This window comes from Dermacentor andersoni, chromosome 11, assembly GCF_023375885.2.
Source record: "Dermacentor andersoni chromosome 11, qqDerAnde1_hic_scaffold, whole genome shotgun sequence".
Taxonomy (NCBI): domain Eukaryota; kingdom Metazoa; phylum Arthropoda; class Arachnida; order Ixodida; family Ixodidae; genus Dermacentor; species Dermacentor andersoni.
Genome location: NC_092824.1, coordinates 29,547,904 through 29,692,082, shown reverse-complemented (window position 1 = coordinate 29,692,082; position 144,179 = coordinate 29,547,904). Strand labels below are relative to the sequence as shown.

General features: G+C 46.0%; 1 protein-coding gene across 3 annotated transcripts; it reads left to right on the top strand.

Moving 5' to 3' along the window:
- Nucleotides 1–50,228: 50,228 nt before the first annotated feature.
- On the top strand, nt 50,229–120,922 carry LOC126517934 (uncharacterized). Of its 3 annotated transcripts, XM_072285276.1 has the most exons (10): nt 50,233–50,429; nt 52,821–52,891; nt 60,853–60,979; nt 63,998–64,074; nt 68,126–68,252; nt 71,053–71,126; nt 72,715–72,856; nt 73,981–74,054; nt 81,214–81,340; nt 84,966–85,589. In XM_072285276.1, the coding sequence occupies exons 1-10, from the start codon at nt 50,308–50,310 to the stop codon at nt 85,282–85,284; spliced, it is 1,260 nt and encodes a 419-aa protein (XP_072141377.1). In that variant the 5' UTR covers nt 50,233–50,307; the 3' UTR covers nt 85,285–85,589. The 3 variants fall into 3 exon arrangements, with proteins under 3 accessions (XP_072141380.1, XP_072141378.1, XP_072141377.1); XM_072285279.1 differs by lacking the exons at nt 81,214–81,340; nt 84,966–85,589 and adding an exon at nt 119,472–120,922 and having other exon boundaries at nt 50,229–50,429; XM_072285277.1 differs by lacking the exon at nt 81,214–81,340 and having other exon boundaries at nt 50,231–50,429; nt 84,966–85,259.
- The last annotated feature ends 23,257 nt before the right edge of the window (nt 120,923–144,179 follow it).

The window sequence follows — 144,179 nt, the reverse complement described above, 5'->3', positions numbered from 1 at the left end:
AGAAGAGCTAAAGCATCCATTGCACCAATCGTTCTTAGCCAGTAGATGCCCCAAACTGCCCTGCGAACAACATCGATCTGAAACATCTGAACTCGTCCTGTCCTGCCACAGCCAGCCTCAGAGGCTAGCACACCGCACCTCTAAGGGAAGTGTTGTACGCGGAGTGACTCGCACCGCAAGGAGACCCCACCAGAAGAATTAAGGCTTTGCTGTCCTTCGCAAAGGAGGTAGGCGTCCTTCCTTTCACGTGATCATTTGCCCGCGTGTTGGGCCACAGGTTATCCTTTCTGAAAAGGTTTCAATCACTTCTCAGAATTTTATGAATGACCATCCCATCTCTTCGAATAATCACCGGACATTTTTAAACGTTTTCCGCAAGTACGTACTACCTATATATGATTGTTTTTAATAATATTTCGAATCTTTTAAAGCCTTACAAAACAGTCGTAGGAAATGCCGCCACCTTTGCTGTTGCGGCTTTTAACACAGCTTATTCTCTAATGCGTTTAGCGGTAAAATCTATTACTATGTCCTATGTTATTGTTCTCTCAATTACGTAGCGGTTAAAGAAATATATTTTGCAGGTATAAACAAGAAGTGTGGCACTTTTCAGTGGCAAAAGGGAGCATAACGGAATAAAGAAATGCGCAGAGGATGTTTTTGATACGCACCATCTGAGCACCGTTTGCATATACCTAGAAACTGTTGGGACATTAAGAGACAGTTTTGTAAAAATCGCAATCCAGCTTCGGAGGTATTAAAACATAGCAAGAGTGGTCTCTTCATTGAAATATTGGCTCCATTGGCAATACGACTGTCACTTCCTCAACGGCTCTTTTACCTGCCCTCATATACAGAACTTTATCAACGGTGCGGACTTTCGCTTACAAAAGCGAATCTATCCATAAAAAAATAGGACGTAAGATATATGCGGTGTGGGTGTCTCTTAACACTGAACTCGGCCTGATTTGTAGTTTGTTTCTTTTGTTCCTGGAGAGCAAAAACTCTCCAGCGCAAGGCACATTGTTTTTTCCAACACTTCGTGAATAAAAGAAAAGCTTGCACAAACACGTGAATGTATGTATATCCACTGAAACTTGCATAAACTAATGCGTATTTCAGTTATTTAATGACATATTTAACACAAAGTATACTAACGGAAATTATGAGGTCTATTCTCTGACAAGCGGGGAGCGGGGGGACTGAAACACGGTTGCTCAAATATACAAAGATCAATATACTGTTTCTGCCGTAAATGAGCAAAGTGAGGACGTAACATTGGTGTTCTCTGACGCCTTTAAGTGTGGACCATCGCCTGTCCATATTCCACACGGTTCAAGCAGAAAGAAGTAAAATTTTCCGAAACAATGCCATGGAGATATTATCTGTTCTTGCCGAATCGTACTATTAGTTTTTTTCTGAGTGACTAGAGAAATCTCAAACATGAGTTAAATTATTCCTATATATTCGCACGTTGTCTCGTCCCTCATTTGAAAATAATTGTAGGGTCAGCGTCAACGACGGCGCCCTTAGTAGTAATTGGGAGATGGGCACCCCTTCTGTTGTATTCGTCCTCAAAATCTGTGAGAAAGTACAAAGGTGTTCCACTTTCTCATGCGTTACTTGTCACAGGCTTCTTGTCGTGTGGTTAAGGGCCACTCAGGGTAATTTCTAGGGAAGTTTGGTGCGAGGCGACACGTAAGTAGCGCCAGGGGATGGTTCGAATTCACTGTCATGCGACATAATTTTTTTGATGTGGAACGTATTTGGGATGTAAAAGATAACATCTTATTCAGCTTTTACAACTCATATATATATATATATATATAATATATCGACTATAGGAGGCGCCAATATCTTTTTATGCACATTTGATAGGAAGGAAACGACATGTCAGGCTGATTGACTTATTCGCTGATTTGATCTGGTAGATTTTTTTGTTTGTTGAATGATTTTATTTGCTTGCATTATTTACTTTGTCGTATGGAAGGCTCGGGATAAACCATTTCCCGAGACCTGAAGAAGGCCTTCGCAGTATTATTCATTACGTGAGTCACGAACTAAACAAACAACTAACAAAATTTTTTTCGGAAAGATTGTATAAAGGTACGAAAGTGACTTAGCAGGTCAAATTAGCGCTTGTTGGGCGTAATTAGCTCGCAAGCTTTGTCGTTCTACGTCATGACTAAATATTTTTGTCAGTAAGAATTCACTGATTGATCGATTTCTTGATTGATTCATTGGTTTATTGATTGACTGACTTACTGAATGGGTCTAACAGCCGGAAGGGACAACATGGCTATGATAGGTGCCTTAGTGACAAGAGCTCCCGGCTAACTCCGACAACCCTTGGCAATTCAACATTGCACTGAAAACTCAGTGCACGAGCACATTTCTCTATTTCCCTTCCAAAGATGCCCACCGCAGCGGCTAATCTGAACCACGACCTTGAGATCTGCAACAAGGCTCTGACCAAGGGTCACCATGGCGGGTGACGCGGTGGTCATACGATACACTCGGTGTACTGAATCGTAGACTTCACTTCGAAGTACACCTCATACACCCCTACCGCCACGTTTCCATCTCTGCAGAGTGTCAGGCTAGTGATAACACTTATATCACGCCATTCTCAATTTAATAGGAGAAATTTATTTTCCGACAACGAGCAGAAGCTAAAGTGTCACTTCACCGACTCGGCGCTAGGGACGTCCGAGATGTCGCCGCCGCTGTTCGGCAACTTGCAGCTGCGCGAGTCCACGGTGCACATCATCCTAAACCGCCTGAAGTAGGGCCTCAAAAGAGCGCAGCTCTGAGCTCGGCGCCAACGCGAACACCTACCTTAGGTGGGGATACAGAGTCTTCCCTCTCCTTTTTTTAAGCTACGCTGATTTTTTCTCAATATCAATGCAGCGCACTCTGCGTTTCTTTCATCACATTTCCTAGGTGAGGCGGACATACTTGCCACTAATAATGTGACCGAAGGCTAATTAACGAAAATTCTCGAAGTCGTCATTAGAGGTTTGGGACCAGTTAATTTAATTATGGGGTTTTACGTGCCAAAACCACTTTCTGATTATGAGGCTCGCCGTAGTGGAGGACTCCGGAAATTTCGACCACCTGGGGTTCTTTAACGTGCACCTAAATCGAAGTACACGGGTGTTTTTGCATTTCGTCCCCATCTAAACGCGGCCGCCGTGGCGACCTTGTGCTCAGCAGCCTAACACCATAGCCACTGAGCAACCGCGGCGGGTCTGGGACCAGTTGTTTCTGTGACAAATTTAAGAGGGAAAAACAGTTAAATGCAAACACATTTTTTTAAAACTAGAAAATCGGACCTCTTTCGATATATCTATCATAGAATTGCAGTTCTGAGTCATCGAAAGGCCCTCTTAGCATCAAAGGCCCTCTAAGCATCACACCAGACGGAAACCCCAATTCACGAGATTACGAAGCGTGGGACGAATTTTGAAACTGAACGTCGTGGCGCGTCGTGACAGATACTGATACGGCAAGTTTTCTCGAGAAAACGCGCCAGGCTATCATTGAAAGTTCGTCACACTACTCGTCACGAGGTGCTCCCCTGTGGCGTAACGGAGGAGAGCGGTCTGTTTCAATACTTGCGTGCCCTACAGTAGTGCTTTTCATAACCTTCAGCGTGTTTTCATTGAGAGACACTGGAGCAAGCCAATTACGAAATGACAAATATGCTAATGAACCTGAATTGAAATACCATTTCATTAGGTTTTTAAGTACAAATGTACTCTGTACGACCGCAACTGAAGGTGAAGAAGTTGTTATAATTTTCCTTGACGGGCAAATGTGTTCGGCCGATTATACATTGTTAAGCCAACGCGAGCGTGACTATAGTGTGTGGCGATTCCTGAGTTCAGCTCTTTATGTGTTTTCACGATTTATTGGCTGGCGCGGACAATATGTCTCGCGCGGCGCCTTACAAACGGAAGGAATCGTTGCGAAACAAGTAACACTCAAGGAAAAGGAAAGCGGCGAGCCGAGTCCGCGATCATCGAAAATACGGTATGCGGGTCAAGTGCTTGGGCATTTCTACACGACTCGTCGAAGGTTCTAGAGTAATAGCTGGTACCCGTCTGACAACAGCCAGCAGCTAGAACTATCGATAAGATTCGAGAACCTTCTTGTAAATGCAAATATGCAAACGAATATTATTTTGCGTTTTGAGAAGGTTGGTAATACAACATCCTGCCGTTCTTGGAAAGCTTCCTCACCTCAGGCTCTGAGGGTGGGAAGCGGCGATATTCGCGTTCTTTTCATGACGGTTGTAGTGATGTGGCATTTAAAACGATCCCAGTTGTCCGTGACAGTTAACTCGGTAATAAGTGCAAGCGTCTTTCTAATTATACCGAATAAATATTGCTACTGTAGATATATAAGTCTGCGTTTATCTCTTCGGTTCCATATTCTATAATTACGTTTCGTGTAAGAAGAAATCCATATTCGATAGCGTACTTCTAATATTTAGATAGCATATTATGGCAGCGTGAATTTTTTGTTACCGTCAGATTCGAAATTTACAACTACAGCACGATTCCAAAGGACACAATTGACGTACCTTTCCTAGCATTAGAATGTCCTTAGTCTACTATTAACCCTTAGATTCAGTGTAATGCGCTTGGCCGCATGCTGTTAAGACGGCGATTACAATTGCCAGAACATTGTACAGGTATAAATACTACATTTTCGCCTTTGATCTAATTGAAAGCCAACATTAACTACTGATTGGTTCAAAAGCCGTGAGAAACGAAAGCGATTTGTTCAGTCATGCGTGGCCGAGCTCAGCCGTTTCGATACTTATATCGACTGCGTAAAAAAAGCCGTAAGAAAGCGATAGCAACATGTTAGGATATTACACGAAGCAAGGTTTGCAACTTTAATTGCACTATGTGTTGCAGTAAACATATGCTCGGAAAGTACACGCGTATGACGCGAAGTGCGCAGACACACATGAACAGAAACAACTCGATAAACGCGAGCCACATCGGCTAGAAGTAGAGGGTCTTGTCGCCGTTTAAGCCTTTCGTCAGCCTCGTGTTCCTGTACAGCGGCATGCTCAGGCAGGCATGAAGTCCTTTTTGCGCTCTTGAAACACAATGTTTTTGCTGCAGCCTTGTCCTCATGTTTCCGCAGCATCACGTCGTGGGTCTTCCGGAGTTGAGCTCCACCAAGCATCGTACATGCAGCAGCATGTCGTTCCTGCGTGAGAACGACATGCAGGGAGTTGTTGGCACATATGCGGGCACTCCGTGCTACAGACCGACCAGCGTTTCACAGGAGCTTCTCGGCTGGCGTTTGGACTATTAACACGTCGGGGTATGTTTGCGCGATGTGAGAAACACGGTGGTTCCTTGCAGAAACATCTCGCCGACTGGTGCTGCTACACCCTAAGAAAACTTTACACCCTTTTTGGTGTATATTTGCCACACAATCACAATCGTCATCTGTCTTGCCCGCATTTCCTTTCTCGAAAACGCTCCGCTAGTTACTTTCCTGTCGAGAATGCTCTGTCACGCTGATAACGCGCATGCCGTTCGTGACTCGGAAGTACCGGGCTCGAAGCGTTAAACAAAGAAATGCTGGCAATGCAGACGACGATTATTGTTGTGTGCCAAAAATACACCCCCAGACTGCAACTGCTTTTACAGTGTATTGTTACTGCACTCTAACAAACGTTTACACCCTTTGAGTCGTATCTTGCCAGACAACAATAAATATCATCTGTCTTGTCCGCATTTCCATTCTTCAACGCTGCGAGCTCTGTACTTTCCAGTGGCGAACGGCATGAGCGTTTTCAGCATGACATAGCATTGCTGCCAGGAAAGTAGCTGGCGTGGCGTTTTCAAGAAAGGAAACGCAAGCAAGGGAGATGACGATGATGGTTGTGTGAGAGATAAACACCCCAAAGGGTGTAAACGTTTTTTTACAGTGTACATATAGGAAAACGATGGCACAAGCTCTGGGCGTCTCCACGGCTGTGCTGCACTTCGCTCCAGCAAGCAGCGCCGTCCTGCCTGAGGTCGTGGAGCACAGCTACTTCTGTTTACCAGTCTATGCGATTGGATCGTGTACCACTTGGCGTTAAAACTCGGACTCAAAAGGAAAGCGTACACCTAATGTGAGTAATGGTCTTAGGAAATTCAGCTTCTCAAGGGTAGTGCTAAACCACACCTCAAACTTGGCGAAAAAGCACAGTCCGCGGATATGATGCACCGCTGTGCATATTTCGGCCAAACGTTGCGGTCGCGCTAGAGGCGTGGAGCTCGGAAGTGAAGTGCGAAGTTACATATTTCTCAAACGCTCTCTTTTCAACAGAAGCCTGCTCCTCATTCATTTTCGTACGCTTTATTTCTTGACATAGAAGATTCTCATACTCGGTTGCTATTGGCCAATAGCTGACCTCAGTCAAGAAGGGCGTTTGGATCAGTGCGCTTCTTCCTGCTGTTAGACTGCATATTTATTGACGCAGTTTATGTTACGCACTTACGAAGGAGCCGACTATCGTCTGCTCACGCACGGCCGTGGCCGCTCCCGTAGGAATTAAACGTTGGCCCCCCGCTTACCTGAGTCGTAGCCATCGGATCGTGCTAATTTTGATTAGTTTTGAACACACCACTAGCCTCGAACTACGCGAAACTTAAGGCGCGACCACGCGCACGCTTGCCAGCGCGCGCTCGCTCTTGGCCTCTCTTAAATGTGACTACTAACCGCGGGTCAAGCTGGTGCAGGATAAAGCCAGTCCGCCCTACCTACCATGGCCTGCACACTCAGGCCTTGTCGTGCGCAAAGCAAATGCTGCGCTTACGCAATAGAATTGCATGTAGCTATTGTCTCCTGCGTTGAGGAGATACCGCGACTACCGCGACGGGTCCGCCGGCTAAGCGCACTGAGGCTCGCTGAGGAGAACTGCGTCTCGCAGACGGTAGGCGCCAAAACGAGTAGTGGTGTCAACGCGGACATCCAAAATCAAATTGAACTGTGCGCCACGGTGGCGTTCAGTGTGCGGAGCGCTGTGGGCAGGCCCCGATACGTCGTAGCCTTCGCAATGCGTCGTCGAGTGAGCGGAAGCGCCGTGCAGGGATGTTTGAGAGCTAATAACTCCCGTTATGCTGAACGCGTTGAAGCACGTTTCGCGGCAGAGTATTAATGGAATGCCCTATTCGAACACGACCTTTCTAACGCAAAAAAAATCTGTAATTTATGTGTACTCATCGATGATGGCGAAAGATAGCATGCAGTGTTCATAAAATTGATATTGCAGTAAAATGCGCCTAGCACCTCAACGCGCTGTCTTACACGTGCGAAACACTTACCGATATTCTATTACACCCATTGCGGCATGCGCCCGTCGTGTAATAGCTAGAACGTGTGTGCCTAGGGGTCTTCTGTTCGAATACAACAGCGATCGGACAGTGTCCATTGCTTATTACATAGCTATCCATATGTACATAAATATATATATATATATATATATATATATATATATATATATATATATATATATATATATATATATATATATATATATATATACAGGGTTTCGCGACTATCATGCACAAACACTTGAAGATATGCAAATGCCCCGCAGAAGGAGAGCATGCGGCAATGTTTTTTTGCCGCTGCTTGGAGATACTCAGACTATTTTTTGCATTCCGCCTAACTATATAAATGTTCCCAATTCATTAATCAACCTTTCAAATATTTTAACCAGATGAAAGGAGTCAATGAGAAAATTGTAGAGCAACATGAAACACTCCAGGATAAAGTATTGTGTTGCTCAATACTTAGTACAATAGTAGCCTGCGAACACGCAAAATTTGCCGCGCGACTCGCCCCTCGAGGATCTGTGTGTGCATCCGCGGGCTCCTCTCATGCGCGCAAGAAGACTTATGTGTAGCGCCTGATGAGCAACACAAAGCTGCATAGCAAGTGTTTCGTGTAGCTTTACACTTTTCTCATTCACACTTTTCATCAAATTATAGAAAAGAGAAATTGATTAAGTAAGATTATAATGTGATTAGGCGGAATGCAAAACATAATCCGAGCATCTCCTAGCGACGGTAAATAATACTACCTTGATTTTGATCAGCCACGCCGCATTTGCGTATCTTTAAATCTTGGTGCATGATGATTGGGACACGCTGTATATTAAGAACATCATGGTGGCTATAGTGGTCCCAGTAGCACATATGAGTTCCGATGTTTAGGCGGTACACTCTCCAGCATAATACCAAGAGGCAAAAAACATACATTGTACAGAAAAGTAGTGGTAATTCGTTGAGAAAGACTTCGTCGTTAAAGAAATGTCATTCTGATGTAACGGTACAGCACCCGCTTCAAAGCCGTGGTACTCTCCTTTTGAAAACAATTATATTCCTGCGCCTTTATTATTTTCGTTTCTGAGGCGCCGAAAGTGATGAAACCAGGAGCCTTATTTTTAGAAATAAGCATTATACTACAAGGATACTTGCATATCAAGCTCTTGCCTCCCTATAGCTCCCATATCCACCATGGTGTTTGGATTCGAAGTTAAGCAGGATGGATACGTTGGAATTGCGGGTGTTCCGTCACAATCCCTGTCATCTTGCGGTGTGATGTCGATGATATTCATCACGCTATATATGACTATTTTAACGTTGAGCAGTCATAGATAGTACAATAAAATATATTATCTCAAGGATATATATCTTAAACTGTAGTTTTTGTAACTTTGTATAGCTGACTCTTCGAAATGAGAATGACAAATGGATGAATAGACAATACTACGCAGGGTCGCATAGTTAATGAATGGCTTTACCAGCACAATGAAAGATAAGCTAGAAAATTGATTATATTAGTAACCGCGCTGGAATTATTCTCTAATATGGAACCATTTTCTGCTATTTCGTGGCCGGAAGCATTGAACAAATAGATGAGCACCGGCAAGGTGGCCAGTATACCTGGCGGGCCAATGATTGACTTCAGAAATTTCTGCGTACAAATTGCCTCTAGTTGCTAGTCACAGTGGCGGTTACGAGACATAAATCAAGTGGCAGTGTGGGCAACCCCGGACACTGAAATGCGGCGCTGAAGCCGGGAAGGGCGTGCATCATTACGGAGGTCGTGTTCCACGCATCGGTGGAAGCCACGCGGCCGCACATGTAGCTCGAGTAAAAGAGGGCGTAGAATATCTGCGCGGGCCGCACTGTCCACGTACTCCAGTGCATGACGACGCCGTCCCACCAATCGAGTTCGGCCACCCGCTGCACAACGCGCAAAGAAAGCCACGGGTAACGGATCATCCGACCTTGTGAATGCTCTGACTGGCGGGATTGACGATGGTAGTGCAACCAGTTCTTTACCAGTAGGTTACCTCGGTCATTTTCGCTCCAGAAGAAGTAGTACAGCCACTCGAACAATTGGTTGGCTATGGCCACGCCCATGGTCAACGCGTCAAGTAGCCTCCGCTCCTTCTCGTCCTGGCACTGGCTGTTGAGCAACGAGTAGAAAGTGGGCAGAAACACGACGTTGCTTCCGTAGAATATAACTGGGTCCGTGTAAGCGTCCCGGCGGATGGCACTGAGTCCGGAGAACCCGCGTACGTTGTCCACTAGTTGGGCCTTCCACTGCAGTCGCCTCATCAGGAACGCATTGCTCCAGTAGTCCCTCGTGAGACGGGGCTGCTTCGCTGGATACGCGCGTGTTAAGTCAGCCGGCAACACAAGCTAGAAGCTGGAGATGATGCCCTTGAAGTCGAGTGTACTCAGGTTTCGTGAATATACATTCACGAAGATATCCTCCATCTCTGTGGACCCGGCACCGATGACGATCTTGTAGAGGCCCGCTATGACGGCGTCGTGCTGCGGCTGTCGAAGCTTGTCCATTGCAACACTGGCCCACAGGAATCGGTAGTGGAGAATGTTCCTCTGGCACATGGGAGCGTACTCTGCTGCACTCTTCTTCGCCTCCATGTTAATCTCCTCGTTAAAGGACCTATAGACGCTCAAAAGCGCCCGGTCGGACAATGCGGCGAAGCGTTGTTGCGGGAGTGCGTAGAGCTGGAGGAGCTCGTCTATCTTCGCTGGGTGCTTTATAATGACGCGTAGGTCCTCACTAGCACCCTAGATTTTTCCAGCCCATGAAACGAAAATTTCGAGCAGGAAGGCGTTCCATTGGTCAAAACTTACATTGGGGCTGAGTGCATCCAAAACTGACAAGTTTCCCTTCAGGGAGCCCTCGCTGTCGCCATTTACCACGTTCCTCGCGAGGTAGTCAAACTTACGCAAGCTTTCGGCAGTGAAGTTCGCTTCTATTTTTGTCTGCACAACCCTGACGAAGCGTTGTACAATTGGTCTAAAACGTCTTGCGAATAAGAACTCAGTTGTTGACAGTGGTTTGGCAGGCGTGAGGCCCACATGTGCATAACCATCTTTTTCATCCACTCCGGCATACACGTAAAGAGGCATGTTGAGTCGGAGCTGAATACAAAGCATACCGATCAGCCTTATGACGTCACTCTCAGTATTTAGTTTGTATTCTGAGTGAAACACTTTAAACATATTCTGAGTGACTTCCTCGAAGTTCAGTTTGCCAGCAGCAGCTTTATCTATGCAACTCGAGTAGTACGCACTGAGAAGCTGACTCCTTTCATCCTTAAGGTGACCCTGAAAATAAAGCGTTGGCGGTAATTTTTAAGTTGCACTTAGTCTTCAGTAGAACAAGGATCTCAACTAATGCATGAGCATAATTCTGTGAGGGGTTTAGATTTGGCATGGAGGTCAATTTGGCACTGCAGTGGATGTGTAAATTATGTATATATGTATGAGTTGAAGCTGCGAATATATATTAAGTAAAATGGAGTTACAAGAATGTTTTGGAATATTTTGTATTTTGTTTCCTATCTTTCTCCGGAATCAACCGAGTCGTGTCATTACTGCGCAGCTGTGAAAACACGTAGCGTTAGAGCCTACACTTGCTCGAAGATAAAAAGATCACGAAGCGTAGATGGTCACTTCTGCCTCTGGTGTGCATCCTACAAGAAAAATGAATAAACATATACACATACGTAAACAACATATATACATATACACAAAACATATACATATACACAAAAACATATACATATACACAAAACACAAATATTTTTCTCAGCCTACAAAATATGCTCGAGTTGCACCACCGTAGACGAATAAGCTGCGCATGCGAGCATCATTTGGCAAAGTGGTGATTCATTAGTAAGAAACTAATTGTATACATCGATTCTACCGTGGTTGCGATATTTACGGCACATGTTTATGCTGCAAAGTTCAAAGAAATCGTCATGAAATCTAAGTGCTGTGTTGCTTCATTTGAACACGGCCAGACAAAGCAAGAAAGGTCGCAATTTCAACCGAAACGCGAATCATTGATAGCGATAGGAAAGTATTCAACAGATATGCGAAATAAGGTCGGCGGGTTTTATCGGCTGCATATATCGCAGTAAGTACTTGCTTAGTTATTCATCAAACACGCGTGGTGTTACGCGCGCACAAATAGAAACCTCGCTCGATGAGCGTAACCATAGCTGCCACGACGCTGGCGCGAGGAAGAGCGCAAATTAAGGGGAGCGAACGCTGCTGCTGCCTGCTGCTTGAGGACATCTCCAAAACATCAAACAACGTGACATTCAGCAGGAGGTGCGCTGGAAGATAGAACACGTGCAGTCACCAGCACGAGAACCCGTATCACGCAGTTACATGATTCTTGTGCCCATGCGTGAAGTGTGAGAGAGAAATGTGCACCCGCCGTGGTTGCTCAGTGGCTATGGTGTTAGGCTGCTGAGCACGAGGTCGCGGGATCGTATCCCGGCCACGGCGGCCGCATTTCGATGGGGGCGAAATGCGAAAACACCCGTGTGCTTAGATTTAGGTGCACGTTAAAGAACCCCAGGTAGTCGAAATTTCCGGAGTCCCCCACTACGGCGTGCCTCATAATCAGAAAGTGGTTTTGGTACGTAAAACCCCATATTTAATTCAAAGAGAAATGTGCGGACTATTGCTTCTCCAAATGAACCTTAGCCTAGGTATCATACGCAGTAGGATACGCTTTGTCCAGTTTGTCCCTATGTTTGAAATGGTGCCGAGCACAGCATGCGCGGCAATAGAATGATGATAATCATAGCATCATAGAAAGCATCTTCAGATGTCGACGATTGCAATGCGCGGAGCGCTGCAATGGAAAGTGGTTCTGCGCACTAGGCGACATGGGATAGTGAAATTCTCCGCACGAGTCTCGTGCCGCATTGCAATAGTATTGCCCTCGGTTAAGCTAACGTGTTGAACAGGCTTTCTTTTTTAGAGCGCAGCTATTCCGCGCTCGTTGCTGCGCCGACAGTTGGCGTTGTCCCCCATAACCAAGTGAACGAACAAAATGAACGATGAAAGCGAATGTGGAGCGCAGTGGGAGATGAAAGAACATGGAGCGAGGATGAAAGTGGAGGAGGAGCCTACAGTGAAGGCATAGGACGGAAAGCGCAGCACGAAAGTACGCCGAAAGAGTGAGAAGGAATGCAGAGTACCGCACGAGACTAAAAGATGGCGCCATAGTAGTTGTAATCTGATTGTATGTGCGACGCGAGTTGCGTAGAACTTTCTGGACGCCACGCACGCATCAGCGATTACACTGAAAATTTAAACGAACCATGTCTAAAAGCCGACACATTTGACCTACAGATCAGATTTTCTATGATCGCTGACTCTTATCGTCGCTATCATTGTGCTTGATTTTTAGTTGTTTCGCAATGATTCGCTCCGCTTGCACCGTGCCGCACGCGACAGGCTGTCCGGGCCAGCCGATATATGGCTAAATGAAAACACATATAGAACTGCGCTCAAATTTCGCATTAGGGAATGCGGTAATTGTCACTGAATTTTGTTCTTATACAAACTACAAAATTCTAATTTTGCCTCTGTTTGCATCTTTTTAGGTCGATGGCGGCGTAATTAAAATTTCAAAACTGTAGGTGACGACCACCCTGACATTGGCAGTCCATGGGGCTCTGTCTACATAGTAAAGAAACTGAGATGCACCCCGAAGAGCCAAATCTTAGGTTATGTCAGCTCCAGCTTCAGTATGATTGGCGCCGTTGCGACAAATATCTGCTGCTTCGCCATTTAGAAAAACAGATGGATAAAAGCGCGTGCTCCTCCGCTGTACCTAGGTCAGGGCAGATCTTAAAAGCAAAAGTTGCTACATTTCTCTCTCGCAACTCTTACAGACTCATGCAGCGCGCAAGAGTAGGGCAAACGCGACAAATAAGCACTCGTTCCAGCAGCCATCCCAGCTCGCCCAAACTTTGCAGCGTCCCCAGATGACATTCAAGATAGGGAACGGGCAGACATGTGCAGTACCGGCTGAAGCAGCGGAACTGACGAGCGCTCTTCTGCAGCCCGTGGCACTTGCTTGCGCATAGTACTGCACAATCACCTCCACACCCTCCCGTCGCTTGGCTCGTGCTTTGTCACGCGATCTACAACGCTGGGCTGGCATCAAGCCACCGTGCTTCTCAGCACACTCTCGCTAGCTTTCTCTCACACCCGCAGAATACGACGCGTGGGGTGCATTCGGATCTTGGTACCCTTGCACTACAACCGAAACCTCCCGGCGACGCTGACGCCGACGGCTATAAACAAGTTAACCTTGAGTTCTCATACTACTTCCAAATTATTTGTACATTAGTATGAATACGGACGTAGAAACGCGAAGCGTAGCGCGTGCTTTAACACCTGTGTGATGAAGAGCGGTGCCATGTGTGAAGCTGCGCCATGCCACGCAATTAGTCTCACGCTCCATCCTTTCTTCTTAAGCAACTATTCGTGTTGGCAGTTATTAGACGTAAGTTTTGTAATTGTGAACTTAAGTGATGCAAGTAGCTTATTAATCAATAAAGGACTTTGTTTTGTTCTTTTGTCAATATAACGTTGGGATAGGCATTCGTTTAGGAATGTCACTGAAGCAAACGTTTCAACAAGAGGAGTTGTCTTGGTCAACACGCATTTACTTAGTAGGGTTTTTGGGTACGTGTAGCTGTCTCTCCCCCACCCTTAATGAGGAAAAAGGAAGATAATAGGCCGGTGCGCCTGGTAAGCGTAAGTCAATTTGTTCAAAAAAAGGCCAGAGAGGAGAAAAGAAATACAAGGGGAAAGAGGGAGGGCCTAATTGTTATAGTACGGCAATATTGCATAAATGAAAATATAAACTGAAACGGGGTTACATAATAGATTTCCAAGACACGGCTTCCAGAAGATAAGTTGTACGAAAATAATCAACTTACGTAATAAATTGGGAATGGGAATTCGCCAGCTGTGGTCTGATAAAGCGCAAGAACGTAAATAATTAGGAGGTCCTAGTTATATGCATGCCGTTGGTGCAACAAATCGGTTCAAGAGCTCATTTTGAAACATTTTAGCCAGTTGATGGCAGGGTATTAAACTTGTGAACAAGCTATGATTTTCTGTATTTAGTGTTCCCTGGGCGAACGAAAGTGTGACTGTAGGTAGGAAGTTCATCGAAATTGTGACCTGCCAAGTTAAAATGCCATGCGATTGCTTTTGGGAGTTTATCAGACGTGTCGATTCTAGGTACGTTAAAACTAACTTTCATTGTCCATCCTATTTCAACAATGTATTGTATGTGGCAGAATGAATATCCTTACATATAAATGACGCTAGAACGCGTGCATGTAAAACTGGATGTCCCTAATTCCATCTAACTCTCTAAGCTTAGCTAAAGCTATCTAATCTTAACCCAGGCTAACATCCTTCGAGAGTACCTGCAAGATCGGACTGATGATGTCCTTAGAGAACTTCTGGCGGACGGCACTGCGGGCGTCGGGGTAGCCGCTCTTGTTGCAGACACACTCGTGGAAGTCGGTGCACGGGTTGCTGTCGGTGTCGATGTAGTTGGCCACCTCCCTCAAGGCGCCCGTGATGCAATTCATGGACTTCTGCGCTGGCCCAGGTGTCGGCTGCTCTTTCGACGCAGCGCTGTAGCAAGTAACCATGCACCAATTCCTGCAACGACGAACAGCGCGCAGATTGAGTCCGCCACAAACAGCGGGAAGCAGTGATGGTGCTTAACTCCGCAAGTTTTGGGAGCAGAGACCGACATTTTTGCTGTTGTTGTTGTTGTTGTTGTAGCCTGTGGCACGTGTGGCTCCTACCCACGATGGGGGATTGGCCAAGAAATGGGTGGATTATTCCAAAATTATATAGAGCATAAATTTCCTTATATCTATGGGAATAGCATTGAATGGGGTTGAATTACCGACTAAAATAAAATCAGGAAGGTGCTGTTGAATGAGTAATAATTAATTTAAAAGTAATAAAAAGATGTATAATTTAGCAGGGCATTCGTTTAGATTCTGTAAGGAATGTTTGGACAGCGAAGCATGCATCCCTGTGGCTGAATCCCAAAGTGGACGCCCCGAACGAAAGAATTGCAGGTTCTGTCAAGTCCAGGCCAATTCTTCGAAAAGGTATCTCCAACAATCTTTTCCTTAACGCAGCAAAGCGGCGACAAGATAGAAGAAAGTGCTGTATCGTGTCCTCCTCTTCACAAAAACAACAGAAGGGAGAGGGAACCAAACCCGACCTGTGTAAATAGAAATTTAGGGAGGGAATGCGGCAGCGTAATTTGGTGAGGCAGACCTCAAGCATCTTTGTGTAACAAGATTCGCTATGCCAGGGAAATGCCAGGTGTTTATACTCTGGAGAAGCTGTCAAATGTGGGTTTGATAAGGCTAATCTAATTGATCTCATCCGAAATCTTGCCGCCGTGATCTGTGCTGTCACTGGTAGAATAGGAAGAACAGGGCCGGATAGTGATGCATGTGCCAGTGAATCGGCAGTTTCATTAAAAAACAAACCTTTATGACCAGGCACCCAAATCAAATGAATACATTGCACATGGGCAGGAACTAGTAAGTGGAAGAGTTTTAGCATGGGTGACTCATTAGTAGCGGTAAGGCAAGAGCATACAGAAAGGGAGTCCGTAAGAATAGCAGCCGTTGTAATCGTTTGGTCTAATTTACGTCAAGCTAGGATTACTGCTAAAAACTCGGCCAGAAAAATAGGCACAAAATCAGGCAATCTTAAAGAAAAAGACCAGTCAAGCGCAGGACAAAATATTCCAATGCCAGCTTTTTACACACACTGTGAGGCATCACTGCTAACAACTCGGCCAGAAAAATAGGCACAAAATCAGGCAATCTCAAAGAAAAAGACCAGTCGAGCGCAGGACAAAATATTCCAATGCCAGCTTTTTCCAAACACTGTGAGGCATCTGTTGCAATGATAATGTTTGTTTCTAGGGTGCTTAGGTGGTCTTGCAACATGGCGTTTAAGATGCCGTAAGGGAGTAGTTTCGCGTGGTTCGGGAAAATGTCGTCGAACCTGATCTCTGGGTAACTTGAATGCGTATTATTAGGAATCACATCACGAATTTGCACGTTTAGTGGTTCAAGTAATGTTTGCACAAATATAATCTGTGGTCTATGAAACCTGGGCCAATGAACAGGAAAAAATGATTCAGGATCGGAGATGAAAATAATTTGAGGACGGTTTAATGGTGATTCATATAGCCTTAAGAAGGTCTGAACGGTCAGAAGGTGAAATCGGCATAATTTGGGTGGGATTCTTGTTTCCATGTATAATACGGCATTTGCAACGTATTTTGGAAGGCCTAAGCACAGACGTAGTGCCTCTCGTTCTAACAAAACTAGCGGCCGAAGCTTGTATGATGGAACACCTGAGAATAAAACACATCCAAACACATCCACATCCAAACACATCCAAATTCTAACACCGGACGAACGTACATTTTATATACCATCAAGAGGGATTTTCTACGCATACCTGTTCTTCGATTGCTTAACTTGCGCAATATGCCCATTGTACGAGCTCCTTTTGTCGCAATATATTCAATATGTGGCCGCCAGTTAAGATTTCCGTTGTAAATAACTCCAAGGTACTTTAGTGACTCTACTTGTGGGATATCTTCGAGATGGTAGTTGAGCGATATGTATACTGGGTCTTTAACTGGAAAAACAAGTATAGCACACTTATTAGCATTCAGGTTTAAGTGCAAGCTATCCAGCCAGTGTTCCAGTTCCCTTAGATACGACTGCAAAATTTCGTAAGGAGAGTATATGTCACTAGCCATACCAAAAAAGGCAATGTCATCAGCATAAACGTAGGTACTGACTCCTGGGTGAACGGGGATTCTGCTCAGTAAAATATTAAATAATACTGGTGAGAGTACTGATCCCTGAGGCACACCTCTTGTTTGCTTATGTTTTCTAGAAGAATAGCCGCTTCGAAAACAATAGAATTCCCTGTCTTTTAAAAATTCATGCACCCATGCTACAATATAGCCTGGAAAACAATGGCTCTGTAACCGATTTGTTAAAATTGTGTGTTCAATGCTGTCATAGGCTTTACATATATCTAAGGTAACTAAAGCCGCGTATTGCTTTTTCTGTCTGGCGATGTGAATTCGACTTTCAAGGTCTGCATGCGCGTGCCATATTGAATAGCCAGATCGAAATCCAATTTGGCAAGGACTCAACAATTGATTTTCGTCAATAAACTCTATTATGTGCCCGAGAAGCACTCTTTCAATAAGTTTCACTATGTTTGATGTCAACGCAATTGGTCTGATGTTGTCGATAGTGTACCCTGCCCCTTGCTTTTTAAGTAACGGAATAATTTTGGCGATCTTCCATTCTTGTGGAATCCATGCATTGCTAGCAGAGAAGTTCAGAAGCTCACGTGGAGCTTCTTGAAAGAAAATCTTCAACATTGCATTTGTTCTTCCGTCCGGGCCAGGCGCTGTAGTTGGCAACCGTAACATAACTTGTGCTAATTCCGAATAGGATATCTCTTTGTAGTTTGATAATGCAGGAGTAAAAACAGAAGCTTGAAAGCGTGTTGCGAACCGGCTCTCCAATCCTTTAGCCAATAGCTCTAAGGACTCCTGCATTTCCTTTGAGGTATAGACGATTGAGTCTACATTAACGCTCATTGGGAGGCTGTTTCTAAACCGAAGGTAGTTAAATAAAGCACGTTTGTTTTTGGATTTAGATAGATAATCGAAATGGTTTTTATCGTACTCATCTTTTGCGCGTTTAATAGCACGTTTGAAGGTTGCCGAAATAAATTGATAATTTTTCCAATTTTGTGGGCTCTGATTATATAGAAGTTTTTTCCAAGCAGCTTTCCTTCTTCGATAAACTCGTGTGCACTCACTGTTCCACCAAGGACTAGATGGGGAACGCTTAGCGGTCTGAATTACAAATTCAGACTTTTGTCGGGACATCTGTAACGCTGAACAAATATTAAAGCCAGTTTCTTCGCTATTACTATTAGTTAATGATGCAATGGTGGAGCGCAAGCAGTCTTTAAATTTTTTGCAATTCACAAATATTCTGTCGTGTCGATCAACTGATGTTAAAGGGCATGCAATTTCAAAGTATACCGGAAGATGATCACTGTTTGTACCGAAATCAATCGTAGTCCAAGATGTCACGGCGACGCTTGTGCTAGAAAACGTCAAATCTAACACTGAGCGAGATTGCCCACGGATAAAAGTAGGTCGTCTGACATTAGGGCATGAAAGATTTTTATCTATGGTCCAGTCCCATAGACGTGTCCCACATGCATCTGTTTTGTAACCCCATGACACGTGATGCGAGTTGAAGCCACCAGTAAGGACGACTTCATTTTTGCAGCTGGCAAGCGCACTGTCCAATTGGTATGTACTGTGTACGCCCGTAGGGAAATAAGCATCTATAATAGAAAATGAACGGTAGCCTGGGATGCTAAGGTGCACTGCCAAAATTTCACATTCTGGAGACATTAACCTGAAAGCTATTTTCGCCTTATGACAGAATTTAGACGATACCAAAATCATTAAACCACCTCCTAGTGAAAGGCGATCTAATCGAAAAGATCGAAAATCTTTAAAATGAAAATTTTTCTCAGGAGTAAGCCAGGTTTCTTGTAAGATTATGACGTCAGGATTAAGTTCAGTTGTTAAGTAATTTAAGTCTGTTGAAGCATAGAACAAGGAACGACAGTTCCACTGTAGCACTTTTAAAAAAGCTATGGTGATGATCTAATTGATATTCAGCGACTATCGTCGCGATGAACTTTCTTGGATGCCAGAATGAGAACTAGGATTACCCTTTTTGTTTTTGGTATAAGGACAAGAAGTAATTACTGGAGACCCAGTTCGCTTTTGCGGCCTGATATCATGACCCGTTTCCATGTCGACCTGCGAGTCTGACTGACGCGAAGAACAAGGATCGGATCCTACAAATGTTGGGTCCGATGTGGTAGTCGGCGCTAGAACTGAACTGCTACCTGTTCTGCAGCACAAACAATCGATTTGGTGATTGGTACGGCAGCTGTTTGCAACAGCTGTGTCATCTGCGCATTAAACACTTGTGAAATACATTCGGTAACATTTGTGACAATATGTTGCATAGCCTTTGTCATTGCTTTTTCTGCTGCTGATTCAATAAGTTTAGACAAGTTGTCTTCATGGAAAGTAGATTGCCTCGCAGTGACGCCAGCGTATCCAAAGGCTCTTTCCTTGACGACTGCAATAGCTTCTCGCCGCGAACATCGTCGCCTGTCAATTACCTCTAGTAACTGTATTTCGTTAGCTCTAGCCGAGCAGCTTCCATAGTCAGCCGCATGGTTTCCTCCACATAGGCAGCACGTCTCGGTTTCAGCTGTGCATTCATTGGGGGAATGATCGGCACCACAGGCGCGACAGCGTCCATTTGATTTGCAGCCTCCTGCACTATGGCCAAAACGCCAACAGCTTCGACACTGAAGTGGAGGCGAAGCGAGAGGTTCCACTCAAAAAATAAGTGGCCACACTTTTAGTTCAGATGGGCAGGACATGCCAGCAAACGTAGCAATAACCGATTCTGTGGCAACTTTTTCCCCGTTTACGAGTCGGTTACATCGGTATACAGCTATCACGCCAGCATCAGACAGTTTCTCCAGAGTCTTAGTTGGGCTCAATCGAGAGTCTACGCCCCGGACAATGCCTTTAGTGCATGCTAGGTGAGGAGGAATGAACGCACTCACCAGGACAGATGCGAAAGTCACACTTTAAGAGGTCTGCAACGCAGGTCGAATCTGATGACCTACAAAATATCCCACCTCTTCCAAATTGTCGGACATCGCTTACCATCTGGAAATGCTGCGTCATGGCTTGGAGCTCGGCCTGAACAGCTTGTGGGTTGTTCAGCCGGATGAATCCACCGTTCGAGGGCACCAGCGCGACAGGGATGCTGCTAACACCGCTGCGGAAGAAAGATTGCAAAGGCAAATCATCAGGAGAAAGGGAGGCTGACCAAGGGCTGGGCCCTTGCCCAGGAGAGTTTTTAGACATCAGTGCTGATTCAATCACGAAATAAGTCCTACAAAAATTAGATAACTGAGATAACTGAGATAACTAGGTCAAATCCACCCAAAACTCAGCCAAACCACCAAGCAAGATCCAGCTTGGGCACACCGGGGCGGAGAACCGAACGAGTCCACGGGGCTTGTCACAGGCACCGAAACACGCAGCCGTTCGAACGCCAGGCACGCAGCGCTACGGTTGCCATAACACTTACTTCTTCATCGTCACTAATGCTCATGTCGTCTGGAGTATGGCGCCTCCTGCTTGAGGTGCACCCACTACATTGCCTCGAGAATATTCGCGAAGAAGGAGACAACACGTTATCAAATAATAAAAAAAGATGAATCGGCGTACTCACAGAAGTATTTGGGGAGGGGGGGGGGGGGGGTCCCTTTACTGTCGTAATAAAAGTAGCGCATATTGTTATTGATTTTTGATCACAGTATTTTCCTCCAACCTCTCAATATGGTTTAACGTTACTTGATAAGGTCGGCTCTCTCACAAATAGTGACGGCGCTGTGATCGAGATGTGCCCTGTTGACATGACTGGCAATAAACGTGTCGTCTGCTTGCCTGCAGTTGCCAGCATGCAACTCGCGTTAACCGCCAGAGCCTCTTCAGAACTCCACCAGCTCTCCGAATTTGACTAGCGGGCCTTATTGTGAGAGGAATGTGTCACCTTGTCACGCGCACAGTAACTTTCTAACTCAAGTATTAACGTCTGAGCTGATCTAGGGCAGGAGGAGCTCTCGACTTGCGGACTGTGGCTATTACAAAGTTTTGCGCGATTCCAGTGCTGCTTAGGTACGGTGTTTATATTGAATAAGTCCTTGTGAACGCACAAATTTATAAATTTTCTATTGAATTTCTTATGTTACCATTAAAATTGCTTGGTCGCATGCTCCACTTTTGCGATTAAACACTAAATAAATTGTGCGTTTAACACGAACCCAATTAGTAAATGTAAGAGCATTACAAGTGCCGCAACCAGTTTAGTGGTGACATAACAGCACCATCATAAAAGTTTCGCCATCTGTTGTTTTGAAACGCCCGGTCCCGCGCGGTATCGTATTTTTGTTGTGTATTAATTAACTGTAAACATTATGTTTGCGAAAACAAGCCTTAAGGAACCTTGAGAAATATAGCATGAGTGAGCCATACTAAGGAAGAAAAATATGGAAGGTACGCAAGATTGTGTTCCCATGAAACGGGAGTGTATTCGCCTTCTCACAAAAGCTTTTTTTTTTATGACGCTGCCACCCACCTGGCCCGGTGCACCTCACCACTACAGCTTTTCGCTCAAAGTGAGCCACGAGCAGCCATATCCACTCGCATTTGCTCATCGTCTGCGTGTGATCAAAAGAGCAAAACCGCACCAAGAAGTCATCTACTCAACCTCTGTCGGGTGTGAAAGGGTTGAGCGCGTTTGGCAGGATCGCACCACGGCTTTTCTTCAAATTCTTCTTCAATGCGGAATTGTTCGCTTACAAAGAGCAGAGGCCTTTATTTGCCCCCGGAAGAGCTTGTCTGAAGGCGCACGGTAACCACGCCTCGTCGTCTGCTGCACGGATGATGCCACGTGACCTGGTCGCCTGTCGATGGCAGCGACACCCTCGAATGAGCGACCGGTTGTACCCATCTCTCTGAGCTAGTCAACTGATCGCATCTAGTAACATTGATATGGATCATTCATTGCCCTAGATTATACGATCGAGTCAAGAAAAAGAAAACTTGAGTGTACGGCCGTAAGTATATCTTACGAAACACAACACGAAATGAAACAATTGCCGAAAGGCACTCTACCGTCACTTAGTTTTTGGCCGTTCTCAGATCATACCCTTCATCGATAAGGACAAGCAAGCCGGTGACTTAAAATTCCATTGGTTGTCGTCATGAGGCTCTACCACATCAGCGACATATTTAAGGTTCGTGCGGATGCAGAGGATTACTTTGGAGCGCACCGCGTGTGGACGAGACGAATGATCCGTAATCAGACAGTCTGAGTGGACTTGATGTATTTGGTTCGCGGCTGGATCGGTAAGAGTTAAATGCAATTATGCAAGTGTGCCGTGCGTTAGGTGCAAAGAAATCCTGCGACCAAAATTAATCCGAAGTTCCCCACTACGGTGTGCCTCATAATGAGAGAGTGGTTTGGACACGCAAAACACCAGGATCAAAATTCCTAATAGCTCGAACGCTCAGTTGATGTTTGCTGTCGAGCGAACACGATGTCGCGTGTGACGTGCTGTCGTTTGCCATTATCAGATCTAAATGGCGAGAATATTTTCACCACGTGTAAGAAACTGCTGAAAAGAAGATTGAGGGTAAAAAAAAAAAGAAATTCCCCTAAGGAAAAAGTGTCCGACAACCACTATATTCGCTTTAAGTACATCCTTCCCGAATGCTTAAAGCCGCTTCCAAACGCCTCTTTCGTTTGAATAGAACATATGCACGTATAATAAGCAGCTCTGTGTGTATTTCAAACAATGTATTCTGAAGGTAACGAGAAGGAGCTAACTCGATCCGCAAATGTGCGATTCATTGAAATTCAAGTATTTAAAGTGTTTCTGAATCAGGCGCTGAAGCTGAAAATTCTCGGCGAGAAATGATCACCATCCGTTCGTTTGAGATCGGCTTCTTTATTACCATAGCAATTATGTAGAAACCACAGGCGCATTTTGATGTTGCCGTCGTCGTGATGTTCCGTATAAAGTTCAAGGACGATAATACCTGTCGCCGCGCGTCGTATGCTGTATGCATGCGACGCTTCCCTCGAATACACCTGTGAGCTGTATGCGAGGGAAGTTGACGCTCGCGGCTCGATCTGGGGAGCGCGAAGCATGAATGCGGCGAAAGGCCGTGGGGTGAGAGCAATAGCGCATTTCGCGACCCAAAAGCGGTGAGGCAGCGCGGAAGGTGGCTTTGACTCCTCCAACATGTGCGCCCTTGCACGTCGGCGCGCGGTCGCGCGTGCCGCATCTGGAAAAGGATCTGCAGACGGCTCACGCTTTTGTAGGCGCTGTGTGCTCGCCGTTCTTGCGTTGAAGCGATGTACAGTACGAAGGTCATTTCCCTTTCTGCTGCCGCCGCGCTTGTTCACACCAGCGTTTTGACACCGAGTGTCCGCGTCTATTGCGTGTGATGTGTTCATATTTGCTTGTGCGCGCTGACGCCAAGCTTGTTAATTCAGTTAGTAAGTGAATGTATGCAAGTTTCTTACGGCCCACAAAACTACTATTCTTACTTCGTTTAGCTGTCTACTAAGTTGCTGTCGTAATCGATGCTTCGCCTTTCGGGCGAAACTGCGACTTCTTTAAGTATTCCGCTTTTGCATCTGATTGCTCTGCTTGCGCAAACGCCGAGGAGATCGGTGACAGCCCCGGATTATTCCATATCATCATACCACCACAAAAAGAGGTTGCCAGTAATATTTACAATGTATTACACGTTACTCACAACAGTTGTTTATCGAGCGGGTCCCTTTGCACAGACGTCTTCAGAATGCAAAAGCGAACCACGAGCAGAAACCTGGTTGCTTCTGTGTTCACGTTTGTGTACGGGCGCTCCGTTCCATCTCTGTGTTTGTAGGTTATCCGAGATGCATCAAGCTTTTGTGCCGCCGCAGCTGAGATGTTTGGTTTTCTGTGTGCTGTCTTTCAGGAGAGCCCGAGAAAGACAGCCTCAGTCCCTCCGTGAGTGGAAGATCGAAGCAGACTGCAGCGGGAGAAGAAGGAATGCATTGATTTTGGTGTGATCAGTCGGAACACAACCAGAGCTCAAAGCATCCTTTCTACTTCACGTGCGCGGGTCAGAAAACCAGTATGGCTGCTCATACATGCTTTCAGTCACTCGCTAATGCTTCTTCAAGAGGTACCGACAGGTCGCTTTGGTGCATGCGCTAAAAGAGGTGACGGATGCGTTTGAAGCGCTTCCGTCGAAGTGGATAATGTGCTTATATGCCTGTAGTGAGGAGCTTGTTGAACGTGTGGACGTTGCTTATCCCTCACCCTCTCGTGGGCAATCTATTACTGGACAGTTCTCCAGAGAGGCTTTCTTGTTTCGTCCGAGACAGCGTACGCAAAAGATGCATAGAGCCGCTAAAACGTTTCATCAAGGTTTGTCTGTGTCGGAACTCCATACTTGTGTTTGGTAGGTGCTTGACGTGATCTAACTAAGCACCTGTCTTTAATAATGTCCACAGGAAGAAGTTAACTTGAGAAAGTACATCTTGTCAAATGCAGCAGTCCTAAGTATCCCAGCTAGAGACTTTCACACGAGAGCAGGTTGTGACAGGAGGTTTCCTACGTTCATGAGAGCATTCTGGCATTCTGGTAATCGATAGCGATGCATTCGGAATACATCAGCCTCCATGCCGGGGCCTCTGAATTGAAGGGTTGCGCGCAGAGGATGGAGACACTGCTTTTCGGGGCGGGAACCAAGGCCCGTATTCACAAAACGTTCTTACGCTAAAAGTGTTCATGCCAGCCAATAGTCATGTACGACGTATATTATCGATCAGCCATATGAAAAGCAGCACTTACGAAGAAAAAGCTTTCTGAATTCTGAATCGGCCTCAAATGTTTAGCATTAAGGGAGCGCAGCTGCCAACAACACCAAGCTTCTGCCTGGCTTATTCAGATGGTCAGTTGAATGCGCTGACAAAAAATGGGGGTATTCGAATTTCGAATAGCGGGAAAGGGCTAGTTATTCTGTATAGATTTTATCGATTATACGTCGATGATTTTCTCCGAGAAAAGTTTTAAGTTCGGCGTTTGTAAACTCGTGGAAAATTACAAGGGTCCTGCGACACACTTGTCATCAATACAAAGTTTCTGAAAAGCCTGTTCGATTACCTTGCCTATAATTACGGTGCCGTTGCTACTGTCTTGTACAGTGCATAGCCAGCATATATTTACAGATGACGGCTGCTAAATAAAAATGTTCAGACAAACTAAAACAATTGCCAGCAACACGACGGATTTGAAGAACCTTTTCTTTGCTTAAACTATGGTCAATAATTAGCAGTAGCATTGCTCTTGAAGGAAAAAGTCACAGTGTCGCCGCAAGGGAGATTCACTGAATGTGATAGCAACACATCGTAATCTTCTACGAAGTAAGGCTAGCAGCTTTAAGACCGACATAAATTGTAGAAACCATGGGCTCGCTGTGTAAGCAGGTGTGCCTCAGCGTAGCCACACCGATATGAACAGAGAGACTGGGTGACCACGGCAGGGCGTGTGTGAAATGGCGGCGTTGGGAAGCCGCTCACGTGGGCAGCGCATGCAGGTGCGAAGGGCGTTCTGTGTGGCCGGTCCAGGATGCATCGCATGTGGGTCCCGCGTCGGAAAATGAGCAGACGAGGAACAGTGGTCAGGTGGTGAGCCAGACGCCTTGACGTATTTCCATGAGCACGAGAATCACGTAACGACAGACTTACACTACAACAGTTACACTACAACAACGTGCGAGTCAGAGTGCTAAAGACGTCAGACCTATTCGGGCCGACGGCGTATGTTGAAGAACCGCTTCTTCATCCTTCTAACATCTTCTTCTAATCTAGCACTGCCATGCACGAGATATACGCGCCCGAACGCGCCATATGTGAAAGGCGGCTGAGGAAGATGACGATGGCTGCTAGGCAAAAAAAATACCGTATTAACAGTTTTCTCACCACACGATCCACAGCTGATCCCTAGCATTTGTAGCGCTATTTGAATTGGAAACAAGAACTAAAACTAGAAGGTACAGTTGAGCAGCGTGACGTGACGAGGTTAAAAAACGCCCACACAACGTAATTAGCACTGACTGCAATCGGAAACTTGTTTGAGCAAACCACCAGCCATTTAAAGTTTGCTAAAAAAAGACTCAGGCTGTGAGCTTCAAGTTGAACCTACTCCCCCAGATGAAGATGCTGCAACTAGAATTTTTTTCTTTTTAACAAAATACACGTTGTTTGACGTAATAGTGGTTCGTTTTTTACCCGCATGCCACCTAGAACTTAAAAATAAAAAAAATCGATAAAAGAAGCGAACAGTAAGTTCATCCACAGTGACAGACATTCTTTTTTTTTTAGTTTGTCCGTCAAAGAGAATAACCCTGGCCCGTAGGCACAGCTGCTTCTACTTAAAACGAAGCATAGTATCCATATCTTTGTTCCTTTTATGTGTGCACAGTCAAATTACCTTTACTACTGTGCCAAAAAAGTAGAGCGTTCTGCGAGGGCTTGCTGCTTCCGAAGGCATGTAAGGGTGCCCTCCAAGGGGTTTTATCGATGCCGGGAAATTCATTTGAGGTTAGAATATAATATTTCACAAACACTTAGGAGCAGGAAGCACTGAAATGGATGAAAAAAAAAGACGACTATTGGCAATCATAGATAATTCTGATTCCCTGCGCAGTGCTCCCGCCCCTTCTTTAATGCCTTACAAGGCTACAGAAGAGCTGGGTGCTACCCACAACTTTCCGTCTCTGAACGTAACCATGAGACGTAGTTTAAACTTGATTTAGAATATTAGAGTTGAGGCTACTACTTTTAATTTTGGCACTGACGTGTAAAACTCTGAGGCTGCTCCTAAACTTACGGTTGTGGTGTCGAGTACCGAGTATCGAGAGGCGATGACGATTGCGCGCTGATCAACGGCAGGAACGCTTGTCACCCAGCAAATCACCGAAGCTAACAAATTGGCGACATTAGAAACGGAAGCGGCAGCAGACCGGTCGGCTCCGCACCTACCAATATTACCGCTGTGGTGGGATCGTCGCAAAACGGAGCTGGCAAACTGCCCTACCAGTGGACGACGACACGATAACTTCATAACCGTACAGCATCGCAATGCACAAGCATGCCGCAACGCTAAGCAGCTGACCAGAGGTAGGTGGAAACTGCACTGTAGTATTTTTAACGATCGTACGGGCCAAGTGCGGCGTATTCCCTTGTAAATATTGTCAAGGCTCACTAGCGACAAGAGCGGAGAACGGTATTCATTCGAGAGAGTAGGGCGAGCGCTCAGTCCAGACTTCTTCCTCCCTAGCGCCTCGCTTGCACAGCGAGGTCGTCGTCGTTATCGTCAACGTGGTTGGGCACAGATGGTGTCGCGGCAATATACTTGTATATAGCTTTTCGTCTGCATCTTCCTACGTAACATATCTGGTGGAGGTGGATGTTCCCTGTAACTCGTCACGGAGCTTCGCAGTGGACGGTACGACGAGTGTACCTTATTGGCTCCCGGCGATGACAACTCAACTCAGCCGCCTCCGACGCCTGCTGCCACTTCGACGACCTCCATCACTCACCCCGCTCCCCGTGATCCTGGCGTATTTTTGGGGACTGGATCAGCCTGTACGAACGCGTCAGCCACAATAACCGGCTGGACCCTACTATCATGCTCGCCAACGTAGTCTTTTACCTCGGTGGCACACCTTGTTTGATTTTGGACGCACGAAGATGAGCTCACCAGTTGGGATTCGCTTAAGCAAAAGCTCCGAAACTTCTTCGGCAACCCCTACGGTCACCAACTTGCCGCTTAGAAGGCGTTATCCAGCCGTGTGCAAACATCAACGGATCCCTACGTCACGTACATTCAGGACGTCTTGGCTCTGTGCCCCAAAGTTGACGCACACACAACTGAGTCCGACAAGGTTTTCCACATCCTCAAAGGCATTGCCGATGACGCGTTCAACTTGCTCGTTTTCAACAACGTGGCGACGGTTAATGCAGTTGTAGAAGAGTGCTGCTGCCTGGATCTCGCTAAAAGCAGGCGTATCGACCAGCAGTCTGCCCAAAACCCTAGCGATATTTTCTTGTGCCGACGCTCCTCATCCCACCAACACTGGCGATGTTACGAAGATCGTCCGGCGTGAGATTGAGGCCGCCTATCCGGCTGACTTCGACTCCAGCTCCTCCCACGAACCTGCAGCCACGGTTTCCCTGATCCAGGCAGCTGTCCGCCAGGAGTTCGAAAACATGGGTCTTCACACCTATTGCTCGGTCCTTCGCCCTGATACCCACCCGGCTTCTTCGACTCCGCCCCGTCCCACATCTTATTACCCACCACGTTTCCGCTACCCATCTGAATGGCGCACTGTTGACGACAAGTCCATTTGTTTTCACTGCCGTCGAATCGGGCACATTTCTCGGCACTGTCGCAGTCGCTGGAGTTCGTCGACCCGATCCACTTATACTGCCTACTCTCGCCCCTCAAGTGGCCCATCTCCTCCCTATGCCGCACGCTCCGAGAATGTCGCCACTCATTCTCCTGCGCCGAACCGCCCCTATTCTCGTTCGCCTTCGCCCCAAAGACGACAATCTCGCTCTCCCCAGCCCCGTCGCTTCTTTTCGCCGACTCCCTCCGGACGCCGCTCCAAGCCGGAAAACTAGACGATGCAGCGCCTCGAGGTGATGCTGCATTGCTCCCTACGCCACCAAATCCTCTACTGACGTTGCCCACTCATCTGAACCTTCTTGACGTGCAAGTCGACGGTCTTTCTGTATCTGCTCTTATAGACACTGGGGCGCATTTGTCGGTAATGAGCGCTGACCTTCGTAACCGCCTGAAGAAAATAATCACGCCCGCCACTACGCCTGTTCTCCGTCTCACCGATGGCGGAACATCCCCCATAATTGGTATGTGTGCAGCTCGCGACTCCTTCGCGGATCGCTGCACTATGGTGCTATTCACAGTCATCACCCACTATCATCCTCGGCTTATACTTCCTCTCCGCACATTCTGCTCTCGATTGTTCCGCCAGTACTCTCCACCTTGACATGCCTGTTTTGGATCCCGCTGAACCACGCCCCAGTCGCCTCAGTTCCGTCGACTTCGTTTGCTTGCCACCTTCGGCGCTGACCACGTTGACTTAGTGTCATCCCCACCAGTGCCCGACGGTCACTACATCGCGGCTCCTATGCAAGACGTACTGCTTACACACGGGATCACAGTACCTCATAGAGTTTTATCTGCTACGGAGAATTGCGTCTGCCTGCCAGTGGTCAATTTTGGATTGCCGACACAAGTGTTGCCACGCGGGATGTCTCTGGCCCAGTTTTGCTCATTCGAGGATCACTCAGTAGCATCTATTGCAGTAGACGAGAATTCAGCCCGTCCTCTTCTACCATCGCAGTCGCCAACTTGTACCATCGTAGACTTAGAGAAAATGATTGCACCCGACATGCCGTCCGAGCACGTTCGTGAGCTCTACCGCGTTCTGTTTTCCTACCACGATGCTTTTCCCTTGAACGATCGTCCTTTGGCTCAAACTACAGCTGTTAAACATCGCATTAATATGGGCGATGCCCCTCCTATTCATCGCCGCCCGTATCGAGTGTCACCGGCTGAGCGTCAAGTTATTCACTCAGAAGTTCGCAAAATGCTTGCCAAGAACATCATTGAACCATGATGTAGTTCATGGGCGTCACCTGTTGTACTGGTAAAAATGAAGGATGGCTCATGGTGCTTTTGCGTAGTTAATTGGCACCTTAACAGAGTTATGAAAAAGGACGTGTATCCCCTACCTCTCATTGATGACGCCCTTGACTGCTTCCACGGTGCTCGCTACTTCTCCTCTATTGACCTTTGCTTCGGCTACTGGCATATTGCCGTGGACGATCTCGACCGCGAGAAGACTGCTTTTATAACACCCGACGGTCTTTATCAATTCAAAATGATGCCGTTCCGTCTATGTAACGCTCTTGCCACTTTTGAACGCCTGATGTACTCCGTTCTTCACGATTTCGAATGGTCCACGTGCGTGTGCGAGTTGGACGACGGTATAGCCTTCTCCCCAACGTTCGCTACGCACCTCGAGCGCCTCTCAGGAGTCCTGAACGTTTTTCGTCGAGCCGGTCTGCAACTGAATGCGTCGAAGTGCCGAATCGGCGGTCGCCAGATTACTGTCCTTGGGCATCTCGTTGACGCGAACGGAGTGCGACCGGACCCAGGCAAGAGTAATCCCGTTACGCACTACCTTGTTACGAAGAGGGTCAAGGATGTGCGTAGCTTTCTCGGCATTTGTTCGTACTTCCGCCGTTCCGTGAAAAATTCCGCTGCCATAGCACGACCACTAAGCGCGCTTTTGAAGGAAGACGCCCCTTTCCAGTGGGGCGATAAAGAGGCCTCTGCAATCTCGCATCTAATGGGCCGTCTCACAACGCCTCCCGTTCTGGCCCATTTCGATCCTTCTGCGCCTACCGAAGTCCGTACTGATGCCAGCGGTCCCGGAATTGGCGCAGTACTGGCACAACGCCAGCTCGGCAACGACCGTGTTATCGCTTACGCCAGCAGGCTCCTCTCACCCTCGGAGCGCAACTATTCCATCACTGAGCGTGAGTGTCTGGCCATAGTTTGGGCGGTTGCGCAGTCCCGCTCATACTTATATGGCCGACCCTTTTCCGTTGTCACAGACCATCACGCGCTTTGCTGGTTATGCTCACTGAACGATCCTACAGGAATACTTGGTCGCTGGTCCTTACGCCTCCAGGAATATTCGTATACTGTCACCTACAAATCTGGCAGACTACACAAGGGCGCTGATTGCCTGTCTCGCTACCCCGCAGACGAGCCTGACGACGCCGACAGTACTACCACCAACGGCATTTTCTCTGTGTCTGCCTTCGCTAACGTCGCTGATGAGAAGTACCGAGACCTATCGCTGCGAGCACTCATCGAGCGTCTGCGCTGTACACCTACCGATGCACCCGTTCGCCGATATGTCCTCCAGGGCGGCACTCTGTACGGAAGGAACTTCCTCCCTGACGCATCTGATCTTCTTGTCGTGCCAAAACATCTACGACAGACTGTGCTCTTTGAGATGCGTGATGCACCCACTGCAGGACATCTTCGGGTAACCCGCACGTACGACCGCGTCCGCCGCCGCTTCAATTGGCCTGGTCTCACTCGCTCCGTCCGACGCTATGTTCCTCGCTGTGATCCCTGCCAGCGTCGGGAAACACCTTAAGTGCTACCTGCCGGTCATCTCCAGCCAATCACCGTCCCTGTGAAACCGTTCTTTTGTGTTGGATTAGACATCCTCGGTCCCTTTCCCACGTCATCCACTGGGAACAAATGGGTAGCGGTAGCACCTGATTACGCCACCCGATACGCTATCACGCGGGCTGTCCGTACCAGTTGCGCCACTTACGTCGCTGACTTTCTCTTGTGTGACATTATCTTACTTCAACTCGCGAAAACTGCTTACTGACCGTTGTCGTAACTTCCTCTCGAGAGTTATCGCCGACATTCTGCGTTACTGCTCCACTCAACACAAGCTGACTACCTCATAGCATCCTCAAACTAATGCCCTGACAAAGCGGTTAAACCGTACTCTTACCGATATGCTGTCCAAGTACGTTTCGAAGGACCACCACGACTGGGATATTACCCTTCCTTATGTCACAATTAGCTATAATTCATCCCAGCACGGCACCGCCTGCAGTTCCTGTACGCGCGTCATCCTGGCGTAGAAAAGACCAAGATGGTGGCCCGGTCCCACATTTGGTGGCCCGGCCAGTACCAGGACATTGATCACATTGTGCAGAGCTGCCAAATCTGCCAGGAGCATCAGCGGGCCTCACGTCATGTGGGAATCACCCTCTGGCCGTTCCCACCGAGACGCTGGTCCCGCATACATGTGGATTTCGGGGGACCCTTCAAGGGCCATTACTTCCTGGTGGTTGTGGACGCCTTTTCGAAGTGGGTGGAGGTTCTACCTGCCACCACTCAATCAGCAGGCGCGACCATTGCAGCGCTACGACAGGTCTTCGCCGCCAGGGGTTTCCGGATACCATCATGTCTGACAATGATTCAGCTTTCACCAGCGCAGAGTACCTGGCCTGGCTAACGAAGAACAGAATCCGCCGGATGATAGTTCCGCCCTACCACCCTGCTTCCAATGGTGCAGCCGAGCGGGTGGTGGAAACCATCAAAGACAAGCAGAAGAAGAGCCAGACTGGGGATTTCCGGACGCCGATTGCCCGGATACTGTTTAAGTACCGGACCACGACCCACGATGTCACTGGTGGTGCCCCCTGCGAGCTCCTGCTGGGTCGTATGGTCAAGACACCCTTGGACGTCTTGCATTAGGACCTCCGATCCACAGTGCTCTTGAAGCAGCTGAAGCAGAAGCTGGCTGCTGACCAAGGACGTCCCGGGCCTTTGCCAGAGTCGGGAGCTCCAGTTTTCGCCAGGAACTTCCGTCCAGGCCCACCCTGGTCTGCCGGACAGGTGGTGTCTCCTGCCAGCGCTTCATGGCCGCTCGTCCGCATGCCAGACGGGGCCATGTGGCGCAGACACGCCGACCATGTCAGGCCTCGCCTGGGGACCTGGCCAGCACCCTCGACTGCCATTTCTAAGTTCCAGCCCGCACGAGGACTAGCGACAGCACGAGTCACTTCCAGAGCACACCACACACCCCGGAGGCAGCAACCGTTGTCAGTGGTGCGGCGCCCGTTGGACCGGTGTCGAGCCCGGCACCACTCACAAGGCCGATCACTACGAACCTTCTGGTTGGAGCGAGGCTAGCTCAGGCAGCACCCGGCGTTGCCACACCCAACCCATCAACACCGGTGCCCAGGTAGAATACTCAACGACGGAGGCCACCGGACCATTACTCGCCTGGCTAGCAGGTACCGTCGATTTGGCTGGGACGGTGGCAGAGCCTTCTGCTCTGAACATGAACGTTTGTTTCTTTTATTTAACAAACGAACTGTGGGTAAGGGGGCGTACCAAGTATATGGCACCCCCTCAGGCATAATGTTCGTTCGCCGCCAGGCTCGGTCACCCGCCAAGCTTAGAAGGCAACATTGGTCACCGCACCCCAATAAACATCGACGAGCACGGCTGCTCGGTGGTCAGTCATCGTTCAGCACCACCACGCTGCGGAGCTTCCGTGTACCGGAAGGTGCCTGGAGCCCTCTCTTGTTCATGAACACGGGTGGATCGACACATCCGAGATTACATTTCCTATTCGTTTAGCTTTATTACATGCTGTCACATGAGACAAACCTTGTTTTACAACCAAGTGCAATACAGATACTCTGCAATGCCGATGACGAATGAGAAAGTGGGGTATGATTGTCCATGGAGCCAGCATTTGTCATATTCGCACTCATGCTACGTTACACAAACTCCTTTCGTGGCCTGGGGTCTTTTCATATGTTTATCTTTATATCTCAGGAAATGTTGTACATGTGCAAACGCTCATCAAAGAGTATGATGTAAAATATCCGCAGCGTACATCTTTATATGAACAGTTTCTTTTTGCGATTGAACAATGCTAGTGTCCTCTCTTTTTATTTGGAAAGTATTCTTTGCTATCCACTAAGTAGCTTGATCGCGCAAGGTGGGACACGTTCATGATCTTATCGCTAAACTATTATTAAAAACCTGGGCGGATAAAAACGGTCAACTGCAAAGGGACCGCGAAGTTGCTACCTACAATATTTGTGATGCCCAAATTTTGCGAAAGATCATATGCGAGAGCTAGCATTTTCACGAGCAAGTACGACTGGACAAGGTGCCTATACCAAACCGAAGGGGAGGAATCCGCGACACATTGAAAAGGCACATGGAGTTTCCAAATACCAGAAAGCTTGCGTACCATGATTTATAGGATTACGATACGCTGTAAGCAATGAAGTTTCAGTATAATCAGATAGGGGCGATGTGCCTACTACGCGGCGGCAGCTGCGCCGTAATTCCGTGTCTAACAATAACTACTTTTCATTATTGACACTTCATTTAAACATACTTCCTCGATTTTCACAACGCTGCATATCACACCAAAGCGCATCTAGCAGCAGAGCGAGACAACCATTCGAAAATTCAAATATGTTTAATAAGTTCCCTTTCTGTGATAACTACCAAAGTCGAAATCGTGGTACTCCTGAGGGCTGTACATATAGGTGCCCGTAAAAACGACTAAACCTTGCTCACGCTTACAAGACTTGCAGAAAACCTGAACCAGCCGCCGGCATTGGTGAAAAGAAACATGCCAGGGATGGCATTGGTTGTGTTGAACATCTCAGCCGGATTTAGTACCCGTGCGCGACGCGTGGGGTTCCCTAACGAAGCCTAAAGTCACCCTTTTCTCGAAGAAGCGCGACAGTGACCTGTCGGGCAGGGAACCGTCAGATTCGGTTTCAGTGGTGTAAACCTGTCCAGCCTGTTCTACCGGAAAAATTGTGAATAGCGAATTAACATTTTTTATAGCGTGCAGCTACCACTTTTTTCGAAAAGTAACCCGCGTAAATTCTGGGGATCCATTTTTCCTCGTGACAACTCTTGTACATCCTTATGCCTGAAGAACGAAATGACTAGTGATTCACTGTTAATCTCCAACGCCTTAAACGCATAATTTAGGTCCGTTTTTACTTGCGATAATCATATTGTTCCTCCTTTTCCAAACATTCATCCGACTTGCCCCAATAATGATGTCTTAGTTAGCGCAGAAGGTCTCCTGAACCTCATACTAAATCTTAATACAAAGAAAAGTGAAGGGCCTGATGGAATCCCGAATTTGTTTCTTGTTCGGTATGCCTTATGGACTTCCCGATACCTTACTCTTATCTTCAATAAATCACTAACTTCCGGCATAGTACCTTCATCATGGAAGATGGCTAAGGTGCTTCCGTTACATAAGTCAGGTAGTAAGCAGCATCTTTCTAACTACCGGCCAATATCTTTAACACCATATTCATGCAAAATACTAGAGCATATAACATACAAACACATTATGGAATTTCTTGAATCAAATAACATTCTCTCTAATGTACAACAGGGATTCAGACGCGGTTTTTGCACCATAACACAACCTCTCGAGTTCACGCATGACATAGCTTCTAACCTGGATAAGGGATTTCAGATTGATGCTATATTCATAGATTTTTCCAAAGCTTTCGATACCGTACTTCACTCGAAACTACTGTCCAAACTAAATGCCATTCTTAACAACCCTCAATTAGTGAACTGGATAGAAAGTTTTTTGTCTCACCGCACTCAATTCGTAAGCTTTAACTCCATCAATTCTTCGGTGGTGGATATGCCATCAGGCGTCCCTCAAGGCTCGGTCCTCGGACCTCTACTTTTCTTACTATATATTAATGATTTGCCACACGAGATATTATCTGAAATTCGAATGTATGCAGATGACTGCGTATTGTATGACATCATTTCATCGCCCTCTCAGCATGTTCGCCTTAGTGAATCATTCGTCAGATTTTCTAAATGGTGTAAAAAATGGCAAATGAATATTAACTTCCGTAAGACTGTCGTTATGTCCTTCTCTAATAAAGCTAACCCGTTCCTTTTAAGCTATGGATTTAATGATAATTTAATTCAACGCGTTTCTGAATATGAATATCTTGGTCTCACGTTCACCACTAACTTGTCCTGGTCAAAGCACATTGATTCCATTACGACTAAAGCTCTACAAAAACTCGGTTATTTACGTCGTACTCTGTCTAATTCTCCACGCGACACTAAATTACTGTTATATAAAACTATTGTTCGCCCTATACTTGAGTATGGTAGTATCGTTTGGAATCCCTACAAGCAGTACGAAATAGACAGAGTTGAGCCCATACAAAGGAGAGCCATTAGATTTGTCTACCGACGTTATGACCACCAGTTCTCACCATCGTCAGTCATGTCTTCCCTCAACCTGACATCTCTCGCCGAACAGCGACACGTTAACTCTTTAAAATTTTTTCATGGCATTATTCACTCATCTTTTCGCCTCTCCAGTAATGAATATATCACCTTTGCAAAAATCTCTTCTAGTAGGACACATCACGCGCTTAACATTACACCATTTTTTGCATGCACTAATACTTTAAAGTATAGCTTTTTCCCTAAAACAATTGAAGCATGGAATTCGCTACCAGGAACCAACCGTTCTCTCCCATTAAATGAATTCTTGTCTGTACTCCCACAACACTGCGCCTCAACTTTCTTTGTTGCCTATTGTATTTCTTTCTTGTATTGTATTATCCACTCCTGCTATAGCCCCAGGAGGGGCTGCAGTATGTGTAAATAAAATAAAAATAAATAAAATAATAAAACATCAAATCAGACCATGACGTCATCATGAATAGGAATAACGCGTCGTGCATTTTCAATATGTCGCCAGAGTTGCGCGCGCGGACGCCGCTTTTTCTGGCCGCTGAAATAATTTGGTGTATGAAACCGGAAATATTTTACAGAAGTGAGCGAGGGGAGTCGACAATTTGTCGCATAGTAACACCTGTCTTGTGTATGTTTGGTAGGCCATAAAGTGCAGGAGATGATTCGTTGTGGCACAGCCGTCAGTAATAAAGTGTTTGGGCTGAGGCGGGATCTAACGGACGGCGTCAGCTCAAAGTTGCAGTTTTCCTGTGGTACCAAGCGTCAGGCCAGTATAGGTTGTGGGGTCACTTACCAGTTTCAGCGTCGTCTTCATCCAGCTGCCGTAATCAAGCAAAACAGTTGCGCTTCCTTTATCAGCCGGAAAAATGACGATGTCTGGATTGCTTCGAATATGGTGGGTATCCTCAGGTTCCTCTAGCGAGTGCGGAATTTGAAGAAGCGTTTCGAAGCCTTGAAAGTACATTAGTAACACGCGTTCCATTTCAAAAAAACGTTCTAGAAAATCATCGGGCTTCGCTTGTAAGTAGGTGGTTTGAAACTATTGGTGTTTGCACCAGAAAAAGCCAAATTCAATATATGGCAAGCATGACGGTCATGCGTCAAGATTGCGGGGAGTCCCTCAAGGTAGACTAAGGGAACGATGAGATTGGTGAGAAAATTGAGTCAATAGACAGACACTGTGGTTTCATGCTAGGTTAAAGAAGGGAGGGTGTCCACGATAGGCTTGTGAAGCGGATCGAAGAGCGGAAAAATGAGCTCAATATGTGGTGTGATGCACGGAAGACGGTAGAAGAAAGGCTCCAAGCAGCCGACGAAAAAATGAAGAGGGCCGTCATCACGAACGAAAATGGAAGTGATGGTGGTACACCGGATGTACCGACAAAGTGCGTGGAATGCAAAGAATAAGTTTCTACGGCAGGTTTCTAAGGGAACACGGCATTCACTAGAGACGCTTTTATCCCGCTTTGAACAATCGATCTAGTGGCTCAGTGGTTGCGTCTCCGTCTCACACTCCTGAGACCCTGGTTCGATTCCCACCCATGCCATCTTGCAAGTTGTTTCTTTATTTATGAAGTGCGTTCCGGGATTTATCACTCACGGACCGACTTTTCTGCGACACGAAATCCTTAGCGCTATCGCGTTAAAAATAGTTAGTGATTGAGAAGGAGTTAGAGACTGAATAGGTGTGTATGTGATTACAGAAGCGCACGTTAGAGACATGCAAGAGTAACCAATGATTGATAATCGTGTTTGGGCACATTGTAAAAGAACAAATTGGGAAAGAAAGGGAGGGAACAACTTGGGAAAGAAAGGGATGGAGAGTCCGAATGTTCATACATGCTGGAGCCAAATGGGAAAGACTAAATTCAAAGTATCAAGATCATTTTTGGTTATCAGGCGCAATCAGCCGAAAAGATTTGTCTAGCCGTGACGTATTTATGGACGCGTAAAAATTCCCATAAATAGAATCAGTAGTTAGTGCAATGCCTAAGCGGTCATTTTAAGTGTTTCGTGAATGAGAGCGGAGTTATCCTGTTGGTTGACATTAATGCTCACATAGAGGATCTAGACGGCATACCGACAACAACGTGAATGTTATGCTAGGTTTATGTGAATAACATAACATCGTTGTGATGGATACGTGGCCAAAGTGTTATGGCGAGATCACGCGGGAAGGTGGATTTAGGCAATTCGATGTCGATTATTCTCCAATGATAGTGTTTCTGATCCGTTGGGAGAAATGATTATTGAGGAAGAAGGATGTAGTAGCATAGGGTATGGACAAAAACGCATAATTTTGAAAATTGTATCGTTGTTGGGAAAGAGAGCAAAGAACGAAGAATTTCCTGTCCAAGTGGGAACGCTGAACTAACAAATGTAATTGCAATAGTCGAGGAAAACTTCCCACATGGTCAAGCAATGTGTAGGAATACAGTTAGCTTTGAAGTCTAATGACGACAGAAATGATGACATGGACGCAACATGCTTGTTGGAAAGGAAAAAGGAAAGCGGAAAGTTAGTGGACCAGGGAGGTACGGGAAGCGATTGACCAACGGCAGATAGGATCACGAAAGCATAGGGAGGCAAAAAACGCACAGTTGCTACAGGATGCACCTACAGTAAGTGAGAAATCTACTGAGAGAAAAAAAGCTATGATTTGAACACTCTTTCCATCAAACATAAGAATGAAAGTGGAAGTGGGTTGTGAGAAATACGTTAGAAATAGAATGCCGCACCTTGCATATTTTGGAATCGCATTAACTTACTAGTGAGAGAGATGGGTGCAGTACATTATCTAGATGCGCACGGCAACTGGAAGGGGATGCCGAGTTAATTTAATTTAAAAAAGAACAGCCGAATCATTTCAAGGCCATTGCGAGGTGGCTTGTGAGGTAAGCAAGATAATGAGCCAGAACCAGATGGTAAAGCAGCCGTTGCTGAGAAATTTAAACTGGAAGATAGCTGAAAGAAAATTCCTAAACGCACAGTCACAGGTTTAGACGAGCTTCCCCTTTAGGCTAATTAATAAGCTGGTACAAAAAAGTAAGGAAGCTCTGTTGAAAGCGATAGAAAATCAAGCTTATATTGTAGGCGAATGCCTGACTGTTTGCGATAGAGGAGAATGAAGTTAATCTATAGAGGTAAGGTCGAAACAAAAATCACTCATGTATACCGTTGACCACTACATCGGTAGTGTACAGGTTGGCAATGCAGGCGAGTAAATAAAAACCGCAAACATGGGCAAAACAAAATGACGTATTGGGAGAACTACACGATGGCTTGAAAATCTGTTGGCGTCGGCATGACAACTTGTTTGTTCTCCATCTCGGTGTATTGAAATATCGAGAGTACAAAGAAGACCATTACATGTGGCTTTTTTTTTCTACATTACCGGAGGGTATCACAATTCTACGGTATCACAATTACCGGAGGGTATCTACATTACCGGGTGTTATATTCTGGAAGGAGTAGGTGTAGGCCACGACTGTATAGAGCTTTTGAGGGGGATTTAGCGAGAAAATGCCGTTTGCTCTGAATTATAAGAGATGAGCAGCAAACAGGAAGCTGATACCACCAAGGGACATAGACAGGGGCGCCCTCCATCAGCGCTGCTGTTCATGGTGTATGTGGTAAGGATGCAAAGGACGCTAGAAGGAATGACTATTGGTATTAGCCACTCATGCAACCAAGAAGGAACCATAGTGGAGAAGCAGGTTCCAGATTTATTCTATGCGGACGACAATGTGTTGCTTTCTAACATGCAATATGATATGCAACGTCGGGCTGATACCTGTCGGCGAGAACGTGAGAATTTAGGATTAAAATCTTGCGTCCAAAAATCAGGTTCTATGGTATTAAATGAAAACAGTCAACGGACAGTGTTAACACTCTGCCGGGAAATACGTCGGGCAAGGAAATACAAGTACGTTGGTGCATCGATAAACGAAGGTGATAGATCTCTGGAGACACAATCATCCCAAACGACAGCTTCCGCGTCTTCGACCTGAGGCAGAGCGTCTCATCGACCGCATCTCATACCTCCATCTGTCAAGAAGGAAGAATGTGGAAATATTTCCTTAGCCTTCTACATTATTATTATTATTATTATTATTATTATTATTATTATTATTAATATTATTATTATTATTATTATTATTATTATTATTATTGTAAGCCTTTGTTCTGAAAATATAAAGATGCTAGAAAAAAAGGCAGAGCGAGGGGCGGGCTAGATACTGCCACCGAAAGGGACACACCAGCTGCCTACTCTTAGAAGGAAGAGACAAAAACAAAAACGTGGAAATGGCAGAGAAGAAGGAAAGGAGGGAAGAGAAAATAAGCAGGAATATGATCAAATTCAGAGATACGCAGAACGCACAGAGTGCAGGTCAAGCACAGTAGCGACAGTCACTGCAAGTTGCGCCAGTAAATAAGGCATAAATACTGGGAATTGTGTTTCAGGGCCGGTAGTTAATGTATAAGGACTCTAGAGTGAAAGGTATCAGGTGAAAGGCGAATGAAGCAATAAACTTAGTGACTTTTCACTGCCTGAACGCGCATTACGCGCAAGCGAATGGACGCAGCGAACACGTGCAGCGAACTCCACGGCGTCGGTGCAGAAACGGGAAGTGCATGAACGCGGCGAATCCCTTCTCCGCTTTCAAGCGCTTTCCTCCTCCGGTGCTCGCTTCTCTCGCGGTGGCAAACGTGATTTTGTCGTTTTGACAGACGGGGCATCTGCACTTTCTCGTAGAAAAATACGGCGGAGACACTTAAAAATTTTACGTGTGCGAACGCAGAACATAAATCACTTTGGTGAAATGCTTTCTTTTTTTCGCGCGTTCCTGGTCGCAGAAAGGTCTAGCCTACGTTCCAACTACGCCTCGGCAATGGCAAATGACAGTGTCGCTGCAGACGTTCTCCTGGAAAACAAAAGCGAGGGAAAATTATGTGCGAATAATAGAAACCGATTCTTAGTTAAGGCAAACAACATGTCAATGGTTGCATAGGCCGCAATAAAAACGCTCCCCCCCCCCCCCCCCCCCCGCAGGTGAACTCTTATTTACTCGATTTCTGCAATGAGGGGGGAGAAAAAATTGTAGAATGTAGCCTTAAGGTAATCCAGTACCTTTCAGCTATTACTCAAGTATTGTTCGACTACTTTTTGGTAAACGTAATCAATAACGAATTGCTAAACAAGTCAGCGTGATCGGTTACATTACTCAGGTCACGTGTACAAGTCTGGCTACCGGACACCTTCGAAAACAGTGAGCAGGAGATCATACATACTAATGCATATGTATCATTCTTCGTGCACTTTTAATGCACAAATATCACTACTTTTTTAGACTACACATAGATAAGTAGTCTTAGCATATCACCATTCATTTCGGGAATGCATAGCTTCCACACATGAACACGCGTCGGTGTCAATACTGAAGCCGTTCGTAGCTGAACGACGCAGTTGTTGAACGCTGCTGTTATAGAAGGGCCCCACTTGTTGCTCATGCGGAATTAGAGGCAAACATTGCATCTAGGAAGTTAATTAATGAGTAACCTTAATACCTTCACTTTCACTTATTGGCGCAGCCACATTTACTAAAGCAAGAACTGGGAGGGAACACGTGTTGCAGCCTACGGATGTACGGATGCTTAATGTCTGCCGTGCCACTACTTCTACCTTTTTGGCTATGAGCGCTACAAAATAAAGAGCGGTTGATTTCAAATCTCTACGGCGAAAGCTGAACTATATGAAAATAATTTTTTAGTGGCACAAGCAACAATTGACCCTCTTGTTTCTTGCCGAGCGCTTCTAGCTCACCTGCGGAGAGGGCACGGGAGAAAATTAAAAATAAATCAGACACAAAAACACAGAAGACACTGCGGTAAAATATACGCGTTTGGTTATAGTGATCATATCAGAGCATAAGTTTAGCCACAAGTTGAATTACTGAAGGGCCTGGCGATAAATAAAATTAATCAGAAATCAGTGATCACCGCACACTGAAGCACATAATCGTATAGTCTGGGGACTGTTGGAATCTCAGCGCTGACACCCGTTGTTGCAAATGGGTCGCAAGCCCCAAGGGTAGCGTTGGCCTGGCGGCCTGGGGCACAACTGGAAGCATCCGCAGGTCCCGGCAAAGCATGAGTCGACTGGTAACAGAACAACTTGTTTATTCTAGCATCGCAAAAGAGCGGGCGGTAAGGTCGGCCGAAGTGGAGAGACGGGAGAGCACTTAACTCAACGGAAGAAATCGGAGCCTCTCGGCGTCCGGGGGCAGCTGCTTTTATACTCTCGGAGTTGAGGGCAAGAGGGAACGCCTCGATAGAGGCGCACGTGACGCGGAGCACGGACAGGCTGAGAGACACGTTGAGACGAGTGTAGTGACGCATCCGCCGGGCCGGCGCCGGTCAGACCTCCTCGCTTCACACTTGGAGAGCTCCTCTCCCCGGCTGCCGCGCTTTGACAAGCGTGGGAACCAACATGCACACACACACACACACGCACACTTGAAGACACGTGGCATTGAAACATGCCTGGACGCGCTTGGCGGGGAGGCGTATCGGCGGCGCTGAACGGGCCAAAATGTCCGCCGCTTCGAACGAAGCCCCGGCGTCCGTTGCATCCGCGCCGGCTATACCGCGCGTCGTAGGCGAAACGTAACAGACCGCCCCGCCGGGGGAAGGAGATCCCGATGGTCAGGGGACTGCATCCGCTGTCCGGAGGGATGTCGCTCGATGATGCTCATAACCGAAGTCGGGCGTCCTTCGGCGTTTCTTGAGCGCAGCGCACAGAGAAGGCCTCGTTCTCTCGTTCAGGTTCACACAGGACACTGCAAAGTGACTTCGGGAGAGTTGACATTTTTGTTCTCGTTCCCGGCAAGCGTTAGAACTACACCGAAACTCAACCGCTCAGTCAGCAAGCACGAAACAACCCTCACCAAGTCCTGCCAGGCTCTTTCCCCTTTTAAACCACTGCCTAGTTCCTTACAGTAGTCTAGCAGCACTCAGAACGCGTCCACAAATTGAAAAATTGCACTAGAAAGCACGTCATCACTTTGAAACACTACACAAAAGCAATATGTTAAAAATCCTGCCTCACGAAGAAAACATCAGTAACAAATAACTTTGAGGCTGATTCTTACGTTAGGGGCTTCGACTTAAGCCATCGGCGTTACCGGTGAGACTCCCCTTTTTGTAACGCACCTCAAAGGAATATTGCTGCAAAGCGAGGCTCCAGCGCAGGAGGCGGCCATTTGTGGAAGAGATGGTCTGCAGCCATTGGAGAGGGCAGTGATCCGTCTCGAAGCATGCGAAGCGGAGATCGCAGCGAGCGACCGTACACTAGCTCAGCTGGCGAAAACCCCGTAGCCGAAGCGCCGAAGGGCCTCCACCGCCAACGCGAAATCAGTCCCCACCAAGGAGAAACGACGCGCTGCAATTTCGACGAAGCTCTGAAGAAAAACTACGGTGCCCAAAGGATATCGGACGACGACACAAAACAGTGGGACAGTGCCATTGTCACATGATCAGACACCTCGCAAAACCTAAGGTACAATTAGGAACCACCAACATCGACGCTGTCACCGCACTGTGGCCGCTTTCGTGGACAGAACCCGACTACTCCGTCATGAATGAATCCTTAACTACACAGTCGATGACATTTATGATTGCATGGAAAGGACCCCTAAACCGAGCAGCTGGACTTATCTCACAAGGATGACTGGAATAAGCACGTACGTCGAACACAAGAGGTGCTAGACACCCTTGCGTCCCAAGAATCACCCTTGTGTCTGAGGATCACGACAACTCGCCCGCCTACATGAAAAGTCAGCGGATGTGTGCACGTCCTGTAAGCAAGTAACATGCTTGTAAGCAAGCCAACTTGTGCACCAGTAAGCGGTTTTACCGTAGCTAACCAACTATGATTTCGTTGCTTTATTTTTCTTTACTGCGTGCTCTTTTGGTCTTCGCTCTTGTTTGGTGCTCGTAGCCATGACACGATACTTTTTAAGGTGGGCGCATTTACACGTGTACTTTTTGTCTTTTTCCGGTGAACCGGTTTTACCGCGTAAAGTGTTTCACCGCCTAAAGATCTCACTCCGCACATGACGCGCTTGAATGTATCAGAACCTTCTGCGTCATCCTCCCTGATTTTCTCGGCTGTCTATGTTATAGTGGAACCTCGTTTAATGAGATTGCTTGCGTGACGAGAATAGTGTTCCGCATACTGTAAGGAGCTTAAACCCATGCGTCTAGTCTGGAATCTTCGACTAAACATTTTTAAATAACCGACTCGCTTGAGCCACAGATGAGTTTTTCGTAGGTTGACGCATGTGCTCGCTGCTTTCATTCAGCCTGAGTGTAACTCTTTTTGTGGGCATAGCTTCGCTCAATAAAGAGTTACTTTTGTGACTCGCGGTTCTTGCTACTGTGTTTTTCACTGAAGGTCACTGCAACGTAAAAATATGGAACATTAAACCGTGTCTCAGTGAAACCTTCGTCGACAGTAACAGAAAATTTTGCGTGGCTCTGCTATCGCAAACATCGCAGACCAGCGAAGCTGAGGAGAATTAAGGCTACAGAAAAATTGATGCCGTCTTCCTAAGTGGGAGGTTTCGCTTCGGACGGCGCGCCATTTAAGGCGTCTGCCCCAAAAGAATCGATTTGTTGAGACACCATGTGCGTGGGTGTCGTATACCAGAAGCAGCACCACCGCCCCTTAGCTCTGATGCATACTAGCTCCGACGCCGTGTACCAGGTAGCTTTTTAGTAATCTAAAGAAAGGTAACCAAGCGTCTTAGTAATCTAAGACGCTTGATTCTGCAACCCGTGAGGGAAGCGTCGAACCAAACAAGCCCGTGGTTTCTGTTTTTTGTTTTCTTTAAATCTGAGAGCAATGACGTCACGCCACCTGTGCCCCCACAGCGCAGCTCCTTCTCCCTCGCTAGACTCCACCCACCCTAGCCGCGTCACTATGCTGCGCGAAGCTGTTTTTTATACTCTGCTTTCGCTATCTCTCAGCAATCGCTCCCCCAGCACGGCGAAGCCGCGAACGTCAAGAGAAAACCAGCGAAGTTGTAACAGCTGCACTGCAAAAACGACTTATCCAGGTTGACTCTATCTGTGTTGACTCGCATTACTTTACTTACCGATGTACCATCTGCATCAAACCAAACACGAGCAGCGGATCCCGTGACCGAAGCCTAACTGAAGGCGCCGTCGAATAGTTATCACCATTGACAGGCTCGCGCTTCCGGTTTTTACTGGACTATGCGACGGTGCTTGCCCTATACCGCGATATTTTCGCATCCTTTCTTTTTGATTTATGGTTTCTCTGTTTGAAATTAAAGAGGAACAAAGGAGAAGAGAAATTTCGCAATATAAGGCGAGCATCGTCGCCGGGTGAGGTCAAACCAGATGTATTTGTCAATGCTGGTGACTGGCAGTTTTGCACACTAAACTTGCAGTTACACTTAGGAAAGACCCTCCGGTGTCCGGCCTTCCCATTTCCGTCTCCCCTTCTTGGATTGAGTTTTTTTTTCTGACGTGCTTCCTTTTACTCGTAACAACTCCAACCTTCCTATTTGTTTGTAGGGCTCACGTATGCGTTCTTACATGTTAAGTCTTGCAACGTCTCATGGTCATTCCAATCTAAACACTATACAAGGCTATGAGAACCCGATCTTCTCCTTCACTACCGTTACTCTCCAAATAACTTTACGCACTGATGGAGGCTTACGAAGTCGTTAACTCGTCCGAAAGACTTTCCTCCGTTTCTATGTAGCAAACCGCGAGAAAACTAAAAACCAAGCTAGGATACTTTCTCTTTTTGTTACGGGCAATTCTTTGACTTAAACCCCAGGCACGGGCTATAATGTGTTAAAAATGGTCAGCGGAGACCTTCTCTTCTTTCGTTACAAACAAGAGTACGAGATGCTAAGCAGTCTTGTGAAAGTTGGAGGATTTCTGATCACCAGCATACCACACTGATGCATAAAAAGCGCGCGCGGATAAATATTGCTGCAGTGGCCTGCCCACCTGAGCAAAAGGTGGTGTCCAAAGCCAACGCTCGGACCAGTGTGTTGACACAACCCATAGCAAGAAGTCATCTGCGATGGTGACCACGCAGCATTACCAGGATCACGTGCGAAATAAAAAAGACGGAAAAAGGTCATCACCCTAATTGTCAAAGAGAATATGTCGCTTGAGAAATCCCATAAAAGGCGCAAAATTGTTTACTCACAGCCTTGGCTGATGGAATGCGTAAGGGGGAGGGGGGGGTGTTTTTGAGACCAAGTGGGGCATTTAAACTCTGACAATTCAAACTTCCGGTGATCGGCCATCTGAAGATACCGTGACGACGTCATTGTCTCATTGGGTTGTATGGCAATAATTTTGAAGACAAGTCTGTCACTTATAAAACACAACTTAAAGCCACTCGAATCAGTGTCAGTACAAGTAATTCTAAATGATAGATTAGTCACAATTCCTTCTGTTTACCTTCAATATATATATGCGTATTATAAAAAATACGTTTTTGTGGCTGATGAGTGAATGCTGGAGGTGAATGCTCAACAATTTGTAGCGAGACTCTTGGTGCGACGCCAAAGGTAAGCACATGCAACAAGTTCTTGTAACCTAAGGTGAGTGGTTAATAAAGAGGAGGCCATGTAATGTACCACATAATTAATATTGTTTTGTTTATTAGGCGCATGGCCCATCTGGGCTTCTTCCCTACTTGGAAAGGAATTTTTTAAAAAACTTTTTAGGCAATGACCACTTCACACTAGCGTCTACTTTAATGCAGCAACAAGCCTATCCTCGGCATATTCCTATGTTGAAGCTAGCTTCGGCAAATTGGTCGTATTTAAAAAAAATCAACATGTCTAATTCGTTATTAGTTAAGCCAACTTATCATAGACGACGCCATAACATACTTTATCACTTTTATTACTAATGCCATAGGATACGTGCAAGAGTGAGGAAATGAGGACGCGAGAAAATCAAATGAAAGAATGGGGCACACTTCGTTGATACCCAAACACGTAAACTTATATCGCATTGAAGAAGGTAAGACCGACGGTAAGACCGACGCAAGGACAAGCTAGAGAACAAGCTGTGGCAGTTTCTCTCTAGCATAAGGTCCTGCATAGAATAAATAGAAGTCTGGTATGGGATAACAAGTTTACAGTGGCAGGAAACTCATCCGTAGGCCCTGATGAATGACTGAGGCAGGAGCCTAGAAGATCACGCATATACTATTGGTAGACACTTCGAGCATGAGTGTAGCTCTATGCCGAAAATTCAACCGCTTTTAACTTTTCCTTAAGATCTATTACAGCTTCTCTAATCTTCGAAGAACAATTCTCTAGCTCCGGCACACTCATTTTGCAGCGTTTTCAACTGGCTTACTTGTGCATTAATCAACTAAGGATATTAAGCAATCGTCCGTGCACCCTGCAATTCAATCATGGTGATAGAGAGAGGGAAAACTTAGAATAAAGTCCTGGTTTGAGTCAAGGGAGACGGGCGGCCGTGATGCTATAGCCCGACCGGAGCCTCCCTTCCTCAGCTGGTGGCCGCACCTTGAGTCTTGGCGGCGTCGTCGTCAAGCCGAGCTAGCCAGATGTGATCCTTCGGGCATTCGCCGAGCAGCATGTCAGAGCTTGTTTACTTATTTATTATTTTAGGTATCAGCTCACTTCACTGGGGCTGAGTGTGAAACGTAATAACCACTGTGGCGTCATCACTCCCAAGGATAGCAACCAGGCTTCAGTGGCCACGGCTTGGCACGTGTTGTTGATTCGTAGCGTAAGGCACGGATAAACACAGAAACATGACAAGCGCGTCTCGCATGTCCAGGAGCCGTAGTAAAACTTTAAGCACAGGCCAAGTAGGCATTCATGAAGCCTAAACTAAATCAAAAGACAGTTCAGGGTGAGCCCATGCAATTGTGGTCTTTTTGTTTTTAAACTGAAGCTTTTTATGCGATCCATCCCGGAATTGGTTGTTGATTGTGGCTGCTGCTGTGTTACCGAAAATGTGCGGGCTTCACGTCGCCTCGCACGCATGCGCTGTGCAGTTGCCATTACATGACAAGCACAAGGATGAACCGAGAAAAAAAGAAGGCTACCTTACACCTGTCATTGGAGTCTTATAGTTCATCCTGCACACACCTGTCCTTACGCAATGCCAACATGCTTAATGGATGGGCGTAATTTCCTTTTGCTTTACTTATCTTTAACCGTAAGCAGGCACAGCATTGTAGACTGCTTCTGATCAAGATTTGCTAACACCGAAAAAACAAATCTTTAGCGAAGATAACTTCTATGGGCATCGCCGCGTACGCGCGTGGGCGGCGCCAAATACTTGCATCTTTGAATATTAGAGCAATAAAGGCTTAAATTTTCAGTATAATAAATTTAGCGGCAAAACATGAATCTAAATAAATCGCCCCTATATGAGGCACACAAAGTAGAAGAAAAGGGAAAACTTAATTTGCGTTTATGTACTTCAGAGATCCCATGCTTTGTCAAAACGGTAAGCTCTTCCTGGAAAGGTCCGTCATTTGACAAGGCGGAGAAAGATGTCATTGAGCAAGCAGCAACGAAGTTTACTGGAAGGACAATGTTTACTACCGGTGTATATCGTTGTTTTAGCTTTCTTACGATGAATCAACGTTAATTTAGAGCACCTTGTACCTTGTAGAGCACCTTGTAAATTCGAGCAAGCTCGTCCTCTGGGCGAACTCCGAAATCTGTCTCATCAAATGCATTTACTGAGGCAACCGTTTGGTCTTACCGGAAAACGGCCTCATTGAACAACGCTCGCTAAATGTACCTGTAGATTTACTTCTTGAGGCTGGCGTACAGAATTCCCGCGTGTAGTCAACTTCGACGCTCTATCTGCTCTGGTTGCCACAATAAATTCCTTCTCTTGTCCGCGATAGGCATGCACGTATTTTGAAAGTTTCTTTCATACGGCAGCTGAGTATGTCAAGCATTAAACTTGTACCGCAAGATACCGTTGAGAAATGTGGTCCTATCTGCACGGTTCGGACATCAAGATTTTGCAATCAGGATTGTTCCTCTGACCATATGGAGAGGATTAGGATTGTCTAGTAGAATAATGTGGTGACGCAAACACACGAGAAACGTTCATTCCTTGCGCAGGACTTTTGCGATTCACGCAGCAGTGCCTCGTGCATGACGATGCAAATTGATGGTAGGGCCTGTCATACTAGAAGGAGGAAATTCTGGCAGCCACAACCCATATTACATTCTGAAGTGAAAACGGTGACAGCTGTAACGTGGTGCCAGCTGGTCACATGTGCGGCAGGAATTACGCGGTGGTTGTTGTAGATGAAACATTTTATTATATTCGAGTAACGTCGTTTGTCGGCTCGGAGCACCTATCGTTGACGTTCGGTAAATAATTTTTACTCCAGGGCGGCAAGAAGGGTCTGTGGTGTCTGAGCCGTATGACTGCAAGTGGCATCGGGGCGCTTACGCTTAAGTTCCTCGAACATGGTTGAGTGGAAAAGACTTTTGGGATGAGGCATTTTCGCAAGAAACCTTCCTGTAGCATTATGTGAAAGCTCTATGTACAACCCAAAACACACTGAAACGAGCAGGAGCGATGCTGTGCTAACGGAGAGCACTGACGTCACTTATACGTGCCTTAGATGTCTAAAGTCAATCGTCGCTCGAACACGTACACGCCCAGGGATAAAGCCAATGTTGACTTCATGTATCACATTTATCGGCGTAATTTGGCCTAAAATATAGGGGAAAAGACTTTCGGTTTCACCCTCCTAAAAACGTCGTGTTGGCTTTGGCTCATTCTATGTATCAATTACTTGCGCCACGACTGCCAATATCTCCCGCGGAAGCCTTAGCACTTCTCCTGAAAGAAAGAAACAGTAATAAACACATGTTTGTGCCCTACTGAAATTTGCTTTGATGATTCGGTGTCAATTCAGCAACGGTCACTGGGGCGCCTCTTTTAGTGTTAGAATATTAGCACTTTAGCGTCGACATAGTGGCGCACTCTATCGTCTCTTTTTTGCAGATGGGTTTTATGATTTCATTCGAGTTGCCCAAATGCCCGACGTTTTACTGGTTCTATCACCCTAGCCACAGACTGCGCATGCGTGATGATTCAACAACGTTCTGTCTCAGAAAGAAGCTAGTGCTCCGGAGCGTCGTCACCAGCCATGACTGAACAACGAAACGGTGAACAAACGCCTCCCGCGTTTGCTTTCATCAAAGAAGCAACCCCGGGTACAAGCCGTGAAGGCGGCGAGGATGCCTCAGGCACTTCGGACGATTACCCTGCGTGAGTATTCCCACTTGTGAAAGTTTCGTTGGATATTGTCAGCTGTAGAAACAACCTGGAATACAAACTGTAACAGTTATACATTTGTTTCCACATCGAAGTGGTCGTTTTCGAGGACGACTTGGATTCAGCGTGGCTGCCGCAGTTTATGACCATGATAAAGAGAAGTGCCTGCTTCCGTTTGATGACGGCTTCGCACACTTGTAGCAGTAGCACATTGGCTGGGATGTTGCGCTCCTTAGCTCGACATCACGAGTAATATTCCAGGCGCAGTGGCATTTTATCAGTGATTGTGAAACGCAAGAAGGCTCCGTAACTTGGATTTACGTGCGCATTACCGAAACCCAGGTGGTTAAATTTAATTCCGTCATCCGTCCAAGAGTTTGTCATAGCGAGATCATGGTTTTGAAACGTGAAATACAAGGATATAAATAAATAAAACAGTGTCACACTTCCATTGGCGGTCGAGTGAGCACACTCCAGGAGCTTCACGAAATATCGCACAAATAGTACCATTTGGTAAAAACCCAAGAGATGTGTGACCAATGAACAACACTACTGAACTTTTTGTTGTTACTTGTTTTTCAGGAAATATAAAAGGTGCGCTTGAAGAAAAGAATTAGCTGGAGCTTAGCTAAGGTTAAGCCTGGATATCTCGAAGCGAAAATGTTCGGTGATGCTTATGGTTTATGTTATGGTTATGCTTCATGATTTAGCCCGTGGTCATGATTATGGTTTAGCTTATCGTTATGCTTTGATTTAGCCTATGTATAGGCTTACGGTTTACCTTATGTATATGCTTACGGTTTACCTTATGGATATGCTTATGGTTTAAGTTATGTATATGCTTAAGGTTTGCCTTATGGTTATGCTTTATGATTTAGCCTATGGTTACGCTTACGGGTTAATTTATTGATATGCTTTGGTTAGCTTCTGGTTATGCTATACGTGTGCCTTGTGTAGTTATGCATATTGCTTATCAACGACATATACCATAAGTTATACAGGGTTAATAACTTTTTTATTCATCATTGTTGGGCACATTGTCTTGAGATTTCTGTACAGCCATAAACACAGCTCTCTGTATCGGTAGTATCACTGTCTTCTCCTTCCATGTTGAATGCTCACCCCTATTCACTGGCAAGCGGTTATATAGTCGGCCTCCGCGATGAACACGCGCTAGCGGCGAACTTCAAACGATGACGCACAGCGCGCGGCAGTGGCCACCTGCACCGCGCGTGACGTCACGCGCGGCAGCAGCAAAAGGTCAGGCGACGGAGCCGGCGCCGACTCCAAACACGCTTACGGTGCCAATTCCGACATACGCCGGCTCGCTCTAAGCGCGCTCTTGACTAGCGTAGTGAAGCTTTGGGCTTTGAAACACCATAGGTGCGATCTTGTAAGCGTTCCAAAATAGAACGGAGGTGGTTCGTTCCACCGAGCCAAATACGATTCGTCAATTTGAACCATGCCGAACGCCATGACGTCAATTGTGACGTGATATCTGCTGTCAATCATTCCGTGTCGTCTGCTATCGGACGAACGGAACATACCGCCTATTTTGTGACGTAAAGAACGAACCGCCTCCGTTCTATTTTGGAACGCGTACAAGATCGCACCCCATATGTCTTTGAAGTGAACGCCGTGCTCATTTTCGCGGCATGTTCGGGCGAATCGGAAAGCACTACCGGGACGCCGCGACGGGCACGTCATTTTGGCGCGACTGCGAACGCCCACGTTGGCAGAGCGTGCGAAGGTAATCCTGAAATGGCGAGAACAGTTGCCGACTGCAAATCTCAAGCTGCGCGGTCGCACGCTGGCACAACTGTTGCGGACGTGGCAGGGTGACTGATTCGACTGACAGGCACGGCCCTTGTACGAGATCTAATATAATGCAGCCAAACCTAACATAACCTTGCGTTACCTAAAGCATAGTTTGAAGCTCTCGTCCACCGTTTCCGCATGCCACTCATGGTGCGGCCATCCAGTCACAATGTGTATGACTAGCGCTTTCCAGTTGAGTTGCATGACATCGTAGAGATATACGCACGTAGTCTAAAATGGGCGGCTTGGAGGGAATGACACTACATAATTATATCGTAATCTTCCAACTTAGCATCTTCTTAACTTGGTTCTAGCATCATTCGTTGTTTTCTTATATTTCATGCTTCATGTCATAATTTAAGAAATTACGCAATTTAAGAGTGCGCCGTTCACCTATGCCAGCCAGCAAGTTATACTTTTGATAAAATGATACATTACAGGTTTTACCTTAATTAACACAGAAGCACTTCCCTTGTTCCAAATTCTGTTTGCCAAAAATACTCTTCAGGTATATTCTGCCGTAACTAGGAGCACCGAGCCATAGCCAATATGTATGTCTCATTCCAGGTATATTGACGAGTACATCAATGACGCGTTGAAGGCGTTGAACCGCCAGACCGATGCTACTGACGTCAATGGTATGTACAGCATGGCCTTTAACCATCCATACCACTCGCGAAGATGCTTAACAACTAAAAGAGGAGACATCGTTTCAATCGATCATGACGGCGGTGCATTTATTGGTCATACGGACGCCTTACTAGCTTCACCAAGTCAGTTGCTGATGTGCAGTCGTAGTGTGAAATTCATGCAGATGAATTGAGTGCTAACAGAGTCAACACTACGCCTATTCTACGTGCCTCAAGTTTCGAATGAATTCATTTTTAACGCGATGAATTCATTCGTTAAGGCAATCGACGCTTCTCGATATGTCCTGGATGTCGTGTTGGAATGGGGTCAGAGTAACGAGCTTAACAATGCGTAGCAAACCAACCGCATGTTTTATTCCTCACGTTAAATGCTTGCTTGAGGATCCTGTCGTTGAAGGGCCTCTTACCGGGTGCCATTGCAAATTTAAATTATACGCGGGAAATTGCCAATGCGCCGTCAAGGGAGGGTTTCGGTAATACAATTTTTCAAGTACATTCGTTATGGAAGATGATAGATGACATCGAGCTGTCGTGCTACTGCGCCGTCGGCAGGCTAATGTTACTGCTTCCAGACAGTCTTCCCCTCTGCCTCGAATGGCGTCCTCAAGCGGCATTCCTTCGTTGCCTTCTCCCATACAGGAGCAAAGGGCCTACGTCATGTTAACGTGACGAGCCCCTTCTCTATTATTTATTTCGACACGTTTTTGTCGTACGACACATCTGTTTGTAGGCATTCCGTCACTAGATGATCAACCAAATTCCGGTGCAGTGGTCGGTGCAAGCAGTTCACATTGCACAGATACATTTGTTAGCGGGACCATCACCGGCTTTCTCGAAGCGCGGCACCTTCCAGATGAAGGGCACGTGGCCTACTGTTGAAACTTGCAACTGCTTCCTGCCACGCAGCCGCTTATACGTTTCACACGCGGTAGCCACCCCTTAATTTACCAGCCATGCTTGTGTATTTACAAGAGCGAAACCTCGTGAGAGGACCTTTGAGACAGCTCTCTGTCTACCATGCGGAAAACAAGCCACACCTTACTGGTATTCTGGAAAACATGCGGTCGTTATGTTTACCGGAGCGGGGTGAAATTGCTGCTTGTTGCATCTGGGTCGCAAGCCCCTAGGCTAGAGCTGGCCTGGGGCACAGCTGGAAGCATCCGAAGTTCCTGGCAAAGGATGAGTCGACTGCTAACAGAACAACTTGTATATTATAGCATCGCAAATGAGCGGCCGGTCAGGTCGACCGAAGTGGAGAGACGGGAGAGCACGTTACTCGACGGAAGAAATCAGAGCCTCTTTGCTGGCGTCCGGGGGCAGCTGCTTTTATACCCTCGGAGTCGAGGGCAAGAAGGAACAGCTCGGGATGAGGCGCTCGTAACGGCGGCGCACGGACAGGTTGAGACGAGAAGTGACGCATCCACCGGGCCGGCGCCGGTCAGACCTCCTCGCTTCACAGTTGGGGAGCTCCTCTCCCCGGCTGCCGCGCTTTGACAAGCGTGGGCACGAACATGCACACACACAGACACACGCACACACGAAGACACGTGGCATTGAAACATGCCTGGACGCGCTTGTCGGGAGGCGTTGCGGCAGCGCTGAACGGGCCAAAATGTCCGCCGCTTTGAACGAACCCCCGGCGTCCGTTGCATCCGCGCCGGCTATACCGCGCGTCGTAGGTGAAACGTTACAGACCGCCCCGCCGGGACAAGGAGATCGCGATGGTCAGGGGACTGCATGCGCTGTCCGGAGGGATGTCGCTCGATGATGCTCATAACCGAAGTCGGTCGTCCCTCAATTTGTTTCTTGAGTGCAGCGCACAGAGAAGGCCTCGTTCTCACGTTCAGGTTCACACAGGACACTGCAAAGTGACTTCGGGAGAGTTGCCATTTTTGTTCTCGTTCCCAGCAAGCGTTAGAACTACGCGGAAACTCAGCCGCTCAGTCAGCAAGCACAACACAACCCTCACTAAGCCATGCGAGGCTCTTTGCCCTTTTGTACTACTGCCTAGTTCCCTACAGTAGTCTAGCAGCACTCAGAACGCGTCCACAAATCGGAAAATTTGACTAGAAAGCCCGCCATGACTTTGAAACACTAAACAAAAGCAATATGTTAAAATCCTGCCTCAGGAAGAAAACATGAGTAACAAACAAATTTGAGGCTGATTCCTACGTTAGGGGCCTCGACTTAAGGCATCGGCGTTACCGTTGAGACTCCCCTTTTTGTAACGCACCTCAAAGGAATATTGTTATAAAGCGAGGCTCCAGCGCAGGAGGCGGCTATTTTTGGAAGAGATGGTCTGCAGCCATTGGAGAGGGCAGTGATCCGTCTCGAAGCATGCGAAGCGGAGACCGCAGCGAGCGACCGTACACTAGCTCAGCTGGCGAAAACCCCGTAGCCGCATGCGGCGCGGTCCTTAATGCAAACATCACCCCAGGCAGACAGAGCTCCCAGTCAGTTTGTTGTTCAAACCACAATGCTCTCAACACGCGCTTCATGACGGAGTGGAGCTTCTCAACGGAATTCGACTGTGGGTGGTACACTGAGCTGTGTAACAGCTTTACCCCGCTCCTTTCGAGAAAGGCTGTCGTCAAAGCGCTAGTAAACACGGTCCCCTGATGTTGCTGGATTTCCGCAGGAAAACCAACTCGCGCAATATGGACAGTAGTGCATTGACTATCTCAACTGAGCTGAGTTCTTTAAGAGGCACTGCTTCAGGGAAATTTGTCGCTGGCCAGATCAGTCAAAATGTGTCTGTACCCCGTGGGTGTTACCGGCAGAGGTCCCACTGTATCAATAAGGAGCCGTCTAAAAGGCTCCGCAATGATAGGTACCAACTTCAACGGCGCCCTCGATTTGTCCCCTGGTTTGCCCACCCGCTGACAGGTGTCACATGTCCTCACAAACTGCTCTGCGTCACGAAAACACCCTGCCAATTGTACTCTTGCAAGAGATGGTTCTCAGTCTTCTTAACTCCTAGGTGTCCGGACCACGAACCCCCATGCGACAAGCGCAACAGATCCTGACGGTAGCACTGAGGCACGATCAGCTGATCGAACTCCACTCCCCTGCGGTCTAGATACTTCCGGTACAGGACCCCACTTCTTTCCACAAGACGAGCATTTTTCTTGGCGATACCTTCCTTGACATTGCAGCGCATGTTTTCTAGGCTGCCATCCTTCTTTTGCTCGGCTATCAAAGCCGACCGGCTGACTTTTAGCAACCTATTAAGTCTATCTGATGTAGGCGCGATGAGCGAATCTGCAGATAGCTCTTCTAACTTTCCCGTGTCGGGCATTTCCTCTCCAATATCTGGTGCCTTCAACGCTACAGGCTCAGTTTTATTCAGTTCGGACGTGCTCTGAATATTAGCTTGCTGCGCCTCCAACCCTTTCTCATTGTTCGACAACGTCGGCCCCGCAAATACCGCCTTTGCAGCGAGCTCCCGAACTCTCGATCTAGTTAAGGCCTGAGTGCTAGCCTCACCAAACAAAAGCCCCTTCTCGCGCAGGAGGTGATCGGACCTGTTCGAAAATAGGTACGGGTAATGGGGGGGGGGGGTAGCATAGATGACCCTGCGGCCTCCTTCTCAAGTGCTCCGAAAGGTCCTTCAATAAGCACTTTTGCTACGGGCAGACACACGCTATGAGCTTTCACGACTTGCTTGATTCATGCGCACTCGCCCGTGAACATATCGGGTTCTACGTAAGAGGGGTGAACTACATCCATTGTAGCTGCGGAATCACGAAGCACTCGGCAATCTTTCCCGTTCACGAGGAGGTCTCGCATGTAAGGCTCGAGAAGCTTCATGTTCTCGTCAGTGCTGCATAATGACAAAAACATGACTTTTGTTTTTGTTTCTGGACACTGCGCCGAAAAGTGACCCGGCTTCTGGCACGTATAACACACGCGCGCTTGCCTCATCTCGAACCGCTTTCTGCGTTCGGCTTCGGCTGCCGCCATCTCCTTACGTTCGGTCGGACTGCTTTCACTCGTATCCGCATTACGTGTGTCCCCCTTGCTCCCATGGGCGTGAACTTCGCCCTCTCAAACTTGGAGCCAAATTCACAAGCTCCTCGGCTAGCTCAGCGGCTTTAGCCACCGTACTAACGTCTGGCCTGTCCAAGACCCACTACCGCACGTTCTCAGGTAACCGACTATAAAACAGTTCCAGCCCGAAACACTGCAGAACTTTCTCGTGGTCACCAAACGCTTTCTCTTCTTTGAGCCACTCCTGCATGTTTGACATAAGCCTGTAGGCAAACTCTGTATATGACTCACTTCTGCCTTTCTCATATTCCCGAAACTTCCGACGGAACGCCTCCACGGACAGCCTGTACTTTTTTAGCAGACTTGATTTCACTTGGTCGAAATCCTCTGCCTCCTCTCTCTTCAAGCGAGCGACTACGTCGGCCGCCTCGCCGGGTAACAAAGTGAGCAAGCGCTGTGGCCACGTTTCCCGAGAGAACCCCTGCTTCTCGCACGTTCGCTCAAAGTTAACCAGGAACAAACCAATGTCCTCTGCGAGCTTAAACGGCCGCATCAGGTCAGTCATCTTGAACGGTACTCGCTCTCCTGCACATCCTCAGCTTCTAACTCAAGAATAGCCCTTAGCAGTTCTGGTTTTCTGAGTTTGTTTGAGACATCCAGACCCAACTCTCTTGCAAGCTCCAGCAATTTCGGTTTGCGCAAGGACTTCCAATCCATGGCTTCTCTCAATGCTGCTTTCTCTACTGCCTATTATTGTCTTGCCGCAAACTAACCCGGGAGCAACGACAACCACAATTACCAGCTCTGTTTCTGACACTAACTAAAGCCTGGCAAAACTCAGAAGAAGAAAGTCCCGCACTCACCAAACCTCGCAGCCAAGAATTCAGCGCCGTCGTTCCGCTGCAGGCAACCAGTCATCACACAGGGCTCGTTGCACGGCTCCCGGATGGTCGTTGTGCTGCCCCAGCATACAGTCGACCGCATATCTTCGCTGCTGGCCTCCGTTGTCGTGATCTCACCTCTGGCAGCCAGTTGTTGCATCTGGGTCGCAAACCCCAAGGGTAGCGTTGGCCTGGCGGCCTGGGGCACAGCTGGAAGCATCCGAAGGTCCTAGCTAAGGGTGAGTTGACTGCTAACAGAACAACTCGTTTATTATAGCATCGCAAAAGAGCGGCCGGTCAGGTCGACCGAAGTGGAGAGAGGGGAAAGCACGTTACTCGACGGAAGAAATCGGAGCCTCTGTACTGGCGTCCGGGGGCAGCTGATTTTATACTCTTGGCGAGGGCAAGAAGGAACGGCTCGGTATGAGGCGCACGCGACGGCGGCGCACGGACACGTTGAGACGAGAAGTGACGCATCCGCCGGGCCGGCGCCGGTCAGATCTCCTCGCTTCACAGTTGGGGAGCTCCTCTCCCCGGCTACCGCGCTTTGACAAGCGTGGGCACCAACATGCACACACACACACACGCACACACGAAGACACGTGGCATTGAAATATGCCTGGACGCGCTTGGCGGGAGGCGTTGCGGCAGCGCTGAACGGGCCAAAATGTCCGCCGCTTTGAACGAAGCCCCGGCGTCCGTTGCATCCGCGCCGGCTATACCGCGCGTCATAGGCGAAACGTAACATGCTGTTACTTTGTCCAACAGCTAACATGCATGGCTAACTGTAAATACATTCTTAGAAAGTTCAGGTACAGACGTAGGTAAATATATGCATCGCATAGCTGGGCTCTTGAAGAACAGTTCACTAACAGTTGAAGCTTGTATTTATCTCATCATGACATGATTTTCCTTGCTATTCAAGCTTGAATGAAATTTTCACACTTGTTCTGTCACCTTTTCCTTCGCCCACGACTCGATCAGGCTGCCTACTGCTAACAATCAATAGGTGGTATGCAGAACCTGTAGGTGCACTTTTGCACACAACCCGTTGACATATACAAGTTAGTCGATATCGGGGTGCAATAGTAATGAAAGTATCAACATTCGGGTTGGTGACATCATTCGGCAGTCATCCTTTCGCTGCACCACCCAAGCGTTCGAAACAACTTTCTTTTTAATAGGAAGCTTCGGCTGGAAGCTTCCTATTACAAGCCAATAGGAAGCTTCGGCATGTTGACCATTTTCATGGTCAACATGCAGAATGCCAAAATGCTTTGAGTAACAGCTCTTAGACTGACATGAACGATGTTCGTTGCATTTGAGAATGTTCTAGTGACTGCAGTCAGGGAATTACACACGTAGGGCCTGGATGGTATGCCGAAATTCCCGAAAATTGGCAATTTTTCCGAAATTTGACACAACCTATGAAATTTAGTAACTCTAATCCTCAAACAAGTATAGCAGTCCTGTGAACCGCAAGATACACAATATCTAAAGAGGCCGAGTTTGATTTATGAGTCTACAATTTACAGAAATGACAAATGCTTGCGGGCATTTTTAAAAGTCCTAGCTATAACATTGTTGTAAAATTTGGACCACTGCGTATCGTTATTCCATATTTACGGGTATTAGTCAATGTACTTTCCGGAATTATATCGTTTTTATTGATCGAATACACAGTTGCAAGCTTGATATTCCTTTATTACAAATTTTGGCGCATTCAATATTTTTATTAAGGACACTGACCATCTCAACAATAGGTTAGTTTATGGCAGTTACAAGATTTCATCATTTTTTTTCACATTCGATAGCCTGCATCAAATCTGGCGCAAGCGTGACCGAGAAGAATATCCCTGCTCCTACGTACTTAGACAGAAGCCTCCGAGATGAAGTTTCCTTTTGCGCGTTGCTAACTAAGCAGCTTTGCAATAACAAGAACGCGTCCTTCTTGGTAAAAGCAAGTATGGCGTGAGCCAAATTGTGCTTATTGAATTTAACATACGTTTTTTTTTTTTTTTTGCGACCTTAAGGAAGCATGGAACACACCTCTTGCTTGAAATTGGAAACATAGGTTTGACCTTTGTAGCGCCCTAAAACAATACGACCTGTAGTGTTTCGCTTAGCAAATGGGCGTGTTCTAATCTGCTGTATTGTTTGCTGCGTATTTATTTTTAGAAAAATCTACATTCCACTAATTTCAACGTGATTGTCTCTCACGTCAATGTGAATCTTTTTCGTGCACTGAGCTTCGAATTCTAGAATTCCGGAAAGAAAACGCGCACTGCACACGCCAACACAGCAGCCAGCCTTCCCTATCCCTAAAGCCCAGAGAGAGACAGAGAGTGAAACGTTTATTAAACGAAACAGTGTTCCGAGCGAGGCCGGGTATCTCCCTAAGATGGAAAGGCTCCTTAGACCAGGAACCCTCTGGCTTCGACTGCCCTCTTGGCCCTGGCGACGAGTTGTCGTCGGTCTTCCAGGTACCCGAGGGTTAGCTTGGCCTCCCACGTTTCGAATAGGTCGTTTGCTTCTATTGCTCGTTTTGCGTGCGTTTCTGGTTGCATTTCGCTGCCTTCCTGCCACGGGCATTCCAGGAGCAAATGTGCCAGAGTGTCGGGTACGTTGCAAAGTGGGCAGCGGTAGCCGTGGGGCTTCGAGTAGAGGCGATGCATTATCGTTCCGTGCGTGTACGTATTACTTTGCAGGCATCTGAGGATCAGGCCTTCTTCTCTGTTGAGTTTAGGGTGCGGTGGAGGGTATACTCGATGATCGAGCCTGTAATGTTGCAATATGGCCGAATAGTTGGTGGGTATGGCCTCCGCCTCTTCTATCACAGGTCCGAGAGCGCGGGGGGGGGGGGGGGGGGGGAGAGTGGAGCCCGGCTGACGTGCTCGCGGGCAGCGGCGTGGGCCGCTTTGTTCCCCTCTAGTCCCTCGTTTCTGGGTACCCACGTTACGCAGCTGTACGGGAGCGCAACTAAAATGTTTTGCATGCCACGATTTATTTTTCATGCGCTTTGAATAACCTCTGCATAGCGACGAGTAAACACCTCTGCTGTTTTTTCGGGCGGTGCAGATGACACTGACAGCGGAAGCACGAACTACGCACCTGTGGTGTCCACCACTACTGCCGATCACGCCTGGCCCAGAACGGGCCACGCTAACATCGAGAAACTATGCTCCCCTACGAAAGACACCGCGAGGTGAGCCAACATATCGAAATAATTATTGACATAACACAACCAAGCCATTGGGCAAACTGCAACGGCGACCGGGCCTCTCACTCCCGATTTTATGCCACATAGAAAATAGCAAAATAGATCGTTACTGTAAAAGCAAGAGTAAATGTCTACTTCAAAGACGCGTGAAGAGGTTTCAAAGATGCGTAAAGAGGTTTCAAAGATGCGGGAAGATGTTTCAAAGACGCGTGAAGATGTTTCAAAGACGCGTGAAGATGTTTCAAAGACGCGTGAAGATGTTTCAAAGACGCGTGAAGATGTTTCAAAGACGCGTGAGGATGTTTCAAAGACGCGTGAAGACATTTCAAAGACGCGTGAATACGCTTCAAGGACGCAAGAAGACGCGTCTCATTTCTCTATACAATAGTGTAGGCTCATGCGGTGTATAAAGGGACAGTGCCGCAGCAACCTTCCCCTCGAAGAATGTGGCCAATGTTGGGCAACAAGCCTCTTCGGTGGGCTCAGCCCAGCGTTGCACCGCCATCCAAGAAAACCTCATCAACTTCTATGTTTGTGGCATATAAAGATACTGTCACTCAAGGCGAGGCGTTGCCAAATTACCACTTCCAAGAATAGCGCTGAACACGATTACTAGACGAACGGCACCACCGTTTCCCTTCGAGCCGTATAACCCACAGTAACCCTGGGTCATATAGAACCAAAAGGACTCTGCAAGCTAAGTTAGCTGTCTCATATTAGACACGCAGCACAAATGTATTCTCCAATATGTACCCACTAATATTGCAGAGGAACGTAAGGAGACTTTTACACAATTTATATGATGTCAAAAAGCCTATTTAGAAACTTAGTGCAAAAGTACTGCGAACCGCTGTGGTTGCGTAGTGGCTATGGTGTTCGGCTGCTAAGCACGAGATCGCGGGATTAAAGTCCGACCACGGCTGCTGCATTTTGATGGGCGCGAAATGAGAAACCACCCATTTGCTCAGAGTTAGGCGCACGCTAAGGAGCCCCTGGTAGACCAAGTTATTACCGAGTTCCCCACTACGGCGTGCCTCATAATCAAATCGTGGCTTTGGCAAGTAAAACCCCATAATTTATCAATTCCTAAAAGCTCTGGGTGTTCAGGAAACACACGTAATATCTACACACACACTTTCCTAGGGAATGTCATTTTTAAGAGAGACCGCGACGATGGTCTCACCTCGTCGGCTGGTGTGGCTATAATAGTAAATAAAGAAATTCCTTGCCATCAAATACAACTCAGAACGACCTTTGAAGCTGTTGCTGTCCCAACACTGCTGCTCGACAGGCTGGTAAAAATCACTTCCGTTTGCGTACCTCCCAACCACCAAATTCGCGAAACAGTTTCAGAGCCTTACGGATGAAATTCCGGAAACCCACAGAGTATTTCGAGATTCTCGCTGGAAGTTTGTCTTTTGTGGATGCCTCTTTATTGATAACGAGCCGAAATTCTTCAGCTTGAGATAAAGCATTCTCCTCGAAAGACAGCAGCACCGCATCATATACACTCATGCCCTACCTCGAGTGGAACGTCCTAAATAACTCGTGAGAACTCTGCTCCGGCAACTGATCAGACTATGTCCGCAATAATAAAACACATTCACGCTGATACGCATATTTCTCTCGCCAGTTTTGAACGCCATGTGGGCAACAATATAAATTTCCATAGCACTGAAAGAGGTTATTTATGTCTCCATCTTGAAACAGGGCTCGGATACATCTCCTATGGCCTATGGCGTCATGAAGCTGCTCGTTTAATTTATTACAAAAGATGATCACTCGTGGGCTATTACTTTCTTGACTACTAAACTAAACCTAAAAAATAAAACTACTTGACGTTTATGAACGATGCTTTAAAACAGGTGATCCACAACTGACCACCTCGTGCGGATTGTATCTTACATACGCATAGCTTTTGCTTAAAAACAGTTATTTCTCTCATTATTTCTTGATATCGAAAACGCTTGACGCCCCACCTTGCCTTACGGAAGTTTGTGACAGCTCTCGGAAATGGGCATTCGAGGCAACATGCTTAATGTAGTAGAAAGTTATTTATCGAACCTAACGTACCATATTAGTGCTGGCAACATTCCGTCCAGGCCATTCATCGAGAATACTGGGTTACCAGGGTGTGGGCGGCTTATTTGTATCATTGTTGTTGTGAAAAATGAATTTAGCACGTTCATTTATTCCGCAACGTATGCTTTAATCCATTGATGTTGATGACTTGCCGATTCTATTTAACTCGTGTGACCTTGCATGCTAGGAAAGACAAGTTGAAATTGGCTTGACCAAAGCGTCAACCCCAGCGCAGAATTGATTTAAGCCGCAAATAGAGGCGTCGTTCCGGTATCCCATATTGAGGTGCATCAGCAACACTTACCTGTGAATAAAGAGCACTCAATTTTAAGGCAGCATTTTAGGCCGAAGTTAACCTTTACTCTACGCCTTAGAAAGAGATAGGGTAAATTATAGGCATTGAGGTTACCCAACAATGAGCCCGATTGGCTACGCTGCACTTGCGGAAGGGAAAAAGGGGGGGGGGGGGGGGGGGGCAAGATTAACAGAAGAAGAAATCTACTGTGGATATTGCCGATGCAGCAAGAGTTCTCTGCTCTATATCACAGTTTGTCACTCAGTCCTTAAGTACTTTGAAAAGAAATGCCCCAAAAAACAACGTGCATTCTTAAAATTCTGTCGCAAACAACGTGGGGTATAGTGACAAGAGCTTCCTCAAACATTTACAAATTCCTAATTGGAACACGCCTAGATTACGGGGCCAAAAGTATCAATTGGCTACTTATAGTGCCTCGATGATGCGGATTGTCCATCACCTAGGCTGACCCGTTGTAAGGGCTCTGAGTGAGACCGAAACATTGGAACCATCTCGATTACCAAACAGAGCTTTCGTTTCTCGGAACTTGCTTATAATAAAGGATAATTTCAACTTTTTGTCACCGCTGTAAGTATCTCATACCAATACTTTTTTTTAATTTGCAGCTGTTCTGACGACGCCTGGCGTTGCCAGCGGAACGCGCAGCACAGGCCGATAGCCGACCAGACGTACAACCTCGACGGTACGTAGGCGATGGTCATTCGCCTTTGCAACAAACATAGGAGAGATGCCCTACGTCCACCGTGGCAGTGGTGCATTTATTGCGCATGAAGACGCGATTAATCAAAGCCGCCAAGTCGGTTTCCGCAGGAGGCGCCTTACCAATCTCCTTAGTAAGAAATTTGTGCAGATGCGTGCAAATTCATGCACAACCTATGTTTGAATGCATTTATTCTCAGATCAGTGAAGTGCAAAGGCACGCTCCCAGGTGATGAAGGCAGAGGCCCAGGCTGTACGTTTTACGCAGTCATCAATTCAGGAGCAATGAAAATCGGCGCTTCACCATTGCTCTCAATTTTTATTTGTCAAGCAGAATCTGTGTGTTCGTCGTGCTGGCACCATAATTTTTCTCTTAAGCACGTTGAACTTTGTTGACAAAGATATTGCTTAGATACCAACCGTGGTTGCTTTGGTTACTTTGCCATTTCGCGACTTTGTGGAAGGCATGCGGGTCCCAACGATTAGTCTGGAACATTCGATGACTGCTGTATAAAAGCCGACGCGCTCGACCCGCTGGTCAGATTTTCGACGATCGCCGACCGTCTTCGTCGCTATCGTTGTGCTATAAGTGTAGCCTGTTTTTGTGGGCACAGGTTCGCCCAATAAAAGTTAGTTTTGTGTTTCACAGTATTGCTACTGTATTCTTCAACGTCACCAGCACGTGACAGCATCAAGAAATTCCACGACATGAAGACACCACTGCTTCCCACACTAAATACGTTCCTTTATTTTGTAAGATGATTAGCACTGTTTGCTTACTTGAAGCATTTTTAGTTTTCCCAGTACCTGTGCAACCTCCTTCACTGATCTAAGTGATATTAGTTGCGATTTTAGCGGTGCTACTCATACAAGTATAAACGTTCGACAATGAATTTGCCCCAAATATTCCCGTATGCAACAACACTATAGTTCATTAAAATTCAGAGATGCTCAACTGAAATCTTTAGTACAGGAGGTTGGCAAGCGGCTTTTATTTAAATTTTCTTTATGCCATGTGAAGACGCGATTAGCGTTCTTACTAGACTCTCCCCTCCATTTCACATTGTAAATGGACGTGTATTCAGTTTTGTGGTCTGTCCCTACATTGGCTTAATGCTAACTGACCTATCATCGTTGGTCGTCATGAGGAAGCTTCCACCGTAATTATTGCTAAATCTCGTGCTTTTCTTTTTTTTTAATTTCACGCAATTACGGGGAAGTTGAGATGTGTCCCTAGCTACAACATTTGCAAACCTAGCTATACTGTCCCCACTTGTAACGTACATTTATGCTCTCTGTTGCATAGTTTGGTGTCATTGCCTCGCAAATTATCACTTCTTCATTGGTTTCCAAGCTAATATGAGGACTGCAACACGACTCTTACATATGCTGATTGACTAATCTTTTAAATGCAAAGCATTTTTGGTCAAACTTTGCTACTCTTGCAGTGTCTGTCTGTCTGTCTGTCTGCCTCTGTCTGCCTCTGTCTGTCTCTGTCTGTCTCTGTCTGTCTCTGTCTGTCTCTGTCTGTCTCTGTCTGTCTGTCTGTCTCTGTCAAACGCCTTGAATGTCTCACGGTAGTTTTGTTAACTTGGTAGGCACAAAAAATCGCATAATATGACTAGAACGCATCAGCAATGATCAATGATGGGGCATAATTCGGATATGTCATGTAGGTCATGAAACAGCCTCCTACATCTTGGTGCTCTCATGGTCGTTTCGTTCACTTGGTATCTGCAACAATTAGCATAGTATGTCAAGACTGCATCACGAACAGAAATGACAGGTCATAACAGGAAATTCCTGATTTTCGTGTCATGTACGTCATGAATTAGCCACCTACGTCTTGGTATGTACCAAAATTGGTATAGTATAAGAGTGTATGACGCACCTAAAAACTCGGTGCCCTTCCAATCTGTGAAGAATGACCAAGGAGGCTGTGTACGTGGGACCCTTAATGGCGAACTGCACGCTGCAGCGGGTTGACCCGGCATTGCATTATCTTCGGAATCGTCCCACGTATGGAGAGTCCTAACGCCTGCTTAACCTCCGCTGCGGGTCTTCGGGATTTTTTGTTTCCGTGTGGACCCGATCCTGGGGGAACTAGCGCTTAACAGCACTCCTGTAATTGATTGGTCCTGTCAAGAGTGAAATTCATGACATGCGTGTCATGTAGGTCATCAAACATCCGCCTACATCTTAGTACTCTCCCAGTCGTTTCATCAACTTCGTAGGGTACGCGCACACGGCTTCGCATAACATCGACTCCCACAGGGCGTGTGATCTGCCAGATTTTAATGTTGTCGTATAGTCTATCCATGGCCTACACAAGGATGTTGGGAATGACAGCCGCTTGAAGCATGAAATACACGTAGCCCGGCAGGGGCGTCCGCGTCACCAGGCGTTTGGTGTTTTGCGGCACCACGTACCCGAGCACGAGGCTTGGCCCCTCCCGCCTTCTCCTTTCCTCTCTCTTCATCTTTTTTTACGCACACGCACGCACACACACACACGCACACAATACATGCAGCTCCCGTTTTTGGCAACCTTCAGGAGACGTTGAGCAAAACTCGGGAGCCGTAATCCAGGAAATCAAGACGAGAATGGGAGGTGACTGGGGCGAGAACAAAACGGGAACAAGTGGGCATCGTTGGGAGATCAAAACGAGATCATCCGAGGAACCAGTCAAAATTAAGAAAATGCAGTTTCTTGCCCTCAACTCCCTGTACAGGCCCGCAATACGTAGGCTAGTTACTGCTCGAATAAGTTAGATATATTTCTTCCGATTCCAATGTTAGCGAGCAGAAGGAGTCCCAGGTCAAAGGGGTACACATGCTAGTCTCGAACCACTGGGTGCTATGGGAGGTCGCCCTTCTCAGCCACGACCTCGCCTATCAACTTTGGGGTATCCGGCACGCCGAGGATACCACCCGTGTCAAACGCCTCGGGCCGTCACCTACATTGGGGTGGTTGTAGCTCCACTCAGCAAAATTCGTCAAACGTGTCGAATAGAGTTTTCAATCACTCACTCCTATTTCTTACTCTTGCCTGCTTACAACATCACTCAACCTGCAATTTCTTGTACGCTGAAGTTTACTTGGTCAGTTCGAATAGCGACATTGAAAACAGAAATACAGCGCCCCATACAATAAACTCATTTTTTGGCGCTGAAATATGGTTACCAGTGTTTTCACAGGCAGAGGCGCGTGAGTTACGCGGCGTGGATTTGGCGCCGCCTCCAAGAGATGGCGCGGCGCTGCGTGGCCAGGCTGGCAGCGTCGGGCTAGCCGCGCGTGGTTATGAGGGTTAAAATGGTTTAGTAAACATCGTACTTACTTCAACCAGTCTTTCTTTCTGTAAGCCATCTCATACTTGCCTGTAATCGAGATACCAGAAGTACGGGCAATCTTCATTCGTAATGAGCTCATAAAAATACATCGCTTGTAGCCTGTATTTCCTTAACAACTTCATCTAGAGGAGTCCTCAAATGCGATTCGGATACCGCCTTCTGATATGCGAGTACGTCGTTGACAAATGCATGTATGAATCATAGCAGGTCAACAAATTCTGCAGAGGTTGCACAGGGCACATTTTTTCTTTGCCTTCGTCTACAACGGGCTATGTCGGCTGCTCGTAATACATGAACAAGAGCAAGAACATTGTGAAGCATCTGATGCGCCTATTATTTGATGATGCAGCAAATATAGTGGGTGAAGGTTAGCGCGAAGGAACGGACATGTTCATTTTAGCTCCGAACAATATCTTGTTCTGCCCGAGGTATGTAATGGAGCGTAATCTTCCGAAGAGGCCAACATTGCAGAATCTTGCGTGGACAGCTCCCTTATGCCCACGAAGCCTTGCATGCATTCAATACCGAGTTTCATAAAGAAAATTACACCGCATATGCAAACACTGCAATAGGATTCTTCTGCCACTAAATGCTTTTGGCTTGACGATAAAAAAAAGTCCTTTCTTATGATTTGGCCTAGCAGAGCTGGGAATTCACACTTTTTATGTTCTTTGATAACATACAGGTGTTTATTCCAGCAGTAGCCCTAGTCACCTGCACCTGGGGCCCACAAGCAGCATCGATCACAAAAAGCCCAGCACAAGCCGCGCTGGAATGGTGGAGGCATCTGCAAGTTTACAATACGGAGCTAGGTAAGGCGACATTAAGAAAAGTTTCATTGCTAAAAACTCGGAGACTACAGGGAATGCTTACCGGAGTTCAATTGTGCCTGCCCCCTCTAAATGTTCAAAGGGAGCGCTAGCTCTGATGTCTGAAACAGGAACTGCATCAGCAGTTTTGAGCATTCGGCAGGCGGAGCTGGCGTTAACATACTTCCTTATTGCGAGAGAACGACTCGACACGGACAGAGCACAAAGCAATGGGTTTCCTACAGTATACTTGAGAGTACTCGGACGCATCAATCGTTGAGCCCTCATCGGAATGATGGCAAGTACATAAATTTGTCTGATTATTCACACGTTGTTGTGGAGCCGTTTATTAAGCTTTGTCTGCCTTCATTATCGTAAATTTCAGAGCAATTTATGCACTTCGAAGTGAGGAATACGGTGCAAATACGCACAATCGGTACTAATGGAAGCCACTGAGCTTTTCGAGGTGGCCAAATCGAAATGCGCCAAGCGTCTCAAGGCACTGGCTTGCCCGCAATAATTATATAAATGCGTTTCACATTGCTTGTCGAAACATGCGTCCGTGGCGTAATAGTTTCAATATTGCACCCATGTGCTTAGATGTCCTGTGTTGCAATCCTGCCGTCAGAGACAATTGTAATATTATTTATTCAATTATTCATTACGCAGGACAATGTTGAAAAACCAGTTTACAAAGTCAGTATGCCGTTCGAAGCCAGAAGGGGGAAGTTAAGGAAATTCCATGTACATCCCATAATTCCCATGCTACCGTAGAAAATAGCACCAGAGTTATTGGTTACTGGTTATTGTATGAAACTGTCATAAAGCAGGGGAACAGCAAAGGGCGCCATCATGAAGCCATAAAAACTCGGCCGATGTTCCATGCTGCTAACACGCTGCAATATGCGGCACAGTTGAAGGCTCGTTGCCTGTTTGCTTACTCCAGTTACGGAATTCATATGGATAGTGAGGAGCAAGATGTTAATTTAAATGAAGGCTCATAAAATGAAACAGTGTATCTAAGTTTACCGAGGGAATGTAGCGTGTGCTCAAAAAAAGAAACTTGCGCTAGAGCGACAAAACCGGCGGTGGCAGGTTGGCCGGAACGCCTGAGAAATGGCTCTTCTTCGTTTCCCTGATAGTTAGATTTGTGTGCGTGTGTCCACCATGAACAATCGCTAAATGAAAGCCGTCACTGTTTCGTTGGGCGAGCTTTGAGTTCATAGGCCGAACATATCCCACAATGTCTCGACAGTTTCAGGGGACCAATAAATCGTTTGTTAGGTTCTGGGCAACTTGCTGCTTGCGTGGAGTATTACCCGGCTTCCCTTTTTTTAACGTCATTGTGTGCACATTGCGTCAGTTCTCTTACCGTTTTCAAAGTGTGTTGTGACCCCTCAGAAAAGGCACCTGAATTAACACGACTGTCGGATGTACATAACTCAGTCTATACCCTCGGTCCCGCATCCAAGTGTATTCAGTGTATTCATAAGAGCGCCTGCTTAGGCGACTCTTGGCACACCCATAAGTTCTGTATATTGACTTTTTTACCCGAAGACACACCTCAGTATGAGCTTAAGAAAGAGCGCGATCTTGCAAAACTGAAGCTATGCAGGTTCCGACTATATTACCTAGAAGAGACAGTGGCGCTGCACTGTTTTGTTGAATGCATTGTAATGCGCGATGGGGTCACTTTGGATCGGCATCGTTCTCGCAGAGCCAGAACAGTTTAAATGGGCGCCTGGCAAGCGAAGCAAAATGACGGTTAAAATCATTTCCTTAATCAGTACGTGACGAGCTGCTTTTTCTTTATTGCTACATACGCAAAAATATTACTCAATCAGGAGGACATGTGCTTTTATGTCCAAATATGCGAAACCACAGAGTGTCTGCAGGTCGCTCAAGTTTGAGAACAGATTTCCGTAAGCATTGCAACAGTTTGCCAGCATATGTTATGTACTGTAGGTGAGATAACTTCATCGAAAGATATACTGCCGGTGAATAAAAACATCTTACGAATGTTTCATTTGAAGAAATCTATATCAAGGCAGCCATAAACATGTTTCAGGTTATGCAACGTTCTAGATAACGCCGTGGACCTCTATAATATCCCGACATTCCATAGGCATCACGATGTCCGACAGAAAACTCGCATACAGTGTCGCCAGATGTCCTTCTAGGTAATATTGCGAGAAAATTTATGATAGGGACTATCGAGGCCTGCTCGTAATCATCACCAAGACCCTTATGTCCTAAGTATGACAACACATGTGTAGCCCAGGCAGACTACTGGAAGTCCCGTGAACATCTGCAGGTGGGAGGGCGACCAAGAGGCGGCGAACAGAGAAATCCTTGGTACACACCGGCTTCCCGCTCATGCATGGTTGTAGGTGGCCTGATCAGTGCTTCGGAAATCACTTGTAATAGGGAGTGGCGTCAAGGAACGTTCACTTTGGGACAAGCACCTGTAGCCTTCTTCGCAAGTCTTTATTCAAATATACAGTGTTTGCAATACCATGATACTGACTTTGTTTATTGATCTTATACCTTGGTATAGATGTAGTAGCTTGGCCCTTTGCCTTGCCAAATAACATTTTTGTTCAAATTGATCTCGTAGCTGGCAGTATATTGTATAAGATCAATGTATCTGTGTAGGTTATGGTTGCAGGGCGCAAACGTTTCAAGAAGGGGACTTGTGCTCATGAGTTGCATCAACTTGCCGAAATGTTGGCCTCGGAAACAACTTTTGTTACGCCACTGTTAATCACCTCAGGCCTTATTGTTCGTTTGTTTTCTGTTCTAGAAATCCTCAGACCACGCGGGTTCACCAAAGCAACACGCAGTACTACCCGACTGCAGGCACATCCACCATCCAGGGTACGCGTGGGAAGGTTTTTAGACGTTCGTCTACCACGCCTCATCTTGCTGGTGATTGAGGAAGCTGATGTCTGGTATCGCACACGATACATTTAAACAGCGTTTCTGCTTGCTCTCAGATGCACGGTTCTGCGCATGTAAATCTGAGCAGAATATTCTAAATTGAACTGTCGTTCCATGAAATAAGGTTCCCCTGTGACAAGATTGAATAGACTATTCGCTGCGTTGATCAAACTGCACGCACGTGTGCGATTCTGCTCTAATCTCTAGGATAGTTTGTAGATTATGCTTGAGCAATTTCTGATGCCCATTTACTAGACTTACGGTAGCTATATGTGCATTTATAATGTTTAGCGTTCCCAAATAAAGAGGCGGAATACAACATGCGCTATAAGACGCTACCTGGCCATGTGAGATAGGTTTGTCGCAACTACGAGACAGGTTGTCCCGGTTTGCTGTTCAACATATGTCCACGTAACGACGAATGAATACAGTGGTGACGCTGCTCAACCCTTGCATTAGTAGCAATGCTTGTTTTTGGAGCTCTCTATTAAAGTGCATAATCGCATGATGAATTCAACTCGGCTGCGCATCTAGTTGTTACCTTAGACTTGACGAAAAAAAAAATTCTACGAAATAGTCGTAACAATTGGATGGAATGTAGAAATGCCAGACGCCGACGAAGACAACTGTGCATTATTGTATAACAATTTCGACAATTTCTTCTACAGATAAAAAAGGCTTTAAAAACCTCAGGCTACGCTGGATCCGTCCTCGACATGACCACGTGTCCGAAGCTAAGCTCAATTTCTTGAAGGAATGAATTGTTGTGCCCACGCGTAAACCATAGATGCACGGGAAAACTATGCCGGTTTCTGAGTATGAAAGCTTTGCAGTTTACAAAAGAAATTTGCTTTTTTACCAACATGTCTGATGAGGACAACTCTTTCTTGGCCTGGCGGATGACAATTTTCTCTTTCATGAACCCCTCCTTGCATTTCGAGATACACATAGGCAAAAGATGGAGAGCTTATGTTCGGGTTCGCCTAAGCCAAAGCCGTTGATCTTACAAAAAGCTTTCCCATTTAGTGAGATAAACTAAAGATAAGCAGCCAATACGAGTGCAGTAAATTACTATAAAACCCTGCGGTTTTCTTGTGGTTAAATTTTTTAATAACGGTAGAACACTAGTTTGTAGCCATTGGTCTATACATGCACGTTCAATCTTATTGTGTGATAAGCGAAAGCGATGGTTAACGCCTCGTAGCCTATAGCGGAGATAATGCATTATCCAAACACAAGAAGCTAGCAAACCAAAGTCAGGCTTTGTAAGATCAACCATGCTCTAGTCTAGGCATCAAAGGCCAAGGAATAAAACAATGAATAACTCCCAATGCGCATACTTGTCTTTTTCGTAGCGCAACGTTGGGCCTTCCAGCTTTTGTTCCTTGCATTTAGAGATGCATTACAGGCGGAAGCACTGCTGTTAAGATTTATAAGCATAAAGACTCTTACGAAAACTTATTGGTCCCCTCGCGTTCCTAGCAGGGAATGTGACCCAGTGTGGATCCCACACCTCTGATTTCAGGGTATACACACAACAGAGAAACCGTAAGCACCAGTTTCACACTTCCAGTCTACAGCAGCAGCGGCGGTGGCAAATACGCAGTGGCCAGTACAAGCCACGCGGGCACGGAGGAAGCATCGGGCATTCTGGGAAATGATGCTAGGTGAGCCAAACTTCTGGAGGAATTCCTTTCAATAGAGCAACTAATTTAGACGTCATGGAACGCCGTATATGGCACAGTTATGCTTGAATTGACGAATTTGTGCGATGGATTGAAGTTCTCATGCCTGAAGCTCCGAGTATCAGCTCTTTTCACAATATGGTGCTGGCTTTAACCGGAAGCTTTATTTGGGGATCTGCTACCTAGGGCGTAAATGCGAGAGGGTGAATAGTCTTGCTCCGCAACCACCGCAACAACATTGGTAAACCTTGTGCGGTCTTAAAAAATATGCTAATATTGAAAAATAAAGGAATTTTATTTTCGATTTGTTAAGAAAATCGAAACTCAAGTATGGAAATTACAACTTAATTAAGCTTCAAAAAATGAAATGATGATTTAAACCACCCTAATATCACATCTAAAGTGCCTAAAATTGATGTATTACACAGCACTAAAAAACTATTTTATGAGTAGATATCTTGGAAATTCTCGCATAAATGCTAACTATTTTACGCGTCTATGTTAGGATTGGTCATTTCAGATTTTTTTGAAGTTGGAAACCAAAACAGAAATTTTTATTCAGGCAATTCTTGGAATTTAACTGCGTCTATTTAATGCAACATCTTTCAACGAAATTCACACGGAAGATAATAAAAAACATTGTTCCTTTGCCTTGACGGGTTTTCATTATTCATTTGCCCACGAAGCTCGAACCTAATAAGGACATAAGCCAGTCTAGAGGCCGGCAAAGCTGGCATGATTTACAATTTAAACTAGAAGAGTTGAGCAGCACCATAAAATTCCATTAGCCATGTGAACAATAGCCTTAAATATAGGTATAGAAATGGCCCATTACCCACACAATAGCAAACAATGTTCACCTAAAGCTTAGCGCAGATATTTCAAAAGAGCAAGAGACAGTAAAGCATACGTGCACAAAGTGCGCATGAATCTGCTCCCGAGCAACACGCCTGCAACACGCAAGCAAACGTCTCCCTCTGAAAGGGCACTTATCTTCATGAGTTCCGCCCCCTTGTCGAAATGTTGACTTCTGCTAAAATCTTCAGCTACCTTTGTTTGCCATCGCAGGCCGCACTGTTCATGTGCGTATCTTTCTTGCGTTTTAGAATTCCTGACGCCACCGGCGCTGAGCCATGGAGTATGCAGTACTACGCGGCTTGTGGCACAACTACAGTCTCCGGTAGGTGTGGGAAGACTTTCAGCCGCTGGTATTCAATGCCTCACCTTGCACATGACTCAGCAATCTATCTACAGTCGCATACGACACATTTATAGAACATCGCCGCTGGTTCACGGGTGCGCGGTTCTGCACCTGTCAATCTGTGCTCTACATTCTGCATAGTTTCTAGTACAAGAAATGTAACTCCTGCCGCGTGAAGTTAGGCTCACGGTTGAGATGATCTGATGGGTGAATTGCTGAGGCGATAACACTACTCGCGTGTGTACGGTACTGTACTCCTGCTGAGGACAGTACTAGTAAGCCAGTAATTAAAAGAGTAAGCAGGGATTCCCAGTTTGCTATCTTGTCGACGTCACCAAAAAAGGGCGGCAAGGCTCCTTCAGCTTTGCCATTAGAAGAAACGTTTTTTTCTAGGGGCGGCTTATTGTTGATTGAACTGTTTAACTGCATGATGAATTAAACTGTTCTGCGCTTCTTGTCCTTACCTAGTACTTCCCAGCAGTGCTACAATATAGTCTCATATATTACCGAAAGTGCACGCGGAGGAGCCCGAGGCAATCTTCTTTCCTCCTCGTCCTATGTTCCTTCATATGCTTTATGTCACTTTATTCGAACAAATGAATTAACGAACGAAATTGCATGCTCCCAAGCACTCTGAAATTTGTCTTCCGGGTCCTTAACAACAGCGGAGTGCTGCAACGCTAGAAATCCACGAAGAGCGCTTTGTACAGTTGAAGCACGGAACACATCGACGGTCTCCATGTTTTCCATCCATTGCTTTTAAATGGTGACATAGGTTTCATGGTGGTGTCCACAAGAGGTCGCGGTCAACGATGATTTCCAAACATTGATGGGTTCTCTTGTGCATGATAGGCTGGCCATTAGTAGCCACCGGGTATCCGGCCATTCATTTTCGCATTAAGGTGACTAATGCGCTTTCTGCTGTTAAGATGCCGAGGCGCTGCCTCTTAACATAGGCATACATCAGCGTTGCAGCCTTTTGTAATCTTGCGTGAACCTGCGGAGCAGCTATTTCTGAAGCCAAGATGCAAATGTCGTCTGCATAAATTGATATTCTGACCGAGTATGGCAGGGATTCCGCTAGCCAAATCAAAGCTATGTCGAACAATATGTGGTGTAGTGGCCGGTAATTTCACCATCCTCGGTGAATACAAAAAAAATGCTCATTCGGGTCAGGTTGCTCCCAATTCAGCTAATAGCGTGACCTCCGATTTGAACGGACACGAGCGCGTGAACGATGGCTTCACGTGAAAATTGCCATACGCGCCAGTCACGTCTTACGATAGCGCTAAGGAGAGGCATTTGGGTGTATGCTGTTGTTGGATACGCAAAATCAATGACGTTGTCGACCGACGAAAGGCGACGTTAAAAGCGGGTCATCGCGTCTGCATAAACATTGCAATGCTCAAAAAACAACTCGAGGCGCGTGGGGACCATCCTCTCAGTTAACTTGCCAACAAAGCTGCCGAGAGCAAGAGGCAGATATGATTTGAGTTCAAGGGGCCTCTTTCCGTCACTCCAAGGAACGTTGGGATGACCCAGCAGGACCTCTCGCTCTTGATGTTCAAGAAGGCGTACAGCAGCGTGCACTATATTATCTAGTCAAGGGCGAAGAGGAACGCCTGCAAACGGCTAGAGCAGCCTCCAATTCTTCCATGTAGAAAGGTTCGTCTGTTGCCGAAGCTTGCGTGAAGGGAACTTCGTACAATTAAAGATCCTTTCCTAACACTCTGTCACCTGAAATTGTCTCACAAAATTCTTCTCCAACATTGACTTCTCGACAGCCTTGGTGGAGAGCCTCTGCCTTAAAGTGGTTGCGTTGCCGAGCAGAAACGCGTACGTCCTGGCAAGACAGTACTTTGCGGGGGTCCAACTAGTTACAGAATGAGTTCCATTGTTCGTTGTATATTCGGTCCATGTGGCAATGTATTTTCTTCTGCGTCCGCCTGGCCTCCCTCGGGTATAGCATCGACTTGGTGCGTCTATATCTGTTCTCTGCATGTCGACGTACTACACGAAACCTACGCTCGAAATGAGATCTAACGAATACATTGCTGCGCCAAAAGGAAAATAAAGACTTAGGAGCGAGAGTAAGAAGCGACAAGTCGAGTGCTGAGAGTAGTGATAGCGGTCGAGAGTAGTTTCTTACTCTCCCTCCAAAGTCTTTATGTTCCTTTTGGCGCAGCAATGTATTCGTTAGATCTCAACCAACTCGCCCAGCAACAAGTTCTGCTGGAAATAAGCCATCGCAGGACCAAAGTGAGATACAGCCAGCTTCTGTACGACGACCCTCTCAAGAATGTCGGGCTGCCGTCTTTCAAGAGGGAGAAGTCATGGCCCAAAGCAAAAGGTACAAGAGTCCTGGCTCCTAAATTCTTAGAAAGACAGAGAGAGAGAGAAAGAAAGCAAGGATAGCAAAGGCACGCAGGTCAACCAGACGAGCTTCCGGTTTGCTACACTACACTCTGTGTAATGAAAAAAGGGGGAAGGGAAAGACTAAACGAGGAGAAAAAATGCCCCTTCATAGTAGGAGCGGCGTAGCTGTTGAAGCAATCGAAATTTACGGGCACCTGTAAGAAATCGACTTAAGGTTCAAACAAGCGACGAATCGCCTCCAAATGGTCTCTCCATTCATTGAAGTGCACAGTAGCAGGAACTTTTGTTGTGCGTGCATATTTCTTTCGTAAAGTGCTGAAAGCGTGCTTCAGTGACCCATCCTACTCTTTAAGTTCAACCGATAAAGAAAAGGCCTAATAAACATACACGTCTGGTGTATAACCAGCACAGACGATGCAATAAACTGCCTTATTCCCTTAAGCGCACTCAATTTTAATGCGTAAGCATTCCCTGTAGAGTACCCTTGCAAAATGTGTAATTAACACGGAGAGTCTTTTGTCTCCAAAAACCTTTTGTCTGCAAAATAAATGCATAATTGGTGAAGTTAACACATCCTACTGTTAAAATTGGGTAAATGTAAATGATTGGTCGCTTTAGAATAGATAAAGAAGCAATGGAAAACGACAAAAAATGAGGAAACCCGTTATTGTCGGCCCCTTGAAAGCTTACTTTTGCGCATTAGAGATGTGCATGCAAAGAAGCCTGCTTTGGTGTGCGGAGTATGAATAATCATAGAATGGCTGCTTGGGAAATGCGATAATAGTGTAATTTTAGATGATTTTTGGCAGCCTAAAAAATTTTCCTCCTGTGAAATTTTTCTGCGTCATGCCTTAAAGAATAACCAGCTTGGAAGGCCTGTATCTCAGAAATGCCAAGGATGTCTTCACATTTCATCCCACAAAGATAAGCGCAATGACGGAATTCTCGTTTCTGAGACTTCAGACCATGTAGCGTGAGGCTAACCAGTGCATAGCGGCGGCCAAAGCAAAAGGTTAGTTGTCGCTGGTTTCCTCCAACATCGAATTTCGTAGTGCTCACTCTACAGACATGTATCTATCCAAGTAACCAACAAAGTATTGGCTATTTCCGAAATGTGGCTTGCTGAACCAGTTCCACTCGGAGAGTTTCACTATGTAGCATGATGCGGCCTATGCAGGACACGGATGATAAAGAACACAACATGCTACCGAAACCCTGAGAATTGTCTACTAATGAGCAAGCATTTTTAGACATCAGAAAAGCGGTCGGAAGGTAGACATGCATAAGGTACGATAAGCAAGTAAACAATAGCGAACTAACAGCAGAGCCAAAGAACGGCTAGCCATTATGAAACAATAGTCAGAATTTCTGCAGCATTTTTTAAATTCCATATTTCATGATAGTGCGTGCAACAGAATTTTTTCGGACTCGCGATGCAGGCAGCACGGCATTTTTTTAGAAGGTCACCGTTCCATGTAGCGAGTGTCAAAAAAGTTTACGACAGTGATGCCATCCCCTGGAAAGAACTCCAAATGGGCCGCAGGGTCCCGGACCTGGCATCTGTTCTCCATTCGCATCTCATGACATGCCTGAACCAAGAATCGGTGCATCCACGTGTCAGGCATCCAGTAGAAGCGATAGAACACCGATGAAAGCCACGTAGGCTTCACGGCTATAGCCGGGCGCGAACCATCTTCCAATATTTCCACAAAAAAAATGCATGTCGATGGCCACCACGTGTTTCCAGAATCAACAGACAAAAACAACACGCCCGCTGTCCACGCAAGAAGGGTGGAAGAGCTCGTCAACACCAACATCGAGAAAGCACGACCTCCCTACCCTCGACCGCAGCGCCCCTTCACAGACGGGGGACAAGCTGCGTCCGCTTTACGAGACAGAGTTCTGGAAATGAAATTCTTTCATATATATATATATATATATATAGATATATTCCAGAATTGCTTAACGTGGACCAATTTTTCCCTGGAAGCGTTTGTAAGAGCGTATGCTGTGGATAAGCAATTACAGCTTTGACGACACCAGCCCCTAATATAGAGGCTGAGCCTTACAAACTGTGTCCGAGGATGCGCTTAGAAGGCAGACCAGTAGCTTAGTAAAACTCTGAATAACTTAGGCAAGGTACGTGGAGATTCGGATTTGAGAACTTCCAGCGTGATCTCGCCGCTCTAAATGTCTTCGTTATGGCTTCACCAAGCAAATTGTACGTTGATGCCATTGTACAGCAGAGGCTCGTCTAATAGTACTCCCCTGTTTGTTCAGCAATATATCCAGACAGCTTCTTTAATTTCGCCACTTTTTGTTGGGCTATTAAGGGCAACGAAATATTCGTGCGGAATTGTGCAAGTTGCTCGCACGTTTTCATTCTGCTACTGCAGTTTGTCTTAGAAGTGTTTAATTGCATGATAATATAATTGTGAGCACAAAATATAGTGATAATTAAATTGTAAGTGAAAGTGCGTACATTTTCTCGATGATACATTTTGGAGTGGCTGTCATGCCAGTAACATCAGAATCTTAGAAAAAGATCGAAAGTCACTTAGCAATGCGAAAACCTAATGACTTCATGGATGTACACTTGCAATTATCACGTGACCGTGATACGTCATACATTGTCACGTGTCCTTCACAATTCTACCTTCATCTGCCGTAATCCACCTTGCTACAGTTTGTACGAACTTTAACCGAATTTATTCCACCCTAATTCACATTCATCATCAGCCTGGTTATGCCCACTGCAGGGTAAAGGCCTCTCCCATACTTCTCCAACTACCCCTATTCCCATTATTTACCCATAATTCCTCATAATTAGCGTTGTTCTATTTACTACCTTCTGTATCACTACTGACGTCATACAAGACGCTGATGACGTCACATTTTATTGCTTTATTATACATACTTTCAAGGCCTAGTAGACACAACAGAAAGAAGGGGTGAAAGTATACAATATTTGCAGTGCAGGGCAAGAATAGAAAATTTACCTGTAATACAATTTGAACAGCGATGTTGAATTAGTGCTGTCACAAACTGAGACAGTGGATGCGGGAAGGCGGTTCCATTCAGTGGCTGTTCTTGGCAAAATGGAAGAATAGCGCATCAATTTTGTGTTGATGTTCGATGCGAGACGAGATATAACTTGGTGTGGTGAAATATTTTCTTTAAGAGAAGGGTTAAAGTACCATATTCTATGAAAAATACACAGACGAAGGTACCTACGACGTAACCAAAGGTAAGGTTGACCTAGTCTTCTTTTCATGGACGTGACGCTAAAATCACGTGAATAATATGAGAGAATAAAAGGGCGGCGCGGTTCTGAATGCTTTCTGAATGTTTCAAGGGAAATGACAAGATTGGCATGAGCAGGGTCCCGTATGGATTGTTTTGCGGAGAACGCCATCTTTCCTACCTGAAAGGCCATAAAATGCTTTATCATTAAAAATGCAAGACCTACACTCATTGCTCAATGCGTGGACGTGTACACGTTGCTTAGATTTATGCATCAATGCGTTCAACACCCTTCAGTCGTCGATTTAACACCCTTCTAGCAAAGTCGCACCTTATGTGTAGTATAGACCCTTGTGATAGGGTGTTTTGACAGGAAAGGGTGCTAAAAGGGTGTGGACATGGGTGTAAATACAGAAAGCACCTCTCTTACCACCCATTAGGGTGTAAAAATGTTTAATGTGTAACGCTACTTTGTGGATGCAAACCACCTTTTTCGCGACCTGCGAAAAAGACTCGAGCTTGCGCGAGTCTGCAAGTGTGCGCATGCTCTAGATTTAAGAGTTGTCTTCTTAAAGAGTTGAAACAGAATGCCCAGAATTTAGAAACTCTGCTTCGGAAACAAATATCGCATTTGTGTAAACTGATTCCGTTAGGATATCTAAAGCTGCCGATTTCGACTTAAGAATTTACAATACGCGAAAAGTACAAAAATATTTAGGAGCGGTTGGCAATGTATCACTAAATGTGGTTTCCAGAATTGTAATATTTTTTTTATTCCTCTATAAAGATCTGTCAACTTGATATTGTTTCTTTACAAAACTTTTCCCATCCAATATTTTTCATAAAGACGTTCAGAGCCTGAACAAAAATATTCAGTCATAACATTTTATTATATTCTTTCGCATTCAATAGGCGCCATCAAATTTGGTGCAGGGATGACCGAGAGAAACGAGATGTATTTTTTCCCGTATTTAGACAGGAACATGCGAGCTGCAGGTTCGTTTAGCGCACTACTACATCAGAGGCTTCACAACACGGGGAACGCGTCCTTTTATGTTTAAGACAAGTTGGCTGTCTGCGAAAGCATGCTCATTGAATTGATCACATCATCCATTGCCACCTTGGTGAAGCATGGAATGCGCCTTTTACAGGAAATTAAAAGCACCTATAAGACTCTTGTACCGCACCAAGAAATTGCGACCTGTCGTCTTTCGCTTAAAACACGGTCGTGCTGTAATCTCCTGTACTTACAGCGTACTTAGTTTTAGAAAAATTCACCATTCCACGGATCTCATCGTGACTGTCTCTTTATTTACTACGAAGTTCTTGCTCGCACTCAATGCAGAATTTCGGAAAATAAGCACCACACACAGCGACACTGCAGCCATGTTTCCCTACCAAGAAATTTCAACTAAAGCGTTTTGAATGCCACCATTTCTCAGCACGAAGTTTTCATACTCTACGAATGACCTGTCCAGAGCGGTGAGTAAACATCTCTGCTGCTTTTCCGGGCACACAGATGCCACTGACAGCGGAAGCATCAGTCACCCGCCCATGGTGTCCAGCACCAGCGCCGATCCCGCCACGTCTACTACAAGCCTTGCTGGCTTGGAGAAACCATCGTTTATCCCGGAAGAAACCGACAGGTCAGCCCACATTTGGAAATGTTCATTTTAAAGGGAAGCTGAAAGCTTTTCCCGAAACAATGAGTGAAGAGCAGTACGCGGTGGTTTTCAACCGTCTGAATTCGAATATCGCATCGAAATTGAGCGAAAGAAAGCGCAAACATATTTTATTTTGACGAAAAGTGCCGCAGCAGACACGCCCAGCTCACGCGCCTCGTTTCCGCCTGTGATTGGTCGGGCGCCTCGTGACGTGAACAATGGTGTTCGTCCGGACCGACTGCTGCCGCTACACACGAAGCACCGTGCAAAGTAGTTTGGTGATGTTTTGCTGAGACGGTCATAGAAATTTTTGAGAGCTTGCGTTTCTCTGAGAAATTCGGCGTAATGTCCAAACTCTACGAGAGCGATTTTGCGCGCGACGGTGACGGGCGATGGCTTCGAGCGACAAAACGGGCCGTCGCTTGAACAAATCGGTCGGTGTTGTCGCTCGATCGCTCGTTTCTAGAAATCTGGAACTCGTCGCTCGTAGCCCGGGAATGCTATGAGCGACTAGCCAATTGTGCGAAGCCGAAACTGGATGTACATAACTCAAATACTACTGTTTGTCGCACGGAACGAATAAACTATTGAATTTTACACGTGCAAAAATAAGAACCTAGTGCAAGACCTTCAGAAATATTTGTTGCTCCTTCTTCAGTAAAATACATCAACTTAATTTGATAAAGCATGCGTCGCGCTATAGTTTTGGCGCGTATATTGCTGCCCCCATACCGGGAAGTCGTCGCTCAAAGCCGTCGCTCGCGTGGAGTTCGGCTTGCACACGACGAGTGAACGCGACAGCCATCGCCTCGCTTCTAGCGCTGTCGCTGTCGCGTGCAAGGTCATTTGTAAGGGGTTTATACTTGTACATACTACATGTACGAGCCGATTGCCAAGAGCCAGCCTCTCCAACAAGCAAAAAATGCTGGTGCAAGCACTGCTTTCCACGTGGACGAAGGCGAAGTGTTAGCATCTCCTTGTGTTGGAAATGTTCTTTGGCGGGTATGTTTTTTGCTAAGCTACATTCAGCGTTCCAGTGAGTACGTTTCCGGGCAAACAACTGCAGTGTTACGTTCCTGCATGCCTCCTCGTGGAACGTAAGCGGTGATGCGATCTTCAGCATTTGTGCGCTGCCCCAAAGCTGTCGGCAATCTACACAGACGGTTTAAACGTGGGAAAAGCTTACCGGCTGTTGTAGCACGTGTAGCATAGCACCTTCATCAGCGCGCCATCCGCACGCCACTCGTAACTGGCGAATTCGGTCGGCTACGTGAGATGGACGGTTTCTTATGTGTGCGAGAGACGGCGGGGGGGGGGGGGGGGCGGCGTCTTGGCATGAGCAGGCTTTCCAACACATGCAAACTTTACGCTTGCACTACGTTATGATAGCTGCATGCAGGCTGTTTCACAACACACGTGCGAATAGAAAATTCGCGGCCCTTGGCGATGAAACCTGCGTCAAGGGTGGGCGATAACCATGCACCTTCCGTTCAGCGTGCTAACTATCTTTTTAGGAGAACCCAAAGCACGCATTATTGGTAAACTCCGGAAGTAATCGTCACGGAAGTGGTTAGAGCACAACACTGTTGTTCTTGAGCCCGTGAAGTTGTTTCGCTTCACAGCAGCCTCCCACTCAGCCGAAAGCTTCTTGCCTTGGAGGAACTAATGGAACATCGGAACATCGTCGCGGCCGCTGGTGTTCGTGCAAGCGTAGACTGCACAGAACGCCGGCATGATCGGCCTACATGTTCAATTGATGCTGCGCACGTCAACTACCACTCCTACATACACACAAATAAAGGAATGTAGGGTCGAGCAAAGCAGATTAGGACGGCACGCACGCAGAAATAAGCCCGGTGAGGCACGGTCGCGTAGACTGCGAAAGAGCGGAACACCAGTGTTGACGTCACTAAGCCGCGGTTTCCGGTCTCCGCTCGCATCGTCAGCGTCAGCAGCAGCGCGCGGCGCTCGACAGGGGGCGGAGCTACAGCGCAAATTTTACCAACGATTGCGTCGCTCCTAAGTGAAAAATCCCCCCCCCCGAAATTTTACTTTCATGGTTTATAAGGTTCCCGCATCCTTATATGAGCGTTTTATTGAATTCGCAGACTCTTCAGCTTCCTTTTAACACAAATCAGCCCAAGGACAGCCCGAAATGCGGCCCATAGTGCAATCATGACTGCACTCACCAACTTGTTCTGAGGAGGGGAGTGCTGATGCCTGAAAGGTGCAATATCTCTGCTATTGCTTATAGCAGGCAGCCAATCAGGGCAGCGTGTTATGCGTCAGCACGCGTTAGGTGTGTAGCGACACCACGAAACTAAGCACATGTGGTTCGGAACCGGCCGCGATCAGCCATGCGCGTCTTCACCTTGTCGAGGGAAAAGGACAGCCTCAGGCATAGCCAATACGGGGTGTTTGGACCTGTATGGAGCCTCGGTGGATGCACTTATGAAAATGACTGTTGAAATGTTGATGGCATATAGTTGACGAATTGTTGACTCAATACCCTTTCAACAATACCTCAACAATTGAAACCACAGAGCAATAATTCAACAGTAAAGTTGTTGGGCAGTTCACAACAAAAAATCGTTCACTAAATTCTGTTGGTATACTGTTGAATAGTATTGAGTATTATTGAGCCATTGTTGAGTAATTTCCAACAATAAAGTCGTTGACTAAATTCTGTTGATATATTGAATAGTAATGAGTATTATTGAGCCAATGTTGAGTAGTTTTCAACAATAAAGTCGTTGACTAAATTCTCTTGACATATTGTTGAATAGTGTTGAGTATTAATCCATAGTTGAGTAGTTTCCAACAATAAAGTCGTTGACTAAATGCTGTTAACTTATTGTTCAATAACATTGAGTCACGAGCAATATTGAGTTTCGAAGTACATGTGAAAAACACACGCACATATGTATGTGTGCGAATTTCGCACATATATGTTGCTTTACTGATCACTTGATCACCATTGCATATATACAGGGTGTTGTTTCACGTTAGTTGAACCATAGACGTATATACACGTGTTTCAGCTTATTTTACTCAGAGTATAAAAATATGCCGATGCACCGTAAAACGATGCGACCAAATGCAGGTTGCTCACTCTTGTATGTGTCACGCCATTCTTGTATTTTTGCTAAGTAGTTAATTATACAAGAAAATTATAGAGTCATCATAAAGAGTCAGTTTTGTGGCTGGCCGATGTGCGCATGGGCGTCTTTCGTCAGCGTCAAAGCAACAAATGACAATAAGGTAAATTAGGGGGCTTTGCAATTTCTGCTGTCGTGCAGTACACACAATGAACGGCTTAGAGGGTTTCTTTCACCTCGTTGATTTTTAGCCTCGCTCAACACGGCTCGATGGCTCCAAGCAAGAACGCGGTTTCGTAACAATCTCGATTTTTAAGTTTCCGCGATTGTTCCAGGCGCCAAATCCGTCATCGGAAAGCGTCGGCATTGTAATATAAAGTGTCGGTTGCAAAGGTGGTAGCACTCGAGAGGAGTAGGTTTTTCCTGTAACCAGCTCCATCATCCCAAATTTGGGCTCCTTACAGAAAAGATTAACTAATCAAGTGCCCTCCCGACCTGTTGTCTCGCAGAGTTCCTGAAGAAACCAGACAAGCAGCGTGGCAACAGCGAGAGAACCAGGCTACCAACAGAATGCAAGAGTGCCACGTGTGTCGGTTCGGTTTCACCTACGCGGAGGCCTTTCAAAAACACGCCGCTGACCACTCGCTTGGGAAAAACCACAACTGTCCCGAGTGTGGCAAACTGTTTAAGAGCCGTTGGAATCTTACGAGGCATTTAGGTACGCACGGCGAACCGTCCTTTGAGTGCAGCGTGTGCGGCAAAAAATATTACACCAAAGGTGGCCGCAAGAGGCACATGCTTTCATGCCGCGTTGGCGCACAGGACTGAGAAGCCGTCGACGGGTCTCCTTAACAGGGCAGCACCCGCCACGAAATTGGTCGAGCAGGTCCGGAAGCACCGTCGCACCTGACGGTGGATTCGGCATCGCTACAGCCGGATATTCACTCGGGAGGAGTGCCTTCTCTGGATGTCACCCTCGCACCAAGATCCGTCATGTGCCTTCGAAGAGAACTTGCGGTCTGGGCCTCAACAGTACTAGCTGTGAGCTAACTTCCTGACAAACAAAACTGGGCTAATCTTATTTCTTCTGACTAGGGCTGAAGAAGGCCTGCGAATAAAGTTCTTGCAGTGGTTATCTCGAGGAATACTGTCCGCCAGCTCTGTGGTTTCCTTCGAAGAATGCACCCTTTCTTCGCATTCCTCTAGCCACGGTTAAAATAAATTTATGTCTCCTGGATTGAACAAAGTAGGGAGATATCATTCTTGGAAAAAATAGTAGTAAGGATATTTATAGTAGAGTTCTTAACAGTGAAGCTGAGTAGTCCCGCCCTAATATTCTCGAGCCTTGCTGGTAAGGTTATGAATAGTTTTAGTGCCCTGCATTGTACAAACAAAACTGCTAAAAATGGTCCATATTTGTTCAATGGTGGAAGCTCAAGACTCTGCCCGGTGAAAGGGGATACTCACAGCTGAAGAACAGCTACAATAGCTGGCTTAGCTCAGGCATGTAACTAATTATCAAATAAATCATTGCAGTGGCTAATTATTGGACAATTATGACGATGCTTTACTGCCATCCCTTTTATAACGGAGTGGATACAGCCAACTATCTCGTCAAGCAGGCTATAGCCTGCTTGATTTATTAGGTGTACTGTACATCCTTTTATTAGTGTTTTTGTATAAATCTCTGCAATCCTTTTTTTTCTCAGTGCTTCTGTCTGCCTTCTATCGCTACGTAGACTTGCAACGAATCAGGTCGTATCAATTTCTTTCCTGCTTTTCTTACACTAATACTCTTAAAGTCTTTTCGTTATCGCGATTGCTGAGCGGTTGGTGCTTCCAGTCATATTAAACTGAAGCGCTTTTGGAAGGTTTGTGTTACCTCCGGGTCTCGCCGAATAAATCCTTTCGCATGCCATTAAGAGTTGGCGAGTGGGCTCCGAATATACGCTGCAGCATTCACATGTCTTGTCTTGTTGCAAATATTTGCTCCGTACGTTTTTGTTCCTTGACAACGAGCTCGAGCCTCAAGAATAGCAAGCCCTTTTGTGTTATCCAACATGTTTTCTTCTAAATTTCTTTCTGCCCGTTCCTCTAAATGTCATTGGTATGTTTATTTTCATTCTTTACAGCCAATTTGGTGTCTCTTTCTCCCTTGAGTGGCTGCGGTGTTCTGCTGCTAAGCCTTAGGGCGCAGGATCGAATACCGGTTACGGCGGCCGTATTTTGACGGAGACGAAATGCGAAACCACCCGCGTACTTAGATTTACTTACTCGTTGAGGAATCCCAGGTGGTCTCCATTTCCATAGTCCCTTATTACGGCTTGCTTCATAATCAGATAGTGGCTATGGCATGTAAAACCACATTATTTTTTTTATGGTGTCTCTGTTTCTGGCTCTCTGTCATGGCTCCCGCTTGTCGATTTACACTTTAAGTTACACGTTAGTTGGTTGCGAAGTTTCTCAAACTCTTTCTCCATTTTGTCTTCACGCATTTTTAAGTTCAGATAGTTGAGCATTCTTTTACAGTGCACTCCGCGGTGGCGTTGAGGCGAGCGACATTTCGAGGCGTTGCGATTGGTCCGCCTATTTGGGAAAGGGAATACCCATTCTGCAGCCGCGGTCACGAAACCGGGTGAGGTTGGTAAAGAAAAAGATTCGCATAAAGAAAATAAGTAGGTAATGGACAAGGCGAAATCAGAAAAAGAACTCGGGGGTGCAATTTACTCCGCCCCCTCGCCCTCCGTTTCAAACGCACGCTCATAGCATCCATCCATCCATCCATCCATCGATACAACGATACTAAACGTGCACTCTTAGGCAAAGTTACACCCTTTGGCTTGCCCCTTCTGCCACACAACAATAATCGTTATCTGCCTTGATGCGCTTCCTTTCTTTAACGCTGCGAGCCCGGAACTTTCCAGTAACGAACGGCATGCGCGTTATCAGAAGGGGCATTCCAAAGGGTATAAACTGCTCTATGCTGATAACGCGCGTGCCATTCGTTACTGGAAAGTACCGGGCTCGTAGCGTTAAAGAAAGGAAACGCATCAAGGCCGATAACGATTATTGTTGTGTAGCAGAAGGGGCAAGCCAAAGGGTCTAACTTTGCCTAAGAGTGTGCAGAGGCACGTCCGAGTACTTCTGAAAGAAAGAAATACCGGGCGAGTATGGAACATATTTTCAATAAGCAGGGAGAATTTGACCTGAGGTAATATTCTTTAGCCTTCTACTCTGCTCCTAAGCGATTGAACCGGAGAAAAGACCAAGAAGGGTATAAGTAATGGCATAGAGAATAGGTACACTAAGGTGCGATTATGGAAGTATGCAAGTTCTTGCCCATAGGACACTTTCAGAGTTTTGAATGTAGGCTGTGTTAACAAAAAAAAATATAAAACAGCCCTGATGGCTCGTAAAATGTGACCGTGAATGGAACGCATTGGCGTCTTTGATTGAAGTGAATCTTAGTTTGCGTGCAAACCCGGGTTAGGCTTAGTTGCTTCTCTGTCGTCTGCTCGGTCGGCGACTATGTGGGCGAGTATATTTGTGAATAGATATACGAAGGTTATATGAGCGCCCAATAAAACTGCCAAGGGTTAAAACGACCACGAAAGGTTACCATTGCTTAGTTTGCGGCCACTGTTTAACAAGTGTCGTCTCTCGCACTGTTTCGTTCTATACTTGTCTATAAATAAATAAAGAAATAAGTAAATAAATAAATAAATAAATAAATAAATGATGCGGCATATATAGTCGTTCTATGCTGATTGATAAAGTAGTGGCGATAACCTATTCGCTTTGGTGCGTATATATATATATATATATATATATATATATATATATATATATATACAATTACTGTAATTTATTGTCGTGGTACAACGCGCACAGACGACAGGGACACGTTCGTCAAGAACAGGAGGACAACTTGTTCATAAACAAGCAGAACAGAGACAGGTCTTGTTAATCCTCGCCCAATCTCACTGACGCAACAGACGGAGTCCTTTAATACCCCCGTCGTCGTTGTCGTCTGCGAAGACTAAACGCGTCACTTGTCCCTCTCTAAGAGAGCATCGCCCGGATAAGAGACCAGAAATCTTACCTGAGAAAGAAAGGATCCCTGGCACAGTTTATTTGAACACGTTAAGCTTCATGTGAACAACGTGCGCGAGTTCAGGATGGTGCGTGCGGTGCCGCATTGGGACAATTGGGAACGACTTCGTGCTTGACATCACCGAGTCGCCGTAATACTCGATATGGTCCGTAGTATCGTCTTAACAGTTTCTCGGAGAGGCCTCGTTTCCGTACAGGTGTCCAAATGCCCACCCTGTCGCCGACTTCGTAGGTGACAATTCAACGGTGAAGATCATAGCGGCCTGCGTCGTAGTCTTGCTGCTGGCAGATCATCAAGCGCGCGAGGTGCCGAGCCTCTTCTGCGCGTTGCGTAAACACATCGGCGTCCGTGTCACTGTTATCAAAGTCATGTGGAAACATCGCATCCAACATCGTTCGTAGATGTCGTCCGTGAACAAGGGCGAACGGAGTCATGCGCGTCGTCCCTTCTTTTTGTTCCTTGTTTGGCCGTGTTACGCGTAGAGATGACATCAGGTAGGATGTCGTTGTACCAATTTTTATGTTTAATATCCAAGTACACTGAAAGCGTGCCTTCAATTGTTTTGTTAGGCACTCTGGTAATCTGTTGGTTTGTTGATGGTAGGCGGCTGACTTCCTATGAGCCGTTCCACTTAGAAGCAAGACGTGATCTAATAGTGCAGCCGTGAATGCGGTTACTTAGTCTGTTATTACGACGGTTGGTGCGTCGTGTCGCAGCACAACGTGCTCAATGAAAAAGCGCGCCACCTCGGCTGCTGGGCTTCTCTGGATTGCCTTTGTTTCAGCGTAACGTATGAGATAGTCGGTAGGGACGGTAACAAAGTGATTCCCTGCAGGCGAAGTAGGAAGTGGGCCTGAAATGTCCATTCCGGTTTCATCAAGTGGTCTTCGAAGAACCTGGACGGCTGTAGGAGGCTGGCTGGTTTCCTCGGAGGTGACTTATGTCTGCGGCAGTCGAGACAAGTGCGAAGGTGATGTTTCACGGTGGTGGTAACTCACGGCCTGTAGTACCTTTACTGCACTCTGGCCAATGTTCGCGTCTAGCCTAACCAGAAGACACTTCATTGTGACAGGTTTGAAGTACTTCCGTACGAAGAGCTGCAGGAACGACGGGCATATAGGGGGACCATGTCGAAGAAAAGTTTCTCTTGTAATGGACTTCCGCCTGTAAGCAAAACTATAACAGTCCTCTTGCGAAAACACTAGGCGGCTTCGCAGATCTATCCTCTAAGTAAGTCATTAGGTCAATCAACGCAGGGTCATCCATTTGTTGTTGTGCGAGGGCGGATGTGTCCAAAACCCTAAGAAATGCTGAGACTTCTTCGGGTGGACCAGGCGACTCTATCGGCGATCGAGACAGTCAGCCAGCGTGCATATGTCATTTTTGCGACTCTTACATGACTGTGAGGTCACACTCTTGTAGCCTCGAACGCGCTAATCGTCCAGAAGGATTTTTAAGGTTTGTCAACCAACAGACGCAATGGTGGTCGCTAATAATTCTGAAGTGGCAGCCATACAGTTATGGGCGAAATTTCATACCCGCCGACATCACGGCGAGGCATTCTTTCTCAGTTGTGAAGTAATTAGCCTCTCGGCGTGAGACTGTTCTACTTGCATAGGCAAGCACCCTTCATATGTCCTTCTGCCGCTGCACAAGTGGCGCTCCCAAGCAAACATTGCCGACATCAGTTTGGATCAATGTAATAGCGGCCTCATCAAAGTGAGCAAGCACTGGAGGTGTGTTTAGACAGTGCTGCAATTCGTTGATTGCACCTTGCTCTTCGTCACCCCATACGAAAGCAACCTCGTCTCTCGTGAGGCCAGTTAACGGCGACGCGATGCGAGCAAAGTCAGCAGTAAATCGCGGTAATATGCATAGAGACCGAGAAAGCGCCTGACAGCCTTTTTATCGAATGGTACGGGAAACTGTGCGACTGCGACAATTTTTTCAGGATACTGGCGGACACCTGCGTGGCTGACGACGTGGCCAACACACCGCAGTTCCGAGAAGCCAAAGCGGCACTTCTCCGGCTTCGTGGTGAGGCCGACGAACCGTATGGACTGCAGAACCGCTTCAAGCCGTTCCAGGTGTTCTTCAAACGTAGCGGAGAACACGATGACGTCATCGGGGTGCACTAATCAGCTTTTCCCCTTGAGACCCGGAAGCACAGTCATGAGGCGTTGGAACGTAGCAGGGGCAGAGCACAAGCCGATAGGCAAGACCTTAAGTTTGTATAGGCCATCTGGCATCACGAAACAGTTATTCAAGGTACCTTGGGTCTACTTTGATTTGCCAGTACCCGCTGTTCAAGTCCATTGAAGAAAAGTAACGTGCGTCTGGAAGCCTGTTGAGGAAATCGTTTATACGGTGAAGCAGGTACACGACCTTCTTTGTGACCTGATGTTGTTTTCGGTAGTCCCCACAGAAACGCAAGCTGCCGTCTTTTTTCTTGACTAGAACTACAGGAGATACCCAGGGACTCGTTGACGGTTGGATCACTTCGTCGTGAAGCATTGTTGTCACTTGGTGTCGTGTGGGTTCACGCTCTCTGGGAGCCACACGATAAGGATTTTGCTGAAGGGGTCTAGTCGTATGCTCCTTGAGTATTGGGTGCTTTCTTGGAGGCGTGCGACCGACGCTGGACGTCGATGCAAAGCAATCGTTGAACTTGCCCAATTGAGCAAGAATCCGTCCTCGTTCATGCTGCGACAAAGCAGTGCTGAAGTCAAGTACAGGAGCTGGGTCTTGCGTACGCGCTACATCGAGTAGTGAACAGCAGCCGTGAACATATACGTATGTATATTCTTATATTATGAATTATACGTAATACAGATATTATGCATATACATATATTATACATTCACGGCAGCAGTCTTGAATGTATAAACCTCCGCAACGCCGTGAAAATAAGCTGCAGACGTGCCCTATGCACGGTGCCGCGCTCTGTGCTAAAGTTTTTTAGCAACAGGTTTATGTGCCCGTTGGCGACATTCAGGATCCCTCGTGCGACTGGGATACCACGAGTAAACAACAACGTGGTTATTTGGTGGGCAACTCCTTCATAATAAAACGCAACGTGACATCTTCCCGAAACAAGGGTACATGATGGAGTTGGGATTGCGACGTCGTCTTCTGTCTGACGAAAGGAGTTGTGTTGTGGCGACAAGCAATGGACTAACTCGGCTCTTGTAAAACGTCCCATGCCTTCCGGGATGATAATTACGGTGTCATATTCTTTTATAAAATCAATTCCAATAATCAAATTTTTATCGGACACAGGAAGAACGATGAAAGCGGCCGTGAAAGAAGAATCGCCGATGTTATTTCTAGCAGTAGATCTGCCGGAAGGCATATGTAATTATCCGCCTGCCGTCCTTATGCGAGTCCATGGAGTCTTTACTTTATTCAGGCGGAGGACGAGTTACGCCCTCATTAGAGAGAAGTCGGCACCACTGTCGACTAACGCTGCCACCGGCTTCCCGTCCTCGAAAACGATGTCGGCGCTCACTATTTCTTCGGTGTCGGTGTTTATCGGCTTCACGGCGTTCTGCAGCGTGAGTGTTGGGGGCATTTTACTGCCTTGCGGCGGGCCTTCTACCTTACCTCCAAACTGTTCACCGAACGTACGCTTGAGAGCACCACTATACCACTGCTGAAGCACTCAGTCACGTGACTTTCTTCATATTTCGTGGGATTTCTTTGCAACCCGGGAAAAAGGAATGCGTGACACGTCTCGTAACAACTCGATCGATAGTTTTTTTAAGGTTCTCTACAAATCTGTGTATCATACTTGGTGTACTCAACCAATAATTAAAAAGTTGGGTAATTTAACCTAATAGTGAGTTATGGGGAAAAATTTTCTGAGTTACTAAAGGCAATGGCTAAAAGTATGCGTTCGGTTCAATTCGCTTACGACGCGATTTTCATATTTAAATTCCTGGCTCAACTTATGGGGAACAGCCTGTATAAAGGCGTCTATATAGGTGTCTATATAGGACACTCGCCTGTTAATATAGAAGTGAATTAGAGCGAACAGATTCTATGATATACATTATTTTCGTAGCTTTAGCCACTGTCTGTGTGCCTGTTTATCGCTAATCCTCCAGAATGGCCATCTGCTATCGGGACACAAGAGGTGCAGATTACTTGAACGTTGAATGATACGCGTCCTAGTTTTCGTTGCACGCACGTGCCATAACCATTCTCCTCTCGACAAGTATTATACATTACCTTCGTCACCGTGACATCACTGACACGTCTCGCACTCGGCCTTATTCGCAGTTTGCATTTCGGCATACCTTGTGAGAGGTTTATTGCATAAACAAAGAAATTGCTATAGAAAAATGCGGTAACCTCTCTGGCTGAAAAGCGTGAATACTGCTTAAACAACGAACACGTTTCAGAGGACGAAAGAAAGCGAAAGTTATAGATTATGGGATTTTCCATTCCAAAAGAACTTTGTGATTGTGAGGCGCGCCGTAGTGGAGGACTCCGGAAATTTCGACCACCTGTGGTTGTTTAACGTGCACCTAAATCTGAGCATACGGGTGTTTACGCATTTCGCCCCATCGAAGTGTGGCCGCCGTGACAGCGATTCGATCCCGCCACCTCGTGCTCAGCAGTCCAACACCATAGCCACTGAGCAACCACGGCGGGCAGAAAAGCAAAAGTGTTAGCATCGTGGTTAGTTAGGGAGTATTTAAAAACCGCTTTTGAAATGATTCGTTTCGCTTTAATTCTACCATGTGTGTTGGATTTGCATATTTATTATGTGACAAAAGGTATAGCTTGCACAGGAGGTCCCTCAGCCTTTAATTAGCCACCACTGCATGCTACGCTCGAGCACTGTGAAATATGGGTCTACAGGTCGTGATGAATATTTGGTGGGATCTGTGAACACGTACCAAACTGCGCTTTAAAACCTTCTGATAAATCCAGAGCTACGTATTGTTAAGCACGCAAGCTAGAAAGGACGCGCATGCGCAGTGCCATGTCTCGACAGCAGGTGATGGTTTGGGAAGAGGGCTTAGTAATGCGCCATGGCACGCCCTCGGAGATTGTATGAAGTATGACCGCCCCTGCGCTGTCCTGTCCTGGGAAATAACCGGTTGCACTGACCGTTGGGCACGGGCGACCATGGCCGGGAAAGAAACAGCTGGACCCCACTTTACGGTGTCGAGTGGCAGTTTGAACGTGGACCAGGGTACAGGCAGTGCAGCCACTGATCTAAACCATGGTAGGTGAGCTTCCATTGAACATTTACTTCGAATAATGTCAAACCTAGAGAAGTTGTTACATGCAGATTGCCAAACATCTAGCTTCTTTTACGGTAAACATTTGTAGCCGAGCTCTTATGGGTTTTGCTCCCCGTGGCCGCTGCTGCTGCCTTGGTGATTACGGCTCACAAAAGAGACATTTGCCATGTGGTATTGGCTTGCACGTAGCCCCAACACATCGGCAGGTATACCGGAGTTAGCGCGTAAGAAACTACTCAGTCAAAGGACAATACCTACCTAATATGCTCTGCAGATCAAGCGCAGGCTCTACATTGTCTTACTGTGTTGATGGAACGAATCTCCCTACGCCTTAGGGTTTCGTGCGCTTACCTGGTTAATTTATTGACAAGTATGGTGGGCCAGTCCTGCGCTTGCGCCCATACTAAACCTACACTTCAGTTAATGTTTGGGAGTTTACGCGCCGGAAGCACGATGTGATTATCAGGCTCGTTGTATTTGGTGACTTTGGATCAGTTTCGACCACAAGGAGGTCTTAACGTGAACCCCACGGAACACGGGTTTCATCAGGCCCCATTCGAAATGCGGCCGTAGCAGCCGGTTTTTGATCACGCCACCTCTGGCTTAGCAGCGCAGCGCCAAATTCACGAAGCCGCCACGACGAGCAACATTACCTTTGGCTGATCGCACTGTAAACGCACTGTTGCGTTTACTCTTCAAAAGAAAATTGTTGTTAGTCACTGAAGTACAAAGATAACTGGGACGAAAATGTATTTCATGGACAATCTCGCAAATCAATATATCGAATCCGGAGACATCCTGAAAGTTTGTTCGAAGTGGATAGGCCTTGATAACGCACCCTATAGAATTCCTGCATTGAAATATGTGTTGTCAAGTAATAATAAAAAATAATCAGAACTTTTTGTTAAATTGTCCCATACAGTTTGATTGCTTCTGCAGGGAGACAGGGAGAGGAAGCTCAGGGAAAGACGGGTAGGTTAACCAGAGTTTATAATTGGTTGCTTACCCTGTGCCGCGGGAGGGGCACAGGGATGCCATTGGTGAGAGCGAGAAAAAGTGTTGAAAAAAACACACGCATATATTCGACACAGAATTGTTTCTGTGGGAACAGTAAATCAGTTTGAGAAGGCGTTCCTAGTGCTACGCAGTGTCGCCGTCCAGTCCTGCTTCCCACGGTGTACAGTCTCAATTTGTCTCAGGGTGCCGCCTCTTTTAAGCAAATCAGCAGATGCCTTCATTGCGGATCGGGCTGATAATCACGTAGGCTCATTTCCAAGGATTTTGTCTTCCGTTATTCGGCGCTTGTCCAGTTGGTCTAGAGTGGCTGAGAGGGCTGTTTGCGGGGTGAAACGAGGGCACTCACAAAGGTGTTCGATTTTGTCGTTGCACCCACCGAAGCCATAAAGTGGGCGGTCGTCCGTCCCGGCAAGAAAGAGCTACGCATTTCAACATGCTACTCCATACCATAGACGGATTAGCAGGGCGCAGTTACGTCGTGGTAGGTCGGGCGGAATACGGAGCTGGAAATTAGGGTCCAGAGTATGAAGGCGTGCACTTGGGAATTCGAATGAATTCCATTAATGTAATGCTAATTCACTCTCGAGTGCGGATTGTTTTTCGCTGCGTCGGCTCTCGAAGACGGCTCGTGAAATTGACGTTAGCGTCTGCCAGTAACCCAGCCCAATGAATAAAGCTATGCTATGTGACATAAGTTATTTTTTTTAGAACTCCGCTAATTAAAAGAAAGACAACGTAAATGGCAGGCTTAGAAATATTAAGAAGCGCAGTTTGTGCTCGTTGCACTTGTTACCTGTCTTCCTCTGAGCGCGCAGCACACGTGTTCCCGTTAATGTCTAGCATAGCGTTGGTCTGTCTACGACTACGCAGCGGGCGAAAGATTTCCTCTTGTATATAAATGCGAATCAATGTTACCTCTTTATACTTTGCAAGAAGAATGCCTGTGATGTCTTATTTGGCACAAAAGTAAAAGGTAAAGTGACAGGCTGTGGATTTTCCGATTGCTAACGTTTGCTTAATAGGGCAGCATCCACACATCTGCTACGCCAGGTAATGTTTATGGTTTAGCTACACTCGTGAAATAAAGGATAAAGATATGACTTGATGATGAATGTATGGTGCCCATCAATGATATTTGCTTGAAAGTGGTACTGGGATGACATTTTTGAGTGTTTATTGCTTGCGGTAAATCATAATGCTGTACCTATAAATCTTAATAAAAGTGGTGACAAGCTTATCTTCTAGGATTCTGACAAGTCTGTTTTCGAACCTTTCAATCTATAGGGCCTGAAAAGCAAGAAAATGAACTCTGAAAGATCTTGTCGGTACAACGTTAAAGGTCTATACGTGTACGGCGCTTGTGTCCTAGATGCTTTGCTTGAAAAGGACTTCTTTCTTAAACCTTACGTATACAAGATTCTGCAAATATCGGAATCCTAGATGTCTCCTACTCTTGGTTCACGCGGTCCCCCGTTAAGCTCGAGGGCTCCGGTTCGAATACCTTCGGCGGCGACCACTTTTCGACGGAGGCGTAATGGAAAAATGGCCGTGCACTCGGTACGAGGTCAAGGGCTCCAGGTTGTCAAACTTAATCCGGAGGTTGTCAGAATTATTACACTAAGGCGCGGCCATAATCAAATCGTCGTCTTGGCTTGTAAATACCTCAGAGTTCTAATAAACGCAGACGCGAGAACACGGAAACAGATGACGTTTCTTACGCGCGTGGTTTCTTGTTCGTCAGAAGCCAAGTTTCAGAAGCCAAGCCAAGCCAAGTTTTTTTTTTTATGTGATTTTCAGCTTAGATAAGATCACGGAGCCAACAGTAAGAAATGTCACTGTCAGTGGCAGCATAACTGAACTGATTAAACCAATTATTTATTCTTTTACCAATTTACCTACACAAAATGAACACATAACCTGCTTCCCGACGTCTGCCGTTGCCGGTACATCTGTTTCTTAAAAGTCGTACTGATCTTGAGCATGCTATATTTCCAGAAATTTTGGCCAGAGTTCCAAAAAACACCGTGTATTTATTTTCTCCGTGTAGACTTTAGTGGCTCCTCTTTTGCCGTGAGAGCGCAACGTTGAGATATTGCGGGGAAATGAAAGTTGAAGAAGTCGCTCAACGTATACTCTCAAATCGCAGGTACAGAAAGAAGGGAAAGCTCTGTATTGAAAGGTACAGATTCTTTATCGCTAATTTATACCTGTTCCGGGTGCCGCTTGCCGCCTCACTAACCACTTAAGGGCATCACAAAGCACGCCTGCATGCGTGAGGACTTTCTCGATAATTACCGTCGACGCTGTCTACAGTGTGTTGTTATTCTGTATATATATATATATATATATATATATATATATATATTCTATATAAATATATATATATTCTATATATATATATATATATATATATATATATATATATATATATATATATATATATAGAATGGTGTTGCACATTCTGGTAGGCACACGAGCAAGCAGGATTTCGATGGACCCTCCCAAGAGTCATGTACATACCTGTATAAGCAGCCGACGCGCCTGACCACAGAACCAGACTTCGAGGATCCATGCAAGTTCACGTCCCTTAACTTATTGCTGTGGACATAAGTACACCCCATAAGGAGTCAGTTTTGTGACTCCCCCGATGTGGCCACCGGCCTCTCTCATCAACGTCAAGGCAACAGACTACAATAAGGCAAATTTCGCGGCTTTGCCATTTCTGCTGTCGTGCAGCACACAGAATGAAACATCATACCACTGGGATTCTCTCGCGTCGTTGTTTTTTATCATCGTGCAACACGGCTCGATGCCGCTGAAGGAGACGCAGTTTTGGAACTTTATTTATTCTTAAACTTTCAGTGAACACGGGGATTGTCATTTGGCGTCGAATCCGTCATCGGAAAGCGTCGACGCTGTCAAATAAAAGTGTCCTTTGCAAAGGCGGTAGCACTCGATAGCAGTAGGTTTTCCTTCAATGAACTGCGCGACCCGAAGTTTGGGTTCTTTACGGCAAAGCTCAACTAATGAAGTGCCCTCCCGATCTGTTCTCTCGTAGAGTTCCCGCAGAAACCAGAGAAGCAGCGGGGCACCAGCGATACAACCAGGCTGCCAACAGAAAGCAAGAGTGCGACGTGTGTCGGTTCGCTTCCACCGACGCGGAGGCCTTCGAAAAGCACGCCGCTGACCACTTGCTTGGGAAAAACCACAATTGCTCCGAGTGTGGTAAACGGTTTCCGACGCCTTCGAAGCTCACGAGCCATTTAGCGACACACGGCGAACCATCCTTTGAGTGCGCCGTCTGCGGCCAAAAATATTATACTATAGGTGGCCACAGGAACCATATGCTTTCATGCCACGTAGGCGCACACGACTGAGAAGCCTTCGAAGCGTCTCGTTCACACCACAGCACACAACATGAAATTGGACGAGCCCGTCGGGAAGCGCCGTCACACCTGACAAGGGGCATCGGCATCGGTGTAGTCGGATATTCGCCCGGGAGGAGTGACCTCTCTGGATGTCACTCTGGCGCCAAGGCGTGTTGTGTGCCTTCGCAGAAGAACTTGCGGTCTGGGCCTCAACTGTTATAGCTGTGCGCTAACTTTTTGACAAACAAAATTGGGCTAATCTTATTCTATCTGACTAGAGCTGAAGAAGGTCTGCGAATAAACTTCTTACAGTGGTTATCTGGAGAAATACTGAGCGTTAGCTCTGTGGTTTTCTTCGAAGAATGCACCCGTTTTTTGCAATCCTCTAGCCATGGTTAAAATAAATTTGTATGTCTCCTGGATTGAACAAAATAAGGAGATAACTTTCTTCGAAAATATAGTAGTGAAGTTATTTATAGTAGCGTTCTTAATAGTGAAGTTGAGTAAAGTGCCGTCCTAATATTCTCGAGTTTTCTGGTAAAATTATCAATAGCTTTAGTGTCCTGCATTGTACAAACAAAACTGTTAAAGTTGGTACGCATTTTTTTCAATGGAGGAAGCTCAGGACTGCCCGGAAAACCGTGATGCTCATAGCGGAAAAACAGCTGCACCAGTTGGCTTAGCTGCGGCATGTAAACATTGCTGAGGCTAATGAATGGACTTTAATGACGATGCTTTACTCCCATTCCCTGAAGAATGCCTGCGAATAAATTTATTGCACTGGTTATTTTGAGCTCTGTGATTGGTTTCTTCTATCTCCCCATTCCACTCGGTTTCTTTTTTTATCCCCCTAACCGTTCCCCATGTGCTGGGTAGCCAACCGGAACTACCTCTGGTTAACCTCCCTGCCTTTCGCTGCATTATGTTATCTCTCTCTCTTTGAAGAATGTACCCGTTCTTCGCTTTAGCAGTCTCACCAGCTTTACCAGTCGGTTTGGCTGGGGCATGTTATTATTGATGGCTTATAATGGTCTTTAAGAATGATGTGGTATTGGCATCCCCTATAAAACGGCGCCGAGACAGTCACCTAGCCTGCTTGATCGGATCAGGTGTACTGTACGTGCTATAATTCCAGCGTTTCTATATCAATCTCGATAATCCTTTCTTTTTTTTTATCAAAGATTCTCTGTCTGCCTTGTATCGCCACCTAGACTTGCAATGAATCAGGTCGTATCAAGTTTTTTTTCCCCGATTTTCATACACAAATACTCTTAATTTCTCTTGCTTATCGCGACTGCTGAGCAGTTCATGTTTCCAGCCACATTAAATTGAAGAGCTTTTGGAAGGTTTACGTTACCTCTAGGCCTCATTGAATAAATCCTTTCAGATGCCATAAGGAGGTAGCGAGTGGTCTCTGAAATTATGCTGCAGCATTCACATGCCTCATCTTGTTGCGAATATTTATTGCGGAATGCTTTTGTTCCTAGGCAACCAGCTCGAGCCTCAAATATAGCAAGCCCCTACCATTGTTGTTATCCAACAGCTTTTGCTTCCAAATTTCGTTCCTCCCGTTCCTGTAAAAGTCCCTTGTCTTTTTTTTTTCATTCTTTACAGCCAATTCAGTGCCTCTTTCTCTCTTGAGTGGCTACGGTGTTGAGCTGCTAGGCGTCAGGTTGCGGGATCGTATTCCGGCCACGGCGGCTGTATTTTTATGGAGGCGAAATGCGACAACACCCATGTACTTAGATTTATGTGCACGTTAAGAAAACCCAGGCGGTCTCAATTTTCAGAATCCCTCATTACGGCATGCCTCGTAATCATTTAGTGGTTACGGCACGTAAAACTGCATAATTTTTTTATGTTTCTTTCCTTTCCGATGACTAACGCTTGTCTATTTAGTTTTTATTACCCGTTACTTGGTTGCCAACTTTCTGAACATCTTTCTTCATTCAGTGACCATGGACTCTTGAGTACAGATAGTTGTGCATACTTTTAAGTGCACTCCGCGGTTGCGCTGATGTGAGCGCCAGCTCGAGATGTTGAGACTGGTCCGCCTACTGGGAAAGTGAGCAGCCAGGCTGCAGCTTTGGGTCACGATACGGGGCGAGGTTAGCAAAGAAAACAGGTTCGCATAAAAAAAAAAACAATGTAAAGTAGGTAATATAATATGTAAAATAGGTAATACACAGACAAGGAACTCGTTGTCGCCATTAAACCCCGCCCGCGTTTCACAGCGCACGCTGATAGCATCCATCCATCCATCCATCCGTCCATCCATCCATCCATCCATCCATCCATCCATCCATCCATCCGTCCATCCATCGATACAACCACACTATACCTGCAGAGGCATGTCTGAGTATTTCTGAAAGAAATACCAGGTGAGAGTTCAGAATTTTTTCAACAAACAGAGCTCGACCTAAGGTGACATCCTTTAGCCTTCTACCCTGTTCAAAGGCAAGAGAATTGGAGGAAAAGAAAAGAAAAGGTATAAATAATGATGATGAGAATAGGTACAGTAGGTTCGATTATGGCAGTATACGACTTGGTGCCCATATGGCCCTTTCAGATTCTCTAATAGAGGCTGTGTTAGTAAAAAATTCTGAAACAGCTTTAATGGCTTGTTAGCTTGTTATATGTGTCCGGGGGTGGCAGGCATTGGCGTCTACCTTGGCACCGTTTAATAGCTGGTCTTTGAGTAAATATGCACTGCAGAAATAAAAAGCACGGAAGGAAATGAGAGGATCGTAGTCATCGGAAGCGCAGATATATGGGTATAATATGGGGATAGAGGTTTTAAATACGAAAGGAAGATGGAGATCGAATGTTCGAAATTGTAGATACCGATGTATGTAAAGAAAACCGAATAAATAAAGCAGACTAGGTGACAATTTCTCTCCAGCGTGTTTCAGAGGGTATATTAAGGACGTCAACATTATTACTGCCATTGATCGCGTCCTCTTCGCTTTCTGAGAAATATTAGTGATAGCGGTGTTCTCATTCCCTTCTTTTCTCTCGTACAAACTTTTTGGATGATTGTTATTTTCTTTTCATTTCATATGACGCTAAAGTATAGTACAGCACTCAGAAAGTTCGAGTTTTTCGAAAAATTTATGCGGTACACAGTGGTCACAAAGTAAAGAATTTTTGCTTTTCGCGGCCATTTTCACCATAAGCTAAGCATTAGCCTGACGCTTAAGTATGGACATATATCGATTTGCCTATATATCATCCGCCTCGCGTGATTCCACCGGATTAAAAAATGCATGTGTGGATAAAATTGCATAAACAGGCTTGCATTGCGGCCTAATCCGGTGACCAGAGCCGTAACGCATTGCCTCACCATAGCAGGATTGCCCACCTTAGAGCAGTACTTGGCCACAACCTCCTATATGAATACAACAATTTAACCCCGGCGCTCAGTCCCCAGCAGCTGCGAAGCAATTGACCACGGCGGCGGTCAGACCTGTGACGCTGCAGAGGGTGCTAAGGATCCCTGGTTTTAGACAGGCTGCCATTGGAATCTGAACCTGGCAACGTTTAACGCTAGAACGTCATCTAGTGAGGCGAGTCTAGCAGTCCTATTGGAGGAATTCGAGGGCAGTAAATGGGATATAATAAAGCTTCTTTAAGTTAGGAGGTCGAAAGAAGCGTATACAGTGCTCCAATGCGGGCACGCCCTGTACTACCGGGGCTTAGCGGAGAGACGAGTACTAGGAGTCGGATTCCTGATTAATAAGGATATAGATGGCAACATACAGGAATTCTATAGCATTAAGGAGAGGGTGGCAGCTCTTGTTGTGAAACTTAAGAGGTACAAATTGAAGGTCATACAAGTCTACGCTCCTGCATCCAGTCATTATGACCAGGAAGTCGAAAGCTTTTATGAAGACGTGGAATCGGCGATGGGTAAAGTCAAAACAAAATACACTATACTGATGGACGACTTCAATGCCAGGGTAGGCAAGAAGCAGGCTGGAGACAAGTGAGTGGGGGAATATGACATAGGCTCTAGGAATAGCAGGGGAAAGTTATTAGTAGAGTATGCAGAATAATATGCGGATAATGAATACCATCTTCTGCAAGCGGGATAGCCGAAAGTGGACGTTGAGGAGCCCAAATGGCGAGACTTGAAATGAAATAGACTTTATACTCTGCGCTGACCCTTGCTTCATATACGATGGGGACGTGCTCGGCAAGGTGCGCTGCCGTGACCATATGATGGTAAGAACTTGAATTAGCCTAGACTTGAGGAGGGAATGGAAGAAACTGGTACGTAAGAAGCCGATCAATGAGTTAGCGGCGAGAGGGAAAATAGAGGAATTACGGATCAAGCTACAGAGCAGGTCTTCGGCTTTAACTCAGGAGGAGGACTTTATTGTTGCAGCAATGAGTGACAATCTCATGGGCATCATAAAAGAGTGTGCAATAGTTAGTCAGTGGTAACTCCATTAGACAGGATGCCAGTAAGCTACAGCAGGAGACGAAAGATCTGATCAAAGAACGCCAATGTATGAAAGCCTCTAATCCTACAGCTAGATTAGGCTTGACAGAACTTTCCAAGTTAATCAACAAGCGTAAGACAGCTGACATAAGGAAGTATAACATGAATAGAATTGAACATGCTCTCAGGAACGAAGGAAGCCTAAAAACAGTGAAGAAGAAACTAGGAGGCAGGTGGGCGCCCACGTTGCGCCCACCTCCCTCTCACTCCCCTTCCACCAGTGCCCCGCAACATTGGGTGCTTCGGACACGACGGCAGCTTCCCGCTTTATTCTCTTTTTTCGCGGGCGAAATTGACCCGCGATTGTCTGCTCCTCTCGTACGCGTTCACTCGCACATACAGCGTAGGGGGTGCGGAGACCCTATTATCTCCCTTGGACTTTCTCAGGGATCTCTCGGTGACGGCGACACCGACGGCAGAAATGGGCTTGGAGTGTCCATATCATTGCTATCGCAATAAAAGGCATTTCAATCCCACTACGGGAGCCTCATTCACAATGAAGGGAATGATGCGAAACTTCTTTATGTACGCTTCATGTTTTGACGTATGCATCGGGTGCATATCGGGGGCAGATTGCCTGAGTTGCTACTGAGCGTCTATGCCGTAGTCTGGATATGAATGGATCCAGGTAAAGGCTTGCCGTCTTGTTCTTTTCTTTTGAAATTATTGTCGCTCTCCTAGTCGATGCCATGGTGCGTAGACACTGAATGTTCAACAAACACGTTTGTTGCCATATGCTTGATGCTGACATCATAGTTGTGCTGTCCCATTCTTTTTCTAAATTGCCCGTTTCGCCTATGTACAAGCGTTCACAACCATCGCAAGAAATCCTTTACGAAGCACCTGGGAACTTCTCTTACGCGAGTTTGTCTTTGACCGTTAACAATTGCGTGTCGGAGCTTGCGCATAGTACAACTGAACAGGGTAAATGTGAGCAGCTGACGTAGTGCGACTTAACGCACTACGTCTACGCACTATATATTTCGGCTCACAAGCATCTGTATAGGGTGCCGAACTGTTAATGTAGAAGTTGATTAGAGTGAGCAGATGCTATGACATACATTATTTTCGTAGTGTTAGCCACTCGGTGTGTGCCTGTTCATGGCAAATCCTCCAGAATGGCCATCTGCTTTCGGGACACAAGAGGTGCAGATAACTTACTTTAACGTGAAATTGTACGCGTCGTACTTTTAGGTGCATACAGGTGTCATCACCATTCTCTCGACCTGTAGTCTAAGTCACCTTGGTCATTGTGACATCACTGCGAGATCTCGCACTGGGCATCGGCCTGACTTGGATATTGTATTTCGGCATAGCTTGTGAGCGGTGTGGTGCATAAACAAAGAAATTGCTAGAGAATAATGCGGTAACATTTATGGCGGACAAGCATAAATATTACCTGCCGTGGTTTCCCAGTGGCTGTGGTGTTTGGCTACTGAGCAGGAGGTCGCGATATTGAATCCCGGCCATGGCGGCAGCTGTTTGTTGGGGCCGAAGTGCGAAAACACCCGTGTAGTTAGATTTAGGTGGATATTTAACAACCTCAGTTGGTCGAAATTTTCCGAGTCCACTACAGCGTGCCTCCTAATCAGAACGCGGTTCTAGCGTGTAATACCCGATATTTATTAAAGTATATATATATTTCATAAATGACACGTTGCATAAGACGAATGAAAGCAAAAATGTACGGATCGCGGTTAGTTTGAGCTTTATTAACGGCATTCGTAGTGCTTCGTTTCACATCAATTCGAACATGTGCGTTGAATTTGTAGACTTACTGTGCGACAAAAAGTACAGCGGCCCCGGAGGACTCTCATTCTTTCATCAGTTGCATGAGGTTTTGGTAAACGCGACAAGCCTCCACTGCACGCTACGCTCCAGCACTATGAAATCTCGGTGTACAGGTCGTGACATAGATATGACGGGATCTGCGATCACGTGCAAAACCGCGCTTTATCTACTTCTGATAAAGCAAGATACTTGTATTATTAGGTGTACAAGGTAGAAAGTACGCGCATGCGCAGTGCCATGACGCGACACAAGGTGCTAGTTCCGGCACAAGGTGCAGGAATTTGCCGTGGCACTCCCTCCAAGATTGCGTGAAATTTGACCGCGGCTGCACTTCCGAGCCCTGGGAAATAACCGGCTGTACTGTACGTACGGGAAGGGTGACTATGGCCGGGAAAGAAACAGCTCGACCCTACTTTACGATGTCGGGCTGCAACTGCAACGTCGGCGAGGGTACAAGCAGTGCAGCCTCTGATCTGGACATCAGCAGGTGAGCTTCCGTTGAACATTTACTTTGAATAATGTCAAACGCAGACGTGCCCCCCCCCCCCCCCACGTCATATGCTGACTTCCAAATATTTAGGCTCTTTTACGATGCACATGTCTAGGCGAGCTCTGCAATGCTTTGCTCACCGTGGCTGCTGCTGCTGTCCTTGTGAATAGGACTCCCACACGAGGCATTTTCAATATTAAATTGGCTTGCAGGTAGCCCCCGCACATGCGCCGGTATACTGCCACTAGCGCCTACAAAATGATTCAGTGAACAAACACGCCCCACCTAATATACTCTGCGGCTTAAACGCAGGCTCTTTAGTGTCTTATCCCTTTAATGAAGCGAAGCTTTCTACGCCTTAGGGTTTCATGCGCTTACCCGGTCAACTTATTGCACGGTATCGGGGCCCTGTCCTGCAGGTACGGCAATACTAAATCTAAGTGAAATTCTGGGGGTTCAAGTGCCAAAACCACGATGTGATTATCAGACAAGTCGTATAGTGGGGGACTCCAGTTGGATTTCGACCACCAGGAAGTTGTTAACGTGTGCTCCACGGAAGACGGGTTTTGTCAGTTCTGCATTGAAATACGGCCGCAGCAGCCGGTATTTGATCACACGGACTCTGGCTTTGCAGCGCAGCACCAAATTCACTAGGCCGCTACAGCGAGCGATATTAACTTTGTCTGATAGCGGAAAAGGCGTGCTGCAAATTTGGCAATCTCGGTTACGAAGTAATCTTCGTGTCGTGTAGTTGGGGAGTCCGTGTGTTGCTGATTTTGTCAAGCGGGTGCGCAAATGCTATGCTGCAAGAAGCTTTGTTGACGATGAAGTTTTATTGCCGCGTCGTGTAAGCTTAGCTTGATGTGTGCTTGAAAAAACTCCCTGGTGATGTGTGCATTTTTGTTTATTTAGAAAAAAGCCGCGCTAGTTATTTGCCGCTTATTGAATGCGCGCCCACGGTGGCCGACAAAACATTCGCGTTCATAAATCCATTTGCTTATGCTCTTCCGGGTGCTACGTTAGATAAAATACTGTCTGGATTGGCAAAATGGCTGTCAGTTCCAGATTATTTGATTATGAAGCAGCAAGATGGCCTTTATGAAATGATTCTACATCACACATAGCAGTGCATTCGAAGTATGCAGCGTCAAACTTGCGCTATAAACACGCTGTTGTTCCGTTTACCTTTCTAAGGAAGATTGTAGTTTGTCAATGAAGCACAAACGTCACTAAGACGAAAATTTATTTCATCGCAAATTTTCGCAAATCAATATCTTGGATCTGGTGCCATCGTGAAAATTCGTTCTTAGAGGATACGCCTTGATAACCCACTGGGCACAATTCATGCCTTGCAATGTGTGCCGTCAAGTTTTATTTTAAAAAAATATTCTGTACTTTTTGTTAATAGGTCATATATACTTTTTATTGCTCGTGCAAGTGACGTCTCCGTCTGGGATAACCCAGCTCATTTACTAAAGCTATGCAATGTGACATATGTGATTTTTTAAAAAGTTATGCGATTTAAAAAAAAATTCGCTGTTCCTCCCGAAAGGCATAGAGGCGATTGCGATAGCAAATTAGTAGCATTTAGGTCATTTAAAGGATTTAAAAGAAGGTCTTGCACGTGCAGTACACTCTTCGAAAGAACATTATTTTAATACAGTGGTGCCAACTTTCATTGTAGAGGAACCAAAAAAGATTTGGAATTATATAAGTGAAAAAAAGAAACCGGTGTCGCAAATTTTGGTTGATGGTTTTGTGGTTACCGATCACGGGGATATTGCTCACCAATTCAATGACTACTTTCACAGTGTGTTTTCTAAATCCGGTGCTTGTCCATCCAATGACGCAGTGTTTCACCCCTGTGATGTAAATTTTATTTTATACCCTGGCGTAGTTTCTAGGTTCCTAAATTTAAAAACTAAATCATCATGTGGTCCCGACAACCTTCCTAACGTGTTTCTGAAGAGATATGCGGAATCTGTTGCAAAGTTTCTAGTTATTTTATTTCGTATTTCATTACTTCATGGGAATTTACCGAGCGACTGGAAGATAGCCAGGGTTGTGCCAATACACAAGAAAGGTGACCGCAGATTATTACAAAATTATCGTCCAATATCAGTTGCATCATCATGTTGTAAACTAATCGAACATATTATTGCCAACCAGATTAATGAATTTTTAGATGCACACGCAGTCCTCTCTAATTTCCAGCACGGGCTTAGAAAAGAATACTCAACAATTACACAATTAGTCACAGTAATACATTCACTCGCTTCATGTCTCGATAGGAACGGGCAGATTGATGCAATATTTCTTGACTTCAGTAAAGCCTTCGATAGAGTTCCCCATGACAAACTAATTTTAAAACTCAGACGCATTGGACTCCCAGAAATTTTAATCATATGGATATCAAACTATTTAACCAATCGCTACCAATTTGTAACACTTAATGAGCAGCAATCAGGTTGCCTTCCGGTCGGCTCTGGCGTTCCCCAAGGAAGTGTGCTGGGGCCATTATTGTTCTTATTATATATTAATGACATTGCTGCTGAACTTGATCCGAATGTCCAAATCAGGTTGTTTGCGGATGATTGTGTGCTTTTTCAAGAAATAACTTCAATTAACGACCAAATCCATCTTAACTCCTCTCTTGCTAAGATTTTTGAATGGTGTGAAACGTGGGACATGAAACTTAACACAGATAAGACCGTCTTTCTTCGCTTCTCTCGCAAAAAAGCTCCGCTTTCTTTTAACTACAGGCTTGGTTCGTCACCTTTGCTGGAAGAGACTAAATATAAGTATTTGGGTGTCACACTAATACTTTATCATGGAATTTACATATAGATAACATCTGTTCTTCCGCATTCCGTAAACTGTACTTTTTAAGACATAAGCTAAGAAGTTCTCACCCTAGCGTAAAATTACTTGCTTACAATTCACTAATTAGACCTAAACTTGAATATGCATGTGTTGTCTGGGACCCATTTAATAAACACAATATCACCCGCCTAGAAAAGGTACAGAGAAAAGCTGTAAGGTTTATTTACTCTAAATTTTCCCCGTATGACTCACCCTCTGAATTAATGCACATTAACGGTACACAATGTCTTGAACAACGAAGAAAACATTTACGTTTGCAATTTCTTTTCTTGCTTTGGAATCAAGATCTAGCTATTAGCCCTTCTCCATACCTGTCGCTTTCAACGTCAAGGCATACACGCCACCATCATCCTAATTCCCTGACACCATATATTGCGCGAACAGATTTATTCAAGTTTTCATTTTTCCCTCGCACGATAACCGACTGGAATGATTCCTTATTGCCTTTCGCCACACTTTGATGTTTTTTTTTCTTAACTTTGTTATTATTGTTTATTGTTTTGTTGTCATTTGACCCACCCTGCTTGGACCTGTACAAGGTTTGCAGTATTGAATAAAGAAGAAGAAGAAAGAAAGATACCTGTGCGAAGTAAGGATAGTTTTATCAGCCGTATAAATTTTTAAACGTCGACCTGCAAGCTAAATTACCAATCACAGAATATGTAAGCGCGACTCAACGAGGACGTAGAAACACACACAGAGACAGCGCTGTCTTTGTGTGTCTGCTTCTTTGTATGTCTGTGTTCAGTCGCGCTTGAACATTCCATCAAGGATTCGAACCAACTAGCCCATCAATGTATTTTAACCAAATCAACCAGCACAGTGTCACGCGCGCACAGGTATAAATGAACACAACTCACTCGATGAGCGCAGAAATTTGCTGTGAAAATTCTGGAGTGAGGAATCCCAGGTGCCGCAAGCGAATTGAGTTTCATGCATGTCTCGCTTCAGCGCGAATGAGACGTCGAAAGCACAGCGCATACGAAGCTACCGACACAATCCCCTTCCTCCAAACTTCGCTGATCGCTTTGAAAATGAGGCCCGCGTGGGCACGTACTTCAGCCACATAGCAGACCGCTTTCAAGACGCATGAGCGCAGGCAACGCGTCCTTACGGCGTCCGTCAAGGGAGTCTACTACGGCGTCCGCGATGCGTATGCTCAACGCCGTAGTAGACTCCGAGGTTGTCTCCACTCAGAAGGAGCGGCGGGAGGACATCGAGGCACCGTAGCAGCCGCCGGATAAGAACGCCCCTCCTCCGTCGCCTCAACGCCCGCCTCACGCGCCAGAAGAGAAGGCACGCATCCGGGCTGCGTTCCTCGCTCGCGCACGGGAGATGGAACCGCGTTTGCCGGCTCCGCTTCACACGTTTTCACTCATACGGAACCTCACGGCGACGTCGACGCCGACAGCATAAGTGTGCCTGGACTGTCCATTTAATTGCTATCGCAATAAAAGACGTTTCGGCCTCACTTTGGGAGCCCCTTTCCCCGTGAAGGAAATTGAAGGTCTGTTATATACACCTCATATTGTGACGCAGGTACACGGTGTATATCGGGGGCAGATTGCCTGATCTGCGATTTAGCGTCTGTGCAGTCGCCTCGTGATGAAGCGATTCCAGGTAAAGCCTTGTCGTCTTGTTCTTTCCTTTCAAATTATTTTCGCGCTATCACAGTCGATGTCATGGCGCCTGGACACGGCGTTACAGGTAACGTGTTTATTGCCATATGCTTGATGCTGACATCATAGTTGTGCTGTTTTATTTTTCAAAATTTGCCCATTTCACCTATGTGCACGTGTTCACAACCAGCGCAAGGAATTCTGTACAATACACCCGGAAAATTCTCTTTCGCGAGCTTGTGTTTTCCGGTTGCCCATTGTTTTCCAAGCTTGCGTGTAGTATAACTGAACAGTGCAAACGCAAGTAGCAGACGTAGTGCGACTTAACGCACATCCCTGTGTATATCCATTCAAACTAGCGTATATTTCGGCTCACAAGCATCTATATAGCACACTAATCTGTAAATTTAGAAGTGGATTAGAGTGAACAGATGCTATGATATACATAATTGTAGTAGGTTTAGCCACTCGGTGTGTGCCTATTCATGGCAAATCTTGCAGAATGGCCATTTGCTACGGGACACAAGAGGTGCAGATGACTTAAGCGTTGAATGATACGCGTTGTACTCTTTGGTGCATACACCTGTCTTAACCGTTCTCCTCTCGACAAGTATTATACATTACCATCGTCATCGTGACATCTCTGCGACGCCTCGCACTCGGCATCTGTCTGATCTGCCTATGCCTGTCGGCATAGCTTGTGAGCGGTGCGGTGCACAGAGGAAATGCTAGAGAATAATGCGGTAACGTCTGCGGCAAACACGCCTAAATATTGCATAAATAACATGTTGCAGAGGACGAAAGAAACAAAAGTGTGCGCATCGCGCTCAGCTATAGATAATTTAATAACCGCTTTCATAATGCTTCGTTTCACTTTATTTGAACATGCGCATTGGGTTTGTATATTTGTTATGTGATAAAAGGTATACCTTGCACAAGAGATATTTTAGCCTTTCATCAGTAGTTTGTGGTTTTCTTGAAACTGACAAGCCTCCACTCTATGCTACGCTGGAGCACTATGCAATATCGGTATACAGGCCGTGATGGGAATTTGGCGTTATATGCGAACGCATGCCAAACTGCGTTTTATCGCCTTCTGGTGAAGCAAGAGACTTGTTTTGTTAGGCACACGAGCTAGAAAGAACGCGCATGCGCAGTGCCATGTCTCCATATTAGGAGCTAGTTTGGGCAGAGGGTGCAGGAATACGTCATGGCACCCCCTCCTAGATTGCGTGATATTTGGCCCCGCCTGGCACTATCCTGCTGCAGGAAGTCAGCACCTCCACGGTCCGTACGGGACGAGGCGACTGTGGCCCGGAAGAAAACAGCTCCAGCCTACTTCACGATGTCGAGCGGCCACTACAACTTGGCCCAGGGTACAAGCAGTGCACCCTATGATCTGGACGATTGCAGGTTAGCTTCTATTTAACATTTACTTTGAACAATGTCAAAACAGGGCACGCCGTTACGTGCAGATTGTCAAACATTCAGGTTCTTTTCTGGTGAACAATTCTGGGCGAGCTCCTATGTGCTTTGCTCACCGTGGCTGCTGCTGTCTTGGCGAATACGGCTCACACGAGACATTTGCAATGGGTAATTGAATTGCACGTAAACAAAGCACATGGGCCGATATACCGCCTCTAACACCTACGAAAGTACTCATTCAACAACACGCCCTACCTATTATGGATAAAACGCAGCCTCTACAGTGTTATTCCTTTTATGAAACGTAGCTTTCTACACTTTCGAGCCTCATGCGCTTTCTCAATCAATTTATTGCAAAGTATTGTGGGCCAGTCCTGCAGGTAGGGCAATACTAAACCGACACTTACGTTAAACTCTGGCGGTTTACGTGCCAAAACCACGAAGTGATTATAAGACACCTCATACTGCGAGACTCCAGATCCCTGTTGACCAACACGGGTTCTTAAGGTGCACCCTATAGAAGACAAGTTTATCAGGCCCCCATGGAAATGCGGCCGCAGCTGCCGGTATTTGATCACGCACCTCTGGCTCGGCAGCGGAGCACCAAATTTACGAAGGCGCCATGGCGAGCAATATTAATTTTGTTGGATCGTGGAAAATGCGTGCTGTAAAGTTGGTTAGTTTCGGTTACAATGTAATTCATGTGTCGTGTAGTTGGGATGTCCGTGTCCAGCTGATTTTGTCAAGAAGATGCATAATTGTTGTGCTGCTAAAATCTTGCAGAAGATGTCCTATAGCCCCGCCGTGAAAATTTACCTTCATATAGGCTTTGCATATAGGCTTGAGAAAGCTAGCTGGTGCTCTATGCATTTTTCCTTGAATATAAAAAGGCCCAGTGCTTTTGTCCACCTAACACATGCGCGTCCACGCGGGCCGACAAAATGTTCGCGCTCACAAGCGTGAATTTGCTTTCGCTTTTCTGAGTGCGACGTCAGATAGAAATTTATCTGTATTGGTGAAATGGCTGTCTCATCCAGCTCATTTGATTATATCAAGCGGCACGATGGCTGTTAAAATATGTGATCCCCCATCACACTTAGCACTGCATTCGAGGTATGCATCGTCAAACTTGCGGTAAAAGCGCTCCTTTTCCGTTTACTTTTTCAAAGAAAATTGTTGGTAATCAATGAAGCACAAACGTAACGGGGAAGAAAGTGTATTTGATTGCCGATTTCGCATATCAATATCTTGGATCTGGTGACATTGTAATAGTTCGGTCGAAGTGTATACGCCTTGACCATTCACAGGATAGAATTCGTGCATTGCAATATGTGCCGTCAAGTAATTATTAAATATTATTTAGAACTTTGTTTGAATAAGTCATATATACATGTTTATTTCTCGTTGAAGTGAAGTTTTCCTCTAGGAGTAACCGAGCTTTATGAATAAAGCTGTGCTATGCGACATCAGTAATCTTTAAAAAATATTTGATTTGCCCTCTTATATAGAACACAATTCGCCACAAACATTATTTCTTTAACCAGTTACCAAGGTTGAAATTGCTGTTATAATTAACAGCCCTCAAAGTAATGTTTCGTGCGGTTTCGATGGCATTAACGCAGCACCAACTAAAGCGGTCTCACATTTGCTATCCGATGTAGTTTGCCACTTAAGGAATACTATTTTGTTGACAGGAATATTTCCGGATAAAATGAAAGTTGCTACGGTTCTGCATAAAGGTGGGCCTATTGACTGTATTTCCAACTACAGACCAATATCTGTGCTTCCACTATTTCACAAATAACTGAGAAAGTTGTGAATTCTAGAATTTCTCAGCATTTCTGTAACCACAACCTAATATCCAAATATTAGCACGGATTTCAGCTAGGCAAATCGACTGAGTCAGCATTATTAAACACCGCAGAAAGAATTCTAACACAATAGGTATTTTCTTAGATTTTCACAAGGCCTTTGATTCAATTAAAATATCAGTGTTTGCAAAGTTGCCGTGTCATGGAATAAGAGGACTTCCGCGTAAGTTACTAACCGTACTCAGTTCGTTGTTGTTAATAATGTACACTCGGGTACTGAATCCATAAACAATGGAGTTCCGCAAGCATCTGTATTAGGACAAACAATATTCTTGCTGTATGTAAACGTTATTCAACTTCCCCCTGACCACAGACATTGTTTTCTAAGCTGGTGATACAAATGGTTTTTCCCATCTAATAACCTTTCCCATCCCACTCGTGCTGTTAATTTATGGCTTTAAAATGTGCCTTGCTGGTTAGATGAAAATAAACACTTATTGATCGTTCGGAAAACCAAATACATTGTCTTCTCATCCGTTAATAAAGCAGTTCACCTTGATAGCTCTATAACGTTTAAATTATGTCCATTAGAGCAGACTTCAGAATAGCAGTTTTAGAGGTAAAATTTCATGAAAACCTTCGATGGACAAGTAGCGTGAATTCTATAAAAGGTATCACTGCAAAATCAACTGGAATGCTAAATAAATTTCACACGTTGCTGCCAATAAGATTAAGACGGCAGCTTTATTTTAAATTACATTCCCGTATACAATATTGTCGAATAGTTTGGGGGTTACATCAATGTATAATTTGGAACGACTATACATAATGCAGAAGAAATGTATACGATTCATTCAACATATATCTGGTCGTGATCCTACCTCCCCATTATATGCATACTTCATATATTAATGTTGTATAATCAGCGTTTGTTGGAATTGATTTTTCTCGAAATAAAATAAAATCTTGAGCTGTTCTTTCATACGTATACAAATACGGAAACACCATAATATTTCAGAAACAAAAACTTCGTAAAGATTAAAACAAGATCATCATCATCATTATCATCATTATATTCTTGTCCACTGCAGGGCTAAGGCCTCTCCGTGATCTGCAATTACCCCTGTCGTGCGCCAACCGATTTTAACTAGCACCCGCAAATTTGCTAATTTCGTCGCACTACTTAGTCTTCTGCCGTCAACTACTGCGCTACCCGTCCCTTGGTACCCATTCTGTCACCTTAATGGTCCAACGGTTATGTAATCTGCGCATTACATGTCCTGCCCAACGCCATGTCTTTTTCTTACTGTCTAATAAAATATCGTCTATACTGGTTTGCTCTCTGATCCAAACTGCTTTCTTTCTGTATCTTACAGTTATGCCTAGCATTCTTCGTTCAATCGCTCCTTGCACCGTCGTTAACTTGTTCTCAAGCTTCTTTGTCGGCCTCCAAGCCTCTGTGCCGTATATCAGCACCGGAAAAATGCACTGATTGTATACTTTCCCTTTCAGTGATAACGATAAGCTCCCAGTCAGGAGCTCACGATGTCTGCCGTATACGATCCAACCCATTTTTATTCTTCTGTGAATTTCCTTCTCATGGTCAGGGTTCCCTGTGATTAGTTGACCTTGGTAAAGGTACCCCTCCACAGACTCTAGAGGCTGACTTGCGATCTCGGACTCGTGTTCTTTTGCCAGGTTATTTATCATTTTGTCTTCTGCATATTAATCATCTGCCCCACTCTTACTCTCTCTCTTAAGGCCCTCTATCATTTGTTGTAACTCGTCGGCATTGTTGCTGAATAGAACAATTTCATCGCTAAACCGAAGGTTGTTGAGATATTCGCCGTCGATCTTTACTCCTAAGCCTTGCCAGTTTAATAGCTTGAATACTTCTAAGTACGCAGTGAATATCATTCGAGAGATTGTCTCCTTACCTGACCCCTTACTTTATAAGTATCTTCCTACTTGTGGAGAAATCAGGCGGTTGTGTAATCTCTGTAGCTATTTTCCATGGTGTTTACGTAAGTGGTCTGTACTCCTTGATTGCGCAATGCCTCTATGACTGCTAGTATCTCTACTGAATCAAATGCTTTTTCGTAATCTATGAAATCCATATAGAAGGGCTTGTACTCTGATGATTTCTCGATAACCTGGTTAATGACATGGATGTGATCCATTGAAGAGTAACCTTTCCTGTAGTTAGCCTGCTCCCATGGTTGACTAAAGTCCAGTGTTGCCATTATTATATTGAAGATAATTTTGGTAAATATTTTATATAATACTTGGAGTAAGCTAATGGGCCTATAGTTTTTTAGTTCTTTAACGTCACCCTTCTTGTAGATTAATATAATCTTTGCATTCTTCCAGTTTTCTCGCCTTGCAGTCGGTAGACACTTCGTATAGAGAGCCGCCCGTTTTCCTAGCATTAGGTATCCTCCACGTTTGATTAAATCGACTGTTATTCCATCCTCTCTTGCCGCTTTTCCCCGTTTCATGACTTGCAAGGCCTTTCTGACCTCATCTCTATTATAGGAAGAGTTGCTGTATACTGTTCATTATTGTTTCGAATAGAGTACTCCTGAATCCTCTGGGTACTGTAAAGGTCAGTGTAAAATTCTTCCGCTGCTTTTAGTATACCTTCGAGATTGCTGATGATATTACCCTGCCTATATTACAGTGCATATATCTTGGTTTGTCCTATGCCAAGTTTCCTTCTAACTGATTTCCGGCTGTGTCCATTTTTAAAGACTTCTTCAGTCTTTTTCACGTTTTAATTTCCAATATCACTTATTTTCGCTTTGTTGACCAGTTTTGACAGCTCCGCGCATTCTATCTTATCTCTTGAGTTGAACACTTTCATTCCGTCTCGTTTCTTTAAGTCCTTTGTTACTTAGGAGAGCTTGCCCACTGGTTGCCTTGGCGCCTTGGCGCCTTGCCTCCCACTTCAACTGCGGTATCTGAAGCCAGCCTCGTTCCGGTTTCATTCATTACCTCTTTGTCATCACCATCATCTCTCTGTTCTAAGGCTGCATATTTGTTTGCAAGTACCAGCCTAAGTTTCTCTGCTTTTACCTTTACTGCCTCTAAGTTGACCTGTTTTTTTACCAATTTTACTCTTTCTATGTTCAAATTGAGGCGAATCCTGGCCCTCACTAACCTATGATCATTGCCCTTTAGCCTACCTATTACTTCTACATCCTGCACTATGCTTGGATCGGCAGAAGTAATGAAATCAATTTCATTTCCTGTTGCACAATTAGGGCATTTTCAGGTGCATTTTCTGTTGCTACATTTACTGTAAAATGTGTTCGTTATTTTCAGCTTATTCCTTTCTGCGAATTCTACCAGTCTCTCTCCTCTAGTGTTTCTAGAATCGACAGCGTAGTTGCCAATTGCCTGTCCACGAGCCTGCTTCTTCCTCACTTTTTGATTGAAGTCCCCAATACTACTGTATACTGCGTTTGCACTTTTTTCATCGCTAATTCAACATCTCCATAAAACTTGTCTACTTCCTCATCGTCGTGACTGGATGTTGGAGCCTAAGTTTGTACTACCTTCAATCTATACATCTCATTGAGTTTTAATACGACTACTGCTACCCTCCCGTTATTGCTATAGAATTCCTGGATGTTGCCCGCTATGTCCTGAAGGATTTAGAATCATACCCCATACTGCTTCTTATCAGGGAGACCTCTATAGCAGAGGACAGGGCCACTATTCAGCAATGTGTAAGCCTCAGCAGTTTTAATCTAACTAAGGCAAATATTATCCCAAACAATGTCTAATAGTGCTTCGAAGAGTCCTGCTAAGCTAGCCTCACCCGAGAGGCTTGGGGTGGTAAACGTTGCAAGGGTCAGTTTCCATTGGCAGCCTGTCTGGACACAGGCATTTGTAGCACCCTCTGCTGCGTTGCAAATCTGACCGCCGCCTTGGTCAGGTGCTCCGCAGCCGCTGGAGACTGAGAGCCATTGGTTTACTGAGGAGATCATTAGGCAGCTTGTGGCCGAATACTGCACCAGGGTGGCCTATTCCTGTTCTGGTGAGAAAGTGTCTTTTTTCAAGCTTAGTGGGCCTTCCTAATTTGGTTGTCCCTGGATTAGTATAACGCCACTCGCTCTCGGCATCTTTCTCCGGCGTCAGGCACCACTCCAAGCCAGCAAGCGCAAAACTAGATAATCCAAGCCAGAACTAGATACGGTATGCAATTATTGAAATGGCCAATTCCGAGCATTATGAATTGTTAATCATGGTTTTTTAGGTACAATGGCGAGTTCTCTCTTTGCTTGTTTTCAGAAAACTATCTAAAATGTATTTCCTCCAACAGTTGTAATTTTGATGTACAGTTGTTTAGTTCTCTTCAGTCCAATTGTAGTCCGTTGATGTTAATAGTTATCATGTTGATGATGAATGTGTTTACGACTAATTCTGTCATTCTTCCTTATTTGTGTTTGTTCCTATCGTATTTGATACTCTGTACGTGCATTTTAGTTTCTGTGTGTTTCATATTTTGCAATGTGTTATGGAGCATGTTGAGCTGCTGTTGTGTACTGCGCGTGCTCTCTGGTGTCAAAGGCCTAGTCAGGTTGATTTTAGTGCCACCTTTTGCCTTGGCACCAAGACAAACCACTCTTGAGCGCTGGTTTGTCAATAAAGAAATAAACAAACAAAAAGACAGGCAGTACATCACAGACTTAGAAATCTTTGGAACAGCAGTTTCTGATTGTTACAATTTTTGCCGGTCTTCCTCTGAGCGTGCGGCAGAAGTGTTGCGGATAATTTCTAGAATAGCTTGGCCTGGTCAGTGGCTACGCTGCGGGCGAAAGGTTTCCGCCTGCATATATGTGCAAAGCATGTTTTTGTCTCTTTAAGCTTCGCTAGCAGAATGTCCGTAAAGTTATATTGAGCATCAAAGTCAAAGGTAAAGTCATAGGCTGTGGCTTGTTCGATTGCTGCAGAATGCTTATAAGGGCAGCATCCGCACATCTGCTGCGTTACTGACGTTTTTGGTTTGGCTACATTCATGAAAGAAACAAAGGCTAAATTCATGATTTCATCACGAATGTATGATGCCCGTAGTTGATATTTGCCTGAGAAGGGTACTGACAGCACATTTTTGAGTGTGTATGTGTTGCGTTGAAGGAAAATGTTGCACCTCTAAATCCTAATAAAAATGTGACAAGGCTTTTTTTAGGGGTCTGACAAAACTGTTTTCCAAGGTTTCAAGCTCTAGCACCTTCAAAGCAAGAAAATGAATTGACGAAAAGATTTTGTCACTACTTCCTTAAAGGTATAAACAATACAGCGCTGGTGTTCTCGACGCTTCGCTTCAAAACAGCTTTGTCTTGAACCTCCTATGTATAGGGGTGCAGAAATATAGGAAACACAGATGTCTCCTATTGTTGGATCTAGCGTAGCGGCGCTAAGTCTGAGGACTCGGGTTCGAATACCGGCGGCGGCGGCCACATGTAACCGAAGCCGTAAAGGAAAAACGCTTGTCCGCTGTGTAGAGGGTCAAGAACTTCATGTTGTTAAAATTAATCTGGAGACCCCCCTACTGCGTGTCCTATAATCATATCCGCGTCGCAGCACGTAAATACCACAGAATTTATTACACCCACATGCGAGAACAAGGAAAGAGCTGGCGGTTCATGCTCATTTCCTTTCTTAATCATCAGGAGCAAAGTTTGTTTCCGAGCGGAAACCTGGCAGTATCTCGTGCGGCATGATTTAGGAGAAGGATTTTTGTTGTGATTTTAAGCCGAGAAGAGACCACGCCGCCCGTAGCTACAAATTCCACTGTCAGTAGCAGCATACCTGCACTGATTAAACCAATTATTTTTTTTACGGTATTAGCGAAACAAAAGTAACATATAACCTGTTTCCCGACATCTGCATTGCGGCTTCATCTGTTTCTAAAGAAATGGCATGATCTTGCACACGCTATATGCGCAGAAATTTTCGCCGGGCTTCAAAAGAGCACTGCGTCTGCATTTTCTCCCTGTTGGCTTTAGTGGCCACTCTTTTCGGTGAGAGTACAAGGCTGAAATACTGATTTAAAAGGAAGGTTGATGAACTTGCTCAACATATACTCCATATATATATATATATATATATATATATATATTAGTGTGTGTGTGTCTCCTGCTTGCATGCGTGACGCGAATTCTGGAAGGCACGCGAGCACCAACGATTTCGGTGGAGCCTTTCATGAGTCATGCACCTGCTTAAATAGCCGAGGCGCTTGAGCATGTCACCAGATTTCAACGATCTATGTGTGTTCACGTACCTAAACTTATTGTGGGCAGAGGGTCACCACGTCAACTGTCAGATTTGTGGCTTGTCGATGTGCGCACGGGCCTCTTTCATGACCGTCAAGGGAAAATGACGATAAGGTAAATAACGGGGCTTTGCAATTTCTGTTGTCGTGCAGCACACACCACTGGCTTTCTTTCGCATCGTTGCTCTTTAGAATCGTTCAACACGGCTCGATGGCTCCAAGCGAGAACGCGGTTTTCGAACTTTCTCGATTCTCAAGTTTCGGTGAACAAGGCGATTGCTCCTTGGCGCCGAATCCATCATCGGATGCAGCGGGCACTCAAATAAATGTGTGCGTAGCAAAGGCGGTAGCACTCGAGAGCAGCAGTTTTTTCTGCAACCAAATGCACGATCCCAAATTTGAGCTCTTTACGGCAAAGTTTAACTAACGAAGTGCTCTCCCAATCTCTTATCTCGTAGAGTTTCCGGAGAAACCAGACAAGCAGCGTTTCACCAGCGAGACAACCAGGCTGCCAGCAGAATGCAACAGTGCGGCGTTTGCCGGTTCGTTTTCACCGACACGAAAACCTTCCAAAAGCACGCCGCTGACCACTTGCTTGGGAAAAACAACTGCTACGAGTGCGGCAAACTGCTCATGAAGCCTTGCGACGTCAAGAGGCATTTACGTACGCACGGCGAGCCATCCTTTGAGTGCAGCGTGTGCGGCCAAAAATTTTATAGCGTAGATGCGCGCAAGTACCATATGCTTTCATGCCACGTAGGCGTAGGGGACTGAGAAGCCGTCGAAGGGCCTCCTTAAGACGGCAGCCCAAAACACGAAATTGGTCGAGCACGTCGTGAAGCACCGTTGCACTTGACGCTTGCATCTGTTTCGGTGGAGCCGAATATTCTCCCGGGAGGACTGACTTGTCTGGTTATCACCGCTACACCCAAGTGTGTCGTGGGCCTGAGCCTCAACTGTTCTAGCTCTGCGCTAACTTCTTGACAAACTGAAGTGGGCTAATCTTATCCCTTCTGACTACGGCTGAAGAATGCCTGCGAACAAATTTCTTACAGTGGTTATCTCGTGGAATACTGTGCCCCAGCTCTGTGGTTTTCTTCGAAGAACGCACCCGTTTTTCGCGATCCACCAGCCATGGTTAAAATATATTTCTATGCCTCGCGGATTGAACGAAATAGCGAGATATAGTAGTAAGGAGATTTATAGTGGAGGTTTAAAGAGTAAAGGAACCACGACTTCAGACGGGACGTGATGAAGGAGTGGATAGGACGAGCGCTGCTAGGTATAGTACTTAATAGTGAAGTTGAGCCCTCATATTCTCGAGCCTTGCTGGTAACGTTATCAGTAGTTTTAGCGCCCTGTATTGCACAAACAAAACTGTTAAATATGATACCCATTCGTTCATTTGAAGAAGCTCAAGACTGTGCCCAGAAAAACGTGATTCTCATAGCGGAAGAACTGCTACTCTAGTCGGCTTAGCTTGTGCATGTAACTAATGATCAAATAAAACATTGCTGCGGCTAATTAATGGACCTAAATGGTGATTCTGGCATGACCTACATAACGGTGTGGAGACGTTCAGCTAGCCTGCTTGGTTTGATCAGGTGTACTGTACATGCTTTCATTGCAGGGTTTTTGTATAAATCTCGATAATCCTTTTTTTTCTCTCAAAGCTTCTCTATCTGCCTTCTATCGCTACGTAGGCTTGCAACGAATCAGGTCGTATTAATTTCTTTCCTGCTTTTCTTACACCTATACTTTTAACGTATCTTGGTTATCGTGGTTGCTGAGCGGTTGATGCTTCCAGCCATGTTAAATTGAAGCGCTTTTAGAAGGTTTATGTTACCTCCGGGTCTCGCCGAATAAATCCTTTCGCGTGCCATTAGGTGGTGCCGAGTGGTCTCTGAAATTATGCTTCAGCATTCACATGCCTCATCTTGTTGCGAACATTTGCTCCGGTGTGTTTTTGTTCCTAGGCAACCTGCTTGAGCCTCCCACTCCCAACAAGCTCCCAAGCTACTCCCACTTGTGCTATCCAACAGGTTTTTCTTCCAACTTTATTTCTTCCCGTTCCTGTAAATGTCCCTGGTCTTTTTTTTTTCATTCTTTACAGCCAATTCGGTGTCTCTTTTTCTCTTGAGTGGCTACGGTGTTGAGCTGCTAGACGTCAGGTCGCGGGATCGAATCTCGGCCACGGCGGCTATATTTTGATGGAGGCGAAATGCGACAACACCCATGTATTTAGATTTAGGTGCACGTTAAGGAAACGCAGGTGGTGTCAATTTTCAGTTTCTCATTACGGCATACCTCGTAATCATTTAGTGGTTATGGCACGTAAGACTGCATTATTTTTTCAAATGTTTCTCTCTTTCTTTCTCATGACTACCGCTTGTCTAGTTAGAGATTAGATTACCCGTTACTTAGTTGCCAACTTGCTCAACCTCTTTCTATTGTCTAAACGCATTTTGGAGCACAGATAGTTGCGCATAATTTTGCAGTGCACAGGGCGGGTGTGCAAAGGTTTGCACTATTTCGACGGGTCGTGATTGGTCCGGCTATTGCGAAAGGGAACAGCCATGCTTCAGCCACCACGGTCACGAAAGCTGGCAAGGCTGGCGTAGAAAAAAAGCTTCGCATGAAAAAAAAAGTAAAGTTGGTGAGACGCAAAAATCAGAAACGGAAGTTGGTGACGCCATTTACGACCCCCGCCCTCCTTTGAAAGCCCACGCTGGTAGCATCCATGCACCGATCCATCGATCCAACCATACTAAACGTGCAGAGGAATGTCTGGGTATTTCTGAAACAAAGAAATACCGGGTGAGTGTTGAGAAGTTTTGCAACGAACAGAGAGCTCGACCTAAGGTAAAATTATTTAGCCTTCTACTGTGCTCAAAGGCGAGGGAACCTGAGAAATGAAAAAGAAGGGTATAAGTAATGATGTTAAGAATAGGTAAAGTAAGGAGCGATTATGAGAGGTTACAAGTTCGAGTCTGTAGGGCCCTTTCACAGTCTCGAATCTGAGGCTGTGTTAATAAAAATTCTAAAACAGTCCTGATGGCTTGTAAAATGTGACTGTGAATGGTAGGCATTGGCGTCGCCAATGCCGGGAGATCACGGTCACATAATATATGGCTTTATATATATATATATATATATATATATATATATATATATATATATATATATAATGCCTGCATAATACCTGAACACGAAATCGCGGCTTATCGACCTAATAATGAAATAGTGAATTTTATTTAGTGGGTCCATTGATTTGATCAATTGTTCACTCATTGATCCGATTCGTCGTAAATCTCACGGGTTGAGAGATGCCCTCGCGGCTATCATGCGATTTCTATCTTCTACTCGCGATAATAAAACGCAACAAACTTACCATCAACATGCAAGGAGCACAAGTAAAACGTGTCGACGACGCAGGGCCCCACACAGACACCCACATACACACAAGCCTCACACCGAAATGCCAGCACGTCTAAGGACAAACGCATACAAAAGGATCAAGGAATCTCTCCTCCGTAGTTCCAAGGGGAAGTCAGATAGCCAAGGAGCAAAAAGCCTCCCACTAACTCTCTCGCACCCGCTTGTACACGCGCCTGCGCATAAATGTCCGGCGATTCCTGAAATTGCCCTCTCGTCCGGCGTTGCAGCAGCCGTTGTACCTTGTTGCGGCTCGAGACAGAGTTTAGGCCAAGAATCCTTCAGCCACAGGGATGAGTAGATCATGGAGTAGGAGCGAATGAAAAGGTTTATTTTACATTATTTACACTGGCTCCAGATGTGGAAGCCAACGTACTCCATGTAGGAGCACATTAAATGTCTGAGCTCACATCAGGCCATTCCACTGCACCAAACTTCTCCCATATTAAAACAGTGGTCTTCCTTAGGAGACTGTACTAGGGAATCCGAAGACTCTATGGCGGCCAATCACAATCGTCGTATCCGTCGCAATATGCCTGCTTGTTGTCTCACCGTTCCAGCAGAACTCGCCTTCTGTGTTGCACCATCGCCTCCACATAGGAGGCAACCGCGTCATAATCTGGGAAACTGGAGTCGACGCAGCTCCCATGGTAGTCCCTGACGTTGGGCCCTTTCCTCAGTTAGTTGGTTTTCAGTGACGATCAGCTTGCAACTACCCTTTCTGGTTGTTAACTCGTATACAGAATCCAGGGGTCTTTGTCACCTCGTGGAGAGCTTCGTTGTTGTCCTGTTAACGGTTGGTGCCAGGCTGCGTCGACGTCTGGACGGGCGCTGATGAAAGGGGTGGGGGGGGGGGGGAGGGGTGCCTTGTGGGAAAGACCAAACGAATTTCCTTTGCCGTCTTCAGATATAACCTTGACGGTGAACGAGTTGAGATCGACGTGAAACGTTGGTATCTGGTAAGCTTCATTGTAAATAATGCATAGTAAAACGTCCAAATGACGAGTAGTCGAACGAGGAATGCTAATTGAGCGAACGTTTCAACAAGAAGGATTGTCTTTGTAAGTTACTGCCAGGTCTAAATCAAATCTCCTTGCCGAAAGCTTTCCAGAAGCCACACTACTTGATCGACTACATTACATCGCCTCGTGCCTCTAACTTCCTGGGAACGTTTCTCTTGTTTGAAATGTTTCAGCTTGAGGCTTACTCTCCGTTCTGCTCTGCCCGGCTCAATACACACTGCAGCTCAGCAGAAACATTCTCCCAGCGTGGTTGCTTAATGACTACGGCGTAGTGCTGCAAAGCATGTGGTCGCGGGATCGTATCCCTGCCCCGGAGAAAAACGCTGTAAACACACTCGTTCTGTTGTGCAGCAGCAGCTGCCTCACGCGCAGCGTCACTACATTACGTCGTACCCACCTGTTATTACCACACCTTCTTCAGGCACTGCAGCAGTTCAGCAACAGTGGTGTTGCGGAGCTCGATTACGCGGGTGCTATCTTGACGAAGGTGACCGCATCGAGAAGAAGGCGGAATGGATGAAAGGCTTGTGTAGTGCGTGGACAGAACTGCACACTAAAAAGCATTTTGATGGTGGAAATTGGGCTGGAAGTATGCCGTGGCTGATAATGAAATCACGGTTCTGGCATGTAAACCCTTAGACTTTGGGAACGCGCTTCCAGGAACGTTGCAGCACAATGCTCAACCTTTGTGCGCAGCTTCCAGCATTGTTTTACCTAGCAAATCGGCGCTTGCACGATATGCGCAATCCAAGTAATTTTATATATTGGAGAGTTGTCTCATCAGATGGTAAGCTTAACCAAGACACAAATTCTTTCCATTCCTCACGAGCTCGCGGGATCGAATCCCGGCCACGGCGGCCGCATTCCAATGGGGGCGAAATGCGAAAACACCCGTGTACTTAGACTTAGGTGCACGTTAAAGAACCCCAGGTGGTCGAAATTTCCGGAGTCCTCCACTACGGTGTGCCTCATAATCGGAAAGTGCTTTTGACACTTAAAATCCCACAATTTAATTTTTTAAATCTTTCCATCGCATTAAAAGAAAATTCAATCTTATATTTTGAGACAATTGGAAATTGCTTTTTACAAGAATCATTAAGCCAAAGCTGCGCTTGACAAGACAGTTGACCAAATACTTTGTTGTAGTTTGTTCCGAAAGGTGAAGCATAGAAATGGTATGAACGATTCTAGCGGTACCATGAAGCTCCTCAGACAAAGAGAGAGAGAGAGTGAAGAGAGAGATAGCAAAGGGAGGAAAGGCAGGGTGGTCAACCAGACGAGCGTCCGGATCGCTACGCTACACTGGGGGAAGGGAAAGGGGGAACGGAAAGAGGAAAGCGGGATTTAGGGAATACTGTCTGTGAACGCAGCAAACCGCCTGGAAATCAGTCAAGTCCAAACAAGTGCTCCGCCGATACGTTAGGCTGCCGTCATTCTTCTCTCTGAAGTTAATCTTGGTGCTTCATAGCTGGTGATCCACGTTGAAGCCGCCAGGGAAGACAAAGGAGCAGGTGGGTCTGAGAAGAAGGTTGCAGTGCGTGGCAGTATATTGTTAAGCTAAGCCTCAGCCGTTCTGACTTCAGTGCGAATAGAATAATGCGGACGAGCCATTATGCTTACTCCAGAGTTGCAAGTACTGAATTGAGAGCCCCAAGCACATGCATTGCACTTCGCGCAGACGGAGTGTGCAGGTTAGTTAAGAGCATTCCAAAAGTATTCATCAGGAGATCGGAGCACCATAACCACTTGCCGGTCTTCTTCGGGCAATTTGTCAGGAACCCACGCTGTGCGCTACACAGCCGTGCGCAGCTGTATCAGTTGACGTGGCTCCGGCTCCGGCTGTGGCATCGGGTGTGGCAACGCCTCCGGCTGCGGCCTCGGCTGTGCTACAAACTGGCATCGGCTGTGGCATCGGCTGTGGCTTCAGTTGTGACTTCCGCTGTTGCTCTGGCTTTGGCCGCTGCTTTAGTAGTGCAGACCAGGTTGTATTGTTTAGAATGAATTGTATTCTATTTGTATGAATTGTAGTTGTATTGTATTTAGAATAAATTGCGCCAGGTGTAGGGGGCAGAGGAGGAGGTGTTGTCGGATGGGTCCTACCTTGACAGAGGCATCAGCGTTCTTTGAAATCCGATGGCCTCGGGAGCGTCGCTTTCTATCGGCCGCAACAGCTTCCCGACGAGACGAATGGTCTCTCGCCATCTGCTTCAAGGTCGCCTTTTTCTTCTTCATATTGGGGCAGTGCTTCGAGGAAACATCGTGGGACCCAGTGCAATTGGTGCTTTTGAGAATTGTGGCTCGCTGCAGCGTGAGCAAATTGTCGCGTTCTCGCACACGGCGCTCACGTGTCCCAGCCTCATACAATTTCGGCATTGCAGTGGCCTTGGGATGAATGGTCGCATAAAGTGTCTAATATGGCCAACCTTCACAAGCGAAGAGAGAGTTTAACCCTTGAGAATAATTTTCACGCAGCGGGATGTACCGAGGCGATACACATGTATTACAGCGACGCCATCAACTGCAGGCTCCACTAGAATCAGCAATTCAGCGCTGGAGATGGAGACGTCCACGTCGTAGATGACACCAGTAGTGGAAGCGATGTTCTGGGGGATGTACGAGCGGAGCTTAGCGCCACCTATTTCTGTAACTTTAGTCAAATTTCTCAGCGAAGTCTCATGTGTGACGCCGAAAGCCAGCACAATTTTTTTCCTGTGTTGACTGTAACATTTGTTACCTGATTTGGCGCGACCGCTTCAAGTTGCACCGATGCAGACTGTCTGTTGAGACGCCTCAGCTTGTTGTTAGCGAGTTCTGGTACAAATAGAATCGTAATGACTGTGGTATTCTGAGTTGGTCCTACTGTTAGCGTGCTCGAAGACATGGATGCCCTGGTGGTGTGCCTTCGTTTCGCCTTGCGGCTCCGCACAACCTCGAAGGCGACATCTGAGAAGTCCTCACTGTTGAGCGAGTAGAAGCTGGCGTCATCGCCGTCGGTTCGCTCTGGAGGCCGGTCCACTTCCTAGACGATGCCGCCGCTGAAGTTGCCATTCCCGGCTGAGGCACAGGCATGTCCACTTGCATCCGCGCCAGGAAACCTGCCGGCTCTCCAAGTATGTACGCAGAAATAAGGAGAAAACTGCTGAGCTAGAAAAGTAGCGTCCTGGCTCGGAGACATTTTGTCTTCGTCTCCTCAGACAGTATTCAATAAATATACGGGGGCATCATTATGGAGCCTGTTGACAAGGGAGAATGCTGCTGAGCCGCGTAAACACCAGCCTGGCAGCTATTAGCCATCCCGCTTCGCTGGCCTGAGGTGTCTCGAGAGCACAGCTTCGTATCTATCGTAAAATAAATTACACCCTCAAAATTTAGTAAAAGTGCAAGTTAGTTGAATTCGCACCTTTTCTGAGTGTAAGGGTGCGAGCTACACCTTTATTCACAATTAAATATGCGTTCTTTTTAATTACGTGCAAGTTATTACACACACGCTCACGCACACGCACACGCACACACACACACACACACACACATACACACACACACACACACACACACACACACTGTATATATATATATATATATATATATATATATATATATATATGGGAAGTTATGTTTGTATGTGCACCGAATAACAGTACCAGTGATGAACGGGTTTATATAACCCCGGTGCGCTATCAGGAAAGTAGAGGAATGAAATCCATGGTTCGACCGAAAACTGTCTGTTCGGGAAAACTCATGGCTGGAAATATCTAACGCAAAGAAATCGTTGCAATGAAAAGGAAATAAAGGAACCGTTTTGACCGGAAAGGCAAGCATCGACTGCAATAGTAAATTATTAAACAGCTATACGAAGTAAGAATTTCGGCTTTAGTGGCCGTAAAAATTTGTAAACATAGGCACACCATTTAAAATACCAAACATGGTGTCACGCGTGACCATGCGTGACAGCGGCTTTCCGCGGTCATCACTCGATGACCGCGGAAAGCCGCTGTTAAAACGCTCGCTTCAGGAAACGCGGCAGCCGCGGCGAGCGAAGTGACATTTGTGCTGTATATCGCTTCAACGAAAAGTGAGCTCCAAGAACACACAGCACCCACAAAGCTGCGAGCCACCGAGGCACCTAGACTTTGCCCCCTAGAGTGGTGTCCTCCTAGGGAAATACAACTCTAGATACGGCCTGCGACAGCGTGAAGCCGCCACAGGCGCAGTTGCCGCCGGAGTAGAACGCCGCCCAATTTGCACCCACCTCCCTCTCCTTCCCCTTCCTCCAGTGCCTCGCAACATTGGATGCCCCACGCGCGACGGCTGCTGCCCGCTTACGTCTGTTCTTTCGCGGGCGAGATTGACCCGCGATCGTCTGCTTGTATCGTACACTTTCACTTGCACATACAGCGGTGGGCACGGTGTGACGGTGCCATCTCCCTTAGACTTGCTACGGAACCTCCCGGCGACACCGACGGCGGAAATGCGTTTGGAGTGTTCGTATGACATCTATCGCATAAAAGACGTTTTGGCGCCACTGTGGGAGCCTCGATCACAATGAAGGGAAAGAAATGAAGTTTAATTATATAGGTTTCATTATGTGACGTGAACATCGGGTCTGTGTCGGGGGCAGATTGCCTGAGTGGCGATTGAGCGTCTATGGCGTCGTCTAGAAATGAAGGGATTCAGCCTTGCGGTCTGGTTCTTTTCTTTGAAAATTATTTTCCCGCCATCCCTGTCGATGCCGTGGTGCGTGGACACTGGGTTTTCAACTAACGCGTTCGTTGCCAGGTACTTCATGTTGACATCATAGTTGTTTTGGTATTAATCTTATCTGAAAGGGCCCGTTTCACCTATGTACACGTGTTCACAACCAACGCAAGGAATCCTGTACAGCATAACCGGAAACTTCTCTTTCACGAGCTTCTCTTTGACCGTTAACCATTGTGTGTATGAGCTTGCGTGTGGTTCAACTGAACAGTACAAATTTAAGTACCAGACGTCGACTTGACGCACTGGCCTCTGTGCATCAAATGTTATGTGTTAATATAGAAGTGGATTAGGGCGACCACAAGCCATGATATACATTATTTTCATAGGTTTAGCCACTGGGCGTATGCCTATTTATGGCGAATCCTCCAGAATGGTTATCTGCAATCGGGACACAAGAGGTGCAGATTACTTAAACGTCATAACCACTCTCCTCTCGACATGCATTATACACCACCTTCGTCATCGCGACATCAGTGCGACGTCTCGCTCTCGGCATAGGCCTTATTGGCAGTTTGAATTTCGGCATAGCTTGGGAGCGGTGCGGTGCATAAAGACAGAAATTTCTAGAGAATAATGCGGTTACCTCTGCGGCGGATAAGCATACTTACTGCATAAATAACATGTTGCAGAAGACGAAGGAAAGCAAAAGTTTACGCATCACGGTTAGTTAAAGAGTATTTATTAGCCGCTTTCAAAATGCTTCCTTTCCCGTTTATTCGATCACGTGTGTTAGATTTGCGTACTTATTATGCGACAAAAGGTACAGCTTGTACAGGAGGTATCTTAGCCTTTCATCATCGACCACTGCTTGCTACGCTCGAGTATTGTTAAAAATGGATATAAAGGTCGTGATGAAAATTTGCCGGGATATGCGAACACGTGCCAAACTGCGCTTTAACACCTTTTGATAAAGCCAGAGCTACGTAGCGTTAGGCACGCAAGCTAGAATGGAGGCGCATACGCAGTGCCACGTCTCGACACCAGGTGCCGATTTGGGAAGAGGGTTTAGTAATGCGTCATGGCACGCCCTCGTAGATTGCGTGAAGTATGACCGCCCCTGCGCTGTCCTGTCCTGGGAAATAACCGGTTGCATTGACCGCACGGGACGGGCGACCATGGCCGGGAAAGAAACAGAAAGAAACCCAAATTTACGATGTCGAGTGGCAGTTGCAAAGTGGACCAGGGTACAAGCAGTGCAGCCACTGATCTAAACCATGGCAGGTGAGCTTCCATTGAACATTTACTTCGAATAATGTCAAAACTAAGAAGTTGTTGCATGCAGAGTGCCAACCATTTAGTTTCTTTTACGGTAAACATTTGTAGCCGAGCTCTCATGGGTTTTACTCACCGTGGCTGCTGCTGATGTGTTGATGAACACGGCTCACAAAAGAGATATTTGCAATGTCGAATTGGCTTGCAGGTAGCCCGAGCACATCGGCAGTTATACCGGCTCTAGCGCCTGAGAAATTACTCAGTCAATGAACACGCCCTACCTAATATCCTCTACGCATCAAGCGCAGGCTCTTGATTGTCTTATTCTTTTGAAGAAACGAAGCTTTCTATGCCTTAGGGTTTCGTGCGCTTAGCCGGTTAATTTATTGACACGTATGGTTGGCCACTCTTGCACTTACGCCAGTACTAAACCTACACTTCAGTTAATATTTGGGGGTTTACGCGTCGAAAGCACGATGTGATTATCAGGCTCGTTGTAGTGGGCGGCTTGGGATCACCTACACTTCAGTTAATATTTGGGGGTTTACGCGCCGAAAGCACGATGTGATATCAGGCTCGTCGTAACGGGCGACTTGGGATCACTTTCGACAACAAGGGGTTCTTAACATGAACCCCACGAAACACGGGTTTTATCAGGCCCCAATCGAAATGCGGGCGCAGCAGCCGGTTTTTGATCACGCCGCCTTTGGCTTAGCAGCGCAGTGGCACATTCACGAAGCCGCCACGACGAGCAATATTAACTTTGTCTGAACGCGGAATAGTCGTGCAGTGAACTTGGCCAATCTCGGTTACAATGTAATCTACATGTCGTGTGGTTGGGGGTTCCGTGTCTTTCTGATTTTGTCGAGCAAGTGCATAATTGTTGCGCTGCTACAAGCTTTGCAGAATATGTCTTATAGCCCCGCCGTGAAAGCTTACCTTCATACAGGCTTCAAGAAGGTCGCTCATGCTCTATGCATATTTGCCTAAATACAAATGGCCCAGTCGTTATTTTCCACCTCATATATGCGCATCCACGCGAGCCGACAAATGTTCGCGCCCATAAGCGTCAATTTGCCTACGCTGATCTGGGTGCGACGTTAGATAAAAATTTATCCGTATTGGAAAAATGGCTCTCAGTTCGAGGTTATTCGATTACAAAAAGCGGCAAGATGGTCGTTCTAATATGTGATGACACATCAAATTGCATTGCATTCGAGGTATGCAGATTCAAACTTGCGGTAAAAACGCACTGCTGTTAGATTTACTTTTCTTAGGAAGATTCTTCGACGATGAAGCACAAACATAACTGGGACAAAAATGTATTTCATCGATAATCCCGCGGATCAATATATTGGATCTAGTTACATCCTGAAAGTTCGTTCGAAGTGGATACGCCTTGATAACGCACCGGATGCAATTTTTGCATTGCAATATGTGCCGTCAAGTATTAATTAATAATAATTAGAACTCTTTGTTAAATAGTCATAAATAAATTTTGAATGCTTCTGCAGAGACAGAGAAAGGCCAAGGAAAGACGGGAAGGTTAATCAGATTATATTCGGCTGGCTACCCTGTGTCGATGGAGCGGCATAATGATGCCATAAGTGAGAGCGAGAAAAATAAAAAAAACACACACACATACATATGACACAGAATTGTTCCTTTAGGCACAGTAACGCAGTTTGAGAAGGTGTTCCTAATGTTACGCCGTGTCACCGTTCAATCCTACGTCACACAGTGTAGAGTCACAATTTGTCGCAGTCCCATGTATTTTAAGCAACTTAGCAGCACCTTTACGGCGGATCGCAAGGATCTTGATTTAGCCCAGTTTCCAAGTATGTCTTCCATTAGTGGGCGCTTGTCCAGTTGGTGTAGGGTTGCTTAGGGGACTGATCTTGGGGGGTCGAAACGGGGGCTGTTCCAAAGGTGTGTGGTTGTGCCATTGATCCCACCGAAGTCACAGAGTGGGCTGTTGGCCATCGCCAAAAGAAAGGAGTACACCTTTCAAAATGCTACTCCAAGCCATAGACGGATTCGAAGGGTGCAGTTACGTCGTGGAAGGGCGGGCGGAATACGGAGCTGAAAATTACGGTCCAGGGTATGAAGGCCTGCCCTTGGGAATTCCAATGAATTGCATTGAGCTAATGGTAATTCACGTGCATGTGCGGAACGTTTTTTGGCTGCGTCGGCTCTCGATGTCGGCTCGTGAAATTGACGCTTGCGTCTGGGAGTAAATCAGCTCAATGACTAAAGCTATTCTATGTGACATAAGTAATTGTTTTAAAACTCAGTCAGGTAAATGGGGGGCTTAGCAGTCTTAAGAGGCACAGTTCGTGATCATTGCCCTTTTTACCAGTCTTCCTCTGAGCTTGCGGCAAACGTGTTCCCGTTAATGTCTAGCATAGGTTGGTCCGTCTACGACTACGCAGCGGGCGAAAGATTTCCTCTTCTGTATAAGCACAAATCAATTCTAGCTCTTTTTGCTTTGCAAGAAGAATGCCTGTGCAGTTTTCTTGGGCACCGAAGGAAAAGTTTATAGGCTGTGGCTTGTTCGATTGTTAAAGTTTGCTTAAAAGTGCAGTATCCGCACATTTGCTACGCCACGTGATGTTTATGGTTCAGCTACACTCGTGAAACAAAGGCTAAAGGTATGATTTGATGACGAATGTATGACGCCCATCGATGTTACTTGCTTGAAAGTAGTACTGGCATGACATTTTTGCGTGGTTATTTCTTGCGCTAAATCAAATTGATGTTCCTCTAAATCCTAATAAAAATTATTACAAGCCTGTTCTTTAAGATTTTCTAGAATGTTTTTGAACGTTTCGATCTCTAGGACCTCAAAAGCAAGAAAAAAAAAAGATGAATCGTCTAAAAGATCTTGTCAGTACCCCGTTAGAGGTATAAATGTGTAGGCGCTTGTTTTAGACGCTTTGCTTCAAAACGATCTTTTTTCAACCTTATATATACAGGGAACTAAAAATACCGGAAGCACAGATGTTTACTACGGTTACTACGGTCACTAAGCTCGAGGACGAGGGATCGCATACCTTCAGCGTTGACAACTTTTCGACGGACGCTCAATGGACAAACGCTCCTGCAATGAGCACACGTTCAAGACCTCCAGGTTGTCAAAATAATCCGAAGCCCCCCACTACGGCGTGACCCATAATCACATCGTCGTTTTGGCTCGTAAACCCCTCAGTGTTTTAATAAACGCAGAGGCGAGAAGACTGAAACAGCTGGCGTTTCTTACGCGCGTGCTTTCTTGGTCATCAGAAGCCAAGTCTCAGTTTCCTAGCAAAAACCAGAAACCATCTCTTTCGGCTTGATGCAGTGGGTGGATTTTTCTTGCTATCTTCAGCTGAGAGGAGATCGGGGAGCAAGCGGCAAGAAATGTCATTGTCAGTAGCACCGTAACTGTTTTGATTCAACCGATTGGTAATTGTTTTACCGAATTAGCGAAGCAAAAAAAACACATTACCTGCTTCCCGAAGTCTACCGTTGCCGCTACATCTCTTTATTGAAAATCGCATGGATCTTGAGCACGCCATATTTCCAGAAATGTTTGCCAGGCTTCCAAAAAACACCGTGTACGTATTGTTCTCGTGTTGAGTTGAGTGTGTCCCGTTTTGCCGGGAGAGCACAATGCTGACATATTGCGGGAAAAGGAAAGTTGTAGAACTGGCTTTGGGTGTACTCCCCCTTCGCAGGTACAGAAACATGGGAAAGCACTGCGTTGAGTAACACACCCTCTTTTTTGCTACTTTATGCTTTTTTCGGGCGACGTTTTCCGCCCCACTAACTTAAGGGTATCGCTCAACGCAAAGCGCGCCTGCAAGCATGGGGACCTTCTCGAATATTATCGTTGAATCTGTCTGTAGTGTAAGGTTTCTGTGGTTGGGGGGGTAGGTGTGCGTGTGCGTGTGTGTGTATTCTAATTTCATGCGTGATACGAACTCTGGAAGGCACGCGAGCACCAACGATTTCGGTGTACCCTTGCGTGACTCATGCACATGCATAAATAGCCGACACGCTTGAACACGACACCAGACTTCGACGATCCATGCGTGTTCACGCCCCTAACCCATAATTGTGGGCACAGGTTCACATCATAAAGACTGTCTTGCGGCTGGTCGATGTGCGCTCGGGTCTCTTTCATCACCGTCAAGGCAAAACAACGATAAGGTAAATTACGGGGCTTTGCAATTTCTGCTGTCGTGCAGCACACACCTCTGGCTTTCTTTCGCCTCGTTGCTTTTTAGCATCGTCAAACCGCTCCATGGCTCCAAGCGAGAACGCGCTTTTGAAACTTTCTCTATTAAATTTCGGTGAACAAGGCGATTGTTCCTAGGCGCTAAACCCGTCATCGGAAAGCGTCGGCGTTGTAACATGAAAATGTCCTTTGTAAATCTGGTAGCACTCGAGAGGAGTAGGTTTTTCCTGCAACCAACTCCACCATTCGAAATTAGGGCTCATTACAGAAAAGTTTAACTAATGAAGTGCTCTCCCAATCTCTTCTCTCGCAGAGTTCGCGGTGAAACCAGGGAAGCAGCGTGGCAACAGCCAGGCAACCAGGCTGCCAACAGAATCCAAGTGCCACGCGTGCCGGTTCAGTTTCACCAACACGGAGGCCTTTCAAAAGCACACCGCTGACCACTCGCTCGGAAAAAACCACAACTGCTCCGAGTGTGGTAAATTGTTTCTGAACACAGGAAGCCTCAGGAAGCATTTACTTTTGCACGGCGAACCATCCTTTGAGTGCGGCTTGTGCAAAAAAACATTTTATAGAAAAGATGGCCTCAAGAACCACATGCTTGTATGGCACATCGGTTCGCAGGACTGAGAAGCCGTCGAAGGGTCTCCTTAGCACGGCAGCACGCGCCACGAAATTGGTCGAGCACGCCGGGATGCACCATCGCCCGTGACGGTGGCATCGGCATCGCTACAGCCGGATATTCACCCTGGAGGAGTGACTTCTCTGGATGTCACCCTGACGCCAAGATCCGTCGTGTGCTTTCGCAGAAGAATTTGCGGTCTGGGCCTCAACTGTTCCAGCTGTGAGCTAACTTTTTGACAAACAAAACTGGGCTAACCTTATTCATTCTGACTACGGCTGACAAATGCCTGCCAATAAAGTTGTTACAGTGGTTATCTCGAGGAATACTGTGCGCCAGCGCTGAGGTTTTCTCAGAAGAGCGCACCCGTTCTTCGCCATCCTTTAGCCATAGTAAAAATAAATTTGCATGCCTCCTGGATTGAACAAAATAGTGAGATATGTTTCTTGGAAGAAATTGTAGTCAGGATACTTACAGCGGAGTTCTTAATAGTGAAGTTGAGTGATACGTGCCGCCCTAATATTCTCGAGCTTTGCTGGTAGCGTTATTAATACTTTTAGCACCCTGCATTCTACAAACAAAACTGCTAAAAATGGTACGCATTTGTTCGATGGTGGAAGCTCCAGACTCTGCCTGGAAAAACGTGATGCTCAAAGCGGAAGAACCGCTACTCTAGTTGGCTTAGCTCGTGCATGTAACTATTGATCAAATAAAACATTGCAGTGGGTAATGAATGGACATTAATGATGATGCTTTACTCGCATCCCCTTCATAACGGCGTGGAGACAGTCACCAAGCGTGCTTGATTTGATCAGGTGTACTGTACGTGCTTTCATTCAGGTGTTTTTGCGTAAATCTCGATAATCATTTTTTTTCAAAGCATCTCCATCTGCCTTGTATCGCCACGTAGACATGCATTGAATCAGGTCGTATCAATTTCTTTCCTGCTTACACCAATACTCTTAACGTCTCTTGGTTATCAGGATCACAAACAGCAGCGGGGATAAAGGGCACCCCTGCCTCAGTCCCTTGTTGATATGAACTTTCTCCTCGCTCCTCATCCCTTCCCATTCAACGCAAACGATATTTTCTAGGTAAACCTCTCTCAAAAGCTGTATACAATCGTTACCTAAGCCTTCCCCTTCCAGAATATCCCACAAAATGTTGCGGTCTACGTTGTCGTAGGCTCCTGTAATGTCTAAAAAGGCCACATACAACAGTCTGCTTTCTGCTTTTGATATTTCAATACACTGAGTATGAACAAACAAGTTATCATCCAAACGCCTACCTATTCTGAAGCCATTCTGAAGCTCTCCCAAAATGTCATTATTCTCTGTCCATGCTGGAAGCTTTAATTTGATTGCCTGCATTGCTAGCCTGCATATTACCGATGTAATGGTCAACGGTCTATACGAGTGAATTCTGTCCTTCTCCCCCTTACCTTTACAAATTAAATTCATTCTACTTTGTCGCCAACTGTCTGGTATTCGTCTATCTTTTAAAGTTTTTTCCACTGCTTTCACCGGAGCTTCCTTACTTTTTGGCCTAGTTCATTATTCAGCATAACGGGAACCTCGTCTAGCCCTGTGGCTGTGCGCTTAGGAATTTTCTCTTCCGCGTTCTTCCAGTTTAAATTTGTCAGCAGCAGCTCCTTTTCCACTTGGGTCTCTTTCATGCTCATTTTGTCTTCAAATACAACCTCGTCATTGCCTCGAAAAGGTTCGGCTGTTACTTTTTGGATGTAATTTATTGCCGCTTCCCCTTCCAGTCTGTTTTCAACTTCGTCTAGAATATGATGTTGTATTGCTGTTGACTTCCTGCCTAATAATTTTATGTGGCTCCAAAATATTCTAGGTGCGGCCTTCTTTTTGTCACGTATTTCTGATAAGCAACGTTCACTTTCCCTTTTTAATTTAGCTTGCACCAGTATTCGAACCATAGACTTTTACTCCCGGTATATTTCCCATTTACTGCTTACTTCAGCCTGCAGCAACTGCGCCTTCTTTGCCTGTCTGTGCTCTTGAGATGATTTTCTACGTTCGGCGATCGCTTCTCGTATCTCCTTGTTCCACCAGCTTTTCGGTTTCTCTTTTCCTTTCCAACGAACATATTGTTTCTCTTTCCGTATTTCTGTCGTTATTACACTTAGAATCTCACCATATTCCCACTCTTTACTTGGCTATTTGCCAAGTTCTTCCTCAACTCTGGTGACTATATTTGCTATTTGTTCGGCGTTCCAATTCGGACTGGCCATTTTGCTCTCCTTGCTCTTTCCCAACTACATATTTCATTTTCAAAATGATGCGTTTATGGTCACTCCCTATGCAGGTAAACCCTTCCTCATCGATGACCATTTCTCTCAACTTATCATGAATTCCTTCTGTCATCAGACAGTAATCAATGGTCGATTGCCGGTTTCCCACTTCCCACGTGATCTCTCCTTCACACTTAGGCCCTGTATTCACGACAACGAGGTTATGTTGCTCACAAAGGTCTAGGATTGACTTCCAGTTATTGTCGGTATAGCCATCTAAATCCTGTATGTGGGCATTCATGTCACCTAATAGGACAATTTCAGCACCACTCCCGAAACCCTTAATATCAGCGCTTATGCATTCCACTAACTCTTTATTCTTCTCTGTGCAATTTTTTCCGGTCCACAAATACGTAACGCCCAGCCAAGTTTCTTTCCCACTCATTGTACCTGATAACCAAAGGTGCTCTTGAAATTGTGAATTTACTCTTTTCCATTTGGCTCCCTGATGGATGAGCATTCCGAGTCCCCCTCTATTTCTTTCCGACTTAGTTCTGTTGCACCCTTCCCAAACATAATTCTCAATACTGGCGGCCCTTCTGAGTCTCTAAGGTGCGTTTCTGTAACCGCATACACCCCTGTTTGTTCTCTATGTAACTGCTCCTCAATCTCTGCCCACTTTTCCTTTCTTCTGCCGCCCTGCATGTTTATGTAGCCTATTGCATGGCGAGCTCTTTTTCTTGCTTTCCTCCTTTTTCTGTTATCGACGGCGATGCTCTTCTGATGTTCCCCTAGGGGACCTTCTTCATTACTATCTACTCTGACCTCCTGAACGCCCGCGGGCCCCCTAGAAAAGCAACAGCGCGACCACCAAGTCGCCAGCCCACTTCTCGTGCCAGCCTTTAATTGAAGTGGATCCCGTCCATTTTAAAACCACCACAACTTCTCACTTCTCTGTTTACTTCGACAACCTCGAAGCCTATCTCGCGGCTCATTTTTCATATTGCCTCATTGGCAGTCACCACAGCTCTTTGTACGTGACTGTGACGTACAGGCACCTCCGGCACCCTGCACACCACGATCTGCTCCTGAGGGGATAGCTGGCGCAAATCGTCCACCCCCTTTGCCAAGCGCTGGGCTAGTACTGGCCCTTTCCTGTTTAGGACGTCATTTAGCCCACCCGCTGCTATGACAAGGTTGCGCACGTGGCGATATCCCGCGAGCTTTTCATTCGCTTGTTCCATGACAGAACCCAGCATACGCCCTGGAAATGTCCCTACCGCCACTCTTTTCTCGCCTTTCACCCTCTCCACAATTGGTTTTGAGCGCTCAGCCAGGTTTGAGTCGCCGGCGACCATCACCCTTTCACTCTCTCCTACCTCTCCCTCCTTCCCTTTGTCCTTTTCCGGTATGGCGGTTCGACGCCTTCAACTCGTCATTGATGTACTCGTCAATATACCTGGAATGAGACACACATATTGGCCTTTGACTTAGCTCCAAATTACGCCAGAATATATCCGAAGAATGTTTTCGGTAAACAGAATTTGGAACAAGGGAACTCCTGCTTCTTTAATGAAGGTTGTACCCGTGATGTATAATTTTGTCAAAATGATCACTTTCTGATAGGCCCAGGGCGAACGGCATAATCTTAAATTACGCAATTTTTTTAAATCTTGACATTAACCATGAAATATAAGAAAGCGATGGATGATGCTAGAACCAAGTTAAGACAGTGGTAAGCTACAAGATCCCGAGATTATTACGTACTGCCATCCCTCCGAGGTGTTCATTACGCGTCATGCTAGTCAACATATTGCGACACAACGGCCGCGCCATGAGCGACGTGCGTTCACAGCGCGCGATAGCTTAAAATTATGCTTTAAGTAACGCAACGGTATGTTAGGTTTGGCTACGTTATAGTAGCTCTCGTACAGGGGCGTTGCCAGTCGGCCGAATCGGTCGCCCAGCCACGTCCGGAATAGCTCTGCTAGACTGCGACTATGCATCTTAAGATTGGTGGGCGGTAACTGTCTTCGCCATTTAACGATTACGTTCGCACGCTCTGCCAACGCGGCCATTCGCAGTTGCGCCAAACTGACGCGGCCGTCGCGGCGTCCCGGTTGTACTTTCCTATTTACCCGAACATGCCGTATAAATGAATACAGTCTTCACTTCAAAGAAAAAGGGCGTTTCTCTTCAAGCGTACCTTTTGTATTTCGTGAAAAACAAGTAACAGCAAAAATTTCACAAGAAGTGAGCCCACTTGGTCACATATCTCTTGCGTTTTGAGCAAATTCTACTACTTGTGCGATATTTGGTGAGGCTCCTGCACTATGCTAACTCGACCGCCAAAGGAAGTGCGACGTACTGTTCTATTTATTTATGTCCTTGTGTTTCACTTATCAAAATGTCGATCTCGCGATGATGGTCTCTGGGAGGGATCGCGGTATTAATCTTCACCACCTGGGTTTCTCATGCTGCCTGTAAGTTGTCCTCGAAAACGCCAACTCCAATGTGGAAACAAAAGTATAGTTGTTCAAGTCTGTATTCCAGGTTGTTTCTGCGGCTGACAATATGCAACAAGAATTTCACGAACGGGAATACTCACGTAAGGTAATCGTCGGAAGTTCCTAAGGCATCCTCACCGTATTCACGGCTTGTACCCGGGGTTGCTTCGTCGATGAAGGTTAATGCGGAAGGCGTGTGTCCACCGCTCCTTTGTTCAGTCATGCCTGATGTTCGCGCTCTGGAGTACTCGCGCTTTCTGAGACAGAACGTTGCTGAATGATCCCGCATGCGCAGTTTGTGCTAAGCATGAAATAGAAGCAAGAAAAGATCGGGCATTTGGGCTACTCGAATGAAGGCGCAAAGCCTATCTGCCAAAAAGAGACGATAGAGGGCGCCACTATGTTGACGCTAAAGTGCTAATATTCGAACACAGAAGAGGCGCCGCAGTGATCCGTGATGTACTGACACAAAACCGTCAAAGAAAGTTTAAGTAAAGTCCTCGCCCAGCCAAAAGACGTAGACACGAACATGTGTTTATTATTGTTTGTTTTTCTTTGAGGAGTAGTACTCAGGCTACTCGGGAGCTATTGCCAGTCGTGACGCATTTAGTGAATACACAATGAACAAAAGGCGACCCAACGTTTATACGAGGGTGAATCAGAAAGTCTTTTCCCGTATATATTTAGGCCGAATCACGCCTGTAAATGCGAAGTCAACATGTCCATTCCCAGCGGCGGACCTTTTTTGTACCGGCCCATGGGAATACACAAGAAGAAATATACACCATATAACTTCTTTCTCTACACCGTCTCTAGGCTTTCTACATCTTGTGGACTTTCGCCTATAGAAAGTCTATAGACAAATGATAGACAAAAATTAATAGAGACTGTATCGACTTTCGTCTATAGCTAGTCTATAGAGGGGAAGTAGACAAAAAAGAAACGAACACCGTATCGGCTTTTTTCTATAGACCGTCTATAGACTTCGAATAGACAAAAAGAAGTAGAAACTTTATCGACTTTCTTCTATAGACATTCTATAGACATTGTATCAACAAAAGTACAAATCTATAGAAAGGCAAGGTCTTCTATAAAAAGTCTATAGACTTTCTGTAGACAGTCTAAAGTAATTTTTGTAAGGGTGCACTCTGTGTTTGAGTATTTCTAAGTGTGTGGGCCAATGAAAACACTACGCTATGTTTCATAACTAAATCTAGGTTTGGGCATGCAGAATCAAGGAATTCAATTTAATTCCTCACGTGTCCAGAATTACCAATCTACGCGGCAACATTTGTGCGCTGGTGTGCGAGCCACGGATTTAGGGCGAACATAATTCTTAATGAACTCTGACGATGTATTGCTTTTTGGAATTTTGAAATAAAACAAAAGACAGAGTTATCACGTTTGTATACATGATGCTGATGAATGTGGTGTTTTCGGTTGCAAGGAGCAAGTGTGGCCATAAAGCGCCATGAATAAGACATCCTTTCTTTATTCATTTCTTTCTTGATTCATTTAACAAATGGATTCCTAACAGAAAACCTTTGGGCGACGCGACAAAAGGCAGGGAACGTGCCTGATTGGATCGCGCCGCCCTGATCTGTTTACATGCGAAATAAGCAGACTTGTAATAAGAGGCGGCGCTAAAGGAAATCGTACAATTGATTGACAACCTGATAAAGTGTTCAGAATTATTCAAGAAGTTGCTGCACTTTCTGCGACGAAAGATAAGTTTGCTGATCAGGAAATATGTGTCTATGGGGAAAGAAAACAAAATATCAACAGCCCACACGCCAAAACAGAAACACAAGCAAAAATGCATTAACATAACACGCTTCCTTCGGCACTGAATATTAATTACATTCATTGTCTATTCAAAAACCAGTGAATCCGCCACTAGAATAAGCTACTAGAAACTCGTTAATTTCTTTAAATTCCATCAGTAATAGAAGCGCCATCGCACTGGAGCTTGCAAGTCGGTGCTACGTACCAATATGTGGCAACTAACGCATACCGCTGATGAGCGAGTACAAACGGCACACAAGTGAGCTTGACATTGCAATGCCCACCGACTGCTCAACACCACCTTTTGGGCCTCCTCTCCAGCTATCATGTGGTTGGGCGTCATTCGACAAAAAGGTACACTTGTAAAATCGGCTCAAAGAGGCGGCAGTACAACAGGCATGGTGCTTGAGGGTGAAAGCTAGCACACCGTTCTCGGCTTCCATTATCGTTATTTCTTTTATCAACCTTTGTGGCAAGGATGACAAAGGAGGCGGAGCATTAATCACTCATTTGTGTCTAGGTTTACGCTGCACGTCACACGAGGTTAGCTTTCTGTTTCCCCTTCCGTGTTTCTGGTCCTAATATCAGTGTTCACAAGGTGTCAAATGCCCGACAACAAAAATGCGCATTCTGACGGAAAGTATGTCTCCCCTCCCATCTGTTTCTGCCAACGTTTCCCTCTGCCGCAGATAGAATAGATAAACATTGGCTGCAGACTTAAGGTACGTCCTCACTTGTGGAAATAAGCGCGCGCAAGCAAAGCCACCTGGCGCAAGGCAGTGCGCTTAAAAACGCCCCCCGCGTTCCGCAGGCCCCACCACAGCGCGTTCGCGGTCGCCGAAAGCGGCGGGAGCGCGAGAGTTCTCTCCCTCTCTCGAGATGCCTCGGGAGCCACCGAGAATTCCCGCCTGTTTCAGTCGTTGTTGCCAGCGACAGCATTGATCTCACCGCCCTCGTAACACCTTTAGCGCCTGTGATTGGCTCACTCGGGTTTGTGGAAATGTGGCGCCGCGAAGAACTGGGCTTGGGACCCATCCTTTGGGACCGACCCAGCCCTGCAGCAAGGCATTTTGTAGAGCGCTATATAACCCTTTACCTGGCAGCTCAACATTGTTGGCCTAGCAAAATATCTTGGAAAAAATAAGCAATTCAAGTATTCGTGCGTGCCATTAAATTTACGTGTATTTATACACCAGCTAAACAATGCTCTTCAGAAAAAACTTGCAGTTTCGCTGGGTAAGCAAAGCATCAATTGCGATAGCAAATTAGTCGACAGCTATGCGAAGAAAGGATAGCAGTTTTATCGCCCGCTTAAACTTGGAAACATTTGTTTACTAACTAACATAACCAGCATGGCGTCAGCGCGCACATGCAAACACGAACATGTCACACACGACTACCGCGGACACCCGCAGTGAAAACGCTGGCGTGAAGAAGTGTGGCAGCAGAAGCGAGTGCAGTGACCTTCGTGCTCTGTATCACTTCAATGCAAAATGAGCGTAGAGAACACTGCACGCACAAAGGTATGAGCTTTCTGCAGATTGCATTCGGGATATGGTGCACGCAACCGTGCGCGGACGTGCAAAGTACGCACTTGCTGGTGGATTCGAAGCCGCCCCCTTCCCTCATGCGTGTCTGGTATACCGACATGATCCATACGTACGTGCTCGTGTAAATGCTACTTTTTGCATAATATTCTCAACATTTTCAGGCTGATCTAAAAGGAGGTAGCAATTTGGCAGAGACTTCAGGTTTGGTTCTTCTTTTCGCCCAGATTTACTATTACGCGTCTAGAGATAAAATCGTTACGATGTCATACCTTAGTGCTCGATTAAGCTACGTAGAGGATAGCGAAACGTATTTTGCAAAGAAAGAAAGAAGGCTAGCATTTTACAATAGCAAAAGAAGCAGAAGTCCCTACAAACACATACGCTGCGGATATTTTACGTAAATACTATTTGATCACCATTTGCATTTGCCCAGTACCCTTTGGGAATGAAAAACAAAGTTATGTAAAGAAGTAGCAAGGGTTAGCTTTTCTAAAGACTGCCTGGCTTCATTGGGCGTGAAACGGCGTGAGCGTTATACCAAATCAAATGAAAAGGCGTGAGCGATATAGGCTCGCGCCTTTTCACTACGACATTTGACTCACGTGCAAACATGTGTAAAGTTTAGCAAACAATATAATGCTCAGTGCGAGCTTATTGGCTAATTTAGCACTGCTTCACCCAAAGTAGATGATAACGCCGAAAGTGATCGTCGGAGAATACGTCCCCACTGCGGGAAAGGAGACGTTTCTGCTTATACTCTTTGACATGGACTACTTACAAAAAAAAATAACTAAACTAAATGTTGGGTGCAGCAAAGCTATTCGTAAGTGAACAGGACGATAACTATCTGTATGCTATAACTGTCTCCAAGCTCCCAAAAGGCCAGATTTTTGGTCCCTTTCTTTAGAGGAACAAGTTTCAGGGAGCATAGCGGACTATTAATTCTAAAGCATTATAAGCCTAATTACGCAAAAATCCGTCGTGTTCTGGGCCGTGACCTGATCATGTTATCAGAAATGGACGACAGCGCAGAAAGAAAAACACCGAAATATTGCTTGGATTGGCGTCAACTTTCTAAGGTAGATAGTCTACAAAATTTAGATTATTCCTGTTATAATAGAATTAGGTAAAATTTGGTATGGGTGAGAAACGAACCGCACCTGTGATGTGAGACAAGCACACTTTCCCGACGCAACACGGTTGACTGAAGGTACGCCTAGTAAGTGCGTCATTGCGCACGTCACATCGCTGTCCTCTACGTGACGGCGGAGCCAACGAGGAGGAGGTGGCGCCGCGTCAGGAGTGTATAAAATGAGCGTGGAAAACACAAATAATTATAGTCCAGTTAAACGCTGCTGAGCGTCCTTCAATGTATGAGCTCCTCACGGGTAAGCCAGCGCGTTCTTGCCCCTACCAAGGTGTAGTTAGAACATGGACGAGAGCTAGCTCAAACCAGGAACGCGCGAAAAAAAAAACTATCACCAATGGGACCCATGTGATTCTGTATTCTCACCCATAGAAATTCTGAAGTGCCTCCACTGAATTTTCTGACAAGAAAGCGTACATGCCCCGTCTGTCAAAGCGACGAAATTACGTTTGTCGCTGCAAGGGAAGCGACCGCCGGAGGAGGAAGGCGCCTGGAAGTGGAGAAGGGATTCGCTCCGTCCGCACCGACGCCGCGGAGTTCGCTGTGCGTGCTCGCTGCTTCCAGTCGCTTGCGCGTCTAGTGTTCTTATACATCGACTATCGGCACTGAAACACAATTGGCTGTATTTCGGCATTATTTTGGGGCGCGACCTGCA

Bases quoted from the DNA above. Each gene is read 5' to 3' on its own strand.
- LOC126517934 (XM_072285276.1), top strand. From the start codon at position 50,308: ATGACTGAACAACGAAACGGTGAACAAACGCCTCCCGCGTTTGCTTTC. The intron at 50,430-52,820 runs GTGAGTATTCCC...GTCTCATTCCAG, and splicing joins ACTTCGGACGATTACCCTGC to GTATATTGACGAGTACATCA. The intron at 81,341-84,965 runs GTCAGCCCACAT...GTTGTCTCGCAG, and splicing joins ATCCCGGAAGAAACCGACAG to AGTTCCTGAAGAAACCAGAC.